Consider the following 143,584-nt stretch of genomic DNA (forward strand, 5'->3'; position numbering starts at 1 on the left):
CTGAAGCTTATTTCATTTCCTTTCACATCCCCCTTTTGGTCAAGAAGATGTTCTCCGTCCCACGATGCCAGGTCTACATTCCTCCCCGGGAGTCATATTCCACGTTGCCAGGGAGACTCACTCCCCTGGGTGTCTGATCCCACGTAGAGGGGAGGGCTTTGCCCATTTTTAAACTGGGTTGTTTGTCTTTTTGTTGTTGGGTTGTAAGATATCTTTATATATTCTGGATAGTACGCCCTTATCATATATATGGTTTCCAAATATTTTTTCCATTCTGTAGACTCTTTTCACTTCATGATAATGTTGTTTGAAGCACAAAAGTCTTTAATTTGCTGAGGCACAATTTACTTATTTTTTTCTTTTGTTGCTCATGCTTTTGGTGTCAAGTCTAAGACTCCATTACCTAATACATGGTCCTGAAGATACTCTCCTATGCTTTCTTCTAGGAGTTTTATAGTTTTGGTTCTTATGTTTAGATCTTTAATTCATTTTGAGTTAATTTTTACATATGGTATGATGTAGGGGGTCACATTCATTCATTTGCATGTGGATATCCAGTTTTCTCAGCACCATTTGTTGAAAAGACTATTCTTTTCCCATAGCGGACTTGGCAGCCTTGTTAAAAATCAGTTAGCCTGAGAAGGAGAGAAGCTGTGAGACATGCAATGAGGTGAATGGGTTCTGTAGACAGCATTTGAGTGAATCATGCCAGAAACAAAGGCAAACACTATAATGCTTCACTAATATGTTCTAACTACAATGTGTAAACTCAGAATTGAACCTTAGAGTACAGCTTATCAGGGGAATGCTTATTGTAATGGTCCCTAGATCATAAGCTCTTACAGCAGTCACATCTATTCCTGAATTGTAATGGCTGCCTCCAGATTCCAAGACGCTGATCCCTTTGTGTATAACCTGATCAATCCCTGGAACTTTGGGCATCTATGTGACACCTGAAACGCAGAGCTAGAACTCGGCAGATATGAATGTCAGTATTAGCACATATAGCAACTGTTAAAAAAGCTGAAAAAGAGTCCAGACTTCAACTAGAGATATGAACGAAGCAGATGTGGTTAGGACTAGGGCAAATTGAGCCAAAGGGTAAAGGACAATACCAACTGCGTTTTAAGGCTTCGGGTTCTGTGTGAGACCAGGGGAAGAGATGTTTGGTTGGCACAAGATCTGTATTTCCTAAACAATTTAACTTGTACAGTGTGTTCAAATACCATAGTTACTTGTAACTTTGAATAGGAAGTGAGACCTGGTAGGTTTGCATAGGTTAGTGTGAAATAGTGACACATCCAAAAGTAATTTGGACAGAGAACAAAAATATATATGCAGGGCCACCCTGAGGAGTTGGGGTAAAATGCAGAGGTGTTGGGCTTCCTCACCTGGATTGTTGCTGATGTTCTCACAAACATTGAGGACTGGCGGTTTGCTGTGCCAAGCCCTCTATCATAGGACTTGCCCTTATGAAGCTCGTTACTACAAAGGAGAGGCTAAACTTGCTTATAATTGTGCCTAAGAGTCTCCCCCTGAGAACCTCTTTGTTGCTCAGATGTAGCCCTCTCTCTCTAGCTACGCCAATTCAGCAGGTGAACTCACTGCCCTCCCCCCTACATGGTATCTGACTCCCAGGGGTGTACATTTCCCTGGCAACATGGGATATGACTCCCGAGGATGAATCTGGACCGGCATCGTGGGATTGAGAACATCTTCTTGACTGAAAGGGGGTTGTGAAATGAAACGAAATAAAGTTTCAGTGACTGAGAGATTCCAAAAGGATCAAGAGGTCACTCTGGTGGGCATTCTTATGCACTATATAGATAACCCTTTTTAGGTTTTAATGCATTGGAATAGCTAGAAGTAAATATTTGAAACTATCAAACTGCAACCTATTAGCCTTGACTCTTGAAGACGATTGTATAGCAATGTAGCTTACAAGGGATGACAGTATGATGGCGAAAGCCTTGTGGATCACGTTCCCTTTATCCAGCGTATGGATGGATGAGTAGAGAAATGGGGACTAAAAACTAAATGAAAAATAGGGTGGGGGGGACGATTTGGGTGTTCTTTTTTACTTCTATTTTTTATTCTTATTTTTACTTTTTCTGGTACAAGGCAGATGTTCAAAAATTAGATTGGGTAACAAATGCACAACTATATGATGGTACTGTGAACAATTGATTGTACACTTTGGATGACTGTTTGGTATGTGAATATATCTCAATAAAATTGAATTTAAAAAAAATCAGTTAGCCATAGATGTGAAGGCTTATTTCTAAACTCTCAGTTTTATTCCGTTGGTCTATAAGTCTGTCCTTGTAACAGTACTGTATTGTTTTGAACTTTGTAATAAGTTTCGAAATCAGGAAGTATGAATCTTCCAACTTTCTTCTTTTTCAAGATGATTTTTGGTTATTTGAGATCCTCTGTACTTCCATATGAATTTGATGATTGGCTTTTCATTTCAGCAGGAATTTTTTACTTTTAATTTCAAGAACTCTTTCTTGCACTCTGAATATTTCTTTTTTTTTAAATTATCATCTTGTTCTTATTTCATAATACACAGGACATCAGGTAGAACCCTCATAAAGTTGCTCTATACTCAACCTAAAAATGATTAAAAGCAAGCCTGGAAGTAATCAAACTTATTCCAAGACAAAACAAAATCTAATACTACTTACAGTAAAACCCATCAACCAACAAGCTTAAATCTAGCATCCAATAAAAAATTGCCAGGCATTCAAAGAAGGAAAATATGCCCCATAATCATGAGAAAATAAATCAAAATAAACACACCTAGAAATACGAGAGATGATGTAATTAGCAACAAGCATATTAAACATTATAAATATGCTCACATATTCAAAAAGGTGGAGGATAACATTACTAGGATGAGGAAGGAAAGGAAGATATTAAAAAGACCTAGATACAACTTTTAGAGGTGAAATATAAAATATCTGAAATGAGAAATACACTGGATGGGATTAACTACAGAAAAAAGTATCAGTGAACTTGAAGACACAACAATAGAAACTATCCAAAATTAAGCACCAAGAGACAAAATAATTTTAAAATGTGGCATCAGTGATCCATGGAACAATATCTAAAATGCTTTAAATTGGAGTGCCAGAAGGAGGGAAGAGGAACAAAAAGTTCTGCAGAAAAATGGTTGAAAATTTTCCAAATATAATGATCCAAGAATTGCAACAAACCCTAAGTGGTATAAGCCTAAAGATAATCACATCAAGGCACACCATAATTAAATAGCAGAAACCAGTATAAGGAGAAAAAAATTGTAAGCTGGCAGAGAAAAAGGATCCATTATGTAGAGAGCATAAAAAGATGAGTTACAGCAGACTTCTTATCATAAACTATGGAATTCAGAAGACAATTAAAGAGGGAGGCAGCCATGTGGATATCTGGTGGCAGAATGCAGACTAGAATGGCGTCCAGAGGGCCAGACAGGAGACAATAGCCAGTCATGAAAGGATGGTGTCAGCGGGGGCGGGGAATACAAGAGGAGTCCACCAACCCTTTCCTACATCCCATTGCTATTGTGTGATAAATCCTCAACCCAATGAGTATTCCTGATTGCGCAAGGATGCTACGTGGACCTGCAGATCCTGCTTTTCAAAGCTATGAGATCACATAAGCCCCTCTCTCACCATGTATATGAAGGCCACCTTGGAGAAAAAAGGAGTGGAAGGTGAGGAGAGGCTATCTTGAAAAAAGATCTTTTTTATTTTCCAAAAGAGGTAAACATTTCTCTTGGGGACCATTTAAATTATTTAATGAGATGAAGCTTTAAATCAGAGTTGGCAATCCTAAATGGGTAAACATCTAATAACACAGCTTCAAAATACATAAGCAATGTGAATAGTGACCCTGGAGTTGTGTGATTTAGTGACCCTGCTTCCCAGCTTTCTTCCCACTCTTCCCTCTTCACCTTATTCAGATCTCTGCTCAAATTCTCCTTCCTCAGACAGTTCTTTAAGTATTCAACCTAAATAGTCATTCTCCCAACCATTTATGAACCCTGCTATCTCTTTTCTTTATAGCACTTAGTTTCAACATACATTTTATTATCTATTGGCTACTTGCTTATTGTCAGTCTCCCTGCTACAGCATAAACTCTACTGCTGCCTCTTCAGTGTCTTAGTCACAACCATATTCCCTAGAGCCTAGATCAGAGCATGGAACATTATAGCAGAAAATCAATAATATGTCTTGAATGGTTGGATAACTAAATTCATTTAATCTGGATTTATTTAATTATCTTCCTCATTTTCATCATTTATCCACTCATTCTGCAATAATTTACTAAGCCTTTACATCATGTCATGTATATAGTCAGCATGGGGAGTGGGAAAGACAAAGATCTACAAAGTATAGATTTCAAAATAGAAATTCCCACTTTCTGAAGGATAAAATTCAAAGCCTAATAGGTAAGGCCCACTACCTTCCTGTGCCATCTTTCCCCAGCCAGATAAATCTACTCATAATAATTATTATAATAATAGTAGTAAAGGAATATTCATTAAGCATTTACTATGTGCTGGGAGCTGTTACAACAGCTTTTTTGTGCTACCTACCAAATCCACCTTGCTCATTCCTTCTTTCACACCTTGGCTTTTTGCTGTCTTGAAATGCCCTCCACTTTTTCTTTTTAATACATGTGGTATGATTTTTATTTATATAAAGTTCAAAAACAAGCATACATAAGAACAAAAACTAAAATAAAAATAATAAAGGCAAGGAAATGGTTGTAAGAAAGGTCATGATAATGGGTAACTCTAGGGGGATGGCAATGGTTGTGATGGTAGAAGGGGACTTCTGGGGTCCTGGCAAGTCTGTATTTCTTGACCTGGGTCATGATTACACTGGCATTTGCTTTGTATCTATTCTTTAAAGTGTACATTTTATGTATTTACTCTTTAGTGTACATCTCCTAATTTTTTTTAATTAAATTCAGTTTTATTGAAATACATTCACACACCATACAATCATCCATGGTATACAATCCACTGTCCACAGCATGATAACAGTTGTGCGTTCATCACCACAATCTATCTCTGAACATTTTCCTTACATCAGAAAGAACCAGAACAAGAATAAAAAATAAAAGTGAAAAAAGATCACCCAAATCATCCCCCCCATCCCACCCCATTTGTCCTTTAGTTTTTATCCCCATTTTTCTACTCATCTATACACTAGATAAAGGGGGTGTGATCCACAAGGTCTTCACAATCACACTGTCACCCCTTGTAATCTACATTATTATATAATTTCCTTCAGGAGTCCAGACTGCTGGGTTGGAGTTTGGTAGTTTCAGGTATTTACTTCTAGCTATTCCAATACATTAAAACCTAAGAGGTGTTATCTATATAGTGCATAAGAATGTCCACCAGAGTGACCTCTCTACTCCATTTGAAATCTCCCAGCCACTGAAACTATTTCGTCTTATTCTGCATCCTCCTTTTGGTCAAGAAGATACTCTCAGTCCCACGATGCCGGGTCCACATTCATCCCCGGGAATCATATTCTGCATTGCCAGGGAGATTTACACCCCTGGGAGTCGGGTCCCACGTAGGGGGGATGCCCTCCACTTTTGAGTGCTATCTTGTTTTGCTGAAGTTTCACACCTTCACGGAAGCTTTTTCTACAGCTTCATTAGCAGAGACAACGTTCTCCTCAAATTTCTTCACACGTTGTGTTTCTCTACCACTGAACACTGACTTAATATTATTTCTCCCATTACATGACTATTTCTTTTTCTCTCTCTGTCCGACTCTCATACCACAAGCAATCCTAATCCATCTTTATTGAGCGCTTATAAATTCCCAAGCACCGCTCTATGAGATTGGTAGTATCGTTTCCCTCAGTTTATAGGTGAAGAGACAGAGACTCAAGAGAGGTTGAGATTCTAGAGCACGTGACTGATAAAATCCCAAATTCAGGCTGGCTGAAAGGCAGGAATAGAAAAGAGAGAGGGGGCCTTGAACACAGCCAGAGTAGGACGCAGGCGAAGACTGGAGGGAAATCCAAGGGGAAAATAAGATACTTTACTTTCTAAAAGCACTCAGTGTGGAAATGTGGAAGAGTACCTCTGCTTCATTCCGGCCCCTCAAGGAGTCGGGCTCACCAGTCTCCCGCTACGGAGCCCAGCGCCAGGTTGCTCTAAACTCCTCCTAAGGTGATGACAGTCAGGGAAATCCCACTGAGGCCCCCACCCCCGCTCGTCGCTAGACTGAGTGGTGCAACCCGGTAGGAGTGGCTCCTGGTTCAACCAATGGAAGGAAGCGGCAGCAAGAGCCTGTGTAAACAAACCCGGAGGGTGCTGCGCCTTCGGGCTCCTCCCCCACGTGGGGGCCAGACGCATCCTTGGCGCAATGCCTATCCAGGATTAGAGTAGCGTCTTTCAGCCAATCAGAGCCGATGTGTCCCGCAAGGAGGCGCTCCACCGGGAGAAAAAGAACCGAGGAGGAGAAAAGACACACGTTAAGACCAATCAGAAGCTGGAATTTCTGATGGAGTGGGCGGGAACTGTTTCACATTTAGACCAATAAATACCACTTATGCCCTTCTAGGTGACTGAGAGGCACCCTTTTCGATCCAATAGACGAATGGGGCGGTGCCCGGCAACCAATGGCTTGGGTTCGGGGGCGGGGTGAGGCGCCAGTATGCAGTAATAGGTAACCTGGCGTGTGGTAGAGGCGCTTCTCCCGTGCTGTGGCTCGCGTTTTAGTGCTGAAGGCCGACACTGTTCTGGGGACGGCCACCTTTCCTGCTACGGCTGAAGCTCTTGGAGGAGTGGCGGAGTACGGTCTGGAGGAGGGGCTTCTGGTTAGCCCAGGTGGGCTCGGGCGCCGGGCTACCGGGGAAGGGACCCGAGGGGAGCGCGGCTCTCGGGGCTCTGGAGACGCCTTGCTCCTCCCTTTCCGAACCCCAGTGGGGAGGGTAACCGGTGAGGCCCCCAGTCGCGGCCATCGGCGGGAAGGGGCGTCCGCTGAGGTCTCCCCCTGCCCCTCGGGGGCTCTTTCCCCACACAGGAGCGCCGTCCCCCCAACTTCTCTGGCTTCTGAGTCCCCTCGCTACCCCAGTGCAGCGCTACTCGGCGCGTTGGCCGGTGCTGCACCCCCGGCCTGGGCTCTGGGGTGGGGGTGGGGGGGTTGTGCTTTTTTGCCCCTCCCCCATTCGGCTGACCCCCCCCCTCCCCCGCGACCCCCCTCCCCCATCGCGCGGTCTGCATTACTGGTGCCCACTCCACCTCCCCCTTTCCTTCAGCTCTCACTCCGGAGACCCCATTTGAATTGGGGACCCTGACCACTTCTCTGCCTTCCCTTCCGCGCGTCGGTCCTTCACCCTCCCACCCCCTAAATTTTATCCTCATCTCTCTCGGAAACTAACATTTTCCACGTGCCCCTTCCAGGCATCTGGAAAGTGAATGCGAGGGGGAAATATACCGTACAGGGAGCTTTGCAAGGTTGGGAACTTTAATCGGGTTTGTGAATGGTAAACTATTTTTTGCCTTCTTTAAGATGGCATTTGATCACTGTGCCCTCTCTAGGATCTTTGTCCCAATAAAGGTCTTTGGGTGGTAATTCTGGAAATGAGGTGAGAAGGGTTACTGGCAGCGAGGGTTTTAATATTTATTGGTTTGGTTTTGTCTTCGTAAGTACATGGAATTGGGTTATACTTTAAACGGCTTAACTAGCATGTGCAGTGTAAGTGAGGGCCTGTCCACTCACTGTAGTTTATCATAAAATATAGGACGTACTCGGGCTGTGTAGCACGATGTGATCACACCCAAACTGGGGAAAGTACCATATTCAATCTGTTTATAAACACCTATTCAGAGAATTTGTATTTACCTTCATAGTCTATCAATTTAGTTTTTAATGGTGGTGTTTTCTAACCATATGTTTCTAGATAATAATGCCAACTTTGTTGAACCTAAATAAATCAAAATGAAATTATGCCAAGAATTTTATGGGGAGAAACTAACTCACCACTCTTAGTTTCAATTGAGATTTTAGATTTTTGGAAACATTAATTTAGGTAGTTGACCAAGATGGTTTGGGTTTGGGGGAAGGAAGAAATTGAAATACTGGAATAAGCCTGATAGTGTGTATGTGTGTAGATAAAATTGTAAATTCTAACAGTGCTTAGTTTCATGACTTTACATAAATTGAAGTTGTTTGTCCTAGTTCTTGGTGGCAAAATGTAAACAGGGAGTTTTTACATCATATCCACTCTTTCTTTGCCAGGAATTGGCAAATTTTGTGAAAAATTCTTACTGTTTTCCTGATCTTATCTGTAACATGTATATCAATATGTTTCCTTGCATTTTACCATGGTAACACTGTATCATGAATATAAAGAAGTGGGTCTAATAGAGTGGATTGAAAGGAATCTTTACTTTCAGGTGGTAGCATGGTCTGCTGGACCATATGTTGGAGCCTTGTTAATAAATCACACTAAAAAGAGGAAGATTTAAAAGCTGTTCTAGCAAATGCCCAGATATCTAGAGCAATACAAAGAATTCATGACAGAATTATTAGCAGTCGGCAAAGAAAAGTACCTGGACAAACTGCAGATCTATGAATTGAATATTAGTGTGAGTAAGGGCTGCTGGAAACCCAAGTTATTTTTGTATAGACTTGTATAGTCTAAAGTGTGTTTGTGTTTAGTAATCACTCAGTTGTTCCTTTGTAGAGGACTGTAGCTAGGATTTCTTCCTGGAGACCTTGCCTTTGAGAGCTCACAGTTTAACGTAAGAGAGACCTATAAACCAAAAACTAAATGCAGATGGAGAGGTTCTATGGTGACAGGTCTGTGCAGGGCCCAAGGAGCAAGGTGGCCCTTGGTTTTCTGGCCTTAGCTGTTATGCCAGCTCATTTCTTGCCTCTCTAGACTTCCTAAAGTGCTGTTTCTTCAATCTGCCGGGTTTTTCCCCACCTCTGAGCCTCTGTACGTGCTGTTCCCTCTCCCTGAATGCTTTTCCTCTCTTAATATGCCTATGGGCCCTGCACTGTTCAAGGTGTGAAAATGTAATCACACTTATTCTCAAGGAGCTCACAAGTTAGCAAGGGAGACAGATGGATGAACACTGATTTATCTTGAGATAAGCGAGGCTATAGAGATATGAATAAAATCCTGTCTAAACCAGGAGGAAGGAGTAACTAGTAGTACCTGAAGTGCTAGGGGAGAATTTCCCAGATGAGGTGATATTTGAGATAGACTTCGGTGGGTGAAGAGGAAGGAGTTCACTAGACTAAAAGTAGGGGCTTTTTAAAGAATATTTTTGTGGTAGAATAGACTTCTAATTATCCGTTTTTTGGTATGTCTGTTGTGGATGTTCTGGAAGTATCAAACTTGAAAAATATATATATATATATATACCCACATGTCTTGAACAGTGTGGCTTATTAATATTTTGAAATTCCGTAAGGTGATTGGAGACACCCCAAGGTGTTGCAGAAGGAGAGCAGGGGTCAGTTCTGGTGGCAAAGGCAAAGGTCATCTTGAAATTGAGGATCTTCCAGCTTGAGAGGCTACCACTTTTATTATGCATGTATTTTAGGCCAAATTAAGCATATATTTTGCCAGTTTCAGGTATTATGTTTAGAAGCAGACTTAAAATGCACATCCTCTTCTGACTTGAGTTTTGGGGATTGTATGCCAGTGCTCTCCTTTCAGTAAGATCTAATTTTATGAGCATTTCATATTGAATGTTCATACTGTGTAATTGTAATTCATAAAGCTGTCAAATTCTAGTTATGTGCTTAATTCCTGTGGTGGTGTTACAAATTAAGAAAGTAACAATCAAATTTTGATAGTACCCCACATTTGAAGTCGGAAGGCCTAGGTTTGAAGTTTGTCCTGCAAGCTTTTTGTTTATATGACCTTGGACAAAAATGCCTTTCACCTCCTTTTCCATTTTGATAAAATGAAAATACCTAGGGTTATTTTAAGAGTTAAATGATGCACATAAAAATACTTTGTGAATGACGGAAAAATGTCTCATTCAAGATAATAAATGATTATTTTTGATGTAGCAGCAACCAGGGAAAAAAGAAAAACCCACAAAACTTTGTGAACTCTAAAACAATATACAAATATAAGACACATTGAAGGAATGTATCCGACTTAATTTTAGTTAACATTTTATGTTTAGTTTTTAATCTTATATTACAGAAATAGTAGCTTTACTGATAGCCAGTATGCATATGACACTGATATGCCAAAAGGGACAAAAAAAACCACACAAAGCACTCCATAGATCCACCATATAAAATAATAGTTAACATTTCAATGGATATTTTTAAATACTTTCTATGCATATTGATGTGTGCATATATGTATATATATGCATTTTTAATAGAAATGAGTTCATCTTGGGTATTCTATTTAGTCACTTTATTTTTATGAAATAAATCCCCTAGGAGTATAATAGCTTGGTCCAAGAAATTTTTAAATCTTTTGCTACATGTTGCTGTATATAATTAGAGATGAGAACAGAAAAGGAGCCAACTTCTCAGCTTAGTGAACATTGTGACCTTGTGGTAATCTAATATCCTGAACCTTATTCAGGGGCTGTATCAAAGGTACACTCAGAAACACACATGCAGTATGTACATGGTTATGCTTGGCATTATTGTTTGAAATAGCAAGATAGGCATGACTGCAGTGTCCCTCCATCGGGAACTGGTTAAGTGAACTGTGGTACATCCAGTCCATGGAATACTGTGCAGTTGTGAGGAAAAAAAAAAAAGAATGAGGAAGATCTACGTACTGATGTAGAAGAACTCTAAGGCATATTGTGAATTTTTTTAAAAAAGGAGTAAGATATGGAATAGTGTGTATAATATGCTCCTTTTTGTGTTGAGAAAGAATGGTAGAATTAAGAATATATATTTGTATTTGCTTATATTTACAAAGATAGATATCTGAAATGATATGTAAGAAACCAATTAAAGTGTTCATTTGTGGAGGAAGAATGGGAAAGGGACACACACACACACACACATATATATATATATAAGTGTTTATAATACCTTTTCAAAAACTTGAGTGGGTGAATGAATGAGTGAATGAATGAATGGGGTTATGAAAAAGAGAAGAAAAATGCATCTGAGGGGCTGAACTGTCCATCTTTTTGGTACTAGATGAATAAATAGCAGTAGCAGCAAAGATTGGAAGAATAGCCCCAGGAAGAGATAAATGGCCTGTTTGCTTCTTGTTCTTAATTTTGTGTATTTTAAGAATACTTTGAGAAAAACAACAACAAAATTTAAAATAAAAATGATTCCAGACTGCAATCCCCATTGCTTCAATAGCTGCTTTCTTTTTTGAATTGATTTATAGTATTTTTATATGAATAGATATTACTTCCTGTTGTAATCACAATTTTAGTCTTTTTAAAGTTATCTAATTGTAGTTTTTCTTATTGATACAGAAGGATCTTTTTAAAAAAAAAAAGAAGATAGGGCAGTTTTGTCTAATACAGATTTCAAAAGTGGCTGATCTACTTCAAGTAGTATAAATTCAAGTCCTCTAGTCTATACATGACACACATACGTAAGTCAAAATAATAAAAAGAAAAGAGATTTAAATATATATAAATGAAAACATTTCTTCCTGATTATCAGGGAAAGCACACTCTTTTGTAATAATTCAGAAAACAAAACGTAATTGCAATATAATTGCAAATATTTTCCCTTTTAACTTTATATTTACAAAGATAGATATCTGAAATGATACATAAGAAACCAATTGTAATACCTTTTTTGAAAAGGTATTACAAACACTAATACATATATATGTATATAATATAAAAGCATATTGCGATGTCCCTTTCCCATTCCCATTCTTCCTCCACAAATAAACACTTTAATTGATTTCTTATATATCATTTCAGATCTCTATCTTTGTAAATATAAGCAAATACAAATATATATATATTTTTTCTCTTTTAACTTTATTTTTGTTATCTTGCTGAATGAAAGCATTTGTTTATTTCTGTACTATACTCAAATCTATCCTTTTTTTTTTTTTTTTTTCCTTTTGGTGTCTTAAAAAAGACCTTCCTTCCACTCAAAAGTTAAATAATATTTATTTAAGTGTTCTACCCTGGGTTCATTTTTTAAAACATTTTAAACCTGCCCCCTCCCCCTTTTTGAATGGCTACCTAGTTGTGCTAACAGTCTTTATTAAATGATCTATTCTTTCTCCACTATTTGAAATGCAACTTTTAACATAAACCAGATTCCTAGTTCTGGGTTTGCCGTTCCATTGAAATGTTTATTCCCATGCTTGTTCTATACTGTTTTTAATTATTTTAGTTTTATATTTCTCTTCATTCTTTTAAAAAACACGCTATTGACTATGTGTATGTAATTACTAACCCAGATTGTATTAGTTTAATTTGGGAAGAGTTAACATTTTATTGTATATCCATCCATTTTTTTCAAGTCATTTTAAATGTCCCTCAATAAATTGTTTTATGTTCTATGCGTTTATTAGGCTTATTCCCAAGAACTTTTATTTTTTGTAGTATTATAAATTGTCTTTTTTAAATCTTTTCTGTTGTTGGTTTATGTGAAAACTTGATTTTTTTATGTTTACTTTGTAACCAGTCTTGCTGTTAAGCTCTCTTCTTTGTTTTGTATAGTTTTCAGTTGATTCTTAGTCTTACTGCAAAATCAAAATGATAACTGTAAGTAAGCATACTCTTACCTCTTCCTTTCCAATATTTATACCTCTTATCTTGCTTACTTGGCTCACTGCATTGGGTGGTAGCACTCAAAGTTAAATAAATAATGGTCATGATACTGCGCATTCCTAGTCTTTTTGCTGACTTTAATGGGAATGTATTAAAGGCTTGGGACAGAGAGAAACCAATGTGAGCATATTAATTACATTAAAGTGGCTTGATTTTATTCCTTTATAAAAAATGGATATTGAATTTCATATCCAGAGGGGCAAGATAGTGACAGAGAGAGGTGTGGAATTTAGTTTGTCCTCTAGAGCAACTAATAAACAACCAGTAACAACTAGTAAATAGTCTGGAACAACTGCTGGGGGACAACCGTGAGTGTCCACACATCGTACACCAGCCTGGAATGGGTGGAATGGCTGAGATAGCAGCATAAAAACTATAAGTAAAAACTGCAGAACTGTGCCAGGAGTCCCCTCCCCTCTTGGCAGGCTGAGCTGCAAGACCTCGCTATGGGAGAAGGCAGCAGTCCCAGAGCAAGTGAATATAGCTCAACCTAGCTCCAGCTGGGGTTTTAATTAACAAATGTGGACTGCTGAATACAAGCTACAAACATAGACAAACCCCTAACAAGCAGCAAAGTACCTGAGGTCACTCTCAGTGGAGAGGAAGTGGGGCTGATGGAAAAAAAAAATGCAGAGGCTTTTGGAGACCGTTGACCTTAGAGATCCGGAGGGTGCCTTCATCCTGGAAAGGGAGCCCAGGAAACCGGTTGCTGTCTCTGGCTGAAGGACTAAACCGGGAGCTGTGGACTAGCTCTGATAAGGGGCTTTCTTTCCCTTTTTTTTTTTTCCCTCTCAATCTGAGTAGTTCAGTGGAGAAAGCCTCAGCCATTTTCAGTTTGCAGTGCTCTGACCCAGACAGGGGTGGAATTAACAGAGTCAGAGAAACAAAAGAGTAATTCAGGTACAGAAGATAACTCCCTAGGGGATGTATCTTCCCTAAGAGGAGGGAGGTGGGGCCAAGCTTAAGTGCCTACCCTCCCTTCAGAACTCAGACCCCAGGGCCTGGGGAAAACAATCAAACCAGAAACAACCTAAGCTGAGAACTAAAGAAACCATACGTCTTTTCAGCAGTGGGGATCGACAGGCTGACAGGTGCCACCTGCTGGGCAAGTTAAAAAAAGCACAGTGGCTAGAGACCTCACAGAAAAGTCTGTCAGTCTCATAAGACACATCCTCAGGGAAACATGAAACTGATTATAGCCTCATTTTGAGACCTGAGCTCATTCTGGTCTGGGAAAATCTGATTGGGGTAACCAAGGAAACCAGATGCCTAGACAACAGAAAACTACAAATCACACTAGGAAGTACGAAGATATGGCCCAAAGGAACAAACCTACACTTCATCTGAGATACAGGAATTGAAACAACTGATGCTCAATCAATTCAACAAATTTAGGGAAGATATAGCAAAAGAGGTGAAAGATATAAAGAAAACATTTGGCGAAAACACTGGAAGAAATTGAAAGTTTGGAAAAATAACTGCAGAGTCTGTGGAAACGAATGGCACAACACAAGGGATGAGGAACACAATGGAGACGTACAACAGAGATTTCAAGAGGAAGAAGAAAATATTCAGGAACTGGAGAACAAGACACCTGAAATCCTATACAGAAAAGAACAGATAGGGAAAAGAATGGAAAAATATGAGCAATGTCTCAGGGAATTGAATGACAACATGAAGCACGTGAATGTATGTGTCATGGGGGTCCTGGAAGGAGAAGAGAAGGGAAAAGGGGTAGAAGCAATAATGGCAGAAATAATCACTGAAAATTTCCCGTCTCTTATGAAAGACATAAAATTACTGATCCAAGAAGTGCAGCATACCCCAAACAGAATAGATCTGAATAGACTTATGCCAAGACACTTAGTCAGATTATCAAACTTCAAAGACAGAATCCTGAAAGCAACAAGAGAAAAACAGTCTGTCAGATACAAGGGAAGCTTGATAAGATTAAGTGTGGATTTCCTCAGTAGAAACCATGGAGGCAAGAAGACAGTGGTGTGATATATTTAAGAGACTGAAAGAGAAAAACTGCCAACCAAAAATCCTATATCCGGCAAAACTGTCTTTCAGATATGAGAGAGAGTTTAAAATATTCTCTGACAAACAGACAATTAGAGAGTTTGTGAACAAGATACCTGCTCTACAGGAAATACTAAAGGAAGCACTACAGACAGATAGGAAAAGACAGGAGTGAGAGGTTTAGCACATAGATTTGGATGATGGTAGCATAATAATGTAAGTACATTGAACAAAGATGACTGTGAGTATGGTTGAAAGAGGAAGGTTAGGGGCATGTGGCACTCCAGAAGAAAAGAGGGAAAATAAAGACTGGGAATGTATAACTTAGTGAAACCCAGAGTGCTCAACAATTGTGATAAAATGTACAAATATGTTTTTACCTGAGGGAGAACAAATGAATGTCAACTTTGCAAGGTGTTAAAAATGGGATAGTATTGGGGAAAAAATATAATCAATGCAAACTAGAGACTATGATTAACAAAAACATTGTATTATGCTTCCTTTATTGTAACAAAAGCAATATACCAAAGCTAAATTTCTGTAGGAGGGGGATATAAGGGAGGATTATGGGACTCTCAGCATTGGTGATGTTGTCTGACTCTTTTATTGTACTTTAATTTTATGTTTTCTTTTGTTGCTTTTTAGCTGTCATTTTTCTTTCTTTTTCTTGTTCTTTTGTCTCTGTATCTTTTTTGACTCTTCCTCTTTCTTTGTGAAAGAAATAGAAATGTCCTCACATAGATAGTGGTGGTGCTGGTGAATGCATAACTACATGATTATACAGGGAACCATCGATTGTTTACTTAGGACAGAATGTATGGTGTGTGAACAAAACCATCTTAAAAAAATGGGTTGATGAATGAACCTTGAAGGCATTATATTGAGTGAAATAAGTCAGACACAAAAGGATGAATATTGCAGGGTCTCACTGAAATGAACTAACTATAATATGTAAACTCACAGACGTGAAATACAGGTTACCAGGATATAGAACAAGGCTAAAGAATGGGGAGCGGTAGCTTATTATGAGCAGAATGTTTAGCTAGATTGAACTTAAGTGTTTGGAAATGGACAGAGGTGATGGTAGCATGTTATTGTGAGAATATCTAACAGTGCTGAATAGTGTGTGAATGTGGTGGAAAGAGAAGATTTAGAATCATGTATGTCACCAGAAGGAAAGTTGGAGGTTGAAATATGAAAATGTATAAAACAGTGAGTTTTGTGATGGACAATCTCTGTGATTAACTGTACAAATATTAGAGTTCTCTTTCATGAACTAGAACAAATGTATGACACTATAACTAGAGGTCAATAATAGAGGGGTAGGGAGGCGGGGCAAGATGGCAGACTGGTGAGCTGTATGTTTTAGTTACTCCTCCAGGAAAGTAGGTAGAAAGCCAGGAACTGCGTGGACTGGACACCACAGAGCAATCTGACTTTGGGCATACTTCATACAACACTCATGAACATGTCGAACTGCTGAGATCAGCGAAATCTCTAAGTTTTTGCAGCCAGGGGACCCGCGCCCCTCCCTGCCAGGCTCAGTCCCGGGGGAGGAGGGGCTGTCAGCTCCGGGAAGGAGAAGGGAGAACTGCAGTGGCAGCCCTTATCAGAAACTCATTCTACTGATTCAAACTCCAACCATAGATAGACTGAGACCAGACACCAGAGAATCTGAGAGCAGCCAGCCCAGCAGAGAGGAGACAGGCATAGAAAAAAAAAACAGCACGAAAAACTCCAAAATAAAAGCGGAGGATTTTTGGAGTTCTGGTGAACATAGAAAGGGGAAGGGCCCTGAGGCGCATATGCAAATCCCGAAGAAAAGCTGATCTCTCTGCCCTGTGGACCTTTCCTTAATGGCCCTGGTTGCTTTGTCTCTTAGCATTTCAATAACCCATTAGATCTCTGAGGAGGGCCCGTTTTTTTTTTTTTTTTTTTTAATCCTTTTTTCTTTTTCTAAATCAATTACTCTAAGAAGCCCAATACAGAAAGCTTCAAAGGCTTGCTATTTGGGCAGGTCAAGTCCAGAGCACAACTAAGAGAGCTCTGAGACAAAACGTAATAATCCAGTGGCTGAGAAAATTCACTAAACACCACAACTTCCCAAGAAAAGGGGGGTGTCCGCTCACAGCCATCATCCTGGTGGACAGGAAACACTCCTGCCCATCGCCAGCCCCATAGCCCAGAACTGACCCAGACAACGCAGTGTGACGGAAGTGCTTCAAATAACAGGCACACACCACAAAACTGGGCGTGGACATTAGCCTTCCCTGCAACCTCAGCTGATTGTCCCAGAGTTGGGAAGGTAGAGCAGTGTGAATTAACAAAGCCCCATTCAGCCATCATTTCAGCAGACTGGGAGACTCCCTACACAGCCCAGCAGCCCAGAACTGCCCTGAGGGGACGGCACTCACCTGTGACATAGCACAGTCATCCCTCAACAGAGGACCCGGGGTGCACGGACTGGAAGAGGGGCCCACTTGCAAGTCTCAGGAGCCATACGCCAATACCAAGGACTTGTGGGTCAGTGGCAGAGACAAACTGTGGCAGGACTGAACTGAAGGATTAGACTATTGCAGCACCTTTAAAACTCTAGGATCACCAGGGAGATTTGATTGTTACAGCCACCCCCCCCCTCCCTGACTGCCCAGAAACACGCCCCATATACAAGGCAGGCAACACCAACTACACACGCAAGCTTGGTACACCAATTGGACCCCACAAGACTCACTCCCCCACTCACCAAAAAGGCTAAGCAGGGGAGAACTGGCTTGTGGAGAACAGGTGGCTCGTGGACGCCACCTGCTGGTTAGTTAGAGAAAGTGTACTCCACGAAGCTGTAGATCTGATGAATTAGAGATAAGGACTTCAATTTGTCTACAAATCCTAAAAGAACCCTATCAAGTGCAGCAAATGCCACGAGGCCAAAAACAACAGAAAATTATAAAGCATATGAAAAAACCAGACGATATGGATAACCCAAGCCCAAGCACCCAAATCAAAAGACCAGAAGAGACACAGCACCTAGAGCAGCTACTCAAAGAACTAAAGATGAACAATGAGACCATAGTACGGGAGATAAAGGAAATCAAGAAGACCCTAGAAGAGCATAAAGAAGACATTGCAAGACTAAATAAAAAAATAGATGATCTTATGGAAATTAAAGAAACTGTTGACGAAATTAAAAAGATTCTGGACACTCATAGTACAAGACTAGAGGAAGTTGAACAACTAATCAGTGACCTGGAAGATGACAGAATGGAAAATGAAAGCATAAAAGAAAGAATGGGGAAAAAAATTGAAAAAACTCGAAATGGACCTCAGGGATATGATAGATAATATGAAACGTCCAAATATAAGACTCATTGGTGTCCCAGAAGGGGAAGAAAAGGGTAAAGGTCTAGGAAGAGTATTCAAAGAAATTGTTGGGGAAAACTTCCCAAATCTTCTAAAAAACATAAATACACAAATCATAAATGCTCAGCGAACTCCAAATAGAATAAACCCAAATAAACCCACTCCAAGACATATACTGATCACACTATCAAACACAGAAGAGAAGGAGCAAGTTCTGAAAGCAGCAAGAGAAAAGCAATTCACCACATACAAAGGAAACAGCATAAGACTAAGTAGTGACTACTCAGCAGCCACCATGGAGGCCAGAAGGCAGTGGCACGATATATTTAAAATTCTGAGTGAGAAAAATTTCCAGCCAAGAATACTTTATCCAGCAAAGCTCTCCTTCAAATTTGAGGGAGAGCTTAAATTTTTCACAGACAAACAAATGCTGAGAGAATTTGCTAACAAGAGACCTGCCCTACTGGAGATCCTCAAGGGAGCCCTACAGACAGAGAAACAAAGAAAGGACAGAGAGACTTGCAGAAAGGTTCAGTACTAAAGAGATTCGGTATGGGTACAATAAAGGATATTAATAGACAGAGGGGAAAAATATGACAAACATAAACCAAAGGATAAGATGGCTGATTCAAGAAATGCCTTCACGGTTATAACGTTGAATGTAAATGGATTAAACTCCCCAATTAAAAGATATAGATTCGCAGAATGCATCAAAAAAAATGAACCATCAATATGTTGCATACAAGAGACTCATCTTAGACACAGGGACACAAAGAAACTGAAAGTGAAAGGATGGAAAAAAATATTTCATGCAAGCTACAGCCAAAAGAAAGCAGGTGTAGCAATATTAATCTCAGATAAAATAGACTTCAAATGCAGGGATGTTTTGAGAGACAAAGAAGGCCACTACGTACTAATAAAAGGGGCAATTCAGCAAGAAGAAATAACAATCGTAAATGTCTATGCACCCAACCAAGGTGCCACAAAATACATGAGAGAAACACTGGCAAAACTAAAGGAAGCAATTGATGTTTCCACAATAATTGTGGGAGACTTCAACACATCACTCTCTCCTATAGATAGATCAACCAGACAGAAGACCAATAAGGAAATTGAAAACCTAAACAATCTGATAAATGAATTAGATTTAACAGACATATACAGGACATTACATCCCAAATCACCAGGATATACATACTTTTCTAGTGCTCATGGAACTTTCTCCAGAATAGATCATATGCTGGGACATAAAACAAGCCTCAATAAATTTAAAAAGATTGAAATTATTCAAAGCACATTCTCTGACCACAATGGAATACAATTAGAAGTCAATAACCATCAGAGACTTAGAAAATTCACAAATACCTGGAGGTTAAACAACACACTCCTAAACAATCAAGTGGGTTAAAGAAGAAATAGCAAGAGAAATTGCTAAATATATAGAGACGAATGAAAATGAGAACACAACATACCAAAACCTATGGGATGCAGCAAAAGCAGTGCTAAGGGGGAAATTTATAGCACTAAACGCATATATTAAAAAGGAAGAAAGAGCCAAAATCAAAGAACTAATGGATCAACTGAAGAAGCTAGAAAATGAACAGCAAACCAATCCTAAACCAAGTACAAGAAAAGAAATAACAAGGATTAAAGCAGAAATAAATGACATAGAGAACAAAAAACAATAGAGAGGATAAATATCACCAAAAGTTGGTTCTTTGAGAAGATCAACAAGATTGACAAGCCCCTAGCTAGACTGACAAAATCAAAAAGAGAGAAGACCCATATAAACAAAATAATGAATGAAAAAGGTGACATAACTGCAGATCCTGAAGAAATTAAAAAAATTATAAGAGGATACTATGAACAACTGTATGGCAACAAACTGGAGAATGTAGAGGAAATGGACAATTTCCTGGAAACATATGAACAACCTAGACTGACCAGAGAAGAAATAGAAGACCTCAACCAACTCATCACAAGCAAAGAGATCCAATCAGTCATCAAAAATCTTCCCACAAATAAATGCCCAGGGCCAGATGGCTTCACAGGGGAATTCTGCCAAACTTTCCAGAAAGAACTGACACCAATCTTACTCAAACTCTTTCAAAACATTGAAAAAAATGGAACACTACCTAACTCATTTTATGAAGCTAACATCAATCTAATACCAAAACCAGGCAAAGATGCTACAAAAAAGGAAAACTACCGGCCAATCTCCCTAATGAATATAGATGCAAAAATCCTCAACAAAATACTTGCAAATCGAATCCAAAGACACATTAAAAAAATCATACACCATGACCAAGTGGGGTTCATTCCAGGCATGCAAGGATGGTTCAACATAAGAAAATCAATCAATGTATTACAACACATTAACAACTCGAAAGGGAAAAATCAATTGATCATCTCAATAGATGCTGAAAAAGCATTTGACAAAATCCAACATCCCTTCTTGATAAAAACACTTCAAAAGGTAGGAATTGAAGGAAACTTCCTCAACATGATAAAGAGCATATATGAAAAACCCACAGCCAGCATAGCACTCAATGGTGAGAGACTGAAAGCCTTCCCTCTAAGATCAGGAACAAGACAAGGATGCCCGCTGTCACCACTGTTATTCAACATTGTGCTGGAAGTGCTAGCCAGGGCAATCCGGCAAGACAAAGAAATAAAAGGCATCCAAATTGGAAAAGAAGAAGTAAAACTGTCATTGTTTGCAGATGATATGATCTTATATCTAGAAAACCCTGAGAAATCGAACGATACACCTACTAGAGCTAATAAACAAATTTAGCAAAGTAGCGGGATACAAGATTAATGCACATAAGTCAGTAATGTTTCTATATGCTAGAAATGAACAAACTGAAGAGACACTCAAGAAAAAGATACCATTTTCAATAGCAACTAAAAAAATCAAGTACCTAGGAATAAACTTAACCAAAGATGTAAAAGACCTATACAAAGAAAACTACATAACTCTACTAAAAGAAATAGAAGGGGACCTTAAAAGATGGAAAAATATTCCATGTTCATGGATAGGAAGGCTAAATGTCATTAAGATGTCAATTCTACCCAAACTCATCTACAGATTCAATGCAATCCCAATCAAAATTCCAACAACCTACTTTGCAGATTTGGAAAAGCTAGTTATCAAATTTATTTGGAAAGGAAGATGCCTCGAATTGCTAAAGACACTCTAAAAAAGAAAAACGAAGTGGGAGGACTTACACTCCCTGACTTTGAAGCTTATTATAAAGCCACAGTTGCCAAAACAGCATGGTACTGGCACAAAGATAGACATATAGATCAATGGAATCAAATTGAGAATTCAGAGAGAGACCCTCAGATCTATGGCCGACTGATCTTTGATAAGGCCCCCAAAGTCACTGAACTGAGCCATAATGGTCTTTTCAACAAATTGGGCTGGGAGAGTTGGATATCCATATCCAAAAGAATGAAAGAGGACCCCTACCTCACCCCCTACACAAAAATTAACTCAAAATGGACCAAAGATCTCAATATAAAAGAAAGTACCATAAAACTCCTAGAAGATAATGTAGGAAAACATCTTCAAGACCTTGTATTAGGCGGCCACTTCCTAGACTTTACACCCAAAGCACAAGCAACAAAAGAGAAAATAGATAAATGGAAACTCCTCAAGGTTAGAAGTTTCTGCACCTCAAAGGAATTTCTCAAAAAGGTAAAGAGGCAGCCAACTCAATGGGAAAAAATTTTTGGAAACCATGTATCTGACAAAAGACTGATATCTTGCATATATAAAGAAATCCTACAACTCAATGACAATAGTAGAGACGGCCCAATTATAAAATGGGCAAAAGATATGAAAAGACAGTTCTCTGAAGAGGAAATACAAATGGCCAAGAAACACATGAAAAAATGTTCAGCTTCACTAGCTATTAGAGAGATGCTAATTAAAACCACAATGGGATACAATCTAACACCGGTTAGAATGGCTGCCATTAAACAAACGGGAAACTACAAATGCTGGAGGGGATGTGGAGAAATTGGAACTCTTATTCATTGTTGGTGGGACTGTATAATGGTTCAGCCACTCTGGAAGTCAGTCTGGCAGTTCCTTAGAAAACTAGATATAGAGCTACCATTCGATCCAGCGATTGCACTTCTCAGTATATACCCGGAAGATCGGAAAGCAGTGACACGAACAGATATCTGCACGCCAATGTTCATAGCAGCATTATTCACAATTGCCAAGAGATGGAAACAACCCAAATGTCCTTCAACAGATGAGTGGTTAAATAAAATGTGGTATATACACACGATGGAATACTACGTGGCAGTAAGAAGGAACGATCTGGTGAAACATATGACAACATGGATGAACCTTGAAGACATAATACTGAGCGAAATAAGCCAGGCACAAAAACAGAAATATTATATGCTACCACTAATGTGAACTTTGAAAAATGTAAAACAAATGGTTTATAATGTAGAATGTAGGAGAACTAGCAGTAGAGAGCAATTAAGGAAGGGGGAACAATAATCCAAGAAGAACAGATAAGCTATTTAACGTTCTGGGGATGCCCAGGAATGACTATGGTCTGTTAATTTCTGATGGATATAGTAGGAACAAGTTCACAGAAATGTTGCTATATTAGGTAACTTTCTTGGGGTAAAGTAGGAACATATTGGAAGTTAAGCAGTTATCTTAGGTTAGTTGTCTTTTTCTTACTCCCTTGTTATGGTCTCTTTAAAATGTTCTTTTATTGTATGTTTGTTTTCTTTTTAACTTTTTTTTCATACAGTTGATTTAAAAAAGAAGGGAAAGTTAAAAAAAAAAAAATAAGGAAAAAAAAAAGATGCAGTGCCCCCTTGAGGAGCCTGTGGAGAATGCAGGGGTATTCGCCTACCCCACCTCCATGGTTGCTAACATGACCACAGACATAGGGGACTGGTGGTTTGATGGGTTGAGCCCTCTACCACAGGTTTTACCCTTGGGAAGACGGTTGCTGCAAAGGAGAGGCTAGGCCTCCCTATGGTTGTGCCTAAGAGCCTCCTCCCGAATGCCTCTTTGTTGCTCAGATGTGGCCCTGTCTCTCTAGCTAAGCCAACTTGAAAGGTGAAATCACTGCCCTCCCCCCTACGTGGGATCAGACACCCAGGGGAGTGAATCTCCCTGGCAACGTGGAATATGACTCCCAGGGAGGAATGTAGACCTGGCATCGTGGGACGGAGAACATCTTCTTGACCAAAAGGGGGATGTGAAAGGAAATGAAATAAGCTTCAGTGGCAGAGAGAATCCAAAAGGAGCCGAGAGGTCACTCTGGTGGGCACTCTTACGCACACTTTAGACAACCCTTTTTAGGTTCTAAAGAATTGGGGTAGCTGGCGGTGGATACCTGAAACTATCAAACTACAACCCAGAACCCATGAATCTCGAAGACAGATGTATAAAAATGTAGCTTATGAGGGGTGACAAGGGGATTGGGAAAGCCATAAGGACCACACTTCACTTTGTCTAGTTTATGGATGGATGAGTAGAAAAATAGGGGAAGGAAACAAACAGACAAAGGTACCCAGTGTTCTTTTTTACTTCAATTGCTCTTTTTCACTCTAATTATTATTCTTGTTATTCTTGTGTGTGTGCTAATGAAGGTGTCAGGGGTTGATTTGGGTGATGAATGTACAACTATGTAATGGTACTGTGAACATTCGAAAGTATGATTTGTTTTGTATGACTGCGTGGTATATGAATATATCTCAATAAAATGAAGATTAAAAAAAAAAAAAAAAAAAAGACGTAATGCTGAGCAAAATAAGCCAGGCACAAAAAGAGAGATATTGTATGTCACCACTAATGTGAATTCTGTGAAAAATGTACAGTGTTTTATACTGTAGAATGTAGGGGACCTAGAGATACCAATTAGTGGAGGTGGAATGATAATCTAATAAGAACAGATAAACTATGGAGGGTAATCTCAATGTTATGGGAATGCTCAGGAATGATTATGGTTTGTAAACTTTCTTGGATATAGTAAGATCATGTTGGAAGCAATAGAGTTATTTTAGGTTTTTTTTTTCTCTTATTCCTTTGTTTTCTTAGGGGTTGTTAATTTTCTTGGGGTATGGTAGGAACATGTTGGAAGCAATGTAGTTATTTTAGATTATTTGTTTTTCTTACTCCTCTGTTTGGACATGGTTTATTAATTTTCTTGGGGTATGGTAGGAACATATTGGAAGCAAAGTAGTTATTTTAGGTTTTTTGTTTTCCTTAATCCATTGCTTTGTTTGAAATGTTGTGGGGTTTTTTTGGTTGTTGTTTGCCTGTTTGTTTTTAATTTTTTGATAAACAAAGTTAAAAAATTGAAAAAAAATCAGTAGAAAAATGGGAGTAAAAACTAAATGACAAATAGGGTGGGATGGGGGGATGGTTTGGGTATTCTCTTTTCACTTTTATTTTTTATTCTTATTCTGATTCTTTCTGATGTAAGGAAAATGTTCAGAAATAGATTGTGGTGATGAACACATAACTATATGATCATACTGTGAGCAGTTGATTGTATACCATGGATGACTGTATGGTTTGTGAATATATTTCAATAAAACTGAATTAAAAAAAAATAATAGAGGGGTATATAGGGAAAAATATACCTATTGCAAACTATGTATTACAGTTAGTAGTATTTTAACATTCTTCCATCAACAATAACAAATATACTATACCAATATTGTGAGTCAATAATGGAGGTGGGGGGTTAGGGATATGGGAGGATTTGAGTTTTCTTTTTCATTTTTATTTCTTTTCTGGAGTAATGAAAATGTTCTAAAAATTGAAAAAAAATTAATTGTGATGAATGCATAGCTGTGTGGTGGTGTTATGAGCAATTGATTGTACACTTTGGATGACTGTATGGTATGTGAATAATCTCAATGAAATTGAACTTAAACACATTTCTGGCAAATGTTGAGATAATTATGTAGTTTTTTCCCCTTTGCTTGTTAATATGATAAAATATATATTTTTTATATTCCTTCATTTTAAAACACCTTTGGATTTTGGTACTGAACATAACTTGATCAAAGTGTTTTTGTTCGTTATAGTTGTAAAGAAATTGCTTGATTTTATTTACTCATGTTTTATTTGGAAGTAAGTGTTTATATCATAGAAATTGGTCTGTGGTTTTCTTTTGTGCTATTTTTGTTTGGTTTAATGTGTTGAACTACCTGTATAAAATAATTGGAAGACTCCCTTTCTTTGTGCTCAAACAGGTGCAAGAAAGCAGATGCCTTGTGGGCTATATGGTCTTTTCTTAAATGTAGTAATCTCAGGGGAAGTAAAGTTTAACATAATGATTTAGTGTAAGCAGGAGCAGAACAGAATGTAATTATCTAGTGAGATCTTGCTTTTAGTTGGCAGTGGCGTTCTTTTTACTACTGAGGCTGTGGTGCAGGTGCTGAGGTATTACACTCACTGTCTGAGGGTTTATAGGAACTTTATTCTGATTTTAAACAGATAAAACTGCTTAGTTCAGCAGCCTTACAGATATACAGTATGTGTCTGTTCTAGTTTGCTAATGCTGCAGAATGCAAAACACCAGAGATGGATAGGCTTTTATAAAACAGAGGTTTATTTCGCTACACAGTTACAGTCTTAAGGCCACAAAACGTCCAAGGTAACACCTCAGCAATCGGGTACCTTCACCGGAGGATGGCCAATGGCGTCTGCTAAACCTCTGCTAGCTAGGAAGGCAGCTGGCGTCTGCTCCAAAACTCTGGCCTCAAAACGGCTTTCTCCCAGGAAGTTCCTCTCCAGCAAGCTTGCTCCTCTTCAAAACATCACTCCCAACTGCACTCAGTTTCCTCCCCCCACCTCCCCGCCCGGTGCACTCAGTTTCCTCCCCCCACCTCCCCGCCCCGAGTCAGCTCATTTATATAGCCCCACTGATCAAGGCCCACCCCCGAATGGGTGGGGCCACGCCTCCATGGGAACAGCTCATCAGAATCATTGCCCACAGCTGGGTGGGGCACAGTCCAAGCAAATCCAACCATCACCAAAACGCCTGCCCCACAAGATTACAAAGACAATGGCATTTGGGGGACACAATACATTCAGACCGGCACAGTGTCTATCAGGGCTCTGCTTTATTCCTGCTGAAATCAGGAAGTAGTGCAGTAAAATTTTGCCTGGCTAGACACCTTGGAAGTATAAAGGTGAAAAAAATCCTGAACTTTAAACTCCCCACTGAATTCCGTTCTAAAATATAGCAAATTATTCCACTTCTCTTCTCTAGGATAAGTCTGGTATTTTCAGACCCAGTTGATATTTTATTACTGAACTCCTAGTATGTCTGAGACACACCTTTATGAAGATCCTTTTTCTGAACTTTATATGTAAGAGGATGTAAAAGATGTTGTAGATCAGGCTGGATGGGAACTACCCCTCTCCCTGTAAGTATGCTTTTCAGACTCAATCTCTGATTGTGGCTTGTTTTCTTGTTATTTAGTTCTTCAAATAAAACATATTCACTTGAGGTGGGAACTGTGAGGAGATTGTCCTTTAAGTGGATGTCTTTATTTCACACTATCCCTGGTTTGGACCGACAGAAGGAAACACAGTTTTCTACTAGCTGTTATGTTTGTAGTTCTTAAACTTGAGCCTGCTGCAGAATACCTGGAGGGCTTGTTACAACACAAATTGCTGAGCCCCGCCCTGAGTTTCTGATTCAGCAGGTTTGGCATGGAGCCTGAGAATTTGTATTTCTATCAGTTTTCCATGTGTTGCTGTTTGGGGGGCTATATTTTGAGAATCACTGCTGCATACTAACAGTAGATTCTAGAAATCTGGTCCTAGAGGAGAACTTAATTTAGTCCAGGAGTGTAAGAAGTGCAGAGGCTATGAAGCAAATCATGAAAGATTCTACCCTCCATTACCAGCATAGCATTGAGTTCACGTGAGAGCAATACAGAGGACTATAACACAATTCTTGTTTCGTGAGTGAAGTCCTTGCAAGGAGGGAATCTTCTACTTTGTGAAATTTTAGAACAGGTGTCAAGTGAGAGAAATTCCTTTTCATTTGCAGGACTTACAGACCAGGAGATTCTAATCAAATGGGACTTAGTGATAAACTCCATAACATAGAGTTTTTTCATGTCTCCCCCATGTAGCATTTAGCCTTGCCTAAGAAGGACTCAGTAATTTTTTTAACTGGTGAAGGACTTTGAGTGCTTACTAAATTCAGTGTTTTATGTGTTTCTTATGGTATTAGGCATGTTTATTCTGAATTTTTTTTTAAACAGTAATTAAGGGAATAAGAGAAACTTTTTCCAAAACAAACTTTCTCATTGGAATTCTTTTATCTTACTGGAGTATTGGAAATATAATCTGCTTCATAAAACATCAAATGTGCTGTGAATTTCCATTTTCTTAGTGATTGGTCATTACATTGAGTTAATAACTAGTAACTCTTGTCATCCCTCTGAAGATGAAAAATAAAGGTAAAATTCATAAATGTGACATAGAAGCTGGATACTGGAGGCAGCTGTAAAGGAATATTTAAGAATACACACGTACACGTATATATTTAAATCATTGTTATTATTTTGGTAAAAGACAAAGATACCTGTGTTGAATTTAGGTGTCATATATAGAAGTCTTTGGATTAAAGAGAAAGAAACTCCGGAGACCACACCTTGTTGTAGAGGAGTTTTGCTGCAGCAGGTTTTTCTTGCCTGTCAACTCTCTAATTTCCATTGTTCCACTGCTAATAGGCTCAGCTTTTGAGTTGACCAGCTGGTCCAGTATAGACTGTTGGAGGAATAACTGGTAACACAAACAGTGGGTGGGGCAGGTTCCCTATTGGAAGCATTGCTGTTTTGGTCCCCCAGCTGCTCAGGGAAGAAGGGATTAAGGAAAAGTATGGTAGAACTATATCCTACAGACTAGACCAGTGGTTCCTAACCCTGGCTACATCAAAAACAACCCAAGAGCTTTAAAATATATATATAGAGAGAGATAGATTTGGGGGCCTCACCTCCATACCTTCTGAATCATTATCTCCTAGGTTGAAGCCTTGGGGTCTGTATTTTTAACAACTTAGGCAGCTTCCTGGGCTTTGTGCCTCAGACCAAACCGTGCTGGTCCTAGGTGAATCCTTAACAGCCTTACACTCTGGTGATACAAGAAAAATAAGGACCACATGTTTTTTTTTTTAATGTTCTTTTTTTTGTTAGAGAAGTTGTAGGTTTATAGAAAAATCATGCATAAATATAGAGTTCCCGTATACCACCCTATTATTAACACCTTGCATTAGTGGACAAAGTGTATTTGATAAAGTTAAACTTACTCAATTTAAACAGCTGTGTCCTTTGCATTGAAATTTGGACCTTGCTGCATTTTTTTGGTGTTAAGATGTCCTTCTATAAAATTAGGTTGAAAAGGATATTTTACCATCATTACTTGGTTTAAAAAAAGTAATCCTGTGTTGTCCTGCTGAAGACTGAGTAACTATGATCTAATCGTTGGAAATTATTTTTTATGCATTTTTTTATTATGAACTTTAACATATATACCTAACAGTGGTAACTTTCAAAGTATGATTTAACAAATAGCTGGAGAGCAAATTTCAAAGAATGTTATGGGTTACAGTTCCACAATTTCAGTTATTTCCATTATTGTAAAACAAAACATACATACAGAAAGGTGTTAATTTTCAAAGTACAGCTCAATAAGCAGTTATATCGGTAATTTAAAAAAATGTTATAGATTACAGTTTCACAGTTTCATTTCTTTCCTTATTGTGAAATGTAGGATATATACAAAAAGGTGTTAACTTTCAAAGCACAATTCAATGAATAGCTATAGAGAAAATTTCAAAAAATGTTATAGGTTACAGTTCCACTTCAGTTATTTCCTTCTAGCTATTCTAATACCCTAGCATCTAAAAATTATATATATATATTTATATTTATATTTGTATTTATATAAAGTTTCAGTATTCGTAATCCTTTGTTAAATTCTTTCTTGTCTTTTGCTACCCCTTCCTCTTGTTTAATCACTTTCTTGATCTTCAGTGGTGTCTAGGCAGTGAGCACCCTAACTTGTTCATATTGAAAGGAGGTGTCAACAGTATGGGGAAGGGGACTGCATCTGATTGTTGTTCTTAAAGAGGCTCTTGCCTCTGGGTTTTAAGACTTGTCTGGCATAGGAACACTCTGGTGGATTTAAGTTTCTGAGATAAAACTTAGTGAATGAATCTTCTATAGAATCTCACAGAGGAACCTAGATATTTTGGGACTACTTTTGGTAAGGGCATGGCATACTGTGGCCATTTGAGATGTCTACCTTGCATAAGAGAAACCTCCAGGATAGCCTCTCGACTCTATTTGGGATCTCTCAGCCACTGTGACCTCAGCTTGTTATTCTTTTTCCCTCTTTTGGTCAAGTAGGCATTTTCAGTCCCTTGCTGCCAGAGCCAGACTCAGGCTCACTCCTGGGAGTCGTGTCCTGGAGTCGTGTCCCACATCGCCAGGGAGTCATGTCCCATGTGGGGAGGAGGTTAATGAATTTATTTGCTGAGTTGGGCTTAGAGAGAGAAAGGCCACATCTGAGCAACAAAAGAGGTTCTCTGGAGGTGCCTCCTAGGCATAATTATAGGAAGGCTTAGCCTCCCATTTACAGCCCTCAGTTTTACAAGAGCAAGCCTCAAGATGGAGGGCCTGATTTATTAAGTAGGGGGTTCCTAATTTCACGTAACATATATTCTGTCCTGAGATAAACAATCAGTTTCTCACATTATCTTCACTTAGTTGTACAATCACCTTCACTCTCAATTTTAAACAATTATCATAACATAAAACATCCCAGAGCTCTTATCAGCCACTAATTATTCATCCCTAGTATTTGTGTAATGCAGATAAGATATTCCTTTTAAATATAATCTATAATATATAATAGGTGTACATTGGAGTACAGGTCCATAATTCCTTATCTAAAACTGTTGGGTCCAGATGAGTTTCAGAATTTTAGAAATTTTTAAAATTTCAGAATTTTTCAGATTTTAGAAAGATGCTTTTTCTGTATGTTATGTAATGCTCCTCAAGGGTCGAGAACAGCAACCTTTGTCACACGTTAATATTTCTGAGCAAAACAAGAGTATTTACACTAGTAAAGGCTATACATAGTTTTCTATCCATTCAGGCCATGTTTTGACACCACATTTACTTTTTAGAGATTTTTGGATTTTAGAATTGTGGATAAGGGATTGCAGATATCTATCTGGGTGTCTGCTTTCTCATCCTAAGAGTGCCAGCAAGCTTCAAGGTAAACCGAGCTTTATGTGTTTGTGGTAAGGAGTCAAATTTATTTTTATTTAAACACACTAGCATGTGGTGTGACCTTGTTTGTCTTTTCCGTCCAAAGAACTCGGTCCTTTTGTTGAATACCATTTTCCTTCAGCCTGGTTCCCTACCCCCATTTGCAGTATTTTAGAAAAATCAGAGTTTTACATGACAGCCTTTCTGGAATCAAGTGGGAAGTATGAGACTGTAGGTTGGCTCGGAGCAGGACTTTGGAGTCCAAAAGACATATGCTTAAGCCCCAGTTCTGACATTTGCTGGGTTTTACTCTTGGCAAGGTATTTAATGTCTGAACAGCTGGGAAGTCATCTGAAAAACCAGGATAATAACAGAACCTACCTCATGGTATTGTTGCGAAGATAAAAAGAGAGACTATTAGTGAAGTGGTTCGAAAAATGTTTATTTTATTTTAGTCTCTTCCTCATATATTTGGGTAGATTGCTTCCTGTGTGTAAACTCTAGGTCTGGGGACACTTGCCTCAAACGACTTTCCCAATTCATAACCTACTCCAGTTCCATCCTTGCAACTCAGACATAAAATCCTGCTTCTTTTCTGGTCTGCATGCCAGAAACCCAGAGCCTCCTAAGCTTTATATGGGCTTTACTAAAAAGTGAAGGTCTTGGCAGGGAGGCCATATTATATATTGTGAGGCCTTTCACTATGTGAAATGTACCACAATTAAGTTTTTCTTCTCTCTGTTCCAACACCATGCTCCATTAGCAAGGGAATGTTCCCTTTTCTTCCACGAAACAGTTATGCCCTACACTGGTCCCTCAAAGACTCACCTTGTACCCCAAATTAATTTTCAAGGAGTATTCCCACCCAAAATGGTACCCTTCCTGAAAAGACTTCTAATGAATTAAGTTTTCTCTACCTCATTGCATGTTTTTAGGCCTCTTGGCTCTTCTCTTCCCTCTTTGCTATGGCGAAAGATCCTCTTTTTTTTCCAGAAACATATTAAATAAAATGAGCCTGTGGTCTTTTTTTGGTGATTTTTGTTGGGAATCATGGTATGCATTTCTTCCAGTTTAAATGATTCTCTTGTTTGGTAGGACACCAGTCTGGGAGTTGCTCATGTAGGATTAGTGTAATTAGGATTTAGAGTCCTCCACAGGTACTTTGCTATTGTTTGGAGGAATTGGTCTTAGTCTCTTTGCTATACATCAGAATTACCTGTAGCACTTAAGCAAAAATACAGATGTTGGGCCTTTGCTCAGACCCACCAAATCAGAATGTCTGAAAGGTGCAGTTGAGAAGAAGCTCCCTGGTGATTCTGATGTACTCCAAAGATTGAAAACCACTGAATTAGAATATGCTTTCTCACCACTTACTAAATGCATTCTTAATCCTATTTGAGTATGTGTCTGTTTTGTTTCTTGGCTCTGTTCCAGGAACCGTGCCGTCTCCATAATTAAGTTCCACAGTATTCCCCATGGGTCTGTATCCAGATTTTTAGATTTCATTTCATCAGTGGGCAAATTTGTACGTTGGGATAGGACACATTTTAAACAATAGTAGAAGAGAGATTTGTTCTATTTATATTGTCCTTCTAATCTGGCAGTGGAGTTTAATTTAGAAGATGCTTCTATTTATAATTCAATTTTATTTTTAGCATATTTTACTATTAAGGAATCTTGTAAATGATTTTCCTCCTTTTTCTGACTTTCTTGTCAGCTAGTAAGAGTTTTTGAAAGCTTTTTGTCACCTAATCACAGATTAAGTTCAGTTTTCTGTGTTCTTAAGTCACTGACGTTTTATTTGCAAGCTCATTTCTTGGATCAAATGGAAGATAACTAGTGGAGCATTTGTGCATTGAAGTTGATATAGGAAAACTTAGCAGAGTGACTGCTTCCTTATTTTCTGTTAGTCAGTTCAGCCTCTGTGAACAAACGAAATGAAAATACGGGGAAAAAGATGATTCTAATGAGAGATACATATCCTACCTATCCTTCTCAGCCTACCCCCCCCAAAAAAAGCTGATCTATTCCCTCTGCCTGTTTTCCCCCTCTACCCCCACCAAATGATGGAGAAAATCTGATGGGTTTATTTACCTAGTAAAAGAAGACCTTATAAAACAAGAAAACAAATTATTTTAGTGCAAAGTATAACATGGAATACTAAAATATGTTCCTCGTTAATTTAAAAGGCTTTATAAAATTGTTTCTTGCATTGCTTATATAATATATATTTCAGCAAAAAAACTAGAAAAGGAAACAAAGTAAATTAGAATTTGGTAGGTTTATCCAGTGGCTGTTACAGTAGGGGACTTAATGGGGAACATAAACATTCTTGCCGTCTGGGAAGTGAAGTTTCCTGTCATGGATTAAAAATGTTTCATGTGTTTTATAATGAATGAAATCTCTCTCCCTATGCTCTTTTTCCCTCTTCTCTGATTTCATGCTCACTGTGTAACCATCTATTACTAATTAAGAATCTCCAGCATGTGTATTTTGAATCATGAGAATGTATTAACTACTAAAAAAAATAAAATAAATATCTCTTCTGCCTTCCAGGATTTGATGCTATCAATTATTTCCTCTTCTCTTTTATTTGTAGCCTCTCCCTCTCTATTGGACCCTTTCTAGGAACATTTAAACATGCCCTAGACTCTCCAGTCCTTAAAAATAAACAGTTTGCATGGACCTCCTCAACCTCCAATTTCTGTTCTTTCCTGTCCCTTCCCTTGGCAGCTGGTCTCCTTGCAAGAGTTATCTAATACTTGCCATCACCTATAATTCATTCTACCACCATTTGGCTTTCACCATTTGTCTCCATGGACACTGTTCTCACTGGGGTCATGAAAGACCTCTGTGATCTTAAATTCTGTGGACACTCCTCAGACTGCCTCTTACTTGACCTTTCCGCAGTCTCGACATTCCCATCTTACCAGGTGTCTTAATTTCCTGGGGCTGCTGTAATACTCCCTCTGGAGGCTCTATGGGCAAATCAGTTCCTTGCTTCTTCTAGCTGCTGGTGGCTGCTGGCATGCTGGCATTCCTTGGCTTGTGGTCACATCACTCCAGCCCCTGCTTCCACCGTCACATGGTTTCCTCTTCTGTCTGGCTCAAATCTTATCTGCCTTTCCCTTATAAGGACACTTGTCTTTGGTTTTGGTGCCCACCCAGATAATCCAGGATGATCTCCTCATCTCAAAGTCCTTAAATTGATTACATCTGCAAAGACACTTTTTCCAAATCAGGTAACGTTAACAGGTTCTGGTGATTAGGGCGCGGGCATATCTTTTGGGAGGGCTGCCATTCAACACACAACACTGGGATTCTGTCTTCCCTTGATTTCTGTGATGCATCACTTTTCTGGTTTCCTTAACTCTCTGTGTTCTCCTTCTCAGTCTTCTCTTCTACATCATCCTCTTCCTCTACCCAACTTTTAAACATGTTCACACACATCAGGCCTGGCTCTTGGACCATATTCTCATCTCATTTTGCCCTTTCTCCCTTGGAAATTGCTTCTAGTTCCATGACTTCAGTTACATTTATATAAACGACTACTCCAAATTTCTGTATTTAGCCAGATCTCTCCTGTTCTTCAATCATGTAGCCAACCTACTTAACATCACTAGGTGAGTGTTTGAAAGGCATTGAAATTTGACATTTCCAAAATAGAACTCATTCTCTTTCTTATCCCATCCCCCATCACTACCCAAGAAAAATCTGCCCTTCCTAGAGAGTTCCTCAGCTTAGTGAATGGTGTTACCATCTACCCAGTTGCCTGTGCCAGTTTTCTTTATTCCTCTCACCCTCTCACCACACTCAGTTCATCACAAAAATCCTTTGATATTACCTCCTAAAATAGCTTTGGAATCTGCCCACTTCTGTTCATCTTATTGCTATTATCTTTTCCAAGCACACATCATTTTTTCATCTGGATCAGAGCATCCGCTGCTCTGATTTCTCATTATCTGGTCTTCATTATCCACTCTTGGTCTCTTCAATCCATTTTCCATGTGGCAGCCTGAGTGATCTCAAATTATAAATGGAATCATGTCACTGTGCCTCTTAGAGCCTTTTTTAATGACTTCCATTGATTTTAGGATGAATCCAAAGTCCTTCATGTGAGCTCTTGATCCTTCATGATCTGGCTCCTCCTACTTACTTCGTCTCCCTTCCTTATCACTCTCCCACTGGCTCTTCTTTTACCCTCCCGTTATATGTGTATCTGCCTTTTTTTAGTTCCTGAAAGCTCATTCCTGCCTCTTGAGTCTGTAGGTGCTTTTCCCTTTCCTCCCTATTGGTAGCTAACTTACGGTCATCCTTCAGGTATTAATGAAAATGTTGCTTGCTAAGGGAAATCTTTCCTACCTGTCTCCCACTCTTGGACTAGATTGGGTCCCCTGTTGTTTTCTGATACCCCTTTATTTCACCTTTTGTAGCATGAATCATAACTATTATTTATTATTTGTTTTTCTCTCTCCTGAGAGAATTTAAGTACCACCAGGACAAGGACTGTGTACCCTGTCAAAATACCAGTCAAGCTCAGTGCCTAGCATAAATAGACACAGATATTAATGAATGAGTGGATCTAATGACCTGAGGTACTAAGATAAACTGAGAAAAGGGAAAACCTGAATCTAGTGGCAGCATATTTGAAGTGAAATCAATTTTAAAACTGTTACCCACAATATTTAGTTTAAAAAATGCTATTAACCAGACTGAGTGAAATTAAGAGAACTGCAGAAAAAAATACTGAGGACTAGTTTTTATGTCATCTGCTCAGTAGACTTTTTCCAGGTAATTCAGTTGAAAGCCCCAAGTATTCTTCACTGTTGAACTGTTATCATAGGCATAGTCCCAGTTTATAGCTTCTGAAAAACCTTATTTAAGTTCAAAGAACAGCTAGCTTTTATGATGAGCATGTTGGTTCTAAAAGTTGTAGGTATGCAAAGTTTTGAAATGATGAAGCATGTGTTCTAGAAAAATCCCAGATACATTTAAAATCCTGAGCTCTTTATGACTGGAAACAGAAGTCCCCATACCAAGCCAAATAAATTACACACATGCTGTTGACTGTGCATGGTAAAAGTGCCTAGATCAAATTCTTGCCTTAGCACCCCTGTTTGAACTATGAACAGAGCCATGTGCTTTCCCATCTTCAGCCAAAATGACAACTGTTATTTTCCATTTTCTTGAGAATTTTCAGTGTGTTTGTCATGTATATAAGAGGGATGGTGGGGATGGGAAAAGTAAGTTTCCAGTTCTTAGATTTTGTAATGTAGTATTGACACAGAAAAGACATAAATTTCTTTATCTACTGTTGACATATGATTATTGAGGGGATGCTTCTTAGGCAATGACCTACTTCAAACTCTACACATTTGTCTTTTTGACAGATAAAAGAATGTTGTGGCCACTGGTGGTCTATGTGAATACAGCTAGTTGTTAGTGTTTGTTGAGTACCTCTATTAGTTATCCACTAATATAACTAACAATTTACCCCCAAACTTAGCAGCTTAAAATAACAAATATATACTATCTCACAGTTTTTGTAGAATCCAGGAGCAGCTTAGCTGAGTGCCTTTGCCTCAGAACCTCTGGTGAACTTAGAGTCAAGCTGTCTCCTGGGGCTGCTGTCTCATCTGAAGGCTTGATTAGGGGAGATCGTACTTCTAAACTCACTTGCATGGTTGTTAGCAGGATTCACTCCTTGTTACATGGGTCTTTTTGTAGTGTAGCTGACAACATGGCAGCCATTCTGATTCTTGACCCTTCTTAGATAACCAAGCTTCCGCCTACCTCTGGAAGCTTTAGGGGTATTTTCTTTATCCTTTACACTAGACGTGCCTTGGTGAGGTTGAAGATAAAGTGAAATATTGAATGTGAAAGGATAAAGCAGGATGACTAGAGAAACATGGTGTTCCAGAGGGCAAGCATGTTGGAGGGTAAACTGAAGAAGAGCTTGAAGCAGAAAGAGATTGTTACATGAAACTCTGGAAGCAGAAAGGGCAGATAAGGGTGTCAATCCTGTCGGACCCGGGTGTCTTCCTCAAGTTGGAAGCATCCAAATACGTTACCAGCCCCAGAAAAATTTCCCCATTTCTGCCCAACTACCAAAGTCAAGGGGCATGTTAACTACACTTCACTTAACACCCAGTGGGCCCACAAACCAGCGTTGTCCTCAAACTAACCCAGCAACTCAGAAAGGTTGCTTAACCCCTCCATCTGGTACCTTCTTTGGTTTTGCTGTAGCACTATCTGGGTGGTTTTTTAAAGTGTGAAGTGTGACTCAAGTCAGGTCATGTATGTGAAAGTGTTTTATAAACAGTTAAACTCTATACAGATTAAGTTGTTGAGTTGCTGCTGTTTGGAGAAACCAGTCTTGGCAGTTGTGTGGAAAACATAGGTGGAGAGGTGTAAAATACAAATCAACACTGTTTAACCTACCATGAGAGAAACACTTTCCTAGTATTTGTGACAATCCATTTCTCAGTGTTTTCAACTTTTCTAAAGTGTTAGAGTGTTAAGTACAGTAGTATCCTCATGTTAAGCTTATGGTAATTTTCCATTCCCTTCCTCATAAATGAGCGCACCCTGCAGTTGACTCTGTGCTCTGCCTTGCTCCTGAATTAGAAGGGTTATTCTGTTCCTTCTTCCTCTGCCTTCCCTTTTTCCTTACAACTGTGCACTAGGATTTATTTTTCTGGCAAAGGTAGTTATTTTTAAAAACTGAGCTCTGGTTCTCTGCAGATGATTTCTGTACTGATGAGATGAAATCACTGTGCTGGTTGTAAGCAACTGCCAAAATTAAGTCTTTAGAAATGTGGTACAGTAAAAACTGCTACCCAGCTAGGGTAAGGACCTTCGAGAGTCTGCATGCTTAGCAGTGTCCCACTTACTCATGCAGCGGCATTTAGAGCAGACTTGCTTCTGTCCTTGTTAAGCTGTAAATGGAAATGATAAAAAGAAAGAACTGGTTTCCTCCCTTCTCTAGCTTTATGGAATTATTATTATTATGAGCAGTATTTGGAATAGACATTGAATTCTTTTGTGTTTTTTTTTCCTAAAATATGTCATACAGATATATTTCATGCTAGGTACCCTATTTACTCCTACAGTGAATTAAATGGATCTCTTTCAGTGAAATTCTTTTTGAACTTTAAGTGAATTGTTTCCCACTTTTAAAGGAGTTAAGAAAAAAAATGTTTTAGTATACTTAGAGGCACAGAAGGACTTTTTCTTGAGTATTAACAAGATGGAAATGGGTGAGGAAGTAATTTCTTAAGGGAAACTTAAAGAAACCACAGGAGGGAGGCAAGGATGGAGTGGGGGTTGAAGGGAAATGGGATAGAGACCAGTGATGGCTAAAGCACAACTGATCCACAGTCATTTATGGAGTGCCAATATTGTGGCGCATTACAGAATGTGTAATATAAACCTTGATTCTGTTTTTCAGGAGTTGAGAACCTAGTTGAAAGGAGAAAAACTACGCATGTGAAGCAGAACAATTAATTACTATTAACACTGTACTCACTAGATATGATAACTTAGAGAAGGAAAGAAGTTGGTAAATATTGGAACAGGTTTTGAAGAATGGTTAAGATTTGAATAAAGAAGATAAAAAGGACACAGTCTAGATGATAGTGGAATATAATAAAATGGATTTGGAAGTTGAAGTAAATGATTTTTTTAAGTATATATGTACTTTAAACAGCCATACTTGCACATACACACACTCTCACAAAAAAGCCATGGACAGAAATTAAGACCAGCAAAAATCAGCATAGAAAATTAAGCATTATGACAAATATAATAAAAATTCTTACAAAAGATAAGAAAATATGTATATGTACCCTTATAGAAAAATGGGCAAGGTACTCAAACTGGAAAATTACAAATTAATAAATATAAAGGACCAGTAAACATATCTCCAGAAATCAAAGAATTAAAAATCAAATGTAAATGTAAACCATAAAATGCAAGTTTTCTCTTACAAGATTGACAATAGTTTAAAAAATATTAATACTCATGAATGTGGAGAAACAGGAAGTTACATGCTACTGGTGGGAATTTAAATTCTTAGGGCAGCATGGCAGTAAATCAAGAGCCTTAAAAAAATGAGTTTATGCTCTGTTCTAGCAGTTCTATTTCTAGGAGTTAGTCTAAGGAAATCAATAGAAAAGATGAACACAAGAAGTTCATGTAACCTTTATAATGCAGAAGCATTGGAAACACCCTACCAGACAATATGGCTGTATTAACACAGAAATGAGAAAAAGCAAATGATGGAGCATCATGTTACATGATCCTCTTACTGTAAGAACGGATACTGGGGGATATGTGTGTGTGTATATATCTATCTGTATACACAGGGGAATTCGGGAAGGTTATAGGCACCATATGATTAAATGTTCTTAATGCTGGGTAGGTGGGCAACTGGTGAGGTTTTTTTTTTTTTTCCTTTTTGCTTATCAATACAATGAGCATGTATTATTTTAAAAACATGTTTTAAAGAAAAACAGAGCTTGAGAATTAGAGTAAGAAGTCATTGTTTACAGTGTTCTTTAACAATGCATTTCCTCTCTACCGTTTTCAGCATTGTCATAATGATCTTGATTAGACTCTAGGACCTACAAGAATTTGAGATGGAGTGATTTCCCCCTAACTAGAAAGACTAAGCCCAGACAATTTTTTAAAATGTCTTTTTTCTTTTTTTTTAATAAGAATTTTGTATCTATACAGTTGATAACTGCAGGATATGGTTGGTTTTATAATAGTTACAGACCAGTTTTCTGTTCACCTATAGTTAAAATCTTTGACACAGAATGTAAGAAGCTTCTGGAAAATCTGGGTGTTGTAGATTTATGTCCCTTTGATCCTTGTATTCATTCCAACCTTCTTTTTGCTCCTGTTTAGGTTCTATCATAATGAATGGATCCAGTGTGACAAGTACATCACCCAGTGTAAAATCCAAAGAGGACCAGGGGGTAAATGGGCATGATGAGAAGGAAAACCCATTTGCAGAGTACATGTGGATGGAGAATGAAGAAGATTTCAACAGACAGGTAAACAAAGAAGTGGAAGCTAATAATATGCACGTACTCAACGTCTTTAGAATTTTACTGTCAGTCTGTTAAGAAAGAAGTGGGGAGGAGACTTTCAGGAAAGATGGCAGAGTAGGGAGCTCCAGGACTCAGTCCTCCCACCACAAAAACATTAAATAGGCAGAAACTGTCTGAAACAACTATTTTGAAACTCCAGAGGCCAGAAAAACACTGTACAGCAACCAGGGAAGAGCAGGTTAATTATGGTAAAGAACTGTAAATTGCCCTCTCCATGCACGGTGACTACTGGTGCCCAACTCCCACTCTTGTGGCAGGCCACCATGGGGTCCAGTCCATGGCTAGCTGCTGGCGACAGAAAGGGACGTAAAAATCCTCTTCCCCAAGAACAGTGGTGGACATAGCCAATCATTGGTCAGGGCTTTTGATTAGTGAATTTGGACTGCTGGTTCCCAGCTCTGAGGGTAGCCATTGTTTCAACCCTCCCCAGTCAGGGGCAGAGGCAGTGGAGATTTAAAGATGCAAGGCTTCTTCAGGACTGCAGGGGACAGTTAGCTGAAGGGCTGCATTTGCTGGGCAGGCCAGGAAACCTCAACTTCAGGAAACTGTTGGAGAAGCTTTTGAAGCCCTTCCCAATCTCCTCGCCACGGTGCTTTGAAGCCGGTCTGTGCCCCTTTGTGAGCCCCAGGCCCTGTTTTGGCTGGGAAAGACTGACTTGGGAAAGTCTTCTCCAGGGTAACCTTCCTCCCAGAATTTGTTCTCCAGGCAAAAGCAGCATGAGATAATGAAAGGAGTGTAAAAAACTATAGAAGCGGACAATGTGGGACAAAGGCCTGCCGAAGTCAAATACCTAAGAAAGAGAGGTCTGTCTCCTGGGAAACAGAGGGGACAACCGAAGTCCTGTAAATAGGGGAACACCAAAACAACTAATAAACAAAAGCCCAGGACAAGACAAAGGTCCAGAAAAACAGGGAAAACCTGCACATTGCATTCACCTTGGGCAGACCTTCCTGATAGGAGGGCTAAAGCTCAAGAAACTCTCTGTCTTATCACTGTCTGGTTACGGAACCAAGAAGTAGACATCCCAGGGAGTAAATCCCAGAGTTAACATTTTAAAATATTGAAATTTACAGTGTGTAACAAAAGAGTACAGGACAAACAAAGAAACAGGAAATGATGGTCCATCCAAAGGAAAAGGATAAAAATACAGAAAACACCAACGAAGAAGACGAGAATGTGAACATACTAAACAAAGCCTTTAAAAAAAAAGATCTGAAAAGTGCTCAAGGAGATGAAGGAATGTACAGAGAAAGAACTAAAGGATATTGGGAAAACAACGAATGAACAATATGAGAATCTAAGTAAAGAGATAGAAATTTTAAAAAGGAACCAAACGTAAAGGATGAAACTGACTGTGTTTTAAAACTTCAACTTGCATATGAGACCAAGGAAAGAGATATCTATTTGGTACAGGATCTAAATTTTCTAAACGGTACAACTCTACAGTCGATTTGTTCAAACACCACAATTGCATGGAACTTTGAATACGAAGTGAGATACGGTAGGTTAGTAGAGGCTGGAACAAAATAGTGACACATCCCAGAGTAATTTGGGCAGATAATAAAAAATGTATTTACAGCTTCCCCCTCCCCAGCCCCGAGGATCTGGGGGAAGGTGCAGATGTGTTGGACATCCTCACCTGGACTGGTGTTGATGTTGTCACAAACATTGGGACTGGCGGTTTGATGTGCTGAGCCCTCGATCATGGGACTTGCCCTTATGAAGCGCGTTACTGCAAAGGAGAGGCTAAACTTGCATATAGTTGTGCCTAAGAGTCTCCCCCTGAGTACCTCTTCGTTGCTCAGATGTGGCCCTCTCTCTCTCTAACTGAGCCATCTCGACAGGTGAACTCGCTGCCCTCCCCCCTACGTGGGACCTGACTCCCAGGGGTGTAAATCTCCCTGGCAATGCAGAATATGACTCCCAGGGATGAATGTGGACCCGGCATCATGGGACTGAGAGTATCTTCTTGACCAAAAGGGGGATGCAAAATGAGACGACATAGTTTCAGTGGCTGAGAGATTTCAAATGGAGTCGAGAGGTCGCTCTGGTGGACATTCTTATGCACTATATAGATAACACCTCTTAGGCTTTAATGTATTGGAATAGCTAGAAGTAAATACCTGAAACTACCAAACTCCAACCCAGCAGTCTGGACTCCTGAAGACAATTATATACTAATGTAGATTACAAGGGGTGACAGTGTGATTGTGAAGACCTTGTGGATCACACCCCCTTTATCTAGTGTATGGATGAGTAGAAAAATGGGGATAAAAACTAAAGGACAAATGGGGTGGAATGGGGGGATGATTTGGGAGTTCTTTTTTCACTTTTATTTTTTATTCTTGTTCTGGTTCTTTCTGATGTAAGGAAAATGTTCATAGATAGATTGTGGTGATGATCGCATAACTATGTTATCATACTGTGGACAGCGGATTGTATACCATGGATGATTGTATGGTGTGTGAATGTATTTCAATAAAACTGAATTTAATAAAAAAAAAAAAATCAAGGTAGTTAATAGACCATATATTTGACTATCTACTATAAGCAAAACCTTGGTTTGTAGAAATCAGAAAAAGAAAAAAAAAATGTTTTGTTAATAAAAAAAAAAAAAAAAAAAGGAACCAAACAGAACTAATGGAGTTGAAGAACACAATAATTGAAATGAAAAATGTCTGGGAGGGTTTCAAGAGCAGATTGGGGCTGGGAGAAGAAAGAATCAGTGAACTTGAAATGAGTCAGGCTGAGGAGCAGAAAGAAAAAAAGAAATAGTAAGAGTGAAAATAGCCTACGACAGCTGTGGGATACCATCAAGCACACCATTATACACATTATTGGAGTCCCAAAAGGAGAAGAAAGAGAAAAAGTGACAGAAGGAATAGTCAAAGAAATAATGGCAGAGAACTTCCCAAACTTAGGAAAAGACGTGAATATGCACATGCAAGAAGCTCAGAGAACATCGAACAGTATAAATATGAAGAAAAATACACCTTGTCATATATTGGTTACATATGAGATACAACGGACAAGGAGAGAGTTCCAAAAGCTGAAAGAGAAAAGCAACGTGTTATGTATAAGAGAGTACCAATTAGGTTGAGTGCCAGTTTCTCATCAGAAAGCATGGAGGCAAGAAGCAGTGGGTTGAAATACTTCAAGTGCTGAAGGAAAACTGCCAGCCAAGAATTTTATGTCCGGCAAGACTTTCTTGCAGAAATGAGGGGGACATTAAGACATTCTCAGATAAACAAAAGCCGAGGGAGTACATCACCTCTAGACCTGCCCTACAAGTAATGCCAAAGGGAATTCTTCAGACAGAAACAAAAGGACATTTCAGACAGTAAGGTAACCATTTGGGTAATTATAAGTGCCAGTATTATTGTATTGTATTATTTGTTTTGTAACTCCACTTCTTACTTCTTATAGGTGCTAAAATGCAAATGCATAAAAAGTAATGTTAAATCTATGTTTTTGGACATGCAATGTACAAAGATATAAGTGGTAACCAATACCAGAAAAATGGGGGGGACAGAGAGGTGTAGGAAAAGTATATGTGCGTGCTATTGAAGTTAAGTTGAACAAATATGATTAAGATGAACAAATATGACTAAGATGAACAAATATGATTGTTATATATTTAGGATGTTAAATTTTAACCCTATGGTAACCACAAATGAAACGGATGAAAAATATATCCAGGTAGAAATGAAAAGCCACTCAGTATGGTACAACACAAGAAAGCAAATAAATATAGAAGTAGGCTTTAATGGAAGTGAGGGACAAACAAGGTAGAAGACCTGAAGGAACTAGAGAAAGAACAGCAAATTAATTCCAAAGCAAGCAGAAGGAAAGAAATAACAAAGATTATAGTGTAAATAAATGAAATTGAGAACAACAAAAAACAATAGAAAAAGGAATCAATAAAACCAAAAGTGTGTTCTTTGAGATCAATAAAATTGACAAACCCTTAGCTAGACTGACAAAGACAAAAAGAGAGAAGATGCAAATAAAATCAGAAGTGAGAGAGGGGTGATTAGCACTGACCCTGTAGGAGTAAAAAAGGTCATGAGAATACTTTGAACAACAGTATGCCAACAAATTAGACAATACAGATGAAATGGACAACTTCCTAGAAACACACAAACAACCTACTCTAACTCAAGAAGAAATAGAAGACCTCAATAAACCATTCATGAGTAAAGAATTCAATCAATCATCAAAAACTTCCCAACAAAGAAAAGCCCATGACCAGATGGCTTCACAGGTGAATTCTACCAATCATTCCAAGAAGAATTAATATCAGTCCTGCTCAGACTCTTCCAAAAAAATTGAAGAGGAGTGGGCTGGTTTGAATGTATTATGTCCCCCAGAAAAAGCCGTATTCTTTGATGCAGTTTTATGGGAGCAGACATATTAGTGTTGATTAGATTAGAATCCGTTAAGTGTTTCCATGCAGATGTGACCCACCCAACTGTAGGTGATAACTCTGATTAGATAATTTCCATGGAGGTGTGGCCCTGCCCATTCAGCGTGGGCCTTGATTAGTTTCCTAGAGTACTATATAAGCTCAGACAGAAGGAGTGAGTTTGCTACAGCCAAGAGGGCACGTGGAAGAACACGCAGGAGCTGAGAGAGGAGCTGCAGATGAGAGATGGTTTGAAGATGGCCATTGAAAGCAGACTCTTGCTCCAGAGAAGCTAAGAGAGGACAAACACCCCAAGAGCAACTGAGAGTGACATTTTGAAGAGGAGCTCTGGGCTAGAGAGGAATGTGCTGGGAGAAAGCCATTTTGAAACCAGAACTCCAGAGCAGACGCCAGCTACATGCCTTCCCAGCAAACAGAGGTTTTCCAGATGCCATTGACCATCCTCCAGTGAAGGTACTAAGTTGTTGATGCATTACCTTGGACACTTTATGGCCTTAAGATGATAACTGTGTATCCAATAAACCCCCTTTTATAAAAGCCAATCCATTTCTGGTGTTTTGCATCCCAGCAGCATTAGCAAACTGGAACAAGGAGAGGGAACACTACCTAACTCATTCTATGAAGCTAACATCACCCTGATTCCAAAGTCTGATAAAGATACTACAAGAAAAGAAAATTACAGACCAATCTCTCTAATGAATATAGATGCAAGAATCCTCAACAAAATACTTGCAAATCGAACCCAACAGCACATTAAAAGAATTACATGCCATGACCAAGTGGGTTTTATTCCAGGTATGGAAGGGTGGTTCAACACAAGAAAATCAATTAGTGTAATATCCCATTAACAAATCGAAAGGAAGAAAACCATATGATCATCTTGATCAATGCAGAGAAGGCATTTGACAAAATCCAGCATCCTTTCTTGATAAAAACATTTCAAAAGGTAGGAATTGAAGGAAACTTTCTCAACATGATTAAAGACATTTATGAAAAACTTACAACTAACATCATACTCGATGGTGAGAGACTGAAAGCTTTCCCTTTAAGATTGGAAACAAGGATGCCCGCTGTCACCACTGTTATTCATCATTGTGCTAGGAGTTCTAGCTAGAGCAGTTAGGCAAGAAAAAGAAATAAGCATCCAAATCAGAAAGGAAGAAGTAGAACTTTCACTATTTGCAGACGACATGAACCTAAATTTATAAAGTCCCAAAAATCTACAACAAAGCTACTTAGTGCTAATAAACAAGTTTAGCAAAGTAGCAGGAAACAAGATCAACATGCAAAAATTGGTAGTGTTTCTATACACTAGTAATGAGCTATCCAAGGAAAAAAATCAAGGAAAAAATTCCATTTACAAGAACAACTAAAAGAATCAAATATCCAAGAATAAACTCAATCAAGGATATAAAGGGCTTATATTCAGGAAATGACAAAAAATTGCTAAAAGAAATCAAAGAAGGCCTAAATAAATGGAAGGACATTCCATTTTCATGGACTGGAAGGCTAAACGTTGTCAAGACGTCAATTCTACCCAAACTGATCTACAGATTCAATGCAATACCAATCAAAATTCCAACATCCTACTGTGCAGAAATGGAAAAGCTAATTATAAAATTTATTTGGAAGAGTAAGGAGACTCAAATGGCCAAAAATATCTTGAAAAAGAAGAATAAAGTTGGAGGACTCTTGCTTCCTGTCTTTAAAGTATATTATAAATCTGCAGTGGTGAAAACAGCATGGTACTGGCATAAAGATAGACATACTGACAAATGGAATTGAGAGTTCAGAAATAGACCCTCAGATCTATGGTCAGTTGATTCTTGACAAGGCTCCCAGGTCCACTTACTGGGACAGAATAGTCTCTTCAATAAATGGTGCTGGGAGAACTGAATATCCATAACCAAAGAATGAAAGAGGATCCCTACCTCACATGCTATACAAAAATTAACCCAAAGTGGATCAAAGACCTAAATATAAGAACCAGTACCATAAAACTCCTGGAAGAAAATGTAGGGAAGCATCTTCAAGATCATGTGATAGGCAGTGGTTTCTTAGACTTTATACCCAAAGCACAAGCCACAGAATAAAAAATAGATGGGACCTCCTTAACTTCAGTTGCTTCTGTGCTGCAAAGGACTTTGTCAAAAGGAGGGAAAGGCATCCAACTCACTGGGAGAAAATATTTGGAAACCACGTATCTGATAAGGGTTTGAAATCCAGAATATGTAAAGAAAGCCTACAACTCAACATTAAAACGACAAACAATCCAATTATAAAATGGGCAACAGCCATGAGTTTTTTCAAAGAGGAAATACAAATGGCTAAAAAGCACATGAAAAGATGCTCATCTTCACTAGCTATTGGGGAAATGCAAATCAAAACCACGAGATATCATTTCACACCTGTTAGAATGGCCACTATTAAACAGGAAACTGCAAGTGCTGGAGAGGATGTGGAGAAATAGGAACACTTGTTCACTGCTGGTGGGAATGTAAAATGGTACAGCCACTGTGGAAGACAGTTTAGCGGTTCCTCAGGAAGCTAAGGATAGAGCTGCTATATGATCTGGCAACCCCACTACTGGGTATATACCCAGAAGAACTGAAAGCAAGGATGAGAACAGACATTTGCCCACCAATGTTCACAGTGGCATTATTCACAACTGCCCAAAGATGGAAACAACCCAAGTGTCCATTAACTGATGAATGGATAAATAAAATGTGGTATATACATGTGTGGAATATTATTCAGGCATAAAAAGGAATGATATCCTGGTACATGTAACAACATGGATGAACCTTGAAGACATCATGTTGAGTGAAATAAGCCAGACACAAAAGGACAAATATTGTATAATCTCACTGTTTTGAAACAATTAGAATAAGCAAACTCATAGAGTCAGAATTTAGAACGTAGGTTACCAGGGGATGGGGTGGGGATAGGGAATGGGAAGTTAAAGCTTAAAATGTACAGGGTTGCTGTTGGAATGATGGAAATGTTTTGGTAATGGGTGGTGGTGATGGTAGCACAACATTGTGAATGCCATTAACAGCACTTAAATGTATATCTGAATATGATTAAAGAGGGGAAATGTTAGATTGTATATTTATAGTAACAAAATAAAAATTTTAGATAAAATCCATGGAACTACACTACACAAATAGTGAACCCTAAGTTTAATTGATGGACTTCAGTAGCACAATTACAAAAATGCACTATCATATATTGTAATAAATGTTCCATACCAATGCCAGTTGTTGTTGATGGGGTGGTATTTGGGAATCTTGTATTTTATTCATGGTGGTTGTGTAAACTGACAACTTCTCTAATAATAAAAGGGGGAAAAAAAAGAAAGAAGTGGGTGGATTGGCTTTAGAATAGCGAAAATACATGGAGGCCTGAGCAGGATCAACAAGAAGCTTCTTCAGCTGCTATGAGGTGGGGGTGGCACTTTGGAGGAAGATATTGATATTTTTGTACCATACTGATTAAAAGGGGACACAAACATCAGGTGTGATGGTTAGGTTCATGTGTCAACTTGGCCAGTTGATAGTGTCCTGGTGTCTGGTCAAGCAAGCACTGGCCTAACCATTACTGCAAGGACATTTGTGGCTGGTTAATAAACCAGAAGGCTGGTTTATTGAATCATCAGTCAATTGACTGCATCTGTGACTGATTACATCAATGAAGGGTGTGTCTTCCTCAATGAGAGAATCCATCAGCTGGATTTAATCCAATCAGTTGAAGACTTTTAAGGGAGAAAGAGAGAGAACCTTTACTTCTTCGGCTAGCCAGCATCTTCTGGGGAGTTTGTCGAGCACCTTCATCGGAGTTGCCAGTTTGCTGCCTGCTCTATGGAATCCAGTTGGACTTGTGCATCCTTTCCTACAGAATTTGAACTCACGTATCCCCTCAGTTGCGTGAGACACTTTTATAAAATCTTATGTTTACAGATATCTCTTGTTGGTTCTGTTTCCCTAGAGAATCCTAACTAATCTTTCAGGCTAATCAGTTAGCTGAAAATACTCACCTGGTAAGCCCATGTGTAACCAGATGATTGATATGTACCCCAGACTTTGAAATGCCCTCTAGATGTGATCCATTACAGGATAACTGCTGCAGAGAGGCCCTGCTTTCAGCCTCATTCTGGATAGATTTGTTTATTAGATTTTTCTAGGTGATTGTAATCTACTCGAGGAGATTCCCAGACTTTAAATCAAACCAGATTTCCCTGGCTTCCAAAGGAGTGACTTAAAACACTTGTATCAGACCAGGTTGGCTGAGTTCCCTTAGCCTGCCCTGATTCCGGCTTTAATCCCAGGAACCACAGCGGTTCAACTACTGTCAGTAACGGTCACTGAGAAATTAGCTGCTCAGACTGTGGAACAATAAAACACAGAATGGTAGGGAGGTAGTTTTTCTAAACTTCAGGATTTGTTGCTTTCATTTGCTTATAGGAATAAGCAAGTAATGCGGAACTCTGCGTTTCATTGAAAATGAATGTATGTATAATAGAAATGTAAGAACTCTGAGTGAAGATAAGCATGTTTTCTATGGGGTTTTAGAATGGTTGTGTTTGGTTTTTATCTTGGGCTACCTGTTCTCCTCTGTCTTTATCCAGTCTCTGAATGGAAAATAAGTTGTTGAAAGTATAAACAGTTTGTGCTGCTTTGATAATACTCGGTGACGTGCTTCTAACCCAATTGATCAGGATTGTACTGGGACTGTTAGGAAACAGATGTCTAGGCTGTAAATATATGTAGGAGTTTAGCAAACTCAGGCAGGGTGTATGGAAAAGAACTGCAAAACTCAGGGCTTATAAAATCATTCCTAAAAAAAGAGATTGAAGAAAGACGGTTGAGGGGCTTTAAAAATGTAGCAACTTGTTTGAGGAGAACTAGGAAAGCAATGACGGCTTTTTCCTTGGCAACTTTAAGGATTGCAATAAATGCCAGACCCTAAGAAGGGACGTGTAGGTGAACAGGTGTTTGTTCAGATTCCCCCAACCCTAATATTTCTCAGACAATACTAACTGGCAACATTACTTTGAAATTGTTATGTGATATTTGAGTCAGGGGATTGACTTTTTCAAAGAAGTCTTTGTCCCTCATTTGGCTAAACAGGAGGGTTTAGGAATCTCTGATCTGACTGGTGTCAGATCCCCCTGGACATCTGTACAATACTCTAGAACTATACAGTTCTCCCCATCTTCCACCCCCATGCTCAATTCTGGCATAACTTTCATGTTAACTTGTAAGTTGTTTTGTTTTGCATAGTATACACCTTAAATTGAATTTTAAGGAGGAAAAAATTGGATTCTAGCTAGCAACTCTTATAAAATATCTTCTGACTTGCCAATAAAATATCTATGACAACACAGAAAGAGATGAAAACAACTTACAACAACAAAAGCTAGGAGTGGCAGTCACTGGTCTATTGAAACGCACTGACTGTAAGGCCAAAGGACTGGATTGAAATGTTGTTTTGAGGGGGAAGAAAGGTTTAGTTCCAAGTAAGATAGTGTGAGGCATTCAAAATCTTAAAATATATAACTCAGGAAAGAAGGGAAGTAAGGTCTAACATGCTAGCTATAAATGAGAATGGTTTATGTCCCCACATAACACACACACACACACACACACACACAGAGAATTTTTAAGAGAAAAGATAAAAGGATTGAGTTGGTTGAAGAAAAAAAAGGGGGGGTTTGGGTTAGGAAAAAAAGGGCAAAGTCTATTTATATGTGGTTTTATATAAAATACACTCACTGACTATCCAAGCTGAGGGAAAAAAAATGAAAAAATGCTTAGTTTTTAAATCTTAATGAATTTTTTGCACATATATTTCTAACTAGGAAACTTTTTGTACTGTAACCTCCTGTCATTTTTTCCATGGAGTATCTGGTAAATAAAAATCAGGATAGATACATTCCAAAATGTCAACGATATTCACTCATCTCTGGATGTTGATTTTAAAGGTAATCTTTTTATTCCATTTTTAGTTTTCCAGTTCTAATTTCCCAACTCTTCTACAAAGAAAATGGATTACTTTTAAAAGGAAGGAGACATGGACGTGTGAATCTCAGAAATATCTGAAGTCAAGTGTATCCAAAAGGGAAAGCATAGAAGAAAGGAGAGAGAAAATACCAGGCAAATTCAAACAAAAAGGAAGGAGGAATGTCAGTATCATAATTGGATAAAATGGAAATTGAAGGGAAAAACATTAAATTTCATTAAGATAAATTTCGCAATGAGAATTTCATAGTTAGGAGTGTTTTCCTAAGTAACGTAGCAATGAAATACATAAAGAAAAAAAGTACAATAAAAAAGTCCACATCCCAGTGGGAGACCTTAACTTACGACACGTTCATCGGTGGGGTAGAGATTTTGTCAACTGTGTGTGTGTGCCCTGCGTGCTGTCCTAGCCCGGGCTCCCTGGGCCTGCTGGTTCTGTTGCCTGGGATCCCCCAGCTGATGACTTTCTTCTGGCGCCCTCTGAGGCATCTTTTGCTTACCCATGTTGCTCCTCAGCAGGTGGCACAACCTGTAAAGGCAGTAGCCACAGGACAGATGGGCATCTCTCGGCCCCCTTGAAACTGGGCAGTGGTTAACACACTGATCATCCTCTCTCCAGAGCCGAGAAAAAAAGGAGAGATGCTGGGAGAATTTGGCATTCTGATTTTACTATAATTTTTTTGTTTACTATATTTTTCAGATTCTCTAAATGAGTATATATTAAATTTTTTCTTTTAGTCTGCAGATATAATTTTCTCTATATAGATGTCCACAATTACGTGGATCAAAGTATGCTCCCAAGAAGTGATGGAAAGAAATGCACTAGAAGATAAAGAGCACTTAGCTCTGAGTGGCAAAATTGTATATGAAGGTTATATTTCCTCTGTTTCCAAACTTCTATAATGGCAAAAGTATAAGTTAAAAAACTTTTTAGAAAGGCAGTTTGACCTTTTTCATTGGACTGTTAAGTTTTCTTCAGTCTAATCTTTTACGTTCAATATTGTACATTGATAAAGTGGGAATTCATAGAAACAAACTACATAATATTTTTTACTAGTCAGACAAGATTTGTCTAGTTCCTAAAAATCTCTGGTTTCTGCTCTCTTTTTGAAACCTTTTTACATTAAAGGTTAAGGTAGAGAATTTAGCACATAAGTGAAGCTGCTTTAATCTAATGCCGTGGTGTCGACTTGGGGAAATAGCAGCTCTGTGCTGAGAGAGAGAAGTTTATTGGCTGGGGCTGGGGTAAGGCTAGGCTGCTTCAACAAAGATTCAGCAATAATTCATTGTTTCATATCTCTGTCACGCTAACAGCCCAAGGTGAGCATCTCAGGTCACAGATGAGTCTGCCACCACGTGGTCGCTCTGCCACACTAGTCCATCTGTCAACTGAGTAGCTGAGGGACAACTAGGAAGTATAGCAGCTGGCAAAGGGGGAGAGCCGAAGGCGAGGGCAAGGGATAGCCTCTTAACTGATGCTGAAGTGCCCGCATCCTTCTGGTGGCATTCCATTGATGAACAGGCACATGGCCACATCAACATGGAAGGTGTGACACATGGTTTTAATTGAACAGCCTAGTGCTCCAGGAACAAGGAGGCTTCCACCCCACATGGCTTACTGTGTTGGGGTCGGTGCGAATAGCACATGTACCCCTGGGCCCAGATAACCATCTCCATCAGTTGTGCCAGTGAACAAGGAGAGATTTATAAGGGGGGGCAGGCTGTCAGGTTCTTGAAGAGTCAGAGCAGACCTTGAGCCTTCGTGTTAAATCTTGTGGTTTGGAGATATTTTTTGTTGATGGTGTTACTGTAAGTATTCCATGGCTCTGTAATTTGAGATTAAAGAATGTGTGGCTAATTGTAATGTTCACGTAGTGGTCTTAAGTCTTGCTGCCAGTAACTTTTCTCTGAATTTGTGAGGTAGCCATAAGGACTAGTTTGGGTGATTGTTATTTGCTTGCCCTCTGCTCTGATGGTGGCGATAGTGAGCTGTGAATCAGTCACCAGTCGGACTGCAGGAGAGGGTGGCAGGACATGAAGCAGGAAGGCCCAGCCTGGCCAAGTCACGCTTAAATCTGTGGCGTGAACCATATTCTTTACTAAGAGTTAACAGTGTCTGCCCAAGGGTGTGAAACATCCTAGGTCTATATTGCTTTAATTTAGGACAATGTTTAAGAAATATGGAGATGTTCAAATAGTCATATATTTCTTGGTTTGAAAGAATCCAGCATTGATGACATCATTTTCTAGTGATATGCCAAAAAATGTTCTTTATATGTTTCTAAGATTATGACAGTGTTTTTCTCCCATGGGGGCCTCATTACCAGAAGAGTGGGTAGAAGCTGAGAGTTGGTTTTGATTTAATCTCCACTCTCCAAGTAGTCAACTAGTTACATAATAGTTCCTGTATCTTTTTCATCGTTCTTGTAAAATGGGAAATTTAAGAAGTGTTGCTTGTTAACAAGATTGAAAAAAATTTTCAAGCTCTAAAATGATTTTCCATAAGTGCCATATGAGTGGAAATATCAGTGTCACATATTAGCTACCTTAGGAGATCTGTGAGGGTCTGGACTTTTTGCTATTTTGGATAACTATTTCCTCGGTGTTATTTGTTGATGGAATTTGCTTGAAAAAAAAAAATGATGTTTTCTCTGTCCAGTCATTAGAAGCATCTTAATTCTCAGAACTTACATGTATCATCCTTTTTCTTTTTTTTAATTTTAATTTTGAAATAATTTCAAATTTAAGGACAGTTTCAAAAATAACACAAAACCTATACAGAAAATTCCAGTATACCCCCACCCAGATCCACCAATTTTTAAAATACAATTTTATTGAGATATACTCACACACCATATAATGCATCCAAAGTATACAATCATTGGCTTACAGTATCATCATATAGTTGTATATTCATTGCCACAATCAATTTTAGAACATTTTCTAAAATGTTCTAAAACATTTCAGTCACAAGGTTTTCACAATCACACAATCACATGATAAAAGCTAAGTAGTTACACAGTCATCATCAAGAATCAAGCCTACTGGATTACAGTTCAACCAATTCAGGGATTTCCTTCTAGTTCTTCTAATACACTAGAAACTGAAAAGGAATATCTATATAATGCCTAAGAGTAACCTCCAAATAGAATGACCTCTCGGCTCTATTTGAAATCTCGAGCCCCTGAAACTTTATTTTGTTTCCTTTCTTTTCCCCCTTTTGGTCAAGAAGGCTTTCTCCATCCCATGATGTCAGGGCCAGGGTCATCCCTGGGAGTCATGTCTCATGTTGCCAGGGAGACTTACACCCCTGGGAGTCATGTCCCATGTAGGGGGATGGGGGGGTAGTGAGTTTATTTGCAGAGTTGGCTGAGAGAGAGAAGCCACATGTGAGCAGAAGAAGAGGTTTTCTGGGGGTGATTCTTAGGCATAATTCTAAGCAGATTTAGCTTCTCCTTTGCAGGAATGTTTCATAAGGGCAAGCCCCAAGATCGAGGGCTTGACTTATTGAATTGGGATCCCCTTATGCTTGTGAGAATATCAGGAATTCCCCAGGTGGGGAATTTTAATATTGCCACATTTTTCCCCAGTCCCTCACGGGAACTTTGCAAATACTTTTTTATTTTCTGCCCCAAATACTCTGGGATGTATCGGGGTGTTACATTAAACTGTACAGAATAACAACATCTCATTCCCTATTCTAGGTCCCATGTAATTATATTTCTTAAATAAACTAACCATACAGGTTAAAATAAAAGTGTGCTACAGAGAATATAAATTTTGTACCAAGTAAACATCTCTTAAATAACAGTTAAAACTCAGCAATAGATGGGACTGCTGTAAGACTTACAATCTAGGAACCTTTATAAAAAGACTTATTGAACATTCTGTACTCCTACATTGTTGATTGCCCAATTTCTGCCCATGTTCTTTCTCCTGATAACATATGCTCTCAAATTCAATTCTCAGTGTTTGCTCATTATGGTTAGTTTAAATTACTGAGGCCTTACAATATTTGTCCTTTCCTTTCTGGCTTATTTCACTCAATGTAATGTCCTCAAAGTTCATTCATATAGTTGCATGCCTCACAACTTCATTCCTTCTTGCAGCCACTCAGTATTCCATTGTATGTATACACCACAGTTCATCCTTCCATTCACCCATTGATGTACTCTTAGGCCATCTCCATCTGTTGCAAATCATGATTACTGCTGCCATTAACACCAGTGGGCAAATACCTGTTTGTGTCCCTGCTTTCAGTTCTTCCAAGTATATACTGAATAACAGGGTTGCAGGATCATGTGGCAACCCTCTGCTTAGCCCCCTGTGCTGATCCACCAACTTTTAATTTTTTACTACATTTGCTGTATCATTCTTTCTTTCTTTCTCTATTTTCTAAACATTTTAGAGTAGGTTGTATAGCTCAGTATTTCCATGTACGTTTTCTGAGAACAAAGCTATTTACTTACATAACCACTTTAAGAACTGTCATCAAGTTCAAGCAGTTTAGCATTGAGATAAAGCTTAGTCTATATTCCATTTTTTTCTTATGTTCCAATAATGTCCTTTTGAGCCTTTTCTCCTTCATTATTAGTTCCAGTTGAAGATCATGGATTGCATTTAATTGTCATTATCTCTTTATTTGCTCTTTTTTTTTTTAAATTGTTGAAACATATACCACATAAATTTTCCCGTCTCAACCACTCCCAAGCATACCACTCAGTGGAATTAATCACCTTCACAATGCGAATTAACCATTCATCATCCATCACCAAAACTTTCCCATCACCCCAAACCAAAACCCTACACTGATCATACATTAACTTCCATTCTCCCTCCCCCTGTCCCTGGTACCCTGTAATCTACTTTCTGTCTCTGTGTATTTGTATTTTCTAGTTATTTCATGTAAGTGAAATCATACAATATTTGTCCTTGTGTCTAGCTTATTTCATACAACATGATATCTTTAAAGTTGATCTGTGTTGTAGCCTGTTTCAGAACTTCATTCCATTTTATGGGTGAATAATATTCCGTTGCATGGATACACCACATTTTGTTTATCCATTCATCTATTAATGGATTCTTGGATTGCTTCTACTTTTCAGCTATTACGATTAATGCTGCTATGAGACTGGTATACAGATATCTGTCTGAGTCACTCTCTTCACTTCTTTTGGGCATATATCTGGAAGTGAGATTGCAAGATCATTTTTAATCAAAGAGTAATAACCTCTGAAGGAAAGAGGTGGACAAAAGGCTGGAAGGGATGAGTCTCATCAGGATGTTAAATGTGAGCTCTCTGCTTTGCTTTCTAGGTGGAGGAGGAGCTGCAGGAGCAAGACTTCTTGGACCGCTGCTTCCAGGAGATGCTGGATGAAGAAGATCAAGACTGGTTTATTCCATCAAGAGACCTGCCTCAGGCCATGGGACAGTTGCAACAGCAGTTAAATGGACTTTCAGTCAGCGACAGTCATGATTCTGAAGATATTTTGGTAAGATCCGTATGTAGTTCCCCATGTGATACAGTGAAAAGAATGTCACCTTTGGTGTCATGGATCCTCTTTCTGGCCTTACAACCTTGAGGAAGTCTCTGGAGCCCAATGAGCTACTGTTTCTTCACCCTTACATGAGCCTTAATAAGAGGATGCATTGAAAATGCATTGCACCTCATAAAGTGTTACAGCCGAGGCTCCTTCGTTTACTGCCAGCATTTGTGATTTTGTTCAATTCACAGGTTTAAACAACAATAATTGGTTACGTAATCAATGTCAAGGCGGCCTCGTTTCTGGTTATTACATATGTCCCTCCACAGGCAAAGGCTGTGCTGACCCCTCGCATTTTTTTTTTTAAATCATTTTATTGAGATATATTCACATACCACGCAGTCATACAAAACAAATCGTACTTTCGATTGTTTACAGTACCATTACATAGTTGTACATTCATCACCTAAATCAATCCCTGACACCTTTATTAGCACACACACAAAAATAACAAGAATAATAATTAGAGTGAAAAAGAGCAATTGAAGTAAAAAAGAACACTGGGTACCTTTGTCTGTTTGTTTCCCTCCCCTATTTTTCTACTCATCCATCCATAAACTAGACAAAGTGGAGTGTGGTCCTTATGGCTTTCCCAATCCCATTGTCACCCCTCATAAGCTACATTTTTATACATCTGTCTTCGAGATTCATGGGTTCTTGGTTGTAGTTTGATAGTTTCAGGTATCCACCACCAGCTACCCCAATTCTTTAGAACCTAAAAAGGGTTGTCTAAAGTGTGCGTAAGAGTGCCCACCAGAGTGACCTCTCGGCTCCTTTTGGAATCTCTCTGCCACTGAAGCTTATTTCATTTCCTTTCACATCCCCCTTTTGGTCAAGAAGATGTTCTCCGTCCCACGATGCCAGGTCTACATTCCTCCCCGGGAGTCATATTCCACGTTGCCAGGGAGATTCACTCCCCTGGGTGTCTGATCCCACGTAGGGGGTAGGGCAGTGATTTCACCTTTCAAGTTGGCTTAGCCAGAGAGAGAGGGCCACATCTGAGCAACAAAGAGGCATTCGGGAGGAGACTCTTAGCACAAATATAGGGAGGCCTAGCCTCTCCTTTGCAGCAACCGTCTTCCCAAGGGTAAAACTTATGGTAGAGGGCTCAACCCATCAAACCACCAGTCCCCTATGTCTGTGGTCATGTTAGCAACCATGGAGGTGGGGTAGGCGAATACCCCTGCATTCTCCACAGGCTCCTCAAGGGGGCACTACATCATTTTTTTTTCCTTGTTTTTCTTTCTTTCTTGTTTTTTTTTTTTTAACTTTCCCTTCTTTTTTTTTTTTTTTTTCATCATTTTATTGAGATATATTCACATACCACGCAGTCATACAAAACAAATTGTACTTTCGATTGTTTACAGTACCATTACATAGTTGTACATTCATCACCTAAATCAATCCCTGACACCTTCATTACCACACACACAAAAATAACAAGAATAATAATTAGAGTGAAAAAGAGCAATTGAAGTAAAAAAGAACACTGGGTACCTTTGTCTGTTTGTTTCCTTCCCCTACTTTTCTACACATCCATCCATAAACTAGACAAAGTAGAGTTTGGTCCTTATGGCTTTCCCAATCCCACTGTCACCCCTCATAAGCTACATTTTTATACAACTGTCTTCGAGATTCATGGGTTCTGGGTTGTAGTTTAATAGTTTCAGGTATCCATCACCAGCTACCCCAATTCTTTAGAACCTAAAAAAGGTTGTCTAAAGTGTGCGTAAGAGTGCCCACCAGAGTGATCTCTCGGCTCGTTTTGGAATCTCTCTGCCACTGAAGCTTATTTCATTTCCTTTCACATCCCCCTTTTGGTCAAGAAGATGTTCTCCATCCCACGATGCCGGGTCTACATTCCTCCCCGGGAGTCATATTCCACGTTGCCAGGGAGATTCACTTCCCTGGGTGTCTGATCCCACGTAGGGGGGAGGGCAGTGATTTCACCTTTCAAGTTGGCTTAGCCAGAGAGAGAGGGCCACATCTGAGCAACAAAGAGGCATTCAGGAGGAGACTCTTAGGCACAAATACAGGGAGGCCTAGCCTCTCCTTTGCAGCAACCGTCTTCCCAAGGGTAAAACTTATGGTAGAGGGCTCAACCCATCAAACCACCAGTCCCCTATGTCTGTGGTCATGTTAGCAACCATGGAGGTGGGGTAGGCGAATACCCCTGCATTCTCCACAGGCTCCTCAAGGGGGCACTACATCTTTTTTTTTTTTTTTCCTTGTTTGTCTTTTTTCTTTTCTTTCTTTTTTTTTTTTAACTTTCCCTTCTTTTTTAAATCAACTGTATGAAAAAAAAGTTAAAAAGAAAACAAACATACAATAAAAGAACATTTCAAAGAGACCATAACAAGGGAGTAAGAAAAAGACAACTAACCTAACTGCTTAACTTCCAACATGTTCCTACTTTACCCCAAGAAAGTTACATAATATAGCAACCTTTCTGTGAACTTGTTCCTACTATATCCATCAGAAATTAACAGACCATAGTCATTTCTGGGCATCCCCAGAACGTTAAAAAGCTTATCTGTTCTTCTTGAATTATTGTTCCCCCTTCCTTAATTACTCTCTACTGCTAGTTCCCCTACATTCTACATTATAAACCATTTGTTTTACATTTTTGAAAGTTCACATTAGCGGTAGCATATAATATTTCTCTTTTTGTGCCTGGCTTATTTCACTCAGCATTATGTCTTCAAGGTTCTTCCATGTTGTCATATGTTTCACGAGATCGTTCCTTCTTACTGCCGCGTAGTATTCCATCGTGTGTATATACCACATTTTATTTATCCACTCATCTGTTGAAGGACATTTGGGTTGTTTCCATCTCTTGGCAATTGTGAATAATGCTGCTATGAACATTGGCGTGCAGATATCTGTTCGTGTCACTGCTTTCCGATCTTCCGGGTATATACCGAGAAGTGCAATCGCCGGATCGAATGGTAGCTCTATATCTAGTTTTCTAAGGAACTGCCAGACTGACTTCCAGAGTGGCTGAACCATTATACAGTCCCACCAACAGTGAATAAGAGTTCCAATTTCTCCACATCCCCTCCAGCATTTGTAGTTTCCTGTTTGTTTAATGGCAGCCATTCTAACCGGTGTTAGATGGTATCTCATTGTGGTTTTAATTTGCATCTCTCTAATAGCTAGTGAAGCTGAACATTTTTTCATGTGTTTCTTGGCCATTTGTATTTCCTCTTCAGAGAACTCTTTTCATATCTTCTGCCCATTTTATAATTGGGCTGTCTGTACTATTGTCATTGAGTTGTAGGATTTCTTTGTATATGCAAGATATCAGTCTTTTGTCAGATACATGGTTTCCAAAAATTTTTTCCCATTGAGATGGCTGCCTCTTTACCTTTCTGAGAAATTCCTTTGAGGTGCAGAAACTTCTAAGCTTCAGGAATTCCCATTTATCTATCTTTTCTTTTGTTGCTTGTACTTTAGGTATAAAGTCTAGAAAGTGGCCGCCTAATACAAGGTCTTGAAGATGTTTTCCTACATTATCTTCTAGGAGTTTTATGGTACTTTCTTTTATATTGAGATCTTTGGTCCATTTTGAGTTAATTTTTGTGTAGGGGGTGAGGTAGGGGTCCTATTTCATTCTTTTGGATATGGATATCCAACTCTCCCAGCCCCATTTGTTGAAAAGACCATTATGGCTCAGTTCAGTGACTTTGGGGGCCTTATCAAAGATCAGTCGGCCATAGATCTGAGGGTCTATCTGAATTCTCAATTCGATTCCATTGATCTATATGTCTATCTTTGTGTCAGTACCATGATGTTTTGGCAACTGTGGCTTTATAATAAGCTTCAAAGTCAGGGAGTGTAAGTCCTCCCACTTCGTTTTTCTTTTTTAGAGTGTCTTTAGCAATTCGAGGCATCTTCCCTTTCCAAATAAATTTGATAACTAGCTTTTCCAAGTCTGCAAAGTAGGTTGTTGGAATTTTGATTGGGATTGCATTGAATCTGTAGATGAGTTTGGGTAGAATTGACATCTTAATGACATTTAGCCTTCCTATCCATGAACATGGAATATTTTTCCATCTTTTAAGGTCCCTTTCTATTTCTTTTAGTAGAGTTATGTAGTTTTCTTTGTATAGGTCTTTTACATCTTTGGTTAAGTTTATTCCTAGGTACTTGATTTTTTTAGTTGCTATTGAAAATGCTATCTTTTTCTTGAGTGTCTCTTCAGTTTGTTCATTTCTAGCATATAGAAACATTACTGACTTATGTGCATTAACCTTGTATCCCGCTACTTTGCTAAATTTGTTTATTAGCTCTAGTAGCTGTATCGTCGATTTCTCAGAGTTTTCTAGATATAAGATCATATCGTCTGCAAACAATGACAGTTTTACTTCTACTTTTCCAATTTGGATGCCTTTTATTTCTTTGTCTTGCCGGATTGCCCTGGCTAGCACTTCCAGCACAATGTTGAATAACAGTGGTGACAGTGGGCATCCTTGTCTTGTTCCTGATCTTAGAGGGAAGGCTTTCAGTCTCTCACCATTGAGTACTATGCTGGCTGTGGGTTTTTCATATATGCTCTTTATCATGTTGAGGAAGTTTCCTTCAATTCCTACCTTTTGAAGTGTTTTTATCAAAAAGGGATGTTGGATTTTGTCAAATGCTTTTTCAGCATCTATTGAGATGATCAATTGATTTTTCCCTTTCGAGTTTTTAATGTGTTGTAATACATTGATTGTTTTTCTTATGTTGAACCATGCTTGCATGCCTGGAATGAACCCCACTTGGTCATGGTGTATGATTTTTTTAATGTGTCTTTGGATTCGAATTGCAAGTATTTTGTTGAGGATTTTTGCATCTATATTCATTAGGGAGATTGGCCGGTAGTTTTCCTTTTTTGTAGCATCTTTGCCTGGTTTTGGTATTAGATTGATGTTAGCTTCATAAAATGAGTTAGGTAGTGTTCCATTTTCTTCAATGTTTTGAAAGAGTTTGAGTAAGATTGGTGTCAGTTCTTTCTGGAAAGTTTGGTAGAATTCCCCTGTGAAGCCATCTGACCCTGGGCATTTATTTGTGGGAAGATTTTTGATGACTGATTGGATCTCTTTGCTTGTGATGGATTGGTTGAGTTCTTCTATTTCTTCTCTGGTCAGTCTAGGTTGTTCATATGTTTCCAGGAAATTGTCCATTTCTTCTACATTGTCCAGTTTATTGCCATACAGTTGTTCATAATATCCTCTTATAATTTTTTTAATATCTTCAGGATCTGCAGTTATGTCACCTTTTTCATTCATTATTTTGTTTATATGGGTCTTCTCTCTTTTTGATTTTGTCAGTCTAGCTAGGGGCTTGTCAATCTTGTTGATCTTCTCAAAGAACCAACTTTTGGTGATATTTATCCTCTCTATTGTTTTTTTGTTCTCTATGTCATTTATTTCTGCTTTAATCCTTGTTATTTCTTTTCTTGTACTTGGTTTAGGATTGGTTTGCTGTTCATTTTCTAGCTTCTTCAGTTGATCCATTAGTTCTTTGATTTTGGCTCTTTCTTCCTTTTTAATATATGCGTTTAGTGCTATAAATTTCCCCCTTAGCACTGCTTTTGCTGCATCCCATAGGTTTTGGTATGTTGTGTTCTCATTTTCGTTCGTCTCTATATATTTAGCAATTTCTCTTGCTATTTCTTCTTTAACCCACTGATTGTTTAGGAGTGTGTTGTTTAACCTCCAGGTATTTGTGAATTTTCTAAGTCTCTGATGGTTATTGACTTCTAATTGTATTCCATTGTGGTCAGAGAATGTGCTTTGAATAATTTCAATCTTTTTAAATTTATTGAGGCTTGTTTTATGTCCCAGCATATGATCTATTCTGGAGGAAGTTCTGTGAGCACTAGAAAAGTATGTGTATCCTGGTGATTTGGGATGTAATGTCCTGTATATGTCTGTTAAATCTAATTCATTTATCAGATTGTTTAGGTTTTCAATTTCCTTATTGGTCTTCTGTCTGGTTGATCTATCTATAGGAGAGAGTGATGTGTTGAAGTCTCCCACAATTATTGTGGAAACATCAATTGCTTCCTTTAGTTTTGCCAGTGCTTCTCTCATGTATTTTGTGGCACCTTGATTGGGTGCATAGACATTTACGATTGTTATTTCTTCCTGCAGAAATGCCCCTTTTATTAGTATGTAGTGGCCTTCTTTGTCTCTCAAAACATCCCTGCATTTGAAGTCTATTTTATCTGAGATTAATATTGCTACACCTGCTTTCTTTTGGCTGTAGCTTGCATGAAATATTTTTTTCCATCCTTTCACTTTCAGTTTCTTTGTGTCCCTATGTCCGAGATGAGTCTCTTGTATGCAACATATTGATGGTTCATTTTTTTTGATCCATTCTGCGAATCTATATCTTTTAATTGGGGAGTTTAATCCATTTACATTCAACGTTATAACCGTGAAGGCATTTCTTGAATCAGCCATCTTATCCTTTGGTTTATGTTTGCCATATTTTTCCCCTCTGTCTATTAATATCCTTTATTGTACCCATACCGAATCTCTTTAGTACTGAACCTTTCTCCAAGTCTCTCTGTCCTTTCTTTGTTTCTCTGTCTGTAGGGCTCCCTTGAGGATCTCCAGTAGGGCAGGTCTCTTGTTAGCAAATTCTCTCAGCATTTGTTTGTCTGTGAAAAATTTAAGCTCTCCCTCAAATTTGAAGGAGAGCTTTGCTGGATAAAGTATTCTTGGCTGGAAATTTTTCTCACTCAGAATTTTAAATATATCGTGCCACTGCCTTCTTGCCTCCATGGTGGCTGCTGAGTAGTCACTACTTAGTCTTATGCTGTTTCCTTTGTATGTGGTGAACTGCTTTTCTCTTGCTGCTTTCAGAACTTGCTCCTTCTCTTCTGTGTTTGACAGTGTGATCAGTATATGTCTTGGAGTGGATTTATTTGGATTTATTCTATTTGGAGTTCGCTGAGCATTTATGATTTGTGTATTTATGTTGTTTAGAAGATTTGGGAAGTTTTCCCCAACAATTTCTTTGAATACTCTTCCTAGACCTTTACCCTTTTCTTCCCCTTCTGGGACACCAATGAGTCTTATATTTGGACGTTTCATATTATCTATCATATCCCTGAGGTCCATTTCGATTTTTTCAATTTTTTTCCCCATTCTTTCTTTTATGCTTTCATTTTCCATTCTGTCATCTTCCAGGTCACTGATTCGTTGTTCAACTTCCTCTAGTCTTGTACTATGAGTGTCCAGAATCTTTTTAATTTGGTCAACAGTTTCTTTAATTTCCATAAGATCATCCATTTTTTTATTTAGTCTTGCAATGTCTTCTTTATGCTCTTCTAGAGTCTTCTTGATTTCCTTCATATCCCGTACTATGGTCTCATTGTTCATCTTTAGTTCTTTGAGTAGCTGCTCTAGGTGGTGTGTCTCTTCTGGTCTTTTGATTTGGGTGCTTGGGCTTGAGTTATCCATATCGTCTGGTTTTCTCATATGCTTTATAATTTTCTGTTGTTTTTGGCCTCGTGGCATTTGCTGAACTTGATAGGGTTCTTTTAGGGTTTGTAGACCTATTGAAGTCCTTATCTCTAATTTATCAGATCTACAGCTTCGTGGAGTACACTTTCTCTAACTAACCAGCAGGTGGCGTCCACGAGCCACCTGTTCTCCACAAGCCAGTTCTCCCCTGCTTAGCCTTTTTGGTGAGTGGGGGAGTGAGTCTTGTGGGGCCCAATTGGTGTACCAAACTTGCGTGTGTAGTTGGTGTTGCCTGCTCTGTATGTGGGGCATGTTTCTGGGCAGTCGGGGAGGGGGGGTGGCCCTAACAATCAAATCTCCCTCGTGATCCTAGAGTTTTAAAGCTGGTGCAATAGTCTAATCCTTCAGTTCAGTCCTGCCACAGTTTGTCTCTGCCACTGACCCACAAGTCCTTGGTATTGGCGTATGGCTCCTGAGACTTGCAACTGGGCCCCTCTTCCAGGCTGTGCACCCCGGGTCCTCTGTTGAGGGATGACTGTGCTATGTCACAGGTGAGTGCCGTCCCCTCAGGGCAGTTCTGGGCTGCTGGGCTGTGTAGGGAGGCTCCCAGTCTGCTCAAATGATGGCTGAATGGGGCTTTGTTAATTCACACTGCTCCACCTTCCCAACTCTGGGACAATCAGCTGAGGTTGCAGGGAAGGCTAATGTCCACGCCCAGTTTTGTGGTGTGTGCCTGTTATTTGAAGCCCTTCCGTCACACTGGGTTGTCTGGGACAGTTCTGGGCTATGGGGCTGGCGATGGGCAGGAGTGTTTCCTGTCCACCAGGATCGTGGCTGTGAGCGGACACCCCCGTTTTCTTGGGAAGTTGTGGTGTTTAGTGAATTTTCTTAGCCACTGAATTATTGCCTTTTGTCTCAGAGCTCTCTTAGTTCTGCTCTTGACTTGACGTGCCCAAATTGAAAGTCTTTGAAGCTTTCTGTATTGGGCTTCTTAGAGTAATTGTTTTAGAAAAAGAAAAAAAGGATTTAAAAAAAAAAAAAAAAAAAGGGTCCTCCTCAGAGATCTAATGGGTTATTGAAATGCTAAGAGACAAAGCAACCAGGGCCATTAAGGAGAGGTCCACAGGGCAGAGAGATCGGCTTTTCTTTGGGATTTGCATATGCGCCTTAGGGCCTGAGCTCCGCCCTTCCCCTTTCTGTGTTCACCAGAACTCTAAAAATCCTCTGCTTTTATTTTGGAGTTTTTCGTGTTGTTTTTTTTTTTTCTATGCCTGTCTCCTCTCTGCTGGGCTGGCTGCTCACAGATTCTCTGGTGTCTGGTCTCTGTCTATCTATGGTTGGAGTCTGGATCAGTAGAATGAGTTTCCGATAAGGGCTGCCACTGCAGTTCTCCCTTCTCCTTCCCGGAGCTGACAGCCCCTCCTCCCACGGGACTGAGCCTGGCAGGGAGGGGCGCGGCTCCCCTGGCCGCAAAAACTTACAGATTTCGCTGATCTTCAGCAGTTCCACGTTTCCATTGAGTGTTGTATGAAGTATGCCCAAAGACAGATTGCCTCTGTGGTGTCCAGTCCACGCAGTTCCTGGCTTTCTACCTACTTTCCTGGAGGAGAGTAACTTCTCTGAGGAAAAGGCCTATGGCGTCCGGAACACCTCTTTCAGCTGGCAAGGCACGTGGCTGGCATCTTTGCTCCCAGGTTGCACTGCTTTCCGCTTCTGATTCCAGTGGCTTTCTCTTTAAGCATCTGTGAGTTCTCACTTAGCTTCTCTGAGGCAAACTCATCCCTTAGCTTAGCATCTCCAAACGTCTGGGTCTACGTCAGCTGTGGGCATTTTCTAGGAGTCTCTCAGCATCTCTTCACCCCTCGCATTTTTATTGCCCCTCCTGGGGGTGTGAAACAATGGCCTACGGGTGGTCTGAAGCTCCCAATAGTGACCAGCACCTCCAAGTGTCATGGACAAAGCCAAATTGGCGCAATATAACCCTTAAGGTTAAAAACCCCGGCGAGGACAATTGGCTTAGTGGCCGCACATATGGCCTCCGCCTCTACATGGAGGGCTATAATTGGGGTGGTCTCTTCTCCATACAAAAGAGACACCGCACCGCCACCGATCCAAGCGACGTTAGCCCCAACAAAGTCCTTAACCCCCTTAATCCACGGCCCTCCAGCCGCACCTCAGCTGCAAACAGCACATTGCCAACCCCACCACCCCAACCTTTTCTGCCCCCCTCTCATTACTCCTCTCCCCTCCTCGGCCTTATCCAAGCGGCCTTCACCTCAGTGAATTCCTCCCACCCCAATCTTACCTCCTCCTGTTGGCTTTGCCTCTCCACCTCCTCCTCCCTGTATGAGCCCGTCGCCTCCAACCTCTCCTTTTCGGAAAATACAGAGAATAGCCCCTCGGAATGCAATTGGAATACCTCTGCCGTCCCCCTAACCTTTCATTCAGTTTCCTCCACAGGAAAGTGCATCCGCCCTCTCTCATACAACTCTCCCAACCTCACAGCTTGTGCCAACTACTCATCCCCCAGCAGCTCTGCCAAATTTCTTATTCCCCACAACTCCTCCCAATGGCTCTGCTCCTCTACAGGACTTACCCCCTGCCTTAACGTGCAAACCCTCAATACAACTCATGAAACTTGCCTCCTAATTGTCCTTATCCCTAGGGTCCTATACCACAACGAGGAAGACTTCTTCCTCCGCCTAGAAAGAACTGCAGCTCCTGCCCCTCTGCAAAAGCGAGAGCCCATCACCGCCCTCACGCTCGCCACCCTCCTAGGTCTTGCAGGCGCTGGCACCGGAATCGCTGCGCTAGCCAGTCAAGGCTCCGCCCTAACTCACCTCCGGGCGGCTGTTGACGAGGACATTCGTCACCTACAAAACGCTATTTCCCATCTTAAAAATTCTGTTAACTCCCTCTCTGAGGTCGTGCTCCAAAAACCGCCGACGGTCTCGACCTTCTTCTCCTCAAAGAAGGAGGCCTTTGCGCCGCCCTAGGAGAAGAATGCTGTGTATATGCCAATTCCACAGGTCTCGCCAAAAACAGCCTAAAGAAGGTCCGAGAGGGACTAGAACAACGCAAAAGAGACCGTGAAGCCACCAACTATTGGTCCCACATCTTTACCCCCCTCCTCCCATACCTCCTCCCTCTCATCGGCCCCCTACTAATGATTATTCTAGTTCTCACCCCTAGGGCCCTGTATTATCCGCCAGAATTGTTCCAACTTGTTAAAAACCAAGCCAATGCTGTCTTCTCATCATTTGTGCAAGTCCAGTATCAACGACTCGCCTCTACTGAAGAAGCTAGCCCTCTGCAGCGTCACCACCCTCGTCCATCCCGCAAGCAGCGAGGCCCTTGTCGAGCGCCCGGGCGCCACACCAACGCCGAGCTCCAGCCTCTCTGAGCTGCCGTCAATCCTTTTCCCCTCCCCGGCCTCCCCTTTCCCTCATCCCTTGGCGGATCTCTCCTGTGAGCTTCTTCCTCTAATTAGAAAAGAAGGGGGAATTGCGGGTTGCTGGTGCTGAGTTCCAACTTGGTGGGCCGGGGCCAGGGAACCTGGTCCGCCCCTGGGGGAGGCGATGGGCATGGGCAGTAGCGCCCTCCACAGCCCCCCCCCAGGGAACCTGGCCAGACCCTGGAGAGGGTAGTGGGCATGGGCAGTATTACCCTCCACAGCCCCCAGGGCCTGAGAAAGTGGAGCCGGCTACAGGCCCCATCTCCCTCACCCAAAATACAACTGTTAGAGGAAGCTTGCCAGAGAAAACCGCCCCCTTTATCTTGCCCGCACACTCCCCGTTGCCAAAGCAACTCCCGCCCTCCCCGTTGCCAGAGCAACTCCCGCCCTTTTCAAACGACCCTCCGCGCCCCTCTCAGAACCAATTCCTAGCCTTTATCCCCTCAGCATTGCCATGTAGGGCCACACACCCCTACCACCGACCCCGCCCTCTATGCCACCCTATTTAAACTTGTGCTCACCCCTGAATAAAGGCTTTTTGTTTAACCCACCTTGAAAAGAGAGTGTCTCGCGTTCCTCTCTCGCCGCCCTCCACACCTTGCACGCCTCTGCCGGGGACTCGGCCAAGTCCCCCGCCTCACCTTCGCCTCCGGGAAGAGCTGCCGCCGGTACCCTTCAAGCAACGCTGAGCGCAGAGGGTTCCGTGGCTGCCCCACCATAGCTACGACCGCAATAAAGCACTGTGGAACATTCACTGTTTGCCAGCATCACTACCTTCCATTTTTTGCCTAGTGGGCTTTTCTAAGTAGAATCGTGATTAAGGATTAAAAAATTGATCACTGAAGAGGTTTGGGTTCAAGTCATCATTTGCTGCTGTCCTTCCCTTTTACTAGCCCCTAAATCTGTATTTAATATAGTTTTGAATAATGCTGTTATAAAAACTGCCTGTTCATTTTGAAAGGAACATACTCTAAAGAGGCCATTTTCCACTTATAATTAGAAAACCAGATAAATTAATTCCCTGCCTTCCACATTTACTTAATGTGAGAATTCCATAAATGATATAGTTCTCATGCAACTCATGTTCTCAGAGATTATGCCCTGAACTTTTTCCAAGGTTTTGGATGTTCACGTGAAAATAGATATTAAAGTTGAATACAGAAAGATGACAAAAAAACAGGGATTGTGGTAACCAAGCTGGTTTGATATAATACTCTGATTTTCTTCAAGGAGGTACTCAATGAATTGAAAAGTTATTTTTGGACTTGAACTTACAGGCCTGATGAGAATTGGAAAGCATCATGAAGGGAACGGGAGTCTAAAGCAGGAAGGAGAAAATGAGGTTGCTGTGGGCTTAGTGTCAGGAGCTGTTGGGAGCAGCCCAGCAATAACAGTCTGAGTCACAGGGAATTTTCTTTCTTTCTCTCCTTGAGGCTGCGGGAAAAGTACTGGTGATAATGAAAGTGGGAGAAAATGAGCTATAAAATATAGCTTGCCCTGTACTTGTTATCTTTTTGTTCTTATTTCAGAGCAAAAGTAACCTGAACCCGGATGCGAAGGAGTTTATCCCAGGCGTGAAGTACTGAGTTGACAGAAAGCCTTGAGGAGTACTTTTATGTCCCCACATCTGGGGACAGAGCTGCACGGACAGGCGGAGCTGAAGGGGGGGTGGGGGCGGGGTGCCCGGCGGGGAGGGGAAGATGACACTGTGACTCGAGTAACTGATGTGCTCAGTCTTATTCTGCAAGCCTTTCAGTATTTCTCTTTTGTTCTACTGACTTTCGTTTGGAGCAGTTTCCTTTTTTTTTTTTTTTTTTTTTTTTTTTTTAGCTTTTTTGGGTTAAGGAAATTGCAGTTTTATTTTTTCTTCATCAGGAATGTTCTGCTGTGTGTCTTTAAACAAAATAAGCTGACTAAGAAAAACTGGGTGTTTCAGAAATGCCCGTTTCACCCTGCTGTATACTTGCCAAGGGCAGTGAACACCTGGAGAACTACTTGTGCCTGTTAAGCTGAATGGGAAGAATGACAAGCAGAAGCAGCAGGTGGTACAAGCCAGAGTATGCAGCTCAGCTCCGCGTCCCTGGTGGTTTCTTGCAGTGAACTGGGATTGCCAGTGGCCTGCCAAGCCCCTGCCTCCTGTCCTGAACTCCATTCAAGAAAACACAGACTTAAAGTCCTGGTTTACGGTAACTCTTTTGATAGTTGATGAAAGTTGTAAATCAGAAGGAGAGGGTGATGTGGTAATTGTCACTTGAATCATTCAGTTACTGTCATCCTACTCCTGAGCCTCTGTTTACAGCTACCATCAGACTCGTCAATTACGAGGTAAGAGGGCAATAGGACTGATTTGCCACCTCATCCCTCATAGTGTCTGGTCCCCTGTTTCCACTTCAACCTGCTCTGTTTTTTTTAAGAAAATACATTGTTACCAAAGGCACATGAGAGGCATACTGGGCTTGCCACCAGCCTGAGCCTAGATTAATCATTCTTGAATCCCATTAGTTGCATTTTAAGTTTATTTATACTTTTTTTCCAGCCCCATGAATGCTTGGTCCCTCTGGTATCTTCATTCCCTCTGAAAGGTTTTATGCACTTTTTTTGCATGTGGGGTGACATATATAAAACATAAAATTTCCCATTTAACTACTTCCAAGTATTCAATTCAGTAGTGTTAATCACATTCACAATGTTGTGCTACTATCAGGTGTTTTGCACTTTGACAAGTAAATATATTTTTCAGGACTGTAGCAAGAAGCTCAATTCCCACCTCTTAAGATTAGGCAAAGGAATGCAGAAAAAGCCTAGGAGGTGAAGCCTGCTTGATCAGGGATTATAACTGACCCACTGGGATATTTCCAGCTATTAGAAAAATTTCAGTTCCCATACTCCTAGTGAGAGTTTTCTAGGTTATGCTCTTTGGGAACATTCCTTTTGTCTTTGCTGTCTATTTGGGCTTTTTTGTTGCTATTCATAAAGAACTAAACTGGGCACCAGAAGGGACCTTAGGGTAGGAGAGATGTGGGTGGCAGGGTCATGTCTGAAAGAGATCAGGTCCAGGCCTGGCCGTTCTTCCAGGAGGAGGGCTTGCAGAGGCCTGAGGATGAGAGCAGATTCTGTGCGACTGCTGCTGTGGTGTGTGATGGGCCTATATGGAAAGGATCATGGCGCTGGAAATAGGGCCTATGTAAATTCAGTATGTGGTTGTGGGACAGAGGTTGGAAGGAAAGGACTAGGGTCTGGAAAGCTTAAAAAAATTCTCATTTTTTCTTACGAGTTCCCTTGTTGAGTTTCTGAACAGCCATAGACTACTGTCAGATTTAAACTATGAACCTACATCTTTTTAATCGTTAGAGAATATTTGAAAAATGGCCTTGTTTGGTCACATGTCATAGGAGACTAGCTTAGAGAGCTTCTGTTTCCAGATGTGCACGTTAATTCCCAAAACCTCTACCTTGAGGTAATGGAACCGTTAACTCTTCTTCAGGGAGGACTATGAATAAAGAAACTTCTTTATTCCGGCATCAACTTTCAGCTGGTGTTGTTTCCCCTAAAAAGAAGAGGGCTTTGGAAGGACAGAAATAGAAGTCTCTCCTGGGACTGCTTTTTCTCCTCAGTCTCCATTAGCCTGTCCAACCTCAGAATTCTCTTTAAGGCTGTTGGAACTGTGTTGGGATTACAGAAAGCACCTATTTTCAAGATTGTGGGTGTCTCCATCACAAAGGGCACAGTGGATTCTTGTTTGGCTGCCCATCTGGAAAATCCTACAGGAATCCAGAGTTGAGCTTTTCTCCACCCTTAAGGAGGTTTGCTCTTCTGGCACCAGGGTAGACCCCACTGCTAGCAGTGGTACAAGGAGTTTGTCTTTCCATTTTGGATGTCATTCTTCAGCATGATTTCACAAGACATATTTGGTCAGGACAGGTAAAAACTTCCTGCCAGATGAGCAGTAGAACCTGAGGGCTGGAGTTTTGAGTTCTGTTCAGACACTTGAGCATGCCAACTTCAGTATCAGAAGTAGCTTATATTGTGACCCCATTTTTAATGTGTAAGGCTTGTGTTTTATGTGGTTCTCTCTTGTAGCCCAGCTCTTTTCTCCATCCATTTTACGTTGTCTGGTGGGAGCACAGTTGTCATCCATATCACAGGCTCAGCTATAGTTAGGGTTTGCTAACTTCTTAGCAGGAAATGCATTTGAGACTTGATGGAACTTCACTAGGAAAAGGCTGGGAGTCTCTGTCTGTCTCATACTTTTTTGTCACAGGAGAGGTGCCCAGTGCAAGCCAGGCTGAGCACTTTTACCCTTTAATGAGGCTCGTATTTATAAGTGATAATGTTGTGGTTGAGTTAAAGCCGCCACTCTGTTCAATCTTTTTTTAATTGGCAACTGGAAGTTTTAGAATTTGTATAGAAATGGAACATGTATTCTCTTAATAGTTGCCAATTCTGGTGTTAGTTTATTAGTGATTGATTGTAATTATTTATTTGACTCTAAAACTCCAAGATGAAAATTATTTTATCTCTTTCTCTTCAAAGAGAGAGAAAAAAAAATAGAGGAATGCCTTTTCAATATCTTCAGATCTTTGAACTATAGTAGAAAACTTCATGCTTATGGCCTAGGCCTGAGCACATGCTGATCTGGGTCTTGAGGCCAGCTTCTGACTGCCAGAGCAGACTTTCAGGAATCACATGAGGCCAGACCCATCCTAAAGAACAGGTTGGGCCTTTGCAGCACATTTAATTTCCAAAGTCAAAACAGCTAGGGATGTCATTAATTAAGACTAGAATGCAAACTATGGCTTAAGAACGAATGTTTTTAGTGAAGTACCAAGCAGCATTTTCCAGATTGTGTATTGCTGTAATGTCAAAGTTTTGTCTTAATTTTGGAGAGCCTGGGAATGAAGAGGTCATTTGAATACTCTAGCAGTTAACACATGTCAGAGAGGAAAGTTGGGTGAAGAGGTAGGCAAAGGAAAGAACTTGCCTGAATCTCCTTGCGTTAGCGCTGCTTGCACACCCCCTGTAGATAAATGACTGCCTGGGTTCCAGAAACATCTGGAGCCAATTCTTTGATTGGGGCACGTGTTCTTTGATACGGGGCCCTGACTCACAGGTTAACAGTATTTCTTGGTTTAGGTGATTCTGTCATATGGGAACAGGCAGAGACCTGACAAATTTGACCAGGATTTGGAGATATCCAGCTATTGGGAGTCACTGTGTATTCCCCAGCCACTCTCCTCTGGGACAGCGCAAACATCATTAGTTTGGGAAGTGTGTGGAGAGAACATGAGAATTGACCCTGATTTGGTATGCAGCAGGGGCCTTGATTTCCTGCCTCTGTCCGCAGTTGCCCATGTGAATCATTTCAGCCCTCACTGCCCATATAGATGATTGGTTCTGCATTCTCTCCACTCTGTGTAGGACTCCAAGTACTTTCTACAGCATTGGCTCCGCTGCCTCGTGGTGGATCTCATCCACAGACTTGGCTAGTCACAATTTTGGAAGGGTTTTTTTTTTTTTTTTTTTTGCTTTGCTTTTAGTATTCTATATTTCTGCCATCTTGAAGCTGCTATTGGCATTAGGGACGGGAGCAGGAAGCTCACCCGTGGAAACACTCATTTTCCGCTTGTTACTTGGCCATCTGCCCTTATTGCCCAACCCCTTACTGCTGTCTCCAGTCAGTCTGAGTTGTAGGGGGTCTTGGGAATCAGACAGCTGGTCTACAGGGTGTCAGCCAAGACACACACACACGCGCACACACACACACACACCCAGGGGACATAAGAGAAATTTACAAAGGGAACCATCTTTATTTCAAAAGAAAAAGCCCCCTTTGATTTTGTTATTAGGAATCTCAGTTATGAGATCTGCTGAGCATTTTTCCCCAATCCTACCTTCCTACTGGACAACTTTTATTTAAAAATAATAAAGAAAAATTCAAAGCCACTTAATAATACACAAAAAAACTGAGATAACATTTTCACTCTGTAAGTCAACACTAAGTGGTAATCCTGTCCTTTTGAGCCTTCAGAAATGTTTAATGGTTGATGAGTGGTTTGAGAGTCAAGGACACTCTTCTTTAAATAACTTTATTGAGGTATATTTTACATATCATAATATTCACCCATTTTAAGTATACTGTTCATTGATTTTAGTAATGTTCCCGAGTGGCACAACCATCACCATGAATCAGCTTTAAAACTTTTCATCCCTCCAATAAGATCCCTCATGTCCACTGACAGTTAATTCCCATTCCCATCCCCAGGCAACCAATAATCTACTTTCTGTCTTTATAAGTTTGCCTTTTCTGGACATTGCATTTAAATGGAATTATACAGTTTGTGGTTTTTTGTGTCTGACTTCTTTCACTTAGCATGTTTTTGAGGTTCATCCATGATGTAATGTGTCAATAGTTTTTCATTTTTTATTGCTGAATAGTATTCCATTGTATGGATATACCACATTTTGTCAGCAGGGAGTCTTTTAAACTTAAATTTCAACCTCCTGTGGTCTAAATGAAACTCTGAAAATGAAACTGATAGGGGAAGCTGCTTTTCACGTCAAATTGTTTATCTAAACCAGCTTTGTTATAAGATCCTCTTGAGGAGCCTGACCTGCTGCAGAAACTTTTGATAATTTTGCAACTTCTTTTTATAAGGAACTTTTGTGCTGTCAACATGTCAGGACTTTTGAAGCATCTGGTAACTCATTTAATTGTGAGCATATGTTTGAGTGGACAAGAAAGTAAAACCATCACTACTATGTTGGATATTTGTTCCTCCCCCAGACTGGATGGGGGAAGGCTCTGGATGTCCTAAATGTAGTATCACGTCTCCTTTACAAAAGCTTAACATGGATTAAAGATTGAGCTGCCTTAGACAGATTTGGAGGGAGGAGGGCCGACAGCCAAGGAGTGGAGAGGAAAAAGGGAGTGGAGCGTGTGGCCTAGGAGCACACATGGGAGACGGGGAGAAGGGGTGCTGGTGGTGCCCTGGGGCAGTTTAGTGTCCCCAGAGGCCAGAGGAGCGACTCTGGACCTTTACCACATTTCACAAGTGTTTGAGAGTTGTTTTTGTTCTTTTTTTCCCCTGAAATAAACATTACATGGTAGTTATTAATACTTCTTTGGGGAAGGGATAGGGTTTTAAAATTGAATAAAATAATTTTCATAAAAATATCAAAAATGGAAAAAAGTTACTTTTTAAAAAAAACTTGCTATACAAATCAAATGGCAGCTGTTGAAAACCTCAATAAAATGACAATAAAATGCATTTGCCAGCAGTGGTACCCTTCTTCCCAAGATTGGGTCATTATATATCACACCCTAGGGGTATGTGTGTGGTGTGCATATGTGTGTCTGAGTATGAGAAAAAGATTGTTTCATGATGGATCATGGTTTTACTTTTCCATTTCAATAGGATTACAGGATGGTAAGATAATGGTGGGCCTGGAAGTCACAACCTCATGGGCCTGGAAGTCACAGCCTCAATCAGTCCCACCCCCAACCGCTTTGTGCCTCAGCTTGAACCTCAGTTTCCTTATTTGTAAAGGTGCCACACTTTCCTCTTGGGGCTATTATGAAAATTAGAATTTAATTTTAGAATGCCGCCTGGCACATAATAGGCACTTCATACCCGGTGGCCATCAGTGATGTGTATGGCTTTACAAGAAGGGGTGGTAACAGGAAATCCTGGGGCTAATAAGGGTAGTTGGATGGTGGTTATTTTCCTGCTTGTGGGCAAAATGGACTCCTAGCTAGAAAACAAGTAAAGGGATTGTGTATCTCAGCTACTGAACAAGTTTGAAAGCTCGCTCCCTACCAGATGCTGCCTTGAGCATCGAGTCAGAAGTGTCTGCAGTTGTGAATGGTTTGGTAATGCATACTTATTTTCAGCTTACATCTAGTCTGAATCTCCCAGTGATCATCTGAAGATTATGGGGCCAGGACAGGGCCCATGAGTTTTGCTTTGAGCCCTGTCATGTCTTTGCCTTCTTCCTAAAATCAGGAAAACACCTTGAGCTGACTTGCCTATTTATAAATTGCTGAGGTGTTATGTTACGGGCATCCAGGGCCTGAAATTATTAGAGTTAACGTCTTTGAAGATTGTGGATGAATGTGTATTCATTTTTAAAATTTAAGTAAACGTTTCATTGAAGAAAAATACATTTCAATACCATGCAGCTATTATAAATGTGGAGTTAAATGAATTTTCAACTCAAAAAGGATATACTCATTTTTAATTCTTAGCATGCTTGTCACGCCTAGACTTCCAATAAATGTTTGCTTAATGAATGATGCAGATGAGGCTGTGCTGGCCTCATTTGGGTCCAGTGCTTGTCCCAAGCTCTTGCCTTGTCACAGGACTACTGTAGGCTCAGATGAGATGAATGTAGACATCTCCAGTGCCTCAGGAGTGGAGAATCCCATGAATTGCTCCTGAGATTTTGTTGCGGGAAGGAGAATGTAAGTTTAATATTAAAAGAGAAACATTTAGGAGGCGGGGCAAGATGGCAGACTGGTGAGCTGTATGTTTTAGTTACTCCTCCAGGAAAGTAGGTAGAAAGCCAGGAACTGCGTGGACTGGACACCACAGAGCAATCTGACTTTGGGCATACTTCATACAACACTCATGAAAACGTGGAACTGCTGAGATCAGCGAAATCTGTAAGTTTTTGCGGCCAGGGGAGCCGCGCCCCTCCCTGCCAGGCTCAGTCCCGTGGGAGGAGGGGCTGTCAGCTCCGGGAAGGAGAAGGGAGAACTGCAGTGGCAGCCCTTATTGGAAACTCATTCTGCTGATCCAAACTCCAACCATAGATAGACGGAGAACAGACACCAGAGAATCTGAGAGCAGCCAGCCCAGCAGAGAGGAGACAGGCATAGAAAAAAAACAACACGAAAAACTCCAAAATAAAAGCGGAGGATTTTTGGAGTTCTGGTGAACATAGAAGGGGGAAGGGCAGAGCTCAGGCCGAGGCACATATGCAAATCCCGAAGAAAAACTGATCTCTCTGCCCTGTGGACCTTTCCTTAATGGCCCTGGTTGCTTTGTCTCTTAGCATTTCAATAACCCATTAGATCTGTGAGGAGGGCCCCCCTTTTTTTTTTTTTTTTAAATCCTTTTTTCTTTTTCTAAAACAATTACTCTAAGAAGCCCAATACAGAAAGCTTCAAAGACTTACAATTTGGGCAGGTCAAGTCAAGAGCAGAACTAGGAGAGCTCTGAGACAAAACGCAATAATCCAGTGGCTGAGAAAATTCACTAAACACCACAACTTCCCAAGAAAAGGGGGGTGTCCGCTCACAGCCATCATCCTGGTGGACAGGAAACACTCCTGCCCATCGCCAGCCCCACAGCCAAGAACTGCCCCACACAACCCAGTGTGACGGAAGTGCTTCAAATAACAGGCACACACCACAAAACTGGGCGTGGACATTAGCCTTCCCTGCAACCTCAGCTGATTGTCCCAGAGTTGGGAAGGTAGAGCAGTGTGAATTAACAAAGCCCCATTCAGCCATCATTTCAGCAGACTGGGAGCCTCCCTACACAGCCCAGCAGCCCAGAACTGCCCTGGGGGGACGGCACTCACCTGTGACATAGCACAGTCATCCCTCAACAGAGGACCCGGGGTGCACGGCCTGGAAGAGGGGCCCACTTGCAAGTCTCAGGAGCCATACGCCAATATCAACGACTTGTGGGTCAGTGGCAGAGACAAACTGTGGCAGGACTGAACTAAAGGATTAGACTATTGCAGCAGCTTTAAAACTCTAGGATCACCAGGGAGATTTGATTGTTACAGCCACCCCCCCCCTCCCTGACTGCCCAGAAACACGCCCCATACACAGGGCAGGCAACACCAACTACACACGCAAGCTTGGTACACCAATTGGACCCCACAAGACTCACTCCCCCACTCACCAAAAAGGCTAAGCAGGGGAGAACTGGCTTGTGGAGAACAGGTGGCTCGTGGACGCCACCTGCTGGTTAGTTAGAGAAAGTGTACTCCACGAAGCTGTAGATCTGATAAATTAGAGATAAGGACTTCAACTGGTCTACAAATCCTAAAAGAACCCTATCAAGTTCAGCAAATGCCACGAGGCCAAAAACAACAGAAAATTATAAAGCATATGAAAAAACCAGACGATATGGATAACCCAAGCCCAAGCACCCAAATCAAAAGATCAGAAGAGACACAGCACCTAGAGCAGCTACTCAAAGAACTAAAGATGAACAATGAGACCATAGTACGGGAGACAAAGGAAATCAAGAAGACCCTAGAAGAGCATAAAGAAGACATTGCAAGACTAAATAAAAAAATGGGTGATCTTATGGAAATTAAAGAAACTGTTGACCAAATTAAAAAGATTCTGGACACTCATAGTACAAGACTAGAGGAAGTTGAACAACGAATCAGTGACCTGGAAGATGACAGAATGGAAAATGAAAGCATAAAAGAAAGAATGGGGAAAAAAATTGAAAAAATCGAAATGGACCTCAGGGATATGATAGATAATATGAAACGTCCAAATATAAGACTCATTGGTGTCCCAGAAGGGGAAGAAAAGGGTAAAGGTCTAGGAAGAGTATTCAAAGAAATTGTTGGGGAAAACTTCCCAAATCTTCTAAACAACATAAATACACAAATCATAAATGTTCAGCGAACCCCAAATAGAATAAATCCAAATAAACCCACTCGGAGACATATACTTATCACACTGTCAAACACAGAAGAGAAGGAGCAAGTTCTGAAAGCAGCAAGAGAAAAGCAATTCACCACATACAAAGGAAACAGCATAAGACTAAGTAGTGACTACTCAGCAGCCACCATGGAGGCGAGAAGGCAGTGGCACGATATATTTAAAATTCTGAGTGAGAAAAATTTCCAGCCAAGAATACTTTATCCAGCAAAGCTCTCCTTCAAATTTGAGGGAGAGCTTAAATTTTTCACAGACAAACAAATGCTGAGAGAATTTGCTAACAAGAGACCTGCCCTACTGGAGATACTAAAGGGAGCCCTACAGACAGAGAAACAAAGAAAGGACAGAGAGACTTGGAGAAAGGTTCAGTACTAAAGAGATTCGGTATGGGTACAATAAAGGATATTAATAGACAGAGGGGAAAAATATGACAAACATAAACCAAAGGATAAGATGGCTGATTCAAGAAATGCCTTCACGGTTATAATGTTGAATGTAAATGGATTAAACTCCCCAATTAAAAGATATAGATTCGCAGAATGGATCAAAAAAAAATGAACCATCAATATGTTGCATACAAGAGACTCATCTTAGACACAGGGACACAAAGAAACTGAAAGTGAAAGGATGGAAAAAAATATTTCATGCAAGCTACAGCCAAAAGAAAGCAGGTGTAGCAATATTAATCTCAGATAAAATAGACTTCAAATGTAGGGATGTTTTGAGAGACAAAGAAGGCCACTACGTACTAATAAAAGGGGCAATTCAGCAAGAAGAAATAACAATCGTAAATGTCTATGCACCCAACCAAGGTGCCACAAAATACATGAGAGAAACACTGGCAAAACTAAAGGAAGCAATTGATGTTTCCACAATAATTGTGGGAGACTTCAACACATCACTCTCTCCTATAGATAGATCAACCAGACAAAAGACCAATAAGGAAATTGAAAACCTAAACAATCTGATAAATGAATTAGATTTAACAGACATATACAGGACATTACATCCCAAATCACCAGGATACACATACTTTTCTAGTGCTCACGGAACTTTCTCCAGAATAGATCATATGCTGGGACATAAAACAAGCCTCAATAAATTTAAAAAGATTGAAATTATTCAAAGCACATTCTCTGACCACAATGGAATACAATTAGAAGTCAATAACCATCAGAGACTTAGAAAATTCACAAATACCTGGAGGTTAAACAACACACTCCTAAGCAATCAGTGGGTTAAAGAAGAAATAGCAAGAGAAATTGCTAAATATATAGAGACGAATGAAAATGAGAACACAACATACCAAAACCTATGGGATGCAGCAAAAGCAGTGCTAAGGGGGAAATTTATAGCACTAAACACATATATTAAAAAGGAAGAAAGAGCCAAAATCAAAGAACTAATGGATCAACTGAAGAAGCTAGAAAATGAACAGCAAACCAATCCTAAACCAAGTACAAGAAAAGAAATAACAAGGATTAAAGCAGAAATAAATGACATAGAGAACAAAAAAACAATAGGATAAATATCACCAAAAGTTGGTTCTTTGAGAAGATCAACAAGATTGACAAGCCCCTAGCTAGACTGACAAAATCAAAAAGAGAGAAGACCCATATAAACAAAATAATGAATGAAAAAGGTGACATAACTGCGGATCCTGAAGAAATTAAAAAAATTATAAGAGGATACTATGAACAACTGTATGGCAACAAACTGGATAATGTAGAGGAAATGGACAATTTCCTGGAAACATATGAACAACCTAGACTGACCAGAGAAGAAATAGAAGAACTCAACCAACCCATCACAAGCAAAGAGATCCAATCAGTCATCAAAAATCTTCCCACAAATAAATGCCCAGGGCCAGATGGCTTCACAGGGGAATTCTACCAAACTTTCCAGAAACAACTGACACCAGTCTTACTCAAACTCTTTCAAAACATTGAAGAAAATGGAACACTACCTAACTCATTTTATGAAGCTAACATCAATCTAATACCAAAACCAGGCAAAGATGCTACAAAAAAGGAAAACTACCAGCCAATCTCCCTAATGAATATAGATGCAAAAATCCTGAACAAAATACTTGCAAATCGAATCCAAAGACACATTAAAAAAATCATACACCATGACCAAGTGGGGTTTATTCCAGGCATGCAAGGATGGTTCAACATAAGAAAATCAATCAATGTATTACAACACATTAACAAGTCAAAAGGGAAAAATCAAATGATCATCTCAATAGATGCTGAAAAAGCATTTGACAAAATCCAACATCCCTTTTTGATAAAAACACTTCAAAAGGTAGGAATTGAAGGAAACTTCCTCAACATGATAAAGAGCATATATGAAAAACCCACAGCCAGCATAGTACTCAATGGTGAGAGACTGAAAGCCTTCCCTCTAAGATCAGGAACAAGACAAGGATGCCAGCTGTCACCACTGTTATTCAACATTGTGCTGGAAGTACTAGCCAGGGCAATCCGGCAAGACAAAGAAATAAAAGGCATCCAAATTGGAAAAGAAGAAGTAAAACTGTCATTGTTTGCAGATGATATGATCTTATATCTAGAAAACCCTGAGAAATCAACAATACAGCTACTAGAGCTAATAAACAAATTTAGCTAAGTAGCGGGATACAAGGTTAATGCACATAAGTCAGTAATGTTTCTATATGCTAGAAATGAACAAACTGAAGAGACACTCAAGAAAAAGATACCATTTTCAATAGCAACTAAAAAAATCAAGTACCTAGGAATAAACTTAACCAAAGATGTAAAAGACCTATACAAAGAAAACTACATAACTCTACTAAAAGAAATAGAAAGGGACCTTAAAAGATGGAAAAATATTCCATGTTCATGGATAGGAAGGCTAAATGTCATTAAGATGTCAATTCTACCCAAACTCATCTACAGATTCAATGCAATCCCAATCAAAATTCCAACAACCTACTTTGCAGACTTGGAAAAGCTAGTTATCAAATTTATTTGGAAAGGGAAGATGCCTCGAATTGCTAAAGACACTCTAAAAAAGAAAAACGAAGTGGGAGGACTTACACTCCCTGACTTTGAAGCTTATTATAAAGCCACAGTTGCCAAAACAGCATGGTACTGGCACAAAGATAGACATATAGATCAATGGAATCGAATTGAGAATTCAGAGATAGACCCTCAGATCTATGGCCGACTGATCTTTGATAAGGCCCCCAAAGTCACTGAACTGAGTCATAATGGTCTTTTCAACAAATGGGGCTGGGAGAGTTGGATATCCATATCCAAAAGAATGAAAGAGGACCCCTACCTCACCCCCGTACACAAAAATTAACTCAAAATGGACCAAAGATCTCAATATAAAAGAAAGTACCATTAAACTCCTAGAAGATAATGTAGGAAAACATCTTCAAGACCTTGTATTAGGCGGCCACTTCCTAGACTTTACACCCAAAGCACAAGCAACAAAAGAGAAAATAGATAAATGGGAACTCCTCAAGCTTAGAAGTTTCTGCACCTCAAAGGAATTTCTCAAAAAGGTAAAGAGGCAGCCAACTCAATGGGAAAAAATTTTTGGAAACCATGTATCTGACAAAAGACTGATATCTTGCATATACAAAGAAATCCTACAACTCAATGACAATAGTACAGACAGCCCAATTATAAAATGGGCAAAAGATATGAAAAGACAGTTCTCTGAAGAGGAAATACAAATGGCCAAGAAACGAATGAAAAAATGTTCAGCTTCACTAGCTATTAGAGAGATGCAAATTAAGACCACAATGAGATACCATCTAACACCGGTTAGAATGGCTGCCATTAAACAAACAGGAAACTACAAATGCTGGAGGGGATGTGGAGAAATTGGAACTTTTATTCACTGTTGGTGGGACTGTATAATGGTTCAGCCACTCTGGAAGTCAGTCTGGCAGTTCCTTAGAAAACTAGATATAGAGTTACCATTCGACCCAGCGATTGCACTTCTCGGTATATATCCGGAAGATCGGAAAGCAGTGACACGAACAGATATCTGCACGCCAATGTTCATAGCAGCATTATTCACAAATGCCAAGAGATGGAAACAACCCAAATGTCCTTCAACAGATGAGTGGATAAATAAAATGTGGTATATACACACGATGGAATACTACACGGCAGTAAGAAGGAACGATCTCGTGAAACATATGACAACATGGATGAACCTTGAAGACATAATGCTGAGCGAAATAAGCCAGGCACAAAAAGAGAAATATTATATGCTACCACTAATGTGAACTTTGAAAAATGTAAAACAAATGGTTTATAATGTAGAATATAGGGGAACTAGCAGTAGAGAGCAATTAAGGAAGGGGGAACAATAATCCAAGAAGAACAGATAAGCTATTTAACGTTCTGGGGATGCCCAGGAATGACTATGGTCTGTTAATTTCTGATGGATATAGTAGGAACAAGTTCACAGAAATGTTGCTATATTATGTAACTTTCTTGGGGTAAAGTAGGAACATGTTGGAAGTTAAGCAGTTACCTTAGGTTAGTTGTCTTTTTCTTACTCCCTTGTTATGGTCTCTTTGAAATGTTCTTTTATTGTATGTTTGTTTTCTTTTTAACTTTTTTTTCATACAGTTGATTTAAAAAAGAAGGGAAAGTTAAAAAAAAAAAAAGATGTCGTGTGCCCCCTTGAGGAGCCTGTGGACAATGCAGGGGTATTCGCCTACCCCACCTCCACGGTTGCTAACATGACCACAGACATAGGGGACAGGTGGTTTGATGGGTTGAGCCCTCTACCACAGGTTTTACCCTTGGGAAGACGGTTGCTGCAAAGGAGAGGCTAGGCCTCCCTATGGTTGTGCCTAAGAGCCTCCTCCCGAATGCCTCTTTGTTGCTCAGATGTGGCCCTCTCTCTCTAGCTAAGCCAACTTGAAAGGTGAAATCACTGCCCTCCCCCCTACGTGGGATCAGACACCCAGGGGAGTGAATCTCCCTGGCAACATGGAATATGACTCCCGGGGAGGAATGTAGACCCGGCATCATGGGACGGAGAACATCTTCTTGACCAAAAGGGGGATGTGAAAGGAAATGAAATAAGCTTCAGTGGCAGAGAGATTCCAAAAGGAGCCGAGAGGTCACTCTGGTGGGCACTCTTATGTACACTTTAGACAACCCTTTTTAGGTTCTAAAGAATTGGGGTAGCTGGTGGTGGATACCTGAAACTATCAAACTACAACCCAGAACCCATGAATCTCGAAGACAGTTGTATAAAATTGTAGCTTACGAGGGGTGACAATGGGATTGGGAAAGCCATAAGGACCACACTCCACTTTGTCTAGTTTATGGATGGATGAGTAGAAAAATAGGGGAAGGAAACAAACAGACAAAGGTACCCAGTGTTCTTTTTTACTTCAATTGCTCTTTTTCACTCTAATTATTATTCTTGTTATTTTTGTGTGTGTGCTAATGAAGGTGTCAGGGATTGATTTGGGTGATGAATGTACCACTATGTAATGGTACTGTAAACAATCGAAAGTACAATTTGTTTTGTATGACTGCGTGGTATGTGAATATATCTCAATAAAATGAAGATTAAAAAAAAAAAAAAATAGGGGAAGGAAACAAACAGACAAAGGTACCCAGTGTTCTTTTTACTTCATTTGCTCTTTTTCACTCTAATTATTATTCTTGTTATTTTTGTGTGTGTGCTAATGAAGGTGTCAGGGATTGATTTGGGTGATGAATGTACCACTATGTAATGGTACTGTAAACAATCGAAAGTACGATTTGTTTTGTATGACTGCGTGGTATGTGAATATATCTCAATAAAATGAAGATTTAAAAAAAAAAAGAGAAACATTTAAAAAAAATTACTTCTGATTTTCTGCACTGCAGCCTCTGTGTAGTGGATCCTTACTAACTGGAGAATAGGCTACCTTAAGCTAAAGGAACTGGGAACACAACTTGACCTCGTGCACTTCAATGGTGCATTTTTTTTCCAACTAGCATTTATTCAGCACTTATGTGCTGAGACTACAAATTAAGATGTGCTCTTTGCTCTAATTGTCCCATTAAAATTGTAGACGCCAGACAATGGTAAGGAAGAGGGATGGCCATGTCGTGAAGAATATTAGATCTCAGCATTCATAAATCACTTTTCACCCAGGAAGTTTTGGATTCTAAATCTGAAATCAAACAAAAATACTTCCCCAAGGCTTACCAGTCAAAAACTCAATAGTGTTATTAGGGTCATGGGGTATAGCAAAGGCACCTCTAATGTGCCCTTGTTCCCTTTGCAAGCTCTTTAACCTGGGCGCTGTCATCCAGTGGTTTGGGCTGTAGCTGGGAGTGTAGAGGGCTGGTTGGCCCTTCAGAACGGACTTGCCCTGAGCTCCAGCTTGCTGTGGAGGCTGGAGCTGATGGAAGGAGAGCAGCTACCATTCTGTTCATATGTGAATGCTACACTGTGTGTGGGGGAGAACAAGATCATCTGACTTGTGAAACAAGCTAGTAGCCAAGACCCCTTAGAGGGCCTCATCAGAACTCAAAACCCTTAAATGCAGGTCCTGGACCTCTGCGGCAGAAATTGTTCAAGGCATTTAGTAATGAAAATTCCCATCCCATCCCATCAGACACCTTGGGGTGGGGGAAGGTGGGCTGGAGGGAGACAGAAATTGGTTTAAAACAAGCTCCTAGAATAACTGCTGCAGGTAAGTTTGGGAGCTGACGGCCAGGGCAGGACTCATGCCTCCTAATAGCTTACACCCTAAATACCTGCAGAGGCATTCACGGTGGATCAAGTCTTCACCCAACAGCACGGGCAGCAGAACAGGAAGCTTTGGACCTGACTTTACTGACCAGACTGCAGCATCCAGAGGACAGGAACTTTGTCCTTCACTGATACTCATCATCCCCAGTGTCACATGACAAATAAGAAGTGTCACACCTTAACCAGAGCCAGGCTAGTGGTTCCCAGGAACAGGGAGGCCAACCTCGTGTATCCAGCTGGCCTTCCTGGATCGCAGAAGTCCTCGTAACCTCTCAAGAACTCGTTCATGTGAAAAGCTGCAAAACGTGCTGATTACCGTGACGACCAATGCAAGGAGGTGAAAACTCCCCCAGACCGGAAATGAACCTTGTTCCCTACATGTTGCTAGTGCTATCAGCAGCTGGTATGATCTGCCTAAGGGTCTCCCTTGTGACATTTTGCCTGGAGAACACATCTACTAAACATGGTTAGACAGGGAGCATGCTCCCCCTTTGACAGGAGAAAACAGGACACAGGGTAACTGGCAGTGTCACAATATGTAGTATGGTGATATGGCAGGCGGGGTGCACACAGATAATTACCTGCCCAAGTTCATGGCCAGTGTGCTGCAGACACCTGGGACTGGGCTTTAAACCTTGGCTCAAAACCATTCCTAGCCCTCTGGGATACTGCTGGCAGGTTCACTGAGGAGGTGTATGTGAGTCTATTTGATAACACATTCCAATCGGGGAGTAAGTAAAGTGCGTTTATTTTCTTCTCTATGTGTTGTTTTGAAGAAAAAGCCTTCCCCCTTCCAGCACCCAATGTCCACTGGGCCTGGAGGAGGTGAGCTGGAGCCAGCCCCCTAGGGGAAGGTGTAGGAGAAGAAGGCAGTGGCGTTGACGCTGTAGTCCATGGGGAGGAGGTACCCGGTGTGCCTGGCCCCCAGGCTGGCCCCTCCCAGGGCCGAAGAGTGCCTCAGCTTCATCAGGGTGAAGCTGGTGAAAGCGTTCCGAGCCTGGATCTCTCTGCCCTGGGTCAGTGCCGAAAGGAATCCTGGAGGGGGAGAGGCAGAGGACAGAGGTGAGGGAAGGCGAGCAGCCTGCGATGGAGACCCAGGAGAAGGTGGGGACAGAGAAAGATGCCTGGGCCCTGAGGCATTCCTGTAGGGGTCCCGCAGGGGCCTGCCTGCCAGAGCCCAGGGCACGTGGCGAGGGACATGAGCTCGCAGTCCCCCAGAGACCGTCCTCCCCTCAGCCCAAGGCACCTGACGCTGGGAACTCCAGGTGGCAGTGGGGATCCTTGAGCTACTTCTGAATGTCTAATGGAAATTGTACACCTGCCTGAAATAAGGCTGCAAGGGCTAAGAAGTCATGTTTCTTTCTTCTTGGCTAGGACTGTGTTGGCTAGGGATGTCACCACAGGCTATCACATTCTGGTCAGAAGCTCTGATTTTAAGTTAAGTATTTAATAAAACCTTTGGAAAAGGACATCTTTTCACGAGTTCATGGAAGCTGGGATGGGACATTGCAAAAAGGCTCACTGGCAGAGGGATAGGTCAAGAACCGTGGCCTGAGGCACCAATGGCTTGTCCAGGCCTCAGGCCCCAGCCTCTTGCTGGGAGCAGGACCCCAGGACCCAGGGCCCAAGCTCTCCCTGAGTGCAGGCAGCTTTCCTGGGCTCCCCGCCTTCCCAGCCCGGCGTACCCCACTTCCCCTCCTTCCCCCCGCCCCCTCCCATACTCACCTTCCTTCAGCATCTCCCAGCTCTCCCACACGGAGCCCACACACAAGATGGGGAGGCCATTCTCCCTTTGGAACAAGACCTGGGCAGAGAGCAAACAAAAGGATTTTGGGAGCTGAGCCCACCTCTCCAATGCCAGAGGGGGCAGGTTCTTAAGACCACCCCACTCTACCCCAGTTACTCTCCCTCTCATCAACAACCAAAAGAACTCAAGGGAAGACAAAAAAGGCAAGGGAGGGATGTCAGGGAAAATGGTTAAGCAACAGTAAAGAGGAAGGAAAGAGGTGGGAGGGAAATAGAAAGATGACTGAAAGAAGGGACAGCACGTGTACATTAAACCAATTCATTACCTATAAATACAGATTATGACCAGAGGGGAGGCACTTGACCAAAGGACTTTTTTAATGTTCTCATACCCTAGGTTCATTTAAAACAGAATCTACTTTACACAGGATTGGTCAGGTCAGTCCCATCCCCAACAGAAAAGGGCCAAATGTGGCCCCAAAGCTCCCAACCTTCATTTCCCACTTCAACTCACCGGGTCAATCTCAGGCAGCACAGCTACGATGTGCTTGCCCAGCATCTCCCCAGCCTTCCTGAAGATGTACCGGGAAAGGGGGTCTCCCTGCTGAGCACCTGGGTTAGGGAGGAGGGAGGAAGGGAGCTGCTGAATCCCCAGGGAGCTGCCAGTCTTCAATTCCTCTCCCTCCTGGACAGCAGCAAAGCAGGAGCACCCACTGCTAGTGGAGTGTAGATCAGGAATGGGTGTCCAACTCCTGGCATGACGGTAAGTAAGCTTCCACTGCTGCCTCCCTACCTGACCCCACCCCAGGTACTTCACCCCCAGGTGACGCCCTGTATAGAGGTGGCTTATTCTAAGCATGGGGACAGGCAGCCCCTACTGAGGAGCACACTGGCATCGGGCTTCTACTCCAGCTAACCCCGAGTTATTGTGAGTCTGTCCCTGAGGACCCTGTCTCAGCAGCTGGCGGACACTCCCGTCCACCCTCCACCACCCCTCCAACAGTCTGCACTTGGTCAGCCCTTGTTGGCTCTGCTCTGGAAGGGCCTCAGCCCAGCAGGGTGTGAGAGGGCCCTAGCAGGCCCTGGGGCTGTGGGAATCCAAATTAGGGGAGTATGGACCTCACAATGGACAAAGAGCAGCGTGTAGACAAGCAGGCCCCATGTTCAGCTACTCCTGACACCCACCGAAATATGCCTAACTCTCCATAATCCCCTAGTTCTTGGGGTATAATTGGTTTAAAAAAAAAATTGAAAAGTTATAGATTTGTCCAAAGGACAACTGCTTCATAAAGTTCCCCAAAACAAACATATAGCAAGCACAAGTCATTGAGAGCTATCAAGAAGAAAAATAGGTAATACTAAACAATGCTGAATAGAAAACTCGGGCCCTCTGCCTCCACCCTGGGGCCCACCACCTAAAGCTACTTGGTCAGAGGGAGCTTGGACGTCCAGTGCCCACCCAAAACCCACTCCTCCCTCCAGCTGGGGAGGTCTCTGGAGAATAAAGTCAGATAAAACCCTGCTCCATATCCCATACCTTCTGCAATTTTCTGGCAAAACCCAGCAAACCTGCTTTTATCAAAATCCCTATACAGGTGAGTGAGAATTCCTAGCCGATCTGGCACCTGAGAGACAGAAAGGACACAGAAAGAAAGTCATCGGAAGCAAAAGAAAATCCCCACTCTGCCCACCCTAGTTGGCCTTCCTTGTGTCTTATACTGTCTGAAAAACTGGAATAGTTTCAGTAGATCAAGAAAATGTAAAGATTTAAGATATCTCATGAGAAAAGTTGTTTTCCCCAAGATGGACTCCACTGCTCCTTACAGATTACCTTTGAGGAAGCACAGAATACAGATCCGTGTTCCCCAAAATGTGTTCTGCAGTTCCTTGTGGTGCTCTTGAAAAGATTTCTTTGGTCAAAGGAGTCTGAAGAATACCACACATTGTGATTCCTCCTTGAAGAGTTACAATGTATGGTAGCAAATTAAAGGCTCTGAGAAGTCCTGCAATCAAGAAATCTGTTTCTCCCAAACTTACTTGATGATAGAAGGTCAACTTCTTCCACTCTAACAAACTTACACGTCCTTACCCACTTCCTAAAAGTCCTGAGTAGTGAGTGATTCCCCAGAATACAATGCAGTAAACTGGATAGGGAGGGGGAGCTACAATTTGAGCAGCTACGCCAATGTACTAAGCCTTTGGTAGACACTCTCTTATTTAATCTTCGTAACAGCTCTAGATGTTGCAAAGTGGACTACAAGATAGAAGAAGGAGTAGACCTATTAGTGGAGTGTAGAGCCCATTTGCTGAGTCAGGAAAGGTTAACTCTACTTCCTCCAGTAACCGATACAGGAAGCGACTCCTCTCTCTGGTCTCTCCCTAGTCTTCACCAATCCCTGGGCCTCCAGGCCATACTTGCTCCTTCCTTGACCTTGGCCCCAGCTCACCCAAGTGGCTGAAAAGCAGGCCCTTACTCATAGAGAAGTCTATCAAATAAACTCATCTTCCTTCTCCTTTCCCACTTTTACCCCTGGGTCAGCTAAAGGCGGCTGTTCCCTAACCTACTACAAACAAGCAGAGCCCGGCCAACAAGGAAAGGCAGACCCCAGCGCTCTGAGTAGGAGGCTGTCATGCCACAAAAACTCCCCCTCCCCGTGTCTATTGGCTCTCCTGACACCCAGGGCAGCCGGGGCTCACTGTGCAATACGCTCATGCAGACTTTCCCTGCTGTCTCCGTGTCCTTGGACACCACCTCCCGGCCTCGCCCCCTGCAGTTTCCACCCCTGCCTTCACCTCCCAGGAGGCTCTAGCTGTCTGGTAATGAAGTCTGCTAGCCACTTGCCCAGCCCACCCTTCCTCATCCCTGGCCCCTCCCGGAACACACTGCCCACATCATTCGGAATCCCGTCCTCACCCGCCACCTCTCCACCCTCTACCTCTGACTGCCCTTTAACCCACCCGGTCCCTCTCCTACATCCATTCCTGCTCAAAGTCTCCCGCTGTCTTGCCCCAGGTGGGCTATTTCCATACCTGGAAATAACTGAACATGGCCTGCTTGACGTAGCCAATGTCATGAGGAGCCGCCTCTAAGTTGTCAATGGAGTCAAACACTATTTTCACTGCTTGGTGTGCGATCCAGTAAGCTGCGGGGAACAGAGAGGGCTCAGAGGAGGGGGCCAGCTCCCCGAGCTCACAGGGAAGCAAACCCTGACCCAGGCAGGGCTAGTCATCTGCTCGGGTTTTACAGAAAATTGGGCTTCCTGTTTGGGGGGCCTCTAATCAAACTGTATCTGACCCAGAAAAGAGAAAGGTGGAGGAGGAAGACAGGCTAGGTGAGACTGTGTCACACAAGCTCCTATCCCAAGATGAGGACAAGGTCAGGCGGCTGTCACCCAAAACCACTGCAGTCACTGCCATGGGCTGGACCCCAAGGGACCCATGAAAATGTACACATGCTACTAATAAAGAGGGGATGGTGGGAGGGGCTTTTGACCCTTTTCCCACCAGCTGGTTTGGCCTCTCCTGCCTTAACTCCCTTAGCTTCAACTCTTCCCTAAGGACTCCAAGAGTCCAACTCAGGTGGGCAATGGCCATTGTGCCAAGGCACGAATCCAAATTCTGTGTGCAAGTCACTGCTGCAGAGAGAGGCTGTCAGTCCAGCATTTGCATCTCTATGGCCTCCCAGTCATTGTCCTGCACTGGGAAGAGCTGGGTTCAGGAGCTGTGCCCACAGAGCCCCAAGGGGTCAGAGGGCCGAGGGCGGGGCAGAGGAACACAGGGAGCTGTGGAAAGTGAAGAGCCCAGCGCCCTGAGCCAGGCCCAGGTGGTAGGAGCTCACCTGAGCCCTCGTCCCCCATCATGTGGCCCCAGCCGCCGCAGCCGCTCTCGGAGCCGTCGGGGTTGACCAGCCTGCAGGTGGAGCCTGTCCCTGCGATGAGCACGACCCCACCTGGGGAAAGGATGTGGCCAAAGCCCCGCATAGAGCAGATGGCCTCCGAGTGAGGAAGGGGGTCAGAAACCAGCCCCAGGAAAAGGGACCCCCACCCAAGTCTTGCCAAGGAGGAAACTGAGCCCAGCTGGTGAAGGGTGGAGGGTGTGGAGAGCCTGGGTCTCAGTTAGACTCCCATCATGTAGAGCCCCTCTCTGGGGGACAGAGAGGAACATGAGTGTGTCTTCAAATGACAGCTCCACTAGCTCCACCCAGTACCTGCTGTGCCCCAGGGATTGTGCTAGATCCTGTTCACACCGGGATGCTCATTCAACGCCTTTAGCCACCTTATTAATACAATTACTCGCACTGTATAGGTGAGGAAATTAAAACAGAGTTAAGTAACTTCTCCAAGATGGTAAAACTGGCAAAATAGGAGCGGAGATTCGGATGCCGATCTTGTGCCCCTGTGCTCTCTACATGCCCATCACAGGGCTCCTTGCTTCTTTCCCCACCTGCCTTCAACACCCCACTGCCTCCAGAGGCTCCCGCTGCCCCCAGGGTCTGTATGTGCACCTGTTCTGGCTTCCACCCAAACACCGTTCCTACCCCCTCCCCTCCTTCTGTCTGTTCCTCGTTCTGCAACACTTAAGCTAAGGAAAGGAGAATCAAGGAGGAAACATCATGAAGGCCACCTTCCAGATATTTGGAAGACAAGTTTTACCAGCTACATCAAGGGGATTTCTTTCCCAAGGAAACCAGTTCTCAGCCTCACCCTCCCTCTACCTCCTCACCATCCGGGGTGGCTGTGGCGATGGAGCCAGCGGCGTCAGTGGTGATGATGTAGCTTTCACTCAGGTGGGGAAATCCATTCCTCAGCTCCTCCATCAGGATCCTCACAGCTTTGTCCGGCTCCGCACCGCTCAGGGACAGGCCCTAGGCCATGCGGGGGGTGAGCGAGCAGAGCCCCGGCCCCAGCTCCTTTCTCAACACTGTCCCCTCCAGACCCCTGGCCCCTGCTCTCCACCTGGGGTCTTACCCTGCTCCTTCCACCCCACCCAATGACCCCTCAGAAAGCTGGGGCTGAGAAGGACCTGGGCCGGGGATGGACAGGGGAAAGGGGGAGCTCAGCAATGCCAGTTTGGAGCTGGGAAGGGCAACAGTGCCCTTAACAGAAAAAATCAGCCAGAGGAGCAAGTTGGAGGGAGAGAGAGAGAGAGCTCGGTTTGGAATACATGGGGTTGGTTATGCCTGAGGAACATTTCACCGAGGGGATGTCCAGGGAGTAGCCGGAGCTAAGGCAAATTGGAAGAAAGATCTGAGCTGAAGATAATAATAGCTAACATTTAATGAATGCCTAAGGGTCAGGCACTACACGAACCACTTAAGGACAGATTTTACCTTCCGAACAACTGTGAGGTAGCTGCTGTTATCATCCTCGTTTCCCAAATGAGAAAACTGAGGCTTAGAGAAGGTAAGTAACCTGTCTAGGGACACACACACAATGAATGGCAAAGCTGGGATCCAAACCAAGGTCTCCGTGGCTCTCCAAACCCTATGTGCTTCCGATCCACTTGTGGCTCCTCGGTGGCGAGTGAAGCCATGAGAATGGATGAGATCATGTGTGAGCTTCTAGACCAGGGAGGAAGCCTGGAGGCCTCTCCCTCTACAGTCACCAACTGTCGTCCAAACTGGCTACCTGTCTCAGTATCGCTGATGACCGAGTTCCCAGGCTGTGCCCCAGACTCACCAAGCTGCGCAGAGGTATCAGAGGATCCACCCCGGCTTTCTCTTTGGCCCTGTTCACCATCTCATTGATCCTCTCCACACACTCGTGTGTCCCGATCAGCTGGCCCCAACCAAGGGAAGGAGGAGTTACAAAGGTGCACAGGGCATGGGTGGCCCCTTCAGGCTGCTCTATGAGCCCCAGCCACCACCTAAACCAGAGTTACAGAGAATAAAACCATGACCCAGCCCAGTGATCCCCTCAGTGTGGCCTTTACCCAGTGGTTTGTGCTGAGTCCATCCACTTCTGCCAGCATCTTCCCATCCTCAGAGAGTAAAAGGACCTTGGAACGCGTGCCTCCCCTACAGAGCACAAGCGGGCACTCAGTCCTACTCAGGAAAGCCTGCTGAGACATCACCAAGCTTGCGTGGTCCTTGTCGCGGGCAGGGTCCAGTGAGATGGAGGGGGAGGCTTTAGCAAACCCAGTTCCCACTCCCAGCCCCACCTCTGTGGCTTGGTGTTAGCTTGCTCTTGGACTGTAACAGTTCTCACTCATCTTTCCCTGGGGACACCCTACTTATCCTTAAACACCCGACATGTACTTCACTGGTCTGAAAATCTTCCCTGCTGTGTGGCCCACACCCAAAGGTTGATTAGCACAGCCCTTGTGGTGCCCACATAGCTCTTGAGGATTCCTCCTCAGTAAGAGTGTGAGTAAGGTGTTTCTGTTTTGCCTCTCATGAGACTACAAGCTCCACGGGGTCAAGCTCTGGAGCCCCTTCCCACCCTCATGCCTAGCACAGGGCCTGGCACAGGCAAATGCTCAGTCAACACAGCTAAAGAGAATGGCACTTCTCTCTGCTACTCTCACGATGGTTAAAGGCTTTCAAGGACTGGCTGTAGCTGCTGAGGTCTTCTAGACATGCTTGTGAGAAAAGCTCACCAGCTAGCAGGGGCACTGGTGAGACTACACCTACTTAAGCAACTAAACCCTCCAATGCTGATTACTGGGGCAAATGGTAGCTTGGAAGGAAGTCTGAGGTGGCATGTAACACGGATCTTTATTGATCAGTACTTTTAGGAATGTCTTACAAGAGCGCCCAGTTTCAAGGGGTAGTTAATGCATGAGGTAGCAGATTCAATATTTGAACCTCCTGACAAGCTGGAAAAACAGGTCATGTTTTACAAATGAATATAATAGGCATGAATGCAAACTCCTACACCTATATGTTTTGTTTTTTATTTTTTTTAATGCCAAGAGATCCAGGATGGGGGAGATGAACCTTAACAGTAATTCATTTATTTTAAAAAAAAACAAAAAACAAAAAACTTTGGGGGTCCAAGAGTCAGCAGTGAGGTGTGGCTGCCACAGAAGTGAACCCAAATGGGGACAAAAAGTAAGTGAATAATAGGGGGAGATGGGGGGATGGGATGTTTGGGGTATTCTTTTTTACTTTAATTTTTTTTTTTTTTTTTTTTACATTTTTGGATAGTTTTATTTTTAAACTTAACTGATTAACAAATGCTCTCATGGCACTTGACCAGAATCTGATTAGGTTCAACGGCCACTTAGGACATAAAGGAGGGAAGGATGGAGGAAGAGTATTCTATTTTTTTTTTTTTAATCATTTTATTGAGATATATTCACATACCATGCAGACATACAAAACAAATCGTACTTTCGATTGTTCACAGTACCATTACATAGTTGTACATTCATCACCTAAATCAATCCCTGATACCTTCATTAGCACACACACACAAATAACAAGAATAATAATTAGAGTGAAAAAGAGCAATTGAAGTAAAAAAGAACACTGGTTACCTTTGTCTGTTTGTTTCCTTCCCCTACTTTTCTACACATCCATCCATAAACTAGACAAACTGGAGTTTGGTCCTTATGGCTTTCCCAATCCCATTGTCACCCCTCATAAGCTACATTTTTATACAACTGTCTTCGAGATTCATGGGTTCTGGGTTGTAGTTTGATAGTTCCAGGTATCCACCACCAACTACCCCAATTCTTTAGAACCTAAAAAGGGTTGTCTAAAGTGTGCGTAAGAGTGCCCATCAGAGTGATCTCTCGGCTCGTTTTGGAATCTCTCTGCCACTGAAGCTTATTTCATTTCCTTTCACATCCCCCTTTTGGTCAAGAAGATGTTCTCCGTCCCACGATGCCGGGTCTACATTCCTCCCCGGGAGTCATATTCCACGTTGCCAGGGAGATTCACTCCCCTGGGTGTCTGATCCCACGTAGGGGGGAAGGCAGTGATTTCACCTTTCAAGTTGGCTTAGCCAGAGAGAGAGGGCCACATCTGAGCAACAAAGAGGCATTCGGGAGGAGACTCTTAGGCACAAATATAGGGAGGCCTAGCCTCTCCTTTGCAGCAACCGTCTTCCCAAGGGTAAAACTTATGGTAGAGGGCTCAACCCATCAAAACACCAGTCCCCTATGTCTGTGGTGATGTTAGCAACCATGGAGGTGGGGTAGGCGAATACCCCTGCATTCTCCACAGGCTCCTCCAGGGGACACTACATCTTTTTTTTTTTCCTTGTTTTTCTTTCTTTTTTTTTTTTTTTTTTTTAAACTTTCCCTTCTTTTTTAAATCAACTGCATGAAAAAAAAAGTTAAAAAGAAAACAAACATACAATAAAAGAACATTTCAAAGAGACCATAACAAGGGAGTAAGAAAAAGACAACTAACCTAAGATAACTGCTTAACTTCCAACATGTTCCTACTTTACCCCAAGAAAGTTACATAATATAGCAACATTTCAGTGAACTTGTTCCTACTACATCCATCAGAAATTAACAGACCATAGTCATTTCTGGGCATCCCCAGAACGTTAAATAGCTTATCTGTTCTTCTTGGATTATTGTTCCCCCTTCCTTAATTGCTCTCTACTGCTAGTTCTCCTACATTCTACATTATAAACCATTTGTTTTACATTTTTCAAAGTTCACATTAGTGGTAGCATATAATATTTCTGTTTTTGTGCCTGGCTTATTTCGCTCAGTATTATGTCTTCAAGGTTCATCCATGTTGTCATATGTTTCACCAGATCGTTCCTTCTTACTGCCACGTAGTATTCCATCGTGTGTATATACCACATTTTATTTAACCACTCATCTGTTGAAGGACATTTGGGTTGTTTCCATCTCTTGGCAATTGTGAATAATGCTGCTATGAACATTGGCGTGCAGATATCTGTTCGTGTCACTGCTTTCCGATCTTCCGGGTATATACCGAGAAGCGCAATCGCTGGATCGAATGGTAGCTCTATATCTAGTTTTCTAAGGAACCGCCAGACTGACTTCCAGAGTGGCTGAACCATTATACAGTCCCACCAACAATGAATAAGAGTTCCAATTTCTCCACATCCCCTCCAGCATTTGTAGTTTCCTGTTTGTTTAATGGCAGCCATTCTAACCGGTGTTAGATGGTATCTCATTGTGGTCTTAATTTGCATCTCTCTAATAGCTAGTGAAGCTGAACATTTTTTCATGTGTTTCTTGGCCGTTTGTATTTCCTCTTCAGAGAACTGTCTTTTCATATCTTTTGCCCATTTTATAATTGGGCTGTCTGTACCTTTGTCATTGAGTTGTAGGATTTCTTTGTATATGCAAGATATCAGTCTTTTGTCAGATACATGGTTTCCAAAAATTTTTTCCCATTGAGTTGGCTGCCTCTTTACCTTTTTGAGAAATTCCTTTGAGGTGCAGAAACTTCTAAGCTTGAGGAGTTCCCATTTATCTATTTTCTCTTTTGTTGCTTGTGCTTCGGGTGTAAAGTCTAGGAAGTGGCCTCCTAATACAAGGTCTTGAAGATGTTTTCCTACATTATCTTCTAGGAGTTTTATGGTACTTTCTTTTATATTGAGATCTTTGGTCCATTTTGAGTTAATTTTTGTGTAGGGGGTGAGGTAGGGGTCCTCTTTCATTCTTTTGGATATGGATATCCAACTCTCCCAGCCCCATTTGTTGAAAAGACCATTATGGCTCAGTTCGGTGACTTGGGGGCCTTATCAAAGATCAGTCGGCCATAGATCTGAGGGTCTATCTCTGAATTCTCAATTCGATTCCATTGATCTATATGTCTATCTTTGTGCCAGTACCATGCTGTTTTGGCAACTGTGGCTTTATAATAAGCTTCAAAGTCAGGGAGTGTAAGTCCTCCCACTTCGTTTTTCTTTTTTTAGAGTGTCTTTAGCAATTCGAGGCATCTTCCCTTTCCAAATAAATTTGATAACTAGCTTTTCCAAGTCTGCAAAGTAGGTTGTTGGAATTTTGATTGGGATTGCATTGAATCTGTAGATGAGTTTGGGTAGAATTGACATCTTAATGACATTTAGCCTTCCTATCCATGAACTTGGAATATTTTTCCATCTTTTAAGGTCCCCTTCTATTTCTTTTAGTAGAATTATGTAGTTTTCTTTGTATAGGTCTTTTACATCTTTGGTTAAGTTTATTCCTAGGTACTTGATTTTTTTAGTTGCTATTGAAAATGGTATCTTTTTCTTGAGTGTCTCTTCAGTTTGTTCATTTCTAGCATATAGAAACATTACTGACTTATGTGCATTAACCTTGTATCCCGCTACTTTGCTAAATTTGTTTATTAGCTCTAGTAGGTGTATCGTTGATTTCTCAGGGTTTTCTAGATATAAGATCATATCATCTGCAAACAATGACAGTTTTACTTCTTCTTTTCCAATTTGGATGCCTTTTATTTCTTTGTCTTGCCGGATTGCCCTGGCTAGCACTTCCAGCACAATGTTGAATAACAGTGGTGACAGCGGGCATCCTTGTCTTGTTCCTGATCTTAGAGGGAAGGCTTTCAGTCTCTCACCATTGAGTACTATGCTGGCTGTGGGTTTTTCATATATGCTCTTTATCATGTTGAGGAAGTTTCCTTCAATTCCTACCTTTTGAAGTGTTTTTATCAAAAACGGATGTTGGATTTTGTCAAATGCTTTTTCAGCATCTATTGAGATGATCAATTGATTTTTCCCTTTCGAGTTTTTAATGTGTTGTAATACATTGATTGTTTTTCTTATGTTGAACCATCCTTGCATGCCTGGAATGAACCCCACTTGGTCATGGTGTATGATTTTTTTAATGTGTCTTTGGATTCGATTTGCAAGTATTTTGTTGAGGATTTTTGCATCTATATTCATTAGGGAGATTGGCCGGTAGTTTTCCTTTTTTGTAGCATCTTTGCCTGGTTTTGGTATTAGATTGATGTTAGCTTCATAAAATGAGTTAGGTAGTGTTCCATTTTTTTCAATGTTTTGAAAGAGTTTGAGTAAGATTGGTGTCAGTTCTTTCTGGAAGGTTTGGTAGAATTCCCCTGTGAAGCCATCTGGCCCTGGGCATTTATTTGTGGGAAGATTTTTGATGACTGATTGGATCTCTTTACTTGTGATGGGTTGGTTGAGGTCTTCTATTTCTTCTCTGGTCAGTCTAGGTTGTTCATATGTTTCCAGGAAATTGTCCATTTCCTCTACATTATCCAGTTTGTTGCCATACAGTTGTTCATAGTATTCTCTTATAATTTTTTTAATTTCTTCAGGATCTGCAGTTATGTCACCTTTTTCATTCATTATTTTGTTTATATGGGTCTTCTCTCTTTTTGATTTTGTCAGTCTAGCTAGGGGCTTGTCCAATCTTGTTGATCTTCTCAAAGAACCAACTTTTGGTGATATTTATCCTCTCTATTGTTTTTTTGTTCTCTATTATGTCATTTATTTTCTGCTTTAATCCTTGTTATTTCTTTTCTTCTACTTGGTGTTTAGGATTGGTTTGCTGTTCATTTTCTAGCTTCTTCAGTTGATCCATTAGTTCTTTGATTTTGGCTCTTTCTTCCTTTTTAATATATGCGTTTAGTGCTATAAATTTCCCCCCTTAGCACTGCTTTTGCTGCATCCCATAGGTTTTGGTATGTTGTGTTCTCATTTTCATTCATCTCTATATATTTAGCAATTTCTCTTGCTATTTCTTCTTTAACCCACTGATTGTTTAGGAGTGTGTTGTTTAACCTCCAGGTATTTGTGAATTTTCTAAGTCTCTGATGGTTATTGACTTCTAATTGTATTCCATTGCGGTCAGAGAATGTGCTTTGAATAATTTCAATCTTTTTAAATTTATTGAGGCTTGTTTTATGTCCCAGCATATGATCTATTCTGGAGAAAGTTCCGTGAGCACTAGAAAAGTATGTGTATCCTGGTGATTTGGGATGTAATGTCCTGTATATGTCTGTTAAATCTAATTCATTTATCAGATTGTTTAGGTTTTCAATTTCCTTATTGGTCTTTTGTCTGGTTGATCTATCTATAGGAGAGAGTGATGTGTTGAAGTCTCCCACAATTATTGTGGAAACATCAATTGCTTCCTTTAGTTTTGCCAGTGTTTCTCTCATGTATTTTGTGGCACCTTGATTGGGTGCATAGACATTTACGATTGTTATTTCTTCTTGCTGAATTGCCCCTTTTATTAGTATGTAGTGGCCTTCTTTGTCTCTCAAAACATCCCTGCATTTGAAGTCTATTTTATCTGAGATTAATATTGCTACACCTGCTTTCTTTTGGCTGTAGCTTGCATGAAATATTTTTTTCCATCCTTTCACTTTCAGTTTCTTTGTGTCCCTGTGTCTAAGATGAGTCTCTTGTATGCAACATATTGATGGTTCTTTTTTTTTGATCCATTCTGCGAATCTATATCTTTTAATTGGGGAGTTTAATCCATTTACATTCAACGTTAAAACCGTGAAGGCAATTTCTTGAATCGGCCATCTTATCCTTTGGATTATGTTTGCCATATTTTTCCCTCTCTCTATTAATATCCTTTATTGTACCCATACCGAATCTCTTTAGTACTGAACCTTTCTCCAAGTCTCTCTGTCCTGTCTTTGTTTCTCTGTCTGTAGGGCTTCCTTTAGTATCTCCAGTAGGGCAGGTCTCTTGTTAGCAAATTCTCTCAGTATTTGTTTGTCTGTGAAAAATTTAAGCTCTCCCTCAAATTTGAAGGAGAGCTTTGCTGGATAAAGTATTCTTGGCTGGAAATTCCTCTCACTCAGAATTCTAAATATATCGTGCCACTGCCTTCTCGCCTCCACGGTGGCTGCTGAGTAGTCACTACTTAGTCTTATGCTGTTTCCTTTGTATGTGGTGAATTGCTTTTCTCTTGCTGCTTTCAGAACTTGCTCCTTCTCTTCTATGTTTGACAGTGTGATCAGTATATGTCTCGGAGTGGGTTTTTTTGGATTTATTCTATTTGGAGTTCGCTGAGCATTTATGATTTGTGTATTTATGTTGTTTAGAAGATTTGGGAAGTTTTCCCCAACAATTTCTTTGAATACTCTTCCTAGACCTTTACCCTTTTCTTCCCCTTCTGGGACACCAATGAGTCTTATATTTGGACGTTTCATATTATCTATCATATCCCTGAGGTCCATTTCGATTTTTTCAATTTTTTTCCCCATTCTTTCTTTTATGCTTTCATTTTCCATTCTGTCATCTTCCAGGTCACTGATTCGTTGTTCAACTTCCTCTTGTCTTGTACTATGAGTGTCTAGAATCTTTTTAATTTGGTCAACAGTTTCTTTAATTTCCATAAGATCATCCATTTTTTTATTTAGTCTTGCAATGTCTTCTTTATGCTCTTCTAGGGTCTTCTTGATTTCCTTCATATCCCGTACTATGGTCTCATTGTTCATCTTTAGTTCTTTGAGTAGCTGCTCTAGGTGCTGTGTCTCTTCTGATCTTTTGATTTGGGTGCTTGGGCTTGGGTTATCCATATCGTCTGGTTTTTTCATATGCTTTATAATTTTCTGTTGTTTTTGGCCTCGTGGCATTTGCTGAAGTTGATAGGGTTCTTTTATGGTTTGTAGACCTATTGAAGTCCTTATCTTTAATTTATCAGATCTACAGCTTCGTGGAGTACACTTTCTCTAACTAACCAGCAGGTGGCATCCACGAGCCACCTGTTCTCCACAAGCCAGTTCTCCCCTGCTTAGCCTTTTTGGTGAGTGGGGGAGTGAGTCTTGTGGGGCCCAACTGGTGTACCAAGCTTGCGTGTGTAGTTGGTGTTGCCTGCCCTGTATGTGGGGCGTGTTTCTGGGCAGTCGGGGAGGGGGGGTGGCCCTAACAATCAAATCTCCCTGATGATCCTAGAGTTTTAAAGCTGCTGCAATAGTCTAATCCTTCAGTTCAGTCCTGCCACAGTTTGTCTCTGCCACTGACCCACAAGTCTTTGGTATTGGCGTATGGCTCCTGAGACTTACAAGTGGGCCCCTCTTCCAGGTTGTGCACCCCGGTTCCTCTGTTGAGGGATGACTGTGCTATGTCATAGGTGAGTGCAGTCCCCCCAGGGCAGTTCTGGGCTGCTGGGCTGTGTAGGGAGGCTCCCAGTCTGCTCAAATGATGGCTGAATGGGGCTTTGTTAATTCACACTACTCCACCTTCCCAGCTCTGGGACTTTCAGCTGAGGTTGCAGGGAAGGCTAATGTCCACGCCCAGTTTTGTGGTGTGTGCCTGTTATTTGAAGCACTTCCGTCACACTGGGTTGTCTGGGGCAGCTCTGGGCTATGGGGCTGGCGATGGGCAGGAGTGTTTCCTGTCCACCAGGGTGGTGGCTGTGAGCGGACACCCCCCTTTTCTTGGGAAGTTGTGTTGTTTAGTGAATTTTCTCAGCCACTGGATTATTGCCTTTTGTCTCAGAGCTCTCTTAGTTCTGCTCTTGACTTGACGTGCCCAAATTACAATTCTTTGAAGCTTTCTGTATTGGGCTTCTTAGAGTAATTGTTTTAGAAAAAGAAAAAAGGATTTAAAAAGAAAAAAGAAAAAAAAAAAAAAAAAAAAACGGCCCTCCTCAGAGATCTAATGGGTTATTGAAATGCTAATAGACAAAGCAACCAGGGCCATTAAGGCAAGGGCCACAGGGCAGAGAGATCAGCTTTGCTTCAGGATTTGCATATGCGCCTCAAGGCCTGAGCTCCTCCCTTCCCCTTTCTGTGTTCACCAGAACTCCAAAAATCCTCTGCCTTCATTTTGGAGTTTTTCGTGTTGTTTTTTTTCTATGCCTGTCTCCCCTCCGCTGGGCCAGCTGCTCTCAGAGTCTCTGGTGTCTGGTCTCAGTCTATCCACGGTTGGAGCTTGAATCAGCAGAATGAGCCTCCGACAAGAGCAGCCACTGCAGTTCTCCCTTCTCCCTCCCGGAGCTGACAGCCCCTCCTCCCCCGGGACTGATCCTGGCAGGGAGGGGCGCGGGTCCCCTGGCCGCAAAAACTTACAGATTTCGCTGATCTCAGCAGTTCCACGTTTTCATGAGTGTTGTATGAAGTATGCCCAAAAACAGATTGCTCTGTGGTGTCCAGTCCACGCAGTTCCTGGCTTTTTACCTACTTTCCTGGAGCTTACTTTAATTTTTATTCTTATTCTTTTTTTTTACGGTAGTGAAGGTATTCAAAAATTGATTGTGGTGATGAATGCACAACTATATAATGGTACTGTGAACAATTGATTGTACACTTTGGATGACTGTATGGTATCTATGTCTCAATAAAACTGAATTTCAAAAAGAAAAACAAACAAAAGTTAATCCACTCTCAGACCGAAGAATACACGCACTAGCTGAGAACAACAGTCACCCTCTATTAGGCCCTGATCTGACACACCCAGATTCACAGAATGTTTGACACTGGCAGGGGACTTGGTGATCATCTTGTCCGTTCCTCCCCTCATGGCGAAATCGAAGCCCGGAGAGAGCAAAGCCTTGCCCGTAGCTATACCGAAGGGCAGTGCTTGTGCAAAAAGTCCAGTAGCCAAGCTTCCGAGCCGGAAAAATGCAAGAACAGGGGGTTCAGTCTGCCGTGAGGAGCCTGGAGTGCCGAGCCGGGTGGGAGGGCTTCAGGCATCTGGACAGGCAATCACGTTCCGGTTCGAAGCAGCTCCAGCTCCCACATACCCTCCAGCAAACATCTTTGTCCCGGCTGCCGCCTCCCTCCCACTCCCCTCCTCCAACCCCCAGATCGGCTACTGAACATCTGACACCTGTTCCGCAAAACTCTCTTCCGGTCCGGGAATGGGGGAAACGGAGCTGCTTCTCTGGCCAGAGACGGCAGAGGACGGGAGAAAGAGGCGTGGTTCCGTCTTGAAACGGAGTGTGGCCGTGGCACACGCAGAGCCCCTGCAAGGCCCACGCCCGAGCGCTCAAGGGCACCCCTGGGCGTGCACACAACCCTCCTCACCAAGACCCCGCAACCCAAAAGCCCACAGCAGCTGGAGCCTTAGACCCGAGGCCACCTGGCTGCCAACCCGACCACGGCGTTCCTCCCTGCTCTCGGGCCCCGGGCGTCCCAGGCCGTTCTTCCCTGGCTCCCTCGGCGGGGCCGCACTCACCCCTCTATGCCGCCGTAGAGCGCTGCCATGGAAGCTGCTACCGCCACAGTTCCTCAAGCAGTTTGCTTCCCGCCCGCCCGCTGGGCAACGCCCCCATGTCACATGACCGCATACGTGGCCACATGACTCCGAGTGCGCGTGCGCGGGGCGTGGCTTCGCGAACCGCCAGTCGTCCCAGGCCCAACCTAGCGGGATGAGTCATTCCAGCCAGGCCTGTGAGGTTCGCGTCGGACCCGGGCTGGCCTCTCTTCCCATCTCCTGGACTCTGCTTCCGGAGATGGCTGCGGGATTCCAGGCCAAGAAGGCAGTAAGGAGACTTCCAGTCTCACCCGCTGGACACATCACTTCCCTGCCCGACCCTCAAAGCCGGAAGTTGATGGCAGCCCCGCCGGAACGAGCCACAGACAGCTGGTGACGGATACGATGACGCGCCCCCGGCCAGAACCCGCGGAGGGGTGGGCTCAGTGAGCCACGCGCACGAGCCAAGGAGCCCATTGGGCCTCTTGCAAAAATTATAAGGTTCAATCCAACATGTGCCTAGCAAGTCCCAGGTGCGCTCCCGCCTGCGCAAACACCCGCGTGGGTATTCACGCTGCACTCGTGCTAACATATGAGTATGTAGAAGTCGGTAGAAAAAAGAAAAGCCGTCGAGTCTGTCCTGGCAGCTCTGAGAAGGGAGCTGAAGTTCAGCTTTTACTACCTTCGCCGCTAGTTTTGTGTGTGTGTGTGTGTGTGTGTGTGTGTGTGTGCGAGTCTGTCCTGGCAGCTCTGAGAAGGGAGCTGAAGTTCAGCTTTTACTACCTTCGCCGCTAGTTTTGTGTGTGTATGTGTGTGTGTGTGTGTGCGCGCGAGTCTGTCCTGGCAGCTCTGAGAAGGGAGCTGAAGTTCAGCTTTTACTACCTTCGCCGCTAGTTTTGTGTGTGTGTGTGTGTGTGTATGTGTGTGTGTGTGTGTAGAGGGTACGTGTGGGGACATAGACTACCGGGCAAGCTAGCAGTTATGGTTTTACAAGCCCTTTATTGCCCACCCACCACCGCCTCCTTCCTTAACGCCCGGTTGGGAAACGGAAAGGGTAAGCGAAGGGGAAAATATTGGCCAGGTCTGGGAGGCAGGCTTCTGCGGGCTCCTTCTGGCAGCTCTGGGCCCATGAGGGACAGCCTCGCGGGCCAGGAGGACAGTCAGCTACCCTTGTCATCTCTGGGAGCATCTGGCCTGTCTGATATGTGTCTGATCTTACAGAGAAATCCTGAACCCAGAGCTCCGTTTCCTGATAGCCATATCTGGGTCTGGTTATGCGTTGGTGTGAATATTTGGCATTCATGTGTTTTTTAAACTAGAAGAGCCCTTGTTTCATTCCCTACTTATTTGGGATGATGAAACACTACATTGTAACTTGCATGATAGAGAATATCAGAAAGAAGAGTAGGATTTTTCTGTGCCCACCCATAACACATCCATAGCAAGACAGACTGAAATTTTTAGAATAACAAACTAATAGATTCTGATGAGATTAAACTGGAAAAGTCTTTGAAGAAGATGAGATTGTAGGTGGATTTTGAAGGAACTGTTTCTTTTCTTGCAATAGCGCAATGAGCCTTGGGATCTATAGTTATAATAGTCCAGTTTGCCTTTGTATTAATTGTTCAGAAAGGAAAGCAAAGAGAAAGTGTCCAGGTTTGAATACAGAGTTTGAGTTCACCGTTTACTAACTGTATGACCTTGGGCAAATTACAAATAATTACTGCTGCTTTTCCTTGTGTACAAAATGGAGATGAAAAACATCCACCTACCAGGCCTTACCTGGGATTTCAATATCAAAGAGCTTTGGAAACTGCCAGGTACTCTACAACTCTTAACTAATTTTTATTTACATAGCTGATTCAGTGTGTGCTGTCCAACACATTAGCCACATATGTGACTCCTGAGCATGCAAAACATGCTAATCCAAATTGAGATGTGCTGTAAGTATAAAATACACATAGGATTTCAAAGGCTTAGTATTCCCCCCCAAAAAGTAAAACATCACATGTGTAATTTTTACATGAATTACTTACACACTGACATGATACCATTTTGGATATAGTGTGTTAAAATATATATTCATATTATTAAAATTAATTTATTTGTATCTTTTAAAATGTAACTACTAGAAACTTGTAAATTACACACGCTCATATTTGTGGCCCACAGTGTATTTCTGTTACACAGCACTGGTCTGTTTCTGGTCTCCTATCCATCTGACCAAGATATTCGAAAGTCACTGAGTGCAAACTCATTCTATAAATAACGGCCATATCATTGATTTGAAGAAGAAAATGGCATTGAATAAAAGATTAATAATAATCTTACACATTTGTGTTGTAAATTATAGTGCTATAAGGATCTTTTCTGTACCTTGTTTGTTCATTGTAACAATCTTAAGAGAAAGGAAGCGATTTCAGACCACGTTACAAGTGCATAAACTGAAGCTCTAAAATCAAAGTAATTACCCTATGCTCACACAAGTAATAGATGTTGCTATTATGGGAGTGGGTAGTTACTCTAAAGAAAGATGTTGCAATGCAGAAAGGGATGGGTGTAATTAAGCTATATTAAGCTTTTCAAACAGTGTAATGCCCTTTTGCACTGGGCTTGCAACATCCCAGCAGCTGCTCCCATGACATAAGATTTTAAAGCCCTCCAAAAATCTGCAAGCTAGAGTCTTGTTCTCTGTCTTCTCTACTTTGTCCTGATTACCCAAGAACAGCCATAGTTGCTGGGGGTGAAGAGGGACAGTGGAGAAAATATCTTCCCTCCCAAATCCACTTATTAGTTTGGAGCAGAGGACTTTTGGCCCCAGGGTCCTTAACACATTATGTTAACTTAGTGAAAGCACAACCACATCTGTTTTTACTCACCACCGTATTTCCAGGGCTAAACTCAGTATTGGGTACATGATAGGGGCTCCATACATAGTTTTGAGAGTGCTTATAAACTGTACAGCACTGCATCCTAAACGTGAGGGAGAGTGAATTCCCCGCTGTAAACTAAAGGAGGGAGCAGGCAAAATCCATGGCAGAGGCAATTTGCAGAACAGATTGGGGAGAGAATGAAGTTTGAAGAAAACAAGATGTGAGGTTGTGAGTTGGGGAAGCAGGGTAGGGGCAAGCGGCCAGGGGGCCCCCAAGGATCTAGGCTATTCTGTCCTGCATTGGGAAGTTACCAGTACATGTGTGAACTCAGCCCGGTGCTTTAGAATGCTTAATCTGGCAGTTTCCTCCTAGCGGGATGATGAATGAGAGGGAAGTGCTGGGGCAGGGAGAGCACTTCAGAGGCCGGGGCAATGGCCCAGGCAAGGGATGAACAGGGGAGGAATAAGGGGACAGAGCAGAACAGGAGTCACGGCGTCCAGGCAGAGCTCAGGCTGACCTCTCTCTCCGTTGATCTAAGATGAAGACAGGAGGGGAAGCTGGAGTTCACTTTCTCATTATGAAAGAGGAAGGGGTGAGGAGCTGCCTTCATAAGGGTGGAGTTGGGGCTCTGGGGCTCATAGCTGCAAGGCAGGAGAAGGGCTCCTTGGGACTGCAGCAGTGCCAGGATCAACCCAGAGGGCAGAAGCCCTTCAAGTCATGTGAAGAAAGAGAAGGAAAATGGAGACTTTACCTGCCTCTGGAGTTGTTCTGAGAGGTGTGGGGTCTCAGGGCAGGATAGCAACCCAAGCCAATCAGCTTGGTTTACCCCTCTTCTTTCCTGAACTTGCCTGTGTCTCTGTGTGCATTTATATGCCTGTCTTAGCTTGTGTTGATCTATATGAAGCTATATGTACATTTACTTAAATATTTGAACTTTTCTTTGCATGTATTTCTAAGTGACTGAATGTGTTAGTGGATGCATATATTTGAGATAATGTCTTTATGATTTTTCCGTATCAACGTGTGTACGTGAGAATTAGCATTTCAGTTCTTGAAGGAATCTAAGAAATCCTGCCTATCTAGACACCTTTGGGTGGATGCATAAAAATGCAAATGGGAGTTGGGAGTGTTGTGCTAGAAACTGCTAGCACCAGCTCATGCAGAGCCAATTGTAAATATCTCGTTGCAACTTCCATTCAGGGACATCATGTTGGTAGCTCAAAATCTTCATGGTGGGAGTATTTATATCATAGGAATCAGAAAATATTACTAATCAGGTTGTTGTTATTGTTATTTTCCTAGAGAGCTGGCTGTTGAACGTTTACCAGCGCACTACTGGGTATGTGTTTTGCCCATGTGAGAATATCCATTGGTCAGTGTAAAAGTCAATATACATGAACAATTGATTGTACACTTTGTATGAGTGTATGGTATATGAATATATCTCAATAAAATTGAATTATTTAAAAAAAAAGTCAATATATGAAAAGCTGTACCTATGTAGCCAGTCCAATTTTTTATAGGCCACAAACTCAGGGGTGCAAAACTGTGACTATTTTCCTATAACTAAACTTAATTTCTTGTTTCAGTGCAGAAAGCTTAATCTAATCACTCGCAGGTAAGCCCAGCCATGCCAGTGATTTCTGCTATTTCTGGTTTCGATTTGGACTCAACCCTTGTCCTCCTCCTGGCTCCCCAGGGCTGCCTCTGCGGCAGCGAGGAGGGGCGTCCCCGGCTCAGCCTCCTCAGCACACCACTTCTGCCGAGGTGTGCAGCTTTCCCCTTAGAGCCTTTGGGCATCGGGTCCAGTCTCCTGACATTTCCTGAGGCTACCCAGGCCCCATGCAGCCTCCGGTTGCCCTCTTGTCAGGCTCCAGGGCTGTGTATGTCTCCCTCCTGCTGGGCTTCTGGGCTCTCCCTCCAGGCTGTCTCCACCAGGAATCAGAAAAAAAGAAAGAGAAGGGGCATCCCTTCATCTAACTGTACAACACCCTAAAGATAAGCTGTTTGTCCCTTTTATAGGGGCCTAATAGGCGCTAGGTTGGAGTTTGAGCCCAGTTCTTTCTGACTCTAAAGCTTTGCTTTTTCTACTCTACTGGACAGTCATACTTCTCTGTGAGTTATGGACACTTGGTACATGCTTTGGGTCATGATGATTAGGCCATTGGTCCTCAAATAATCATGGAATTCCCAATTGTGTCATCTGACCCTGTGCCAACTATTGCCTCTCCTGACACGGGGACATAGCAGGAAACCCAGAGGGAGAGCTGTGAGGTGGAACCACCCCTAGGAATTTGAAGACATGTAAAGTCACAGACTTCCCCTCCCCAGTCTGTCCTTCAGGATTTAGTTCTCTGCCTCCTAACTGCAGCCCTGGACCCAGAGCTTTCCAAGCTACCAACATTGTCTGTCCCAGGGGAGAGGGACAAAGGATTTGGGGGGGGGTGAGGGGTGGGGGGGATCAGCTGGGTTATGCAGACCTGACCCAAGGCCAGATTCTCCCAGAATAGGGCTCCCCTGGAAGGGGCCCCAGGAAGTTCTGCTGTGAGAGAGGGTGGTCAGAGGGGGACTAGGAGCCCCATTTCTCCCAGGCTCCTGTCCTGCCCATTAGCAAATGTGGGGAACCCATAGTCCCCCTTTTATAAAAATACAGTTTTTTATTTAGATGAAACTCATACAAAATTACGATTTTGTGGCATACAGTACATTGGTGATTCTTTTTTCAATAATCGTAATTTTTATTGAGGTAATTGTAGATTAACATGCAGTTTAAGAAACAATACGACAATATCCCAATTTCCCCAATGCTGACAATCTTGCAAAACTGTAGTATAATATCATAACCAGGATATTGGCATAGATACAATATGACAGATATAATGCACTAATCTTATTTGGATTTCCCCAGTTCGGTTGTACTCATTTTTACAAGCATGTGTGTGGGTGTTTAGTCCTACACAGTTTCATCACGTGTAGGTTCGGGGATCCACCACCACAGTGAGACACAGAATGTTTCCACCTCCTCAAGGTCCCCTCAAGCTGCCTTTTACAGCCACACCCACCTTCCTCTTCCGTCCTCCTCCCTACCCCTGACCTCTGGCAACCACTAGTTTGTTCGCCGTTTCTAAATTTTCATCATTTCAAAAATGTTATCTGAATGGGATCACACAGTAGTGTTCCACAGAATGGATGTAGTGCATTTCTTTTTAGTGAACTATTTCACACGTACAGAAATATGCATAATGTGCATAAAGGTTATGAAGCCATGGCTCCCCGTTCTGTGAGCACCTGGGCTTCCCAGAAGACCCTGGGGAGTGAAGAACCCTCTGTTTTGGCACCCATCCTTGAGCCCTTGTGAGTGGGGAAAGGGGGCTGTGGAGGCGGGGCCTCAGGATGGAGAGGGTGGTGGGCTGGGCCTGAACCCAGACTGGGGCCTGTCTAGGGTCTCTCTTTATGCTTACATCTCTGGTGGGGGACACTGGGGTGGGCGGCTGTTGGTGGCTCTCAGAGGAGGGAGTTCCATCACCACCAGCTACCCGGGGAGGCAGGAAGGTGACAAGTCCAGGGGCAATCCCAGGATCAGGCAGGCTTCTGCCAGGAGGGCTCCCTGGAGGAGGTGGGAATGCAGGACAGACTCACCTCTGAGGCTTTGTCCTCTGCTCCTGGACTTGAGCCTGGCTTGGACCTCCTTAGCAGAAACTGAATTGGCTGCCTTTGGGCACCTGGTAAGCAGCCCAAGCTTGGACTAAGTTGGGACCTGTGGAGAGCCCTTGCAGAGAGAAGGGACATCCCTGGAGCCTGGGGTGGGGGTTGGCAGAGTGAGGGAAGCAGAGGCCGTGTGGCTCCCTACAGGCAGGCAGCTGTCCCTAAGGCTCAGCCCCTCCTCACCAGGTACCCAATACACGGCCTTTCCAGCCTGAGCTCCCTGCTTGCAGGAGCCCGAGGCTTCTCACCCTCTCCCCAACTTATCAGTAGGATCTGCCAAGTTGCCTGTGTTGCTTGGGGTGGAGGGGAGGGCCAGGCAGCTTTCCTTCCCCTCTCCACCTGCCCAGGGAACCTACAAGGTGGGAGTTGGACAGAAGGAGGAGGGCAGGCTTAATGGTGAAAACAAACCCCCTGCAGTAGGTTCTTAGTCCTCAGAGAGCTCCCTGGACTACTTGGAGCTAATCCCTGCTGTTCCAATACCTGCTAGGGAACAGCATGACCGACGGTACAGTTAGCCTGACACCGAAGGATTCTTGGGTCGAGGGACTTTCAGTTTTAAAACCCAGACGAGTTGGTCACCCTACCTGGAAAGGGGTCCTAGGGTGACCCTGAGCAGGTTACTCTGTTGAGCTATGCCATGGATTATATGATTCGGGTTTTCAGGAGAAATGTTCAGTTTTTAGTACTATCAAATTTAGTCTCCCAGCAATATAGGAGGGCAGGATCTATGTGTCTGGCAAATAAAGGAATGAGGTATTACTCCACAGATGGATTCAGCAGTGTTTCCCAAATGGTGTTCCCTGGGGACATGTTAATTGGCACTTCTAGAACAAAGGGTTCCCCTGATGCTCGGAAATGCTGGGTCCTCTATAGTCCACCCACCCACCCCACCCTGAGCTTGGAGATTTGTGGTGCCCATCAGTACAGTAAGGCTCAGAAAAGCGCCAAAGAAGAGAACCTGCTTTGTTCTGTTTAATGGCTAAACAAGCTTATTCATTTGCACAGAGTGTTGTTTCCAAAGAGGTACTAAGTCTCCAATACATTTCTACCACCACCACCACCCCCGAAATTTTCTTTAAATTCTAGTTTAGAAAACTCTGGAAGAGAACATCAATCTATAAGGGAACCTACTCTATGGCTCCAGAGGCCCCGTACCAGCTCCACAGTGCCATGGGCTGATTTCAAGGATAATCCCGCTGGAAGTGTAATTTCTGTTCTTGATCAGTTTCTTTTGTTTGTTTGTTTAATAATGCACTGGCTTAAAAAAACCACACACAACTTTTTAGTTTGAAATACTTTCAAACTTACTGGACAGTTGCAAAAATAATAACAAACCCATACCCCCACCCAGAGACCCAGATCCACCAGCTTCTAATGTTTTGGCACATTTGCCAAATCATTCTTTGTCTCTGTGTCATCCACCGATCTATCTATATCTGTCTGTCACCTAGCTAGCCATCTCGTCATCTATCTATCATCATCTATCTGTTTTCTAAACATTTGCAAGTAGGTTATATACATCCTGCTCCTCGAACACTTAATACTTACATATACATTTCCTAAAAACAAGAATATTCACATATGTACACTTAAGTACAGTTATCAAATTCAATAAATTTAACATGGATATAAAGCTTAAAAATCTATATGTCCCAATCATGCCATTTTTGGCCTTTTCTCCTCCATTATTAGATCCAGCCCAGGATCATGTACTGCATTTAATTGTCACTGTCTTTCTCTTCATTTCCTCTCCCTTTCTTAATCATGGAAGCGAAGATACAACATAAACTTTCCCATCTCACCCGCTCCCAAGAACACCACTCAGTGGGATAAGTCAAATCTGCAGTGTTGGTGCACTGGTTTTGTTTTGTTTTGTTTTTTTTTGTTATTAATTTAAAAATACTTTGTTGCTAAAAAAAAAACAAAACGGGCTGATCATCATCTGAGCCTTTAGCAGGTTTTAGTCTTTTTGCTGGGGTCTTTTTTTAAATTCAATTTTATTGAGATATATTCACATACCATACAGTCATCCAAAGTGTACAATCAGTTGTTCACAGTACCATCAGGTGCACTGGTTTTTAAGTGTCAGATCCACCACAGAACTTTCCAACTCTCCCAGGTGCCTGCCCCCGAGGTCCCCACCTGGACTTTGTTTCCCTCTGGGTTGGAACCACCAGTTACCCAGTAACAATTCCCTGGAGCCTGCCGATCTCCACCGGAGAAGATGGACAGAGCTGTGCCCTAGCGGGGCTGGGGGTGGGGCCGGCACCACCCCACTCCCCCTTCCTCTGCCTTCCTCTCCTGGGGCAGTCCAGAATCTTCCCCAGCACAGATCAGTAAGACCATGGCCTGCCCCAGCCTCTGCTGGTGTCTGATGGGGAAGAGCAACTCCCTAGAATGAGAGCAGAGCCAGACCGGGCCTCCAGAGGTGTCACCCAGAGTCTTTCAGGGCCCTCCCAGCATCTGGCCTCCGGACTGCCTGGTGGAATATATCAAGGAAGGCCATTAGAGTTGTTGACTCAATGGTTTTTTTTCTGTGGTCTTGAGCCCCCAGATGAGGCATGGGGGTGAGAGGCAGGAAAGGCATGTCACAGTCCCTAACTGTCCCTAACTCGGCAGTTCCCTGACTGTGGCAGATGGAGCAAGGATGTAGCCAGAGGTTGCAAAACTGGACAAGAGCCAGTAGGGGAGACTTCCTGGAGGAGGCAGGATTTCTGGATGGTTCAGACTATGGGAGATAGTCTAGTGCCAAGCTTGGAGGAGACAGGGACTTTTAACAAGCTGAGGCCCTGGCAAAATTGCAAAAGGGTACAACTGGGCTCCGGGTGCGTGAAAATTGGGGTGGGCACCCCTCCACAGGAAGCTGCCTCTTGAGCTCTCTTGCCACCCAGGCTCTGAGCCCCCACCCCCACCCTCAGATCCCACAGGGAGGAAAGTCAGATAAAGCCACACCCAGTAAGGGTCCCAGCTTTGGCTGAGGAAAAGCCACTTCACCATCTCATGAACCCAAATATCTCAGAGATGGTGTGTGATTTGGCAGATAAACTGGGGAGTTGCTTGTACACTGAAAGCAGCCACTGAAAAGCCCTGGAAATGGGATATTGAGAGATGCAACTGCAGCAAGCTTAGAGACCTGACAAATAGGTATATGTGAGGATGGAGTCTGATATTCAGACCTCCCGCTCTGAAGGAGAGCCTCCCGGCCCCCATGTCAGGTTATATCTAGATATTTGGGCTTGGGCCTCCCCCGTTCCCTCCTAATCTCACCACACCCCTTGGGCACCTGGCCATCCTAAGGCCAGCCCCATTTGCTGAGCTGTCTCGGCTCTTTCCCAAGAGTGAGTTGGGGGGATGAGGCCACCATTGGAGGAACTCGCTGGCCTCCCCATCCCCTGGTCCCACATGGCCAGGCCTGTGTGGTTCAGTGGCCGGCTGAGGCCTAAGCAGAGGGGACAGCAGCGCCTTTCCCGAGACAAGTGGGAAGAAGGTATCAGTCATGGCTGACCGAGCGGTGACCCACGGCCCAACACAGAGCCAATTAGCAGCCACCACGACGGCGGTGGCCTTGCCGCGGCTTCCACAGGGGCCCCCACGTGCAACTGGCGTGTCAGGCTGAGTTAGCACCAGGAGGGTGAGTGGAGTCCTGCTGGAGGCTGGCTGGGTGGGGGAGTGAGGATGATAACACCCCCTACTCCCGCCAGGCCGTGGGGAGCCGAGCTGAGAGAGACCCCCAAGTGTGCGTGCCTCTGCTAGAAGCTTGGGTGCCGTGTGCCCGTGTGCATGTGTGTATGCCGTGTGGCACGTTTGTCACTGAGGACACCTGGGTGTGTGTCAGTATGTGTGTGCGTGCCTGCTCACATCCATTCAGCGTGTTTAGCTAAATGGACCTAATTTATGTGCGTGGGGAATTATGGGACAGGCCAAAATTCCTGCCCTCGTGGAAGTTACATTCCAGTGGGAGAGGCAGGAAATAAACAAATGTACACCTACTGTATTGTCAGGCAGTGGTAAGTCCTGGGAGGAGAGGTGAAGCAGGAAATCGGAAGAGAAACTGGATATTTTCGATAGTGTGATGAGGGAGGGGCCCACTGAGAACCTGATCTTGACCTGAATGATGAAGAGCCAGTGGTTAAACATCTGGAGGAGGAGGTCTGAACACAGAGGGACAGAGCTGGGGCAGAATGAGAGGCGCTGGAATTCTGCTATGCTGTGGAGGGAATGGACTGGAAGAAAAGAGGGTTGCCGTAGCTGGGGTGACATCTGACAGCCCGGAGAGGGGACAGCCCAGGTAAGAACCTCCTCGCCCAGGTCAGCTGTGAGGGAGCCCCCTCCCTAAATCCAATCCCACTGCCCAGCACACATACCTGCCTGTGCACCCCAGGCCCAGGATTGTCCCCAGGTGGACACCCAGCTAGGCTGATCCAGCCATGTCCGCATGGCAGCCAGCTCCAGGGAAGGGGAACGGGCTCTTACAGCCAAGGCTGGGAGTTTCCTAGGACAGAGCCAGAAACCGTCCTTGAAGCTGTGACCCAGAGGCAAGGCTGTTTTGTGGCTGTCCTAACACACAGACCCCACTGGCAGGCGGTGTGACAGGACTGCCGAGAGGCCTGAGGAGGGCCCTGGAGACCCCTGGAGACCCCAGACCAGGCGCTCTCAGCCGACTTCCCCTGGAGAGCCAGAGGACTGACATGGTGCTCAGTCCCGGGGAAGGGCAGCTCCAGGCCTGCCCCCCCACCTCTCTATGAAAGGGGCCAGCTCCAGACCCCAGCAAAGATGCGGAAAGCCGGCTTCAGGCCTTGACTTCTGTCTCCCAAATCCTGTGGCCCTGGGAGGGAGAGCTGCTTAGAGCTGGAGATGGCTTCAAGTTAAGGTTGAGTGGATGGAAGGGAAAGGGAGGTGGGATAGGAGGGAAAACTGTTGTCACCATGCCAAACCAAAGGCTTTCCTTAACCGGGGAGGATTGATTTGGGTGTCTCAGGATGACTTCGGGGGTGAAGCCTGCATCTGTGTGTCTGCTTGTGCATGTTGATGTCTAGATGAGTCTGGCACCTTCCTGACTGTTGACACATCTGGGAGTGAGTGCCCACGTGCCTCTGCACCCACCTCTGGCCCCTCTCTGGCCCCTGCACGTGCCGGCTGTGTGGGCCTCTCTGTGGACGTGCCTTCCTGGGTGTGAGTGCACGTCTCTCAGGTTTGTCCTTCCATGGCCCCGACAACTGTAACACCTTGTCCCCAGCCTGAGCCTGAGCTCTCCGGGGGAGAAGCTGCCTGCTTGACTCACATCAAGGCTGCAGACAGGGAAGACGAAGGGGCTCCAGCTCCCCACTGCTGTTTGTTGGGAGAGGGTCACACTCGGCTTTGCCTCCTCCCTCACTATGCCCCCCCTCCTCTGGCAGGCCAGAGGCCCTAAGAGCAGCCACGTGCTGCCTCTGGCCCCTCTCTGGCCTCTGGCCATGGTCTGACGCTCACATCTCTGCCTCTGCCCACCCTGAAGGTGCGTGGAAGGTGGTGGCAAGGCAAGGCAGGCAGCCTGGCTGGAGCAGGCCAGGCAGTGCATCTGGTGTGCTGAGGTCAGAGATTTCAGATGTGGGAGAAAATTAAGAGGTCATCTAGCCCCCCACCCTGATTTAGCAATACCATCTACCATCTCATCCGGATTTCTTTGGGACCCTTCTAAGCACAGGTCCTCTTACCAGAAATCTTCTCTGGAGAAGGGAGGTGAGAAAGTGGGGCTGGGGAGCGCCCACCAGTGCAGGGACTTCTGACCATCTCCCAGCACCTGCACCTGGCCCTGTGTTTGGCCAGGCTGTGGGTCAGCAGACATGGGTTCTCGCAGACTGGCTGGTGAGGGAAAGTAGAATCTCCTAGAAAGTTAAGGAAGAAGGAAGAGACATCACAAGGAGGCAGGAGATGAGTCAGATGAGGACAGTGGCCTCTGGGTGCAAATAGGAAACCAGAGAGGAAAGGAGTGAGAATGGACGGGAGCAATCAGGAAGGCTTCCTGGAGGCAGGGGTGCTAGGTGGGTCTTGAAAGACTGGTAAGAATGGATAGGCAGGGAGAAGGGGGAGGAACAAGGAGAGGGAAGTGATGGTGGAGGGCTCTGTGTAGGAGGCAGGGGACAGGACGGGCAGGGTTCTCCAGGGTTTCAGCTGGACTCCGTGTCTTGGGTAGGTCCAGGGACTAGGGCTAAGAAGGCTCCAGAGGACTGTGGGTATTTTCTGCTGGGCAGGGACTGGAAGGAGGAAAGGAAAGGCAGCCTGCGTAGGGCTGGCCCTAACACTGCCGGCAGCTCAGCAGCTCTGCCTGAGAGGAGGGGGTGGTTATGGTTCTCAGAACTCTAGGGCTCTCCTGTGCTCTTCTTTCCCCTGGGACAGTGATTCCTACCCCAGTTGCCCGGTGGAAGGGGCATCATGGCGGGAAGAGAGGTGGTTAAAAAACTGCCGATGTCTGGGTCCCACCCCAGAAGAGTCTGGTTCACTTGTTCTGAGGTAATTGCATTGGGTAGCCCGTGCCGGGAACCCCCAGACTAGGTGTTGGACGAGGAGGGAGGAGTCTGCCGTCAGTGGGGTAGGTGGGGCCTACACTTCCGGTCAGCATCCGTGGAGCCCTGAGGCAATTAGGACTCAAGAGTTGCAAGAAACACAAATTCAGTGGTACCTCATGGAACTGAAGGGTAGGAAGGTAGCTGGGACAGGAAGGCCCTGGAACTAGGATCTGGAAAGCCTAGGCTACACCCCACCAACCCTTCTCTCTTCATTCAGGCCTTCTCACCACAGACCAGTTTTCTTTCCTGTCATCTGCTTGGCATAGGATGGCCGCCACTGGGTCCCCACGCTGACATCTTAGAGGCTCAGCTCCATGCACAGACTGATCCAGCTTTTCTCAAGCCCCTTTCCACTTCTGGGAAGGAGAATCCGATGGACTACTTTGAGTCAAGCCTTCACTCCTTCAAGGGGTGTAGAGTGGCCTGGCAGAAATATGGCTACAGGAGCCGACTCTGTAGGTGGAAAGGCTCATGCCCAGTACACTCTCCTCCTCTGTGCCAGGGCCTGTGCTGGGCACTGGGGACATGGGAATGAGCACACTCCCCGGGCCTACCCAGGACATATTTGAACTGGGTGTTGAAGAATGAATAGGAGTTTGCCACGTGGAGAGGTGGGGCAGGGACTAATGAGGGAAGCAGGGGAAGCCGCATCTAAGGCAAAAACACCATGAAAGAGAAGCAAACTCCCAAGTCTCCCACCTTTATGAATGGAGGGGGAGAGCGCCAAGGCAAGGAGGAGCCCCCGGTTGAGAACCAGCCTGATGTTATTTGGATTTGATACGCATCATACTTCCTTCTCCTACTTCTGCCACCACTGCCCCTAAGCCAGATTTTCCTCCCACAAAGGCTGGACTGAGGCTGACAACAAGAGAGCTCTTTGTTTTGTTTTGTCTTAAGCAGGGCACATTGCTACTGTAACAAGGTGAAGAAGGAAAAAGGAAAAGAAGAGATTGGGAGGCACACCCTCAGTCCACACCGGCTCATCCCACTGTATTGAAACTCCTGGCAGCCGAGCTTTTTTATTTGATCCCTCACAGGGAGCACAGGGCTCAGCAGAGGGGAAGCAAAGGCTTTGCTGACTGGGTGATAATTTGGCAGAAAAGGGAGGAGACTGGCAAAGGGATGTGAGGGTGTTTTGTAGGAGGAATGGCTGCCAGGAGAGGTTGAGTCTGGAAGGAGAAGGCGTGTTTGTGTGTGAGATATTCGGAAAGTATTCAGAGAGTGGTATTCAGAGGCACCGGCTGAGCGTGCTGGGAAACCCGATTTGTCCCTGGCTGTCCTGGTTTTAGCACTGAAACCCTGTGTCCTGGGCATGCCTGGGCGGTTGGTCATCCTACCTGGAACTTCCCAGCTGTGTGAGCTTGATCAAGTTTCTTAACCTCTCTGTGCCTCAGATACCTCCTCTGTAACACCATATAAAAGTAATACCTATGTCATAGAATTATTGTGAGGGTTTAACGAGCGAGTTTTGTAAAGGACCTAGCTCAGTGCCTGACACGAAGAAGTGTTCAACAAGTATTGGCTACTAATAATTGTTATATTCACTGTAGAGACTTTTTTAGGGTTGTCCCTAGCAGGGATGCTGGGCCATTCTGCTCAGTATGAGGAATATTTTTCTGGCAGATCATGGGGTAGTGAGTTGTGAAGGTGTTCAAATACAGGCTGGATGTCGGGCCTGGTTTGTGAGGTGAAAAGTAGAACTGGCTTCAGGTGAAGGTCCTCCCAATCCGGAAATTCTTTGGTCCGTTATATTTGCATCTCACCTCCTTTATTCGCAGAGAGAGCTGTCCCTTTCCTTCCAATCAGGAATTCCTGTCAGTGGGGACCTCCCGGAGCTGTGGAGAGCTTCTGGATGGCTTTCCCTGGATCTGTGCTCTGCTAATGACAGAAGTGAGCCTGAATGGCTGGCTCTCTGCTGTTCTGGCTAATGGGTGGCCCCCGGAGATGAGCCCCCAGCTCTGGCCTCTTCTCCATCAACCAGCTGCTCCCCCCACCCCTGCCACCAGGCCGCGGGGCTAGAACAACCTGCTCAAGAGCTCTGCTGTGTGTGGGACAGAGGGACAGAGACACAGGGACAGACAGACAGACCCGGCAAGGGCCCCCCACCTTGTTCCAAGTCATTCCCCAGCCTCGGGGTCTCACCCTCCCCCACAGGCCTCTCGGGCTGAGCAGCTCAGCCCAAGACAATGCTGAGGCAATTAACAGAGCCCTTTGAGGACTTGTTACTGGAAAGCTCTTTAATTCAGCCACCTGAGTTGGAGCCCCAGGCATGTGACAGGGATGGGGGAGGGGTGCCGGGATCACAGGGCAGCTGCTCGGGTGGACCCAGCAGTGGTGGGCCTCGCCGTGGTCATTGCTTTCCATTGTTGGTGGTCTGTCTCTTACTAGAATTTGGCTCTGGCGAAACTGCCGCTGAAAGGACCTGACAAACAGTGGGCCTGCTGAACACATGGGATGCCACGGGGCCCACCAACCCCCGCCAGAGCCAAATTCTAGTAAGAGACAGGATGTGCAGGCCTCAAGGAGGGGACATCAAGCGGGGCATTGTATGTGCTGGGGGTGGACCTGTAACCAAGAAGTTAGGATTTAAGGGCTGATTATGATTACTGAATCATTACATAGATATTCCTTTTTACTTTCTGGTATATTAGAGTAGACAGAGGGAAATACCTGAAATCTGAACAGTAATCCAGCTGCCTTGATCTCTGATAATGATTGTATAGCCTTTATCTTGGGCCCTTGTGATTGTAAAAACCTTGTGACTGACTTTCACTCCTACACATTTTATCCAGTTTTTTGACTTTAGAGTCTTATGATCACTAAAGACAGCCCCTAATGTTTAGTAATGAAAGGTCTTGGGTCAGCCCAGAACTAACCCACCCCAAGTCCAAAGTTATCTTGATAACCGAAGCTGGATCTAACCACAGTGGGGCTGCCTGACATGCGCAGTAGCTTAGACTTTAACCTACAAGTGACCTATACCTCATTATAATGCTAAAAATCATTCCCATACTCATTTTAAGGCCACCATTTTCTTCCGTATGTTCTGTGACTAAGCATGTAATCAATCTGTGCATGCTCAATAATTAAATCACCTCTAATTACATCATCTGGGGCCATTGTGCTCATTATCCTAAAACCTGCCCATCTTTTGATACTACAAAGCTATTAAAATTACTGCCATTTGGAGGGACAGATTTTTAGGCCAATAGGCCATCTGATCTCCTGCTTCGCGCCTAGCAATAAACTCTTTCTCTCTTTGAAACCCCGGTGTCTCAGGAATCGGTCATTTGAGCACATCAGGTAAAAGAATCCACTGCCTTTGTCCAGTAACAGAGTTGGTGGGGGCGGGAGAGGGGGTTCCATGTCTCCTTAAATCTCCCCACCTGTCGGAAATAAAGCGGTACCTGTAAGGGAATAAACGCTCTCTCGGTTCTGGAGGAGAAAAGAATTTATTTACGATCTTGCAAGATGGAGCGTCCAGCCAAACACGCAGAAGGCTGGCGCCCCAGAGGAAGAGAATGGCGATCTTTAAATCTCCTACTCCTAATTCGCAAGTCCCTCCCCTGTTTCCCCATTGACTGGGTACTACAGAGGTTACAGCCTATCCGAGAACACTAACTAATTCATCTTTTGAGATTTTAATTTGTACAGCCAATCCCAGAGAGCCAACTAGCTCATTATTGAGATTTTGAACTGATTAGCCAATCCCCCCCCAAATTTTTATTTTATTTTATTTTTTGCTGTGAGTTCCCACCTCTGATACTACCTCATGTCTCTTTACATCAGGCAGATTCTCTCTTCTCTTTGTCTGGGGCTTGTTTAAACTGGTTTTGCCTCCATTTCCCTTATTCCATGCTGTCTCTATGTGAAAACGAAACTTATTCCTTTCTTACACCACCCCAACACTGTGCTTCTGGGCAAAGGGGTCACATTGAGACCAAAGCTACAGGGGGGAAGAGAGGATGCAAGGAAAGGGGGCCTGGGTCTCCAGGCCTGTCTCTTGACTTCATAGTGTGTCTGACACAGCTGGGGGGGGGTGGTAGCTGTACGGTGCATGTGTGCACACGTGCGTGCTCTCCGAGCCTGCCCAGCAGGCCCTCACGCTAAGACTGGCTGGGGGCCCCCCCAAATTGTCTCTCAAAACTCCTTTCAGTGCAGCCCTGACTTTGATTCTCGCCAGTCCCTCTGGCCGCCACTAGAGGGCAGCAGTCAACACCGGCGGGTGAACCTAACTTTTCAGTCTTCCGCCCTTGCCAGCCCACAGCAGCGACAAAATGCCTGGCCCTGGGCACAGTGACTGTCAAAAAGTGAGTTAGTGAAGACTCTAGGGAGAACAGAAAGGGACCGTGCCGAAGCCAGAACGCTGAGGGGTATTCACAGCCCACAGGGAGAGAAAGCAGGACCCAGCCCACTAGCCAAGTGGCACGCCATGACCCGGCCGGCAGAATCACCCTGATGGCAAAAGCAGATGACTTTAAGAGAGCAGAGGAAACGTGGGCCCTGCAGCCAGACTGCCCAGAGTCAAACCCCGCCTCCTCTAAGGACTCACTGTGTGACCTGGGAGGAGGTGTTGAACCTCTCTGTGCCTCAGTTTCTTATCTGTGAAACACAAACAATAATAATATTACTCTTACTCTGGATATTAGGGTTAAATGGGTTAATACATGCAGAGTACTCAGAACAGGGTCTGGCATAGGATAAGAACAAAATAAATGTTAGCAGCCATCATTGTTTTCTGCAGAAGAGATTGTGTGATTTTGAAATAGTTTCCCGAAGAACTTCCTCATTGTTGCAGCTCAAAAGCGAGTCTTTGACTGATGTGCACAGAGTCAATCAGTAGACACCGAGATTTTAAGAAGAGAAAGTTTATTTAGCAAAAGGCTGGCCTTGCAAAGGCAGGAGGGCAGTCCTCAAATCTGCCTTCCCAAACTGCAGAAACTGCAAGTGTTTTACAGCGTTCTGACAAAGGCAGGCAGCTTCAGGATAATAAGGAAGGTGATTGGAGATGAGGAGGTCAGAAATAGTCTAATTGCTGAGTATCCGCAGAGTGAATATATACTTGGGGTACTGCACCTTTCAGGTGTGCTAACCTTAATTAAAACTGGCTTGGTTCAGCAAGATAATTTAGGAATTTGGGGTGTTTAGTTTTGGGCTGACTCATATTAATCAATAAGGTGCTATGTGCAAGGGCACCAACTTCAGGGAGCTACATGTGAGGGCACCAACTTCAGGGTTACAAAACAAGATAAAGGGATACAAATGGGGCCAGTCACAAGTTGTCTTCTTATTTGTCCAGTTACAGAGTGCAGTTTCAAAACAGAGCATCAGCAAAACAAGGCATCTGGGTCACAGTTCAGGAGTGTGATTTTTGCTATTATAATCAGGCAATTATAAGTGTTAACTTTCTTTTTAATTGCACATATCTTGGTGGCTAAAGCCAATTAAGGCTGGTCTAGTTGGAGCTGTTAAAGAACTTATCTATAAAGTACGTAGGTGGTGTGCCGACTTGGATGTATTATGTCCCCCAAAACACCATGTTCTTTGATGCAATCTTGTGGGGGCAGACATGTTAGTGTTCATTAGGTTGGAACCTTTGGATTGTTTCCAGGGAGATGTGACTCAATCAACTGTGGGCGAGACCTTTGGATAATTTCCATGGAGGTGTTAGCCCACCTATTCACTGGAGTCCTATAAAAGAGTTCACAGTCAGAAGGAGGAGCTGCAGCCAAGACAGACACTTTGAAGAATGCACAGGAGCTGAGAGTGGAGCTGGAACACAACCTGGGATCAGCAGACGCCAGCCATGTGCCCTCCCAGCTAACAGAGGTTTTCCGGATGCCATTGCCTTCCTTCTGTGAAGGTATTCTTGTGTTGATGCCTTTATTTGGACATTTTCCTGGCCTTCAGACTGTAACTTTGTTACCAGATAAATCCCCTTTATAAAAGCCAATCCATTCCTGGTATTTTGCATAACGACAGCATTAGCAAAGCAGAACAGTGGGGATTTCCAAGATCAGAGAAAAGAGAAATGGAAATTTCTGCAACCTAATCAGGGAGGGAGCTGCTTTGCAAAGTGGTCAGCTGTGGGAGCGGGTATGAAAAACGGGTCAAGGGTCCACTACATTATGAGTCGATATTTGATTCAGCAAACTGGTCACTCACCTTTGAATCCACAATCCCTTCCCACTCTTGAAATGAGTCCCTTGAGTTGAACATGTGGCCCTCCTGGTCCCTCCATCCCTCCTTCAAGGGGAGACGTAAGTCATCACCCCCCTTCACCCCCATCCCTAAGCACAAGTTCCCAGGAGCCTCCTGGAGCTCTGCACTGCCCTGCCAGGCCCGGCAGAGCCCATGTGAGCCAGCACCTCCAGCTTGCTTCTCGTGGCTCTAAGGAACTCCTGGTTTCTCCCTTCCCACAGTCTGAGGAATTGCCAGTCCTCGGCCCTGGTTTTTGCTTCAAAGCTTTGAAGACGGCCCCAGCCCCAGAATAACAATCTTGACTCAGTCATAGGTGAATGTGCTTTGCCTCTTTAGGCCTCAAGTTTCCTTCATTAACTGTTCTGGGAAAAAATGGGGGAGACTTCTATATTTTTCTTCCTTCTTGGGAGGATAACATTGAGGAAAAAGTAAGACCAATGGAGAGTTTACTGTGCCTCTACTTACTGATGCTTCTGTGTCACAAACCCAGATTCCCCAAGAGAGAGGCTCTGAGCATGGAGCAGCCCTACTGGCCAGCTCACAGGCCAAGGTTAGCCAGCTTACCTGCAAGGTGCCATCGACAGTGGCCTTTGTCACCAGGACTGGGTAACCAAGGAGAGTGTGAGGCATCCTAGCAGGTCCAGCATACTATGAACATTTTAATTTTAAACTTTATTTTTGAATAGATGATACATTTACATATATTAATAATGTTCAGTGTTTTAGGATATAAAAAGACACACAGAGGGAAACTCTTCAGTTCTTGATCCCCCCTTCTTTGCCCCCCAGTTCTCCCCCTAGAAGGCAAACAATGTTACCAGTTTCTAATGCATCCTTATAGAGATATTTCATACAAAAAATATACGTATATAGATTCTTTCTCCCTATCCTTTTGCCTTTTTCAAAAGGAGATCCTTCTATATGGATACATAAAGAACATCTTCATTATTTTCTATGGCTGTACTTGGTGATGGATCAATATGTACTTAACCAGTCTCTTACTAATGAATATTTAGGTTGTTTTCCGTCTTTCACAAAGAGTCTTGTAAATGAGCACCTGGTCTTTTAAGGTCCTGCTGCTCCTTATACAAATCCCTCAGGAATTCTTAAGTGGGATCCAGGGAGGTCAGCAGATAGAATTCAGGGAGACAAATTCAAGGAGCATGGAAACTTGGAAGGGAAAAATTTTTTCATTTTTATTTTCACCAACCTCTAACTGAAATGTAATATTTCCTTCTACTACAAATGCAGGCAAAAACTCGCATTTTATAGGACTGAAGAGATCTTGAATTATCACTAATGGTCCTTCCTACTTTGACATTATGGTAGGTAGGTAATTATTAAATATTCCACAAAATTTGTTATGCATTAGCAAAGAAGCACGTATTTGGTGTAAAAATATTTTGATACCTGTATTTCAATATAATTGCTTTCTTTGGGAATTGTATGTATTTATTTTTATGCATAAAAATTATTGAGATGAGGAGCATACCAGATTCCCAGTAGGAATGGTTAGGAGCTCCGGCTATACATACTTTATTTTGCATGCCTGTCTCGGCCACTAGATGGGGACTTCTTGACAAGAACTGCCTGGTACTTCCTGTCCCCTCCTTAACTCTCCCAGAGGTGTGCAGAAAATGCATATAGTGCCTAGTGGGCGCCTCGCATGCCTGGCACTGGGCGAGGTGCTGACGATACAAGAGTGCAAAGCATCCCAAACCCAGCCTAGGAGGAGAGTCAGGCCTGAGGATGACAGATTCCAGGCACCCCAACTCCTGACTGTGCCACTTTCTTTATGTATGACTTGGGGCAAAGTAACCTTTGGCACCAGCATCCTCGTCCATAAAATGACCTCCATTACTGGTTCAATTTCTGTCATGAACCTTCGGCATTTAGCACAGTGCGCGGCACATGTTAGGTGCTCAGTAATTTTGTCCCTGTTATCAGCCGTAGCAAGAGAAAGCCATGCGGGCAACCTGCTGGGAGGCTGCTGGCCGAAGGTTGCTGGAGAGGGGTCAGACCGCGCTTCTGCGCCCAGAAGCCTCCATCCAGACTGGCGCGGGAGCACACAGCGAGGAGCCGGAGTTTGCATTCCGAGCCCGTTTACGGGCGCCTCACCCCTGCCCCTCGGAGCCGTCTCGCCTGTCCCGGGATGCGGTCGCCGACGGTCGGTTCTGTGCAGCTGGCAGGAACCCGGAGGCTTGGCGAGTACGGCCCCAACACGGAGCAGCAGCGGTTGGCCCTCCGCGCCGGCGGGCGGCGCTAGACGGAAAATGTCCGGCGGCGGCGCTCGGGCCGGGCTCCTCTCGGCGGCAGCGCACGGTCCTCCGGCCGTCGGCTGGGCGGGGACACGGCGGCGGCGGCGGCGGCGGCGGCGGCGGCGGCGGCGGTTCCGTGTCGCCGGAGCCCAAGCACGCAGGCCCGTCCCGGCGATCGGGGGGCGGGCGGGGCTGGGGCGCCATGTGGTTCATGTACGTGCTGAGCTGGCTGTCGCTCTTCATCCAGGTGGCCTTCATCACGCTGGCTGTCGGTGAGAGTGCGCGACCCCGGCCCGCGCGGGGCTCCCACCCGGCATCTGCGCTCGCAGGGGGTCGCATCGCGGGGTTGCCGGAGCGACCCGGGGTGACCCCTGCCCGGCGCTCCGGGTCTTGGCCGCTCTTCCCCGCCACCCCACCCCACCCCCAGTCCCGTCCGGTCCTGCCCCTACTGCTGACCCCAGCAGCCCGGCTTGCCCGCGGATCCTCCAGTTGTCACAGAGGTCCGCTCCACCAGGCTTCTTCAGGTGCCCCTGCCCGCGAACCGCCAACCGCTGCCCCTCCCGTCAGCTCGGGCAGACCGCGCCGAACTTTCCCCAACACCTACCGCCGCCCTTTAGTCTCTGGCCCTTCTTACTTGTGCGCTCTGCCTTCGACGCTTCCTTCTGGCCAGCTCCTATTCTTGATCTCAACTGAATTTTCACCTTCTTCGGGAAGCCTCGTGGGGTTTGATGTTCCAGCGATGCCCTGTACTCGCCCTAAAGTAGCCAAGTAGCCTTTCTCACTCTGAGATCGTCTGACACCCACCCCTCTCTACTTACTGTCCCCCGAGCTGGATCAGAGAATGGACCTTGTCTGTCATGTTCTACTGTATCTTCAGCACTCAGCCCGGTGCCTGCCATATTCAGTCCCAACAGATAGTTATTGAATGAGTGAATGAAGTTCTGCTTATCTGGGCCAGAGGTTAGCATTGTGCTGAGGCATCAAACACCGGCTTGTATGAAATCTTTCCTTAGTTGCCCTGACAAAATTTTAACTTCTCCAGACTTGGAAGGGCAACACATGGATTGTTTGATTCTTTCTCTCTTCCCTCCCTCCCTCCCTCCCTTTCAACTTTATTTTTTAAGAGCAATGGTAGGTTTACAGAAACATTGTGCCCCAAGTACAAAGGTCCCCAAGTGTTTGGCTTGTTGACCTTTTCAGGTCACGAAGGATTGATGGGGACTGAGCTGCAGAGAGAGGGATGACCAGGATGGTGGGAGTGGCCCTCCTTGGCAAATGTTCTCTCTGCATGTACCTCTCCCTTTTCCTGCAGCCGCTGGACTTTATTACTTGGCAGAACTGATAGAAGAATACACCGTGGCCACCAGCAGGATCATAAAATACATGATCTGGGTAAGTGGCAGCTTTCTCTCGTATTTTCCCTTCCCCCTTTGTCCTATCCCCAGAGGAGGAAGAAGGGCAAGTTTGGCGAGGATAATGAGACCTCCGGCCCTTCTATTTCCTGAGGGCACCACCCCTTATCTCCTTGTCCTGTCCCCTGGCTTCTGGCCCCACATCTTCCCTGTTCTCCTTCCCCAAGTGGCTTCTTTATAGACCTAGTTCTCAGTCCCTTAAGTGCCATCTGAGTGCGTGTTCTCTGATGACAGGACATGGCTATGTCTTTCCTTGGCTACCTTTCACCCTCTCAAGCCCCTGCTCTGCTCACACATTTGGTACAGAGAGAAAACTTACAGCCAGCTTGGAGTACATGTTCACCACCCTCTCTAATCGGATCAAATAGCTTGTCCTAGAGGGGTCCACCTTCACTGGGGCTGGCCTTTCCCTCCCCAGGTATCATGGGAGGCTTCCTGAAGACATGGTCCTTGCCTTTGCTGTGTAAGCCACGGGAGTGACTGCTGATGAATAGATTTTGGCCAGCTGCAGGGAAGGCTAGGAGTTAGGGGGCACATTGGGGCAGGAGTCTAGTGCCCCTCAAGTCACAAGGTGTCAGCAGCCACTTCCACTCTGGGCATGGTCTTGAGTTGGGAGTCAGCGGTGGAGACAAGGCACTAGCCCTCAGCTCTGGGTTCAGAGGCCCAGCTGGGAGGCGTGTTGGTTCAGGAATTAGACCTTCATGCAACCAACTGTCATTTCTTAAGCACTGACAACTGTAAGTCGTTCAGAACAACGTTTTCCAGACTGCAGGCATGATTCATTATTGGAGTATACAATCAATTCCGTCACAATCAGCATTTTAAAAAAAATGGCGCAGAGTTGAAATTCAAACTTTGATCATGTATATGTATGTGTATGCTTGGGTCTTGGTGTAAAATATTTTTCTCATTGTGGGTTCCTGTCAAAAAAACTTTGAGAAATGAAATTAAGAAATACTGCTGTTTGGGAGCTGAGAGTTCAGTTGAGAAGGCTGGACCTATGACGTAAAACAAGGAGAGACTGAAGCATGAACAAGTCAAACTAGTGCTGCCCAAAGTGGACGGGGGGGGGTGGTTAGTGAGTCCAGGCAGGCTGCCTGGAGGAGGCTTCATGCACTGTGTGCCTCTGGTTGTTTCAGTTCTCCACGGCTGTGCTGATTGGCCTCTACGTCTTTGAGCGCTTCCCCACCTTCATGATTGGCATGGGCCTCTTCACCAACCTCGTCTACTTTGGCCTCCTCCAGACCTTCCCCTTCATCATGCTGACCTCGCCTAACTTCATCCTGTCGTGTGGTGAGAGGGGATGGAGGACGGGAGGCAGCTGAGGTGGCTGGATGTGCTCTGCTCAGTCCTGGGCACTGACGGGGGATTAAGAGAAAGGAGGCCGGGCACTGAGGCCCTCTGGGTGGCCAGGCTGGTTGGGCCAATGGGGTTCTGACACTCGAGGAGCCTTGGCCACGCTGGCTCTAGTGACTAGAATTTGGGGGTGAGGGATGGGGATGAAACATGATGAGGCAAGAAGGAGAGGTTAGTTTGAAGAAGATCTTGGGAAGGGAGAAGAGTTGTGGGTTGGCTCCCTAGTGCCCCAGGTTGAGTAATCTGGGCTGTTGCAGTTTCAAAAAAAGCCCCTTGACCAGGGGAAGCCGGAAGTGGCCCAAAGTCACGATTAAGACTAGAGCCTGGTTGGGCTGTGAGACCCCCTGAGAGGCAGCTTTGTTTTCTGGTTGTCCCTCAGCCTGGAGGTGTGAATGCCTCAGGGCTTCCCCTTTCTAGTCTGATTCTCACTGTTTGTGCTAGCAGCTTCCTTGTGGTTGAGAGAAAAGGAACGCATCTGGAGGACCCCAGCCTTCTTGCCTCTTCCCTGCTCCACTTCTCCCTAGGAAGTCAATTCCTCTCTCTGGGCCTTAGCTTCTCCACCTGTTCAAAGATGATGCTGTTCCTGACAGAACTGTCGGGAGACTCAGTTGGCACATAGTAGATGCTTATGGATATTTGCGGAAACGGTTTTGGATAGTATTTGATTATCAGAACTGACATTTATTTCTCCTGTTAGTCATTGCTGGTCATCATGGCCTTTGGTCAGGGTTTCAGGTGAATTGAAGTTTTGTAGAACTGCTTTTCTGTTTCTTGGGAGAACCTGGAAAGAAAGTCTTATCTACCTGAACGGTATGGTATTAAAGCTAGGACTGGGCTCTTCTCTGAGTGTCTTGGTGGGATTCTGTCAAAGAATTTGTTCAGCAGGGGTTTGTGTGGGTGCCCTTCCCTGGAGACCAGGCTCCTTCTTTATCTTCCCAGCGAGGAGGTGCCTCCCACCACACACACAGCAGCAGGCATCCCTGGCTCGCTTTTGTCACTTCCCTGACCTGCTTTTTAGACACCTGAGAGAATTTTCCCCAAAGATTTTGTGGGCACCAGTACCATCCCATCTTGTGGTATCACTTAGCTCTACAATGTGGTTAGGCATGGCAGAGCTGTGGTCTTTGCCTTAGAAGGGCAGAGGCAAGCGAGGAGAAAAGATACATGCAGTTGCTGTGAGATGTGTGTGAGGGGGGTTTGGTTTGGTGGTACGTAGCTTTCCCAGGGCCTGCTCTTCACGTCACCTGTCTCTGAGCAACCTGTATCCTCAGAAGCTCAGAGCTGCACACTAAGGAACTGTGGGTCCAGAACATACCAGTTCCGACTAGAGTGCCTGGGGTAGGCTGGGGAAGGACCCTCTGCCCCCAGAATTTTGAGGAACCCTGAGACTGTATCTCAAAGCATTTAGCAAACCATGCCCTTTTGTTCCTGTGGGACGAGACTCTGTGTTTGAGGAGGCCTTCTCCCTGCTGCCCCGTTTGGAGTGGAATCTCTTGGGGGTATCTAATCTGCACACCCATCACTTCCCTCCATCCACCACCCTCGGGAGAGCTCTCTTCAGGACTCAGGTCCACTAAAAACTAGGTTAATCATCATGATGCTTTGAATTATGTAACACTGGAGAGTCATTTTTAAAACATTCAAAGAGCTCTCTTACTATCTTGAATTCTACTCTTCTCCATGCCCTCTGCAGTGAGCAGGCTGAGACTGATTCTCCCCATTTTACAGATGGGAGACCGAGTTCTGGAGAACAGGGTGCTTGGCCAGAGTCATCCTCTGAGCCAGGGTAAGGTCAGGACTGAGATCCCCAACTCCCAGGGTCTTTTGAAGGATAAAAGGCCAGTTTTATGTTATCCCCGTAAACTGACTGACTCCCCATTTCCTCAACAGGGCTAGTGGTGGTGAATCATTACCTCGCGTTTCAGTTTTTTGCAGAGGAATATTATCCTTTCTCAGAGGTAAGAAGTATTCAGTTCATCAAACTATTAACAGGGATGGGGGAGTGAAGGGGACTTGCATGATTTGCTTTGTGAACTTAGGTATGGTTTGGAACTCCGAGTCTATTGAAGAATTACATGTTTAAAAAACATAATACAGATGATTTTAGGTTTTAGAAAGCAATGTGTATGAGGAACAGAAGGGAGCCTTTGGCTGAGCAGGGAGGGCACTGCTTTCCCCTAGTGAGAACGTTGGGTCCCTCTGCCCAGGATTCCACCCTGGGATCAGGAAGGGGCCCTGGGGTGCCTTGTCTGCCACAGACCTCAGGGGGCAGGCAGTGGGCTGCAGCCCTGAGCCCAAGCTCTCCCAGTAACCTGCCAAGATTTTCTCCCCTCTGGATTTCTCCACACCCTGCTGCTCCAGTTTGGACCCCCAGAGAACAACAAAGTCTCTTCTTTGGGCAGTGTGGGTCAGTCACGACTTTGCCCTTCATTTGCCTCCTTCAGTTCAGAGGAGTAGCTTTTCCTAACGCACCCTAAGTCATCTACCGTTTCCCACAATCATCTCCATGTCCGAGGGTGTCCTGTTCCTGAGTCCTGCCTCCTGGCCCCATCAGAGGTCAGGCATGTGGCCCCCTATGCCCTCCTGGCCTCCTCTCTAAGACACACAGTAACCATCCCTGACCCAGCCTTGGCTGCTCCAGGGACATCCTCTTCTCAGCCTCTCTTGTTGCCAGGTCCTGGCCTATTTCACTTTCTGTCTGTGGATAATCCCGTTTGCATTCTTTGTGTCGCTGTCGGCTGGGGAGAACATCCTGCCCTCCACCATGCAGCCAGGAGGTGAGAAGGGGTTTGTAAAGGACCCAAGGTGGGGGACGCCAGCAAGGCCTGAGTCCTTTGATGGAGACACATGGGCTGTGCTTGGGGGGAACACACACACACACTCACTCACTCACACTCACACTTATCTCCCTGCCTGTGTCTCCACAGATGACGTGGTCTCCAATTACTTCACCAAAGGCAAGCGGGGCAAACGCTTAGGGATCCTCGTTATCTTCTCCTTCATCAAAGAGGCTATTCTACCCAGTCGTCAGAAGATATACTGATGCCTGCCCCCCCCTTTGTTGGGGAGAGGATGCAGGGGCCAGATCAGGGGCAGCTGGGTCCCTGGGCCTCTGCAGCACGTGGGGGCCCTGAACCCTACAGGCACCTTCTGCAGCCCTGGCCCTCCCCTGGATTCTTCCAGAAGCATCCACCCCCATCTTCCTCGAGGGGCCTGGCTCAGCTCAGACCTGGCACTGTTGGAGTCTGTAACCTCAGAGGGCACCAGGGAGGGCAGCAGAGCTTGCTTAGCCAGGAGGCCGTGGTCCAGCTGGTCGCTCAGGAGCCAAGCCCCCCCATGGCCCACCCCTTACCCTTCCATGGTGGGTTAGGAGGCTTCTGGCTCTGCTAGGGCAGGCAGGGTGGGGTTCGTGAAGCTGGAGAGCAGACAGTGACAAGTTCTCCGGGCGGATGCCCTGAGGAGGGGCCATAGCTTGGCACTTGCAGGAGGAATTGTTTTTGCTGTTGAACTGTGATTTCTGTCCAAGTGCTGATTCCCATTTGAATAAAGATTCTAGGTGGCACTGTTTGCCTTAATACCCCGAAAGTTCATCTTCCTTTTTCCTGCTGACCTTCTGCCCTGGGCCTGACGGACTTTTCTGCTCCAGGGACTCCTTCTCTGGGTTTGAGCCTTGCCTTCCAAAAGGACCGTTCTCGTGGCCCTTACTGGGAAGGGGGTGAGGATGAGGAGCAGAGCCTGGTCAGGGTGGGAAATGGGGGGTTCAGGCAGCCTTTCTTATGCCTCTCCATTTTCTTCCATCTTTTCTTTCCCCAAGGCTCCATGACTGTCAAGCTGGGGTGGGCGACGGGACAGTTTAAGACTGGGTTAGGTTTTCAGAAGAACATCTGCAGTATCCTATTTATAAATCTTCCTCTGGAGAAAAGGAGTGGTTTCAGGCTGAATTCTGTCTCAGGCTCCAGGGGAAACTGAAAATAAAAATTGGCTTCCAGGCAGCCTGGGCTCCAGCCTATTTTTGAAGAAATGGGGCTGCTGGGAGAAGCTGTTTGTCACTGTGGGTGCCCACAGAGCTGGCCCACTCTTCTGTGTGCTCTTGGCTCCTGGGGCGATGGTGCTCAGCCTTCCAAGCAGGCGGGCCAGGTTCTGGGCACAAACCAGCATTTGTTGACCTTGCACTCCAACTACAGTGCCTTGCAGGTACTCAGCAGTACCTAAGAGAGGGAGGTCCCCACGGGAGCCATTACTGGCCACATCCTGTGCCTCCGAGTGAGGCTGGCAGGTGTGGAGTGGACTGCACACGCGTGCTACCTTTAAGCCACTGGGATGACCCCCGTGCTTCTAAATCTTTCCTCTCCATCACGCCAGAAGGCCCACGAGAGCGCTTCATTTCCTTGACTTTAAGATGTTCTGTTCTCTGAAAACTGCCAGCCTCCCCCTTTCCTGGGGAGGAGCAGCACAGTCTGGTCTTCTCTCGGTGGGAATGAGACTCCCAGGCCCTTTCAACTGTGCAGACAAGGACAAGCTAGAGAACACCAGAGACAAAAGTCATCTTTGCCAACAGGTCAACACCTGGCCCTGCTCTCCCTCGTTTTCCCCTTTTCTGTTCCTCACTTCTGACCGGATGGCTTGGTCCGCCTCCATTCGCTCCACTGCCAGCGCTCCCAAGGGGGTTGCCAGTGGCCTTGTGTTAAATCCAGAGGACACTTTTCATATCTCACTGCCTCTCTGCAGCATCTGACATGGCTGAGCTTGCCCCTGTGTCTTGAATTGCACTTCCTGGCTTCTGTGGCCCCACACTTCTACCTCTCTGGCCGCTCTCCCCAGTGTCCTGTGCAGGCTGCTTCTCCACTTGCCCCACGCACAGTGGGTGTCTCAGTTCTGTCTTGGCCTCCATCTGGGAGTCCCTCCACACTGACGGCTTCAAGGACTCTCTGCTGAGGAATCAAGAGTTGACTTCCAGCCCCAGCCTCCTCCTGATCTTCTGGGTGCACAGACAACTCAAGTTCATGGCCCAAATGGCATGTGTTGCTCTGCCGCAAACCTGCCCCTCTCTGGGATTTGCCTTGGCCCCAAGGTCACTCAAGAGTCAGACTGGGAACCTGCCTTCTCTTCCCGCTTTCTCTTTCTGCCCCTACATCCAATCTCTGTAACGCTTAAGCCTACTCCCTTAACATCTCTTGATCTGAGCCATTCTCATTGCTATCAGCTTTCACCTGGATTACTGTGACAGCCTCCTGCTGCTTCTCTATGCCATGGCCAGAGTTATCCAAAATGGCAGAGTTGCTCAAGTCGCTTCCCTGCTTAAAACCTTCCCTAGCTCCCCACTGCCCTCAGGATAAAGTCCAGGCCCCTTAGCACGGCTTGGAAGACTCATGCTGTCCTGCCCCAGCTTGCCTCTCCAGCCTCATCACTTGTCTTGCACTCTGGGTCCCAGCCTCCTGTATCCAGAGGGCCCACGGTTCCCTCTTGCCACTTTGAGTCTCCTTTTGTCCGCTTCCCTGGCTACTTGTCTGTCAAGTCTCAACCTAGAGATTTCACTTCCTCCGGGAAACTTTGAATGTCTCCTGCCCACCCCACCCTCAGCCCACCACACAGATCACTTTGGGATTACTTGCCCACTTGATGGTCTGTCTCCCCACTAGACTGTAAGCTCCTTGAGGGCAGGGACTGTCCCTCAATTTTTGTATCAACAGTGCCTGGCTTGGTGCCTGGCATACAGAAAACACTCAATAAATGTTTGTTTAATGAATGAATTGTAGTGGTGGATACAGGGGGATAGCAGGGGATCGAGGATAGCTTCCTGGAGGTGCTTTCACAGTCTCACACTGAAGCCACAGAGCCTCCCTCTCCCCAGATATGCCAGCTGTGCCTTGCTGAACTGCAGAAACCTCAGCGACAGCTGGGCATGAGGGATGGCAACCCACAGTAATGGGGAAGCCATGCCAGAATGACAGATTGGCTGCCCCCACCCCATTCTGTATCTTAATCTGAACAAGAGGCAGAATTTACCAGTGGCCCCTCCATCCTGGAAGGGTTTTCCTTGGCGGGCAGGGAGAGGGGGAAGTGGGGACACCAAAGTATCACTTATAATGCTAGGGCCCAAGATAGGGACTGACCCTCCATGCAGCCCTGCGTCCCTGTCATAATCTGGATCACCTGGAGGGCCTAAGAGATTTCTTTGTGGAGAGAAGGGATCTGGCCTTTTTGGAGTGGGGAGAGGGCTCCTACCCTTGAGCTTGGGAGTGGGACGCCTGGGTGCACGCCTTCTCCCCCTTCCTCCCAGCCACAGCATGGAATCGCCACACCTCAGCCTTCACTGGGCAGACTCAGCGTGAGTGGTCACCAAAATAATTTTATGGAGGGCTCTGGGGGGAGGGCAGGGCAGGGAGCCCTCGATGAGCTCGCAGGGCTGCCAGGAAGGCATCGTCAAACGTCTCGCGCAGGTTCATGGCCAGGGCGTCGGTCCAGAAGGAGTCGTCGCCCAAGTGCCGCTTCCGGGGCACGTTCCTCATGCTGACGGGGCAAAAGCCCTGAGGCGCCCTCATCCGGGACCACGGCAGCGACGGGTACAGCTCGCCGACCAGCACCTCGAAGGGCAGCCGGGGCACGGGCGCCACCCGGTGGCCGGCCGCAGTGCGCAGCAGCGCGCCGCCCCGCCCGTCGGGCCTCAGCTCCACGAAGCCGCGGAAGTCCCACTCCTGGCTGGGGTCCGGATGCACGCCCAAGCGGATACCCGGCGAGCAGCCGATCTGGGTGGCCGGGGATCCAGCAGGGTTGTTGCTGAAGTTCCACGGACCGGCCCGGATGAACTTAGACGGCCTGTAGATGGGCAGGAGCACCTCCGTGGGCCGCCCCTGGCGGAGCAGGCGCGCCTCCAGGAACCGCGGGAAGGTCCTAGGAAGGGCTCTGGGCTCTTGCTCTGTGTTAGGGGTCTGGAGCTGGCCCGGGGGCAGCTGCTTGCAATGCAGCCACTTCTTGAAATTCGCGTCAGTCAGGCTTTTGTACTCTTTCTGCAGCAACAGAGGGCACGAGACTTGCGGAGAGCTGCTCCCCCTTTGCCTGGGGAGGGAGGCTTTTCAGCTGTAGCCCCTGGAAACCTCCCACCTGATGGGTGAGATACAGTCCCCGCCCTAGGGGTTCCTTAGTCTGACGGGAAATACATCTGTCTACTGGGAGCCCTGGTTCTGATAGGGGAGACGTTTGTCCTAAAAGAGCCACTGGGCAGGTGGGGGAAACAAAGCCTCTCGCATAGGGGAGGCCTCCAATTTGATGGTGGAGACAAATCCCTCCACCCCAAGGAGCCCCCCGTCTGATAGTGGAGATATGTCCTGCTCCAAGAGAGTCTCTGATTTGATGGGGGTAAAGGCAATGAGAAGTGCAAACTGCAACCTTGAACCCTGGAAGGGGAATGCTGAAAGATGTGGAATGCCTGAAACTGGATGGGGCAAATCTAGACTGGCTTCTTAAAAGTGCTGGGCCCTGAGAAGTCATGTTCAGAAGGGTACAGTTGGCTGGCTCTCCAGGCTGGGCTTTCTCTGTCCTTGCCTCCACTGGAGTTGAATTTTCAACCTGTTGTCCCAGAACCTCCTCCCCCATTCCCTGCCCCCTAACCTGTTGTCTCAGTGTCTCACTCCCCGGACTCTGTTCCTAAGCAATCAGGTGGTTTGCAGATTGACCCAGCTTTTAGGGGTAGGCTCTGATTAGGCTAAGCCAATCATCCTAATTCCACCAGCCTTGCCCCAGACCTAAGTCTGTCAGCATATGGCTTTGCCACTCTGTGTCTTAATCTGAACAAGAGGCAGAATTTACCAGTGGTTCCTCCATCCTGGAAGCCTTTTTCTTGCTGGGCAGGGAGAAGGGGCAGTATCACTTTTATAATGCTAGGGCCCAGGATAGGGACTGACCTCCCACTCAGCCCTGGGTGCCTGTCCTAACCTGGATCCCCTGGAGGGCCTAAGAGATTTGGCGATTGGAACAAGAATGGACACATGATCCAATTGAGGTCAGTGAGCAATGAAGGGAGATCTGCACGGGCCTTGTGGGGAAGTTTAGAGCCACAGGAACTCATGTGAGGATCGTGGGGACAGGGTGACACCGACAACAGAGATGGGTGGGGCAGAGAAAACTGGAGAGAAATGGAGCTGGAACAGAGCAGGAGTCCTGGATTTAGCCAGCCCTGAAGCTTTCCCTACCTTGGGACTTCGCTTATTATGCACAACACTTTCCTCCTGGCTTTTCTGTTTCTGGCATCCTATGTAATTACACCTGCTTTAAATCCTTCAGTTACTTCCCTTCTTTTTTTTTACCCAGCAAAGGTCCTTCATGATCTGGGCCCCTGCCAAATCTCTAGCCTGCCAATTTCCAACTCACAACCGATCTTCCAGCCATACAGAATTTGCACTTCTCTGCATACCCCATGCTCCCATATGCCTCTGTGCCTTTCTACAGGGTTGTTCCTTCTTCTGCCTGGTTAACCCTTCCCTGCATGTGGCCAGCAGTTGCCCATCTTTACAGACTCCTCTCAAGCATCGTCCCTTTTGGGTCCCTCTTCCTCTATGGGAAAATTAAACCTGCCTCCCCTATTAGACTATAAGCTCCTTAGTGTGGGAACCATATCTCATTCATCTTTAGAAACTCAGGATCTAGCAGGTACCTAGGACACAGTGAATGCTCAGTGTCTGTTGGAAGGAAGGATGGATCTTTTTTTAACTAGAGTGTTAAGTCCCATTAAAGGTAGAGCCTGGGTCTCCTCATCTAGCAGGAGGCAGGGAATAAGGAGGGCTTCCATATATACTTGCTCATTTAAGCTGTATTTGCTTTCTAACATAGGATAAGACTTTTGACTGAAAGGAGTAGCTTATAATGGTAAAATTTCAGTCAAAGTATGAGGAATATGGAAGGCTTTTTCTGGGTGGGTATGCTAACCCCTCTTCTAACCAATCCTATGGGTCACGGCCTCCTCTGCTGATACCCTTGTGTACCATCTGATGCCTGGCGCCCCTGCCTGGCCTACTTCTTACTTGCTGTTGAATCAGGTAGCTGTGCTCCATGAGGGCCAGCTGGTGCTTGAGCTTCTTTAGCTTCCCCATTTCAAGGGCAAAGTCCTTCTTGTCCCGTTTCCACATGGCATCCTTCAAGAACCTGGTGCCAAGGTGGGGGGTTGTCATCCTACAGTGACTGAGCAACACCCTGGGCTAGGAGGACGGCCAGCTGCTGAGAGCCTGGGTGGAGGTGGGAGGGAGCTGCCAGACACCGGTGAGCAAAGTGACCCACCCCCACTGCCCAGGGGTCCTCTGATGGCCTCATCAGCACCCTTCTGCTGAGGAGCCCAGGGCCCCAGGGCGATAAAGGAGGACAGTGCTCAACCCAAAGGGGTGAGGACCTTGGAAAGCCCCGAGGGGCTAATATTCTGAGCAGGGGGCCTCCTCAACAGACTTATCCCCAATTTCATAGAAGACAGTCCACCTGGCTTCCCAGACCCTCCTCTTAAAGGCTCAGCCTTGGGTGAGGGCCCCTAAGGAAGGACTAGGAGGAGGGAGGAGAGTGGAGGCTGAGGCTGGTTCTCACATGCTCACCGGGCACAGGCACGGTGGTTCCGTATTTTGCAGAGGTCGTAAGGCTTGCAGCCCATGGCATCTCGGGCATGGACGTCGGCACCACTCTGTACCAGGACCTTCACACAGGCCAGCAGGCCCTCTCGGGCTGCCAGGTGCAGGGGGGTGTAGCCATTGCATGTCTGACTGTGGAGGGCCCCACCAGCGGGGGAAAGGACAAAAAAGAAGGACAAAGAGCACCTGTCCATCAGATAGGTGAGCAAATCAGCTTCCAGGCCCTGTTCTGCCAACAAAACAGAGTGACGGTCCCCTCTCTGTACTTCAAATTTCCCCAACTGTAGTAGCAGGTATTAGACTAAATGAATAGTACAAGTCTGATTATAGGAGGCATGTGACAATTAAGAACCACTGGAAGGAGAGCTGAGTTGGGAGCTCAGAGACCACTCACTTACCTTCTTCCCTCTTAAACCACCAACCCTCCAACCCTCCTGCCCACTTCTTTGCCATGGCCAAGGCCTGCATGGTCTTGACTCTGCCTCCTTTCCGACCTCCTCCTCTGAACTTGCCCCACACTTTCCCCACTCGTGGCCTTTGCACGAGATGTTTCCTCTGCCTGAAACACTTTTCCCTGGCTCTTTGCAGGGCTGGATCACTCTCAAGTCTTTTGGTTCCAGTGGAAATGTCACCTCCTCAAAGGTGTTTATTACCTGCATGGCCACTTAACACACTCTGTCCTTATTTTGTTCATTTATGAGTTTGTTCATTTAGTGTCTACTTCTGCAGTATGACCATTTTGGTGTTGTCATTGCTATATTCCCCAGCTCTGACACGGTGCTTGGTACACAGTGCATGCTTAATAAATATTTTGAATGAATGCAAGTGTCCTAAATGCCATGTACTTTCCAGACATTTTCTCCCACGGGATGGGTACCACCATCCACCCCACTTTAGTTATAGATATTAGGGCATTGGTTCCCAAATTAGGGATGTTTTAAGCATTCCAAAGCCCAGGCCACACCCAAACAATTAAGTCATAGCCTCTGGGTTGGGACACAGGCATTGGAATTTTTAAAGTCCCCAGGTGATTCCAGTGTGCAGAATACATTTGAGAACCACAGCCCTGATGCTTAGAGGTTGAGCAATTTGCCCAAAGTCCCACTTTCGGTGAGCCAGTGGCAAAGCTGGATGTGAACTAGGTCTCTCCTCCCCCATAGTCCAATCTCTCAACCACTGCACCATGGGGGACCCAATCTTTGTCACCTCCACCCACCTTTCTGCCTGTCCTGCATGGAAGAGGGGTTCCTGTTTGCCCCCCTCCAGCCCCACTCCTGATGCAGGCTGGACTCACATGTTGAGGGCTGCCCCTTTCTTGAGCAGGTAGTGAAGGCAGGGGAGGACCGTGGTCTTGTTGTCCCTGTGGATGACGAGGTGCAGGGGGGTCTGGCCACTGTTGGTGGACAGGTCCACTGGAAACTTGTACTCCTCCACCAATATCTGCAGGCACGCAAGCCTGCCCTGCTGGGCTGCGAAGTGGATGGCAGTGAAGCCCTGTGGGGACAGGGAGGGCAACTTCTGGAAGTTACCCTTTACCTCCTCCCTGTGCCTGTGGGAGTAACCCACACCCCTTACCAGCTCCTGGTGTGTGCTCCTCAGCTCACCCTACCTCCTTGTCCCCACACGGCCCTCCCTGGGCTGGAAAGCGATTGAAGATGACTTACATGGAAAAGAACATCTCAGGGAGCTCCAGTCAGATCTTCACCAGGGGTCACCATATGAGGAGCTCTTTGCTGGGTTGGGTAGTTGGGGGTGGTACTTGGGTCCTCCTCCCCACACTCCAAGGCCTTACCTTGCCATCTGTCGCTATTTCCCGACGGTCCCGTTTCAGACAGAACCGCAACCATTCCACGTTGCCCACCGCGGCTGCGCACAACTCATAGCCGCTCCGGATCGGCGCCTGGTCCCACTCCTCGGAACTAGGTGGACGCAGAGGACGCGGGTGGGCGCGGAGGGGGCGGTGGGACGGGGCGGGGTGACGCGCTCGCGGGGTGCCCTTTCAGGGAGCGGGGCGCCCGCGTGGCCGAGGGCAGGCACCTGCGCGGGAAGGCGACTGCGGAGGCGGGGCCAGGGCTGGCCGGACAGAGGGAAACGCGTTGGCGACTGTCGCCGAGGGCCCCGGGCCGGCTCCCCGGGCTTCCTCTCCCGCAGCATCGGCCCCCGCCCGCTCCAGGCCCTGCCCCTCCGGGGGCGCGGGGAGGCGCCCAGGGCCCCACCCGGCCTACCTGCACGCCAGGCCACCCCGGGGGGCCTTCCAGGGGTCTTTCTCCGCCGCCTGCATGGGGCCGCGTGGGGCTGCGGGGCTCCGCTCCCGCCCGCAGAGGCCGTCGGAAGGTTCGAACTCGCTGCGGGCGGGGACCTACCAGGCCCGCCGGGACCCCCGGGCCCTCCTCCGTCGCTGGCCTCGGCCTCCCGAGCGTTGGTAACAGGCAGGGCCCCTCCCAGGGCCCCGAGGGTCTGGTCGCCCCTCGTTCGCGGCCCTGGCCCGCCTGCCGCTCCCCACCCGCCCCTTGGCTCCCGGGGGTCCCAGCCCCGGCAGCTTCTCCCGAGCCAGCAGCCCACCCCCAGCGCCCAGGCCCACTGCCTGGGAAACCCAGCGTCGAACACACAAATCTCGAACAAAAGGGACATTTTTCTTTCGTTTCTCATTATAAAAGTGCTGATTGTAGAAAGAGAAATGCCCAACAAGGAAATTAAAAATCACAATCCCACCACCCACAGAAATCAGTCTACAGCAATATATATACGTATTACATATGCACTTTTATAGCTCTTTTCATTTAGTGTTATGCAATGAGCTAGCGCCCGTTGTCATTCCGCACCATAACTTACATTATGACGCAAGCATAGCTTAGTCTTCATAATGGATGTGCTGTAATTTTACCGCTCCCCCCAACACACACACACACACACACACACACACACACACACACACACACACACAAAATAGCTGGTTTATTTTGTTTTCTTCTGATGGATTCCTGGAATTAGACTTAATGGGTGAAAGGAAATGAACACTTTTTAGCTGTTATGTGTTTCCAAACTGCCCTCCAGTAAGGTTTTTTTTTTTTTTAATTCAGTTTTATTGAGATATATTCACATACCATGCAGTCATACAAAGTGTACATTCAGTTGTTCACAGTACCATTATATAGTTGTGTGTTCATCCCCCGAATTAATTTTTGAACATTTTCGTTACCACACACACAAAAATGATAAGAATAAAACTCAAAGTGAAAAAGAACAATTAAAGTAAAAAAGAACACTGGGTGTTTTTTGTTTTTTTTTTTTTTTTGTTTGTTTTGTTTTGTTTTGGCCCCCATTTTTCTACTCATCCATCCATACACTGGACAAAGGGGAGTGTGGTCCATATGGCTTTCCCAATCCCATTGTCACCCCTCATAAGCTACATTTTTATACAATCGTCTTCAAGATTCATGGGTTCTGGGTTGTAGTTTGATAGTTTTAGGTATTTACTACTAGCTATTCCAATTCATTAGAACCTAAAAAGGGTTGTCTAAAGTGTGCGTAAGAGTGCCCACCAGAGTGACCTCTCGGCTCCTTTTGGAATCTCTCTGCCACTGAAGCTTATTTCATTTCCTTTCATATTCCCCTTTTGGTCAAGAAGATGTTCTCCATCCCACAATGCCGGGTCTACATTCCTCCCTGGGAGTCATATTCCACGTTGCCAGGGAGATTCACTCCCCTGGGTGTCTGATCCCATGTAGTGGGGAGGGCAGTGATTTCACCTTTCAAGTTGCCTTAGCTAGAGAGAGAGGGCCACATCTGAGCAACAAAGAGGCATTCGGGAGGAGGCTCTTAGGCACATCCCCTGGCAGTGAAGGAGTAAACTGCCCATCGCTGCCTGACCCAGAGCAAGTCCCCGGACTTCTGTGTCTTAGTTTCTGTATCTGGAAAATGGAGTGAGGGGATATAGGCAATGAGAACTGTGCTAGCAGGGTCAGCACAATGCAGAGATTTGCTATTAAAAGAGGAACTATTCAAACCATCAGTAGCATTGGCTATTATGATTTTAAGTAAGTGTTTGCTAATTTGGTAAGGGAAATGGTGTTCTGTTTTAATCTGGCTCTTTGATTAACAGCTAGGGTTAAACATTTATTTATTTATTTTGATTCAATTTTATTGAGATATATTCACATACCATGCAGTCATGCAAAGCATACAATCAATTGTTCACAATATAGGGTTAAACATTTAAAAATATATTTACTAATTGTCAGTGTTTTTCTCTTCTGCAAATTGTTTAATTCACATTCTTTGAAGGTCTTAATGTATTTCTTATTGATTTATAAAATGTATTAGCATCATAATCCTATATATATATGTTTTATTTGTTGTCAATATTTTCCTTAGTTTGCTTTTTAACTTTTTACAATATATAGTAGCCAAGCAATAGATGTTTGTTGAATTAATGTTGAAGCTTATTGAGCCATCCACATTCTCACCCCTTTTAGGAGGGATGACTCCAAGCTTATCTGAGGGACACTGAAGGTCAGCTCTGGGCATGCCTGTCCCCACCTCCCACTTCTCACCACCTTCTCCCCTCTGTGCACCAGCATCCCAGGTACTTCCCTGGGGGAAAGATAAGAAGGAAGGGAGAGGGTCTCCTCGTTAGTCTCCTAGGGCTGCTGTAACAAAGTACCACAAGCTGGGAGGCTTAAAACAACAGACATTTATTCTCTCACAGTTCTGGAGGCTAGAAGTTGGAAATCAAGGTGTTGGTAGGGCCATGGTCTCTCCAGTTTCTATGGGAGGCTCCTTCTTCACCTCTTCCAGCTTCTGGTGGCCCCAGACATTCCTGAGCTTGTGCCAGTGTCACTCCAATCTCAGCCTTGTCTTCACAGGGCCATCTTCCTTCTGTGACTGCCTCTTCTCCTCTTCTTATGAAGAAACCAGTCATATTGGATTAGGACCCACCGTCATCCAGTATGACCTCACCTTAATTTGATCACATCAGCAAAGACCCTATTTCCAAATAAGGTCACATTGACATTCACAGGTACTAGGGAGGGAGGCGTTACGACATCAGCCTGTTTTTGGGGTTGGACAGAATTCCACCCCTAACAGCCTCTTAAGACCACAGTGTCCTGCAGGGAGGGACAAAAGTGCAGATTCTCCACTCAGAAACATCTCTCCCCTGTTCCCTCTAATCCAGTGGTCAGGAATCAGCATCCCAACCAGGCACCTTAAAAGCCAGCACATCATACTGGCTAACTGTTCTAGCTGGGACCTTAGCAACTGGTTTCAAAATAATTTAAGAGAAGTGTGAGAATGAGGATGGACAGAGTTGAGGGTTTTGAGGTTTTCTGGGAGTGATGGGGGATTCTGCAGGCTACTGTTGCTTCTGGGGTATTAGGGTTCTAATAATGACAACAGGATCCTGTGTGTGTGTTGGAGTTGGAGGGGACATCTCAGGACCAACTTCAGGAGGTTCACCTCTGGGGTAGATTGAAATATGTACCCCAATTTAGACATTTGTGTAGGTGTGAACCCACGGTAAATGGGGTCTCTTGAAGATGGTGTTTTAGTTGAGGTGTGGCCCAACTGAATGGGGGTGGGCCTTACTCTGTATTATTGGAGTCCTTTATAAGTAGAAGAAATGCAGGCATAGAGAAAACCACGGGGAGGAGCCAGTAGCTGGAAATCAATGCAACCTGGAAGAGAAAGGAGAGGACATTGCCATGTAACAAGACAGGGATGCAACCCCCAAATTGCTGGCAGCTAGCACTAGAACATTACAGACTTTGGGAAGAAAGCAACACCTTCCTGATGCCTCAGTTTTGGACTCCACCTGGCCTCAAAACCATGAGCCAATAAATTCCTGTTGTTTAAACTAACCCATTTTGTGGTATTTGTCAGAGCCTGGCAAAAAAAAAAAAAACACTCTCTATGGTGTCTTGGAGCTATGTACCCCAGAAAAAAAACATATTCTTAAACTTAAGAACCTGTGGGTGTGGACCCATTGTGAATAAGATCTCAAGATGTTACCAAATGAACCAGGTTGGGTTTTTTTTTTTTTATTATTAAATTCAGTTTTATTGAAATACATTCACACACCATACAATCATCCATGGTATACAATCCACCGTCCACAGTATGATAACATAGTTATGCGTTCATCACCACAATCTATCTCTGAACATTTTCCTTACATCAGAAAGAACCAGAACAAGAATAAAAAATAAAAGTGAAAAAAGAACACCCAAATCATCCCCCCATTCCACCCCATTTGTCCTTTAGTTTTTATCCCCATGTTTCTACTCATCCATACACTAGATAAAGGGGGTATGATCCACAAGGTCTTCACAATCACACTGTCACCCCTTGTAATCTGCATTATTATATAATTGTCTTCAGGAGTCCAGACTGCTGGGTTGGAGTTTGGTAGTTTCAGGTATTTACTTCTAGCTATTCCAATACATTAAAACCTAAGACATGTTATCTATATAGTGCATAAGAATGTCCACCAGAGTGACCTCTCAACTCCATTTGAAATCTCGCAGCCACTGAAACTATTTTGTCTCATTTTGCATCCCCCTTTTGGTCAAGAAGATACTCTCAGTCCCACGATGCCGGGTCCACATTCATCCCCGGGAGTCATACTCTGCATTGCCAGGGAGATTTACACCCCTGGGAGTCGGGTCCCACGTAGGGGGGAGGGCAGTGAGTTCACCTGTCGAGATGGCTCAGTTAGAGAGAGAGAGGGCCACATCTGAGCAACAAAGAGGTACTCAGGGGGAGACTCTTAGGCACCATTACATACAAGTTTAGACTCTCCTTTGTGGTAATGAGCGTCATAAGGGCAAGTCCCATGCTTGAGGGCTCAGCACATCAAACCACCAGTCCCAATGTTTGTGACAACATCAACACCAGTCCAGGTGAGGATATCCAACACATCCGCACCTTCCCCCAGATCCTTGGGGCTGGGGAGTGGGAGGCTGTAAATATATATATATATATATTTTTTTCAATTTGTATTTATAATTTTATTTTTTAAAAATGGAAATTCACAATTTGTATAAATTTCAAGGACCAAAAAATCCAGATCCATACCTGCTAAAATCTATGGTGTACCACAATACTCAGGGATTTTGATTATTTAATTTTGTATGCTTTATTTCAACTTTTTTTTTATTAAATTCAGTTTTATTGAAATACATTCACACACCATACAATCATCCATGATATACAATCCACTGTCCACAGTATGATAACATAGTTATGCGTTCATCACCACAATCTATCTCTGAACATTTTCCTTACATCAGAAAGAACCAGAACAAGAATAAAAAATAAAAGTGAAAAAAGAACACCCAAATCATCCCCCCATCCCACCCCATTGTCCTTTAGTTTTTATCCCCATTCCTCCACTCATCCATACACTAGATAAAGGGGGTGTGATCCACAAGGTCTTCACAATCACACTGTCACCCCTTGTAATCTACATTATTATATAATTGTCTTCAGGAGTCCAGACGGCTGGGTTGGAGTTTGGTAGTTTCAGGTATTTACTTCTAGCTATTCCAATACATTAAAGCCTAAGAGGTGTTATCTATATAGTGCTTAAGAATGTCCACCAGAGTGACCTCTCGACTCCATTTGGAATCTCTCAGCCACTGAAACTATTTCGTCTCATTTTGCATCCCCCTTTTGGTCAAGAAGATACTCTCAGTCCCACGATGCCGGGTCCACATTCATCCCCGGGAGTCATACTCTGCATTGCCAGGGAGATTTACACCCCTGGGAGTCGGGTCCCACGTAGGGGGGAGGGCAGCGAGTTCACCTGTCGATATGGCTCAGTTAGAGAGAGAGAGGGCCACATCTGAGCAACAAAGAGGTACTCAGGGGGAGACTCTTAGGCACCATTACA

At 43.9% G+C, this 143,584-nt stretch overlaps 4 protein-coding genes across 4 annotated transcripts; 2 read left to right on the forward strand and 2 right to left on the reverse strand.

Annotated features, from left to right (window-relative positions):
- Window positions 1-6,678: 6,678 nt before the first annotated feature.
- On the forward strand, window positions 6,679-68,139 carry PAIP2B (poly(A) binding protein interacting protein 2B). Its single transcript, XM_037807050.1, has 4 exons — window positions 6,679-6,859; window positions 39,374-39,522; window positions 55,341-55,517; window positions 68,009-68,139. Exons 2-4 carry the CDS (start codon window positions 39,385-39,387, stop codon window positions 68,063-68,065), a joined length of 372 nt encoding a protein of 123 aa, XP_037662978.1. The 5' UTR covers window positions 6,679-6,859; window positions 39,374-39,384; the 3' UTR covers window positions 68,066-68,139.
- Window positions 68,140-84,649: 16,510 nt separating this feature from the next.
- On the reverse strand, window positions 84,650-102,072 carry NAGK (N-acetylglucosamine kinase). Its single transcript, XM_037807394.1, has 10 exons — window positions 101,721-102,072; window positions 91,603-91,687; window positions 91,350-91,448; window positions 90,394-90,535; window positions 89,510-89,620; window positions 88,702-88,814; window positions 87,209-87,296; window positions 86,186-86,283; window positions 85,651-85,729; window positions 84,650-84,960 (listed from the first exon to the last, which is right to left on the reverse strand). Exons 1-10 carry the CDS (start codon window positions 101,747-101,749, stop codon window positions 84,770-84,772), a joined length of 1,035 nt encoding a protein of 344 aa, XP_037663322.1. The 5' UTR covers window positions 101,750-102,072; the 3' UTR covers window positions 84,650-84,769.
- A 21,365-nt stretch (window positions 102,073-123,437) lies between these two features.
- On the forward strand, window positions 123,438-131,834 carry TEX261 (testis expressed 261). Its single transcript, XM_037807357.1, has 6 exons — window positions 123,438-123,592; window positions 124,633-124,712; window positions 125,872-126,025; window positions 127,979-128,046; window positions 128,763-128,865; window positions 129,016-131,834. Exons 1-6 carry the CDS (start codon window positions 123,523-123,525, stop codon window positions 129,129-129,131), a joined length of 591 nt encoding a protein of 196 aa, XP_037663285.1. The 5' UTR covers window positions 123,438-123,522; the 3' UTR covers window positions 129,132-131,834.
- A 561-nt stretch (window positions 131,835-132,395) lies between these two features.
- ANKRD53 (ankyrin repeat domain 53) lies at window positions 132,396-137,974 on the reverse strand. The gene is made up of 7 exons (XM_037806607.1): window positions 137,919-137,974; window positions 137,731-137,766; window positions 137,486-137,612; window positions 136,988-137,187; window positions 135,661-135,825; window positions 135,106-135,226; window positions 132,396-133,095 (listed from the first exon to the last, which is right to left on the reverse strand). Exons 1-7 carry the CDS (start codon window positions 137,972-137,974, stop codon window positions 132,439-132,441), a joined length of 1,362 nt encoding a protein of 453 aa, XP_037662535.1. The 3' UTR covers window positions 132,396-132,438.
- Between the last annotated feature and the right edge of the window lie 5,610 nt (window positions 137,975-143,584).

The sequence above is a fragment of the Choloepus didactylus genome, chromosome 17 (assembly GCF_015220235.1).
Source record: "Choloepus didactylus isolate mChoDid1 chromosome 17, mChoDid1.pri, whole genome shotgun sequence".
NCBI classification, from domain to species: Eukaryota; Metazoa; Chordata; class Mammalia; order Pilosa; family Megalonychidae; genus Choloepus; species Choloepus didactylus.

What these genes read in the sequence shown, in the direction of transcription:
- PAIP2B (XM_037807050.1), top strand. Translation starts at nt 39,385, where the DNA reads ATGAATGGATCCAGTGTGACAAGTACATCACCCAGTGTAAAATCCAAA. An exon ending in AAGAAGATTTCAACAGACAG is followed by an intron (nt 39,523 to 55,340) that starts GTAAACAAAGAA and finishes TTTGCTTTCTAG; the next exon opens with GTGGAGGAGGAGCTGCAGGA. An exon ending in ATGATTCTGAAGATATTTTG is followed by an intron (nt 55,518 to 68,008) that starts GTAAGATCCGTA and finishes TTCTTATTTCAG; the next exon opens with AGCAAAAGTAACCTGAACCC.
- NAGK (XM_037807394.1), bottom strand. Translation starts at nt 101,749, where the DNA reads ATGGCAGCGCTCTACGGCGGCATAGAGGG. An exon ending in TGATACCTCTGCGCAGCTTG is followed by an intron (nt 90,536 to 91,349) that starts GTGAGTCTGGGG and finishes CGCATGGCCTAG; the next exon opens with GGCCTGTCCCTGAGCGGTGC. An exon ending in CCATGTTCAGTTATTTCCAG is followed by an intron (nt 87,297 to 88,701) that starts GTATGGAAATAG and finishes TCTGTCTCTCAG; the next exon opens with GTGCCAGATCGGCTAGGAAT.
- TEX261 (XM_037807357.1), top strand. Translation starts at nt 123,523, where the DNA reads ATGTGGTTCATGTACGTGCTGAGCTGGCTGTCGCTCTTCATCCAGGTG. An exon ending in CTTCATCACGCTGGCTGTCG is followed by an intron (nt 123,593 to 124,632) that starts GTGAGAGTGCGC and finishes CTTTTCCTGCAG; the next exon opens with CCGCTGGACTTTATTACTTG. An exon ending in AATATTATCCTTTCTCAGAG is followed by an intron (nt 128,047 to 128,762) that starts GTAAGAAGTATT and finishes TCTTGTTGCCAG; the next exon opens with GTCCTGGCCTATTTCACTTT.
- ANKRD53 (XM_037806607.1), bottom strand. Translation starts at nt 137,974, where the DNA reads ATGCAGGCGGCGGAGAAAGACCCCTGGAAGGCCCCCCGGGGTGGCCTG. An exon ending in CGGGGTGGCCTGGCGTGCAG is followed by an intron (nt 137,767 to 137,918) that starts GTAGGCCGGGTG and finishes CTGTCCGGCCAG; the next exon opens with CCCTGGCCCCGCCTCCGCAG. An exon ending in GCTACCTGATTCAACAGCAA is followed by an intron (nt 133,096 to 135,105) that starts GTAAGAAGTAGG and finishes CTGTTGCTGCAG; the next exon opens with AAAGAGTACAAAAGCCTGAC.